Source organism: Colossoma macropomum, unplaced genomic scaffold (genome assembly GCF_904425465.1).
Source record: "Colossoma macropomum unplaced genomic scaffold, Colossoma_macropomum, whole genome shotgun sequence".
NCBI classification, from domain to species: Eukaryota; Metazoa; Chordata; class Actinopteri; order Characiformes; family Serrasalmidae; genus Colossoma; species Colossoma macropomum.
The window spans coordinates 39527676-39641865 of NW_023494789.1; the positions used below are offsets into that span (position 1 = coordinate 39527676).

The following is a 114190-nucleotide window of genomic DNA, read 5'->3' on the forward strand; positions in this document are numbered from 1 at the left end:
AGGTGGTTGTTAGGGGACTGCAAGGTGGTTGTTATGGTATTGCAGACGATTGCTAAGGTGTTGCTAGGTGGTTTCTATGGTGTATGAGGTATATTTTAAGTTGTTCAAAGGGAGTTGCTAAGTGGTAGCTACTTGTTGCTGAAAATGAATGGGAGTCTATGAGAGGAAAGACGGATGAAAAAATGACACCTAGAGGAGTGTGGGTCAGTACGGCTGTGGAGAGGAGTTTGGGGACCTGGCCTGAGTGAGTAGATGTACTTTGGTGGCTTTCAAAAAAAAGAACGATTAGGGCTTTGCTGGGAGCAAAAATGAATAGGTGTCTATGGGAGGAATAAGGGATGAAAAAACAACACACAAAGGAGTGCAGGTCAGTATGGCTGTGGATTAGAGCTTGAGCACCAGCCCTGAGTGAGCACCAAACTGAGTAGTTTGGTGGCTGTCAAGCAATGAAATGAATGGGAGTGTATGAGAGAAACAAGAGATGGAAAAAAAAGACAAACAGATGAGTGCGGGTCAGAACAACATTGAATTCATGCTTGGGGGTCTGCACTGAGATACCATAATTTAGCATCTACAAAGCATCTAAAGTGGACTATCCAAATAAAGTGTTTTAAATGTTACTGTCCCGATATTTACTCATCTACTTTGTGGTTCAAAGTGAATTTGCCAGTGTTTGACAGAGACTCATCAATAATCACATTGATTCTGATGAATATGTGTTTATATGTTTAGGGTGGAAAGCTTGTCTAGTTCAAACAACATTGAACTATATAGGATAAATCATATTTTCCATTGATTTACAAAACTTGTTACAACCGGCCCCTTTAACCCCCATGTGGTAAGTTGTAACATTTGCACTCCTGCCACCTTTGGCTGAACTCATTGTAAACAGTAGGTGCTGGGAACAAAGTTTTTGTTCTCATTTGTAGCAGGTTGCTTGTGTAAAACTATTAATCTTGCTCAAATACTTTTAAAATTCAGCAAACAAATAAAGTGTGTTAGGTTGTGCACCACTCTCTCCTAAACACTATTCCTACAACACTGATGTCCTTTTGATGTTAATTGTTTATCAGACCTAAGTAGTGCTTTACATTAATAACGTTCATTCATCTTAAAAGTTCCAGTGGCGGCTACTACACACGAAGAATACAAAGCCAAGAGCTGAGGCGAAATTATAGACCGGAACAGCATGTTCACGACTGCCAAAGCTCAAACAGAATGCTGAGACATTAGTCGCTGTTTTGAAAATATGTTTTTAGGGCAGGATGCATTCATTCAGTCAATAAATATTAAGTTAGACTGCTCGCTCTGGCAGAAGCTTAGCAATGGTCTACTTAATTGATTCTCTGGCACTGGGCCATGTGGAGGTGAGTGCCGCAGATAAAACAGCTGGAGAATGTTAAAGTGGGCTCGGGGGAGTGGAGCGTGTGGCCTCTCTGAGTAAGATGAGCTTTAGTCATTATAGGCCTATCAGTTATTGTAGATAGTGTGGGATCTCTTGAGGTCTGTTACAGTGGTGACCCTCAGTGGGATAAACCAGAATTTATGGTGCTGGCGCTCTGCCTTTTGCACGTTTTAATGTATTTGAAAGAATGGACTGTTAAGCTAATTCTGCCAAATGAAGTTCGTGCACAATGCATTGAACAAGCAGTCATGCAGAGGCCGAAGCTGCATGCATATCAATAATGACGCAGTACGCACTGAAGAATTTCCATTTCACAACGACAAGTAACCTTTAAACCCCTAAAAGCTGCTTAGATGAGATAATCAATAACATTCAATGATCAGCGTAGTGTGATACAGTACCTGAGCACTGGGCTGGTCCTGTTAGCATTAATCTAGTGTTATACTGTTAATAGCATTCTCTCAAGTCCAAGCCATTATGTCTCACAATGATGTGTGGATTCAGTACCATTTCATTATGGAATGGAGGAAAGCCAAATGCTGACTGATTGCATTCACTGTGTGTGAAGGTAGAGCTCAGCAGATTCTGCCTCTTTGGTTATTTGATGTGGAGCTGAATTGAAAAGTGAACGCTACTGTTGTTACTACTTATTAAGTGCTAACCAGTCTTTTTTTTTCTGTATTTGTTGTATTTGTATTTTATTTCTTAATTATTGTAATTCATTTTAATGTTATGATTGTTTTGCCTTTTTTATGTTGGTTAATCAGACATTCATGTATTTTTACTTATGAGTTGTAACTGCCTATTCATGTCTTAAAGATGTTTATAACCTAAGTAATAACTATTAATAAAGTCATTTTGAACCATTCATGAAGGTAGTCTTCTTCTAAAGTGGACTACCTGGAGTTTTTGTCATCTTGTGATATATATTGGTTAAGACTCAGATTGTTTGCCTCGTTTATCATTTCTACACACCTCTCTTCTGTGTTTTGACTCAAGCCCACCTGCTTCTGTCATATCTGCCCCATAGTCTGGAATAAATTCTCCTCACAATTACATAGAGGGCACTTATGTTGGGAGGCATGACAGCAGTGAGTATTTTCAGGGAGTGCATCATGCTTAAAACCTCCTTTAATGGCTCTTAATTGAATTTCATGTAGCATGAACCCAGCCCTTAGTTGATTTAATGACAGCTGTGAGCATGCTCATGGCAGTGGGTTTATTAGTGAGGAAGAATCTGTATTCTGTGGTCAGATCTGTATTCATGTACAAGCGTTTGGCATTCAACCTGTTTCTATTTATGTGAATGTCACATTGTTTAAATACTGGGGATTGGAATGGGCAGATTTTTGCTCCAAACACACAACTGACCAATTCGTTATATTTATTTTGGTTAATCTGTGCTACAATTTTATAATGTAAATAGCGTCAGGCAGGTATGTGCACTTGTGCTGCAGCTATGTCTGCATCAAAATGTCAAAGCATAATTATGTATCTTTCATTGCGCTAAGTAGCCAGCCACCTGTGACTTTTGATGTCACACTTCATTGTGCTTATGTAGCCCAAATAGTGTAAGATTATTGCTTTAAAAACAAGGCTAAAAAAAAACCCAAAAATTGCATAAGTTGGCAAATTTGTCTGTAAAGAAATCAGAATGATTTTTACATCTGTATTAAATACAGTGGTGAAATATCCAACTATACACTTTACATTAAATGTTGCGAATTAACAGATAATTGTATGCTAATCAGTAATTAAATACTCATTATTTGTACATTAGTTAACTGTTCTTTAAACGTTATTACTTAGTAACTGTTAAGTACTTAGTAATAGAGTGATAATAATAGATGACTGATAATAGAATAATAGAATGACTGATACTGTCAACATATGCATAGTTCATCCTTTTGCATTATAAGGGGATCTGTCTACATATGTCTTTGAATAAGTGGCCTGTGTTTTAGGCCTAACCAGTACATCAACTTAATGAAGATCACACCTCATCTCTCAAGTGTCATATTTATATATATATATATCCAACAGTATATCCCATGTTATATATCTTCCATGCCTAAAACATTCAGTTTTGGGTAGACCTTCCACTCAGATAGTCAACAAAGTTTCTTCTGTGATTCACAGTGAATTGTGTAAAAGCTGCTATTATTCATGAGTTCATGGTGTAATTAGTACAATTCAGCAGCAAAGGTCATCACTTTACTTGGAAGGATACATGAAGCAGTAAATAATGCTTAATTAATGGAAAGTGAGGAGTAATTAAAGAAAAGACAGATCTGAGGACAGTGAGGCAGCAGAATATGTGGAAGGGAAGGAAAGTGTCCAGTAAATCTCAAAGACTGTTCCACAATAGACTGTACAGTGGAGGAGAATTTCAGTGATGAATCAGCAGAATAATTAACAGATAATTAATAGGACTACGAATTAGTCCTCAAGTTACTTCTTCTTCAGAGTAAACACACTTAACAGTTCATTAGCAGTGCAATAAGCAGACAGCAGTTAGCGCACAGTTAATGGGTAATTAAACTATGAGCTAAAAACAAACTAAACTATCAGTTAAAGTTTACTCACTTACTAATTACTAAGCAATTAATCAGTTATTAAATAATAACTAATGCTTAATGACAATTTTATTATTATGTAAATAATGGGTACTTAATAATCTTTATTTGCAACACAATGTAAAGTGTTACCAAAACATCTAGTTTATAAGGAACACTGTAAAAAGTCTGCTCAATTTAAAATGATATAGGAACTGATTGCAAGGCTTTTCTTGAGTTGACTCAACTTGAGGACACCAGAGTTCACCCAACTCAAACTTCTTAGTTGAGTCAAAAATTCTCCCAGCTACTGTTTCTAGGTCTGCATCTCAGTTAGATAAACAAAACTGAATTTGTGTTTTTTAATCAATTTCCCCACTAGCTGGCACTCCTTCTATCACACAGTTCCCTCTGGCATATTTTCCTCTTGGGCTTCCAGACATGGACAGCTGGTATTTCTGGGATTGAAACTCACAACCTTCTGATGTTGGGATGAATTGTTAGACACATGCACCACATGAGACGATGCCATACTTTAAAGTTAAAACAACAAATATTTTCTCCAGTGTATTAAACATTTCTTTACTGAGTGGTGCAGTGGACTAAGCCGTCACTCCAACAGAAGGTTGTGAGTTTGAGCCCCAGTGATGTCATAGCCCTCCATAAGTGTGTACCCAAGAGAAAAAAATGTCTAGCAGGATTGTGTGATGAAAAGAGTCCTGGCTAGTGGGGAAGTTGAGTATAAAAAACAAGTTCATTTTATTTACCTCACTGAGATGCACACACACACACATATCTTCTAAACCATTTATCCTTCTGGGTCGTGGGGTCACAGAGATGCAGAACTAAAAAATTAAGAGAACATTTGACTCAAGCCCTCAAGTTGAATCAGCTCAAGAAAAGCCATGTAATCAGTTACTATATCACTTTGAGTTGAGCTGACCTCTCATTTTTAACAGTGAATGAAAAAATTTTATTTTAGAATATGTTTATGAGACTAGACAAAATACATAGACTGGCAAAATATAATCACACAATTTCAAATTTATTTAGTAGAAACATTAACCAGCAGACACTTTACGTTATAGAATTTACAGTGTGCTCATTTTTTTTCTGAAAAGGGCTACATTTTTTTATTTAACATTCATCAACATACAAAAAGTAAAAATCGTATTCTTTATTTCAAATAAACTATCAAAAACTCATGCATATAGGAAAATAAATTCCAAAATGATCTCAGATATTCAAATATTTAGCTACCACATTCTTAATTGTGGTTTGACTGTTAATGTGCATTCGCATTTTTTTCTGTTGATTTGCATACACAAAAAACTGCTTCAGAACTTACAACCAAGCTTAAATAAATATGATTTCTGGCAATTGACAACTACATACAAACAGTCTGTAAGCATCAATAGCACAGAAATGAGTTGTCTAACAGTAGCACTGAGTCAGAAAACCCTGCCTTCTCTGTTACAGTAGAGAAGGCACAGTTAGGATACTGGTAATGTCTTACTTAATTGCACCCGGTGATTAGAGTGTTTTCCATTTACTCCTATTAGCTGCAGCTCACATCATCACCAAGCCCAGTACGCCTATAATCAGATTCATTATTGCTGTTGGTACGCTGCTGACATCTCTGGGGTGCAACCGAATGCCTGATGTGATGTTTGCAACAAGAAGAGTCTTGTTACAAAGTAGTGTGGTATAGGTGAAAGTGCTGGAGGCTCGTTCTATTAATACTGACATGCAAAAATTAGCTCCTCGCACAGAAAAAAAAGGTGGTTGAATTTACATGATTCAAATGTGTACATCGGTTCCATACAAATGAGATATGTTACGTCACTTAAAGTAAGTTATTACACACTGTAATCATGTTGATGTAACATATTTTATTGATACAGAGCCAACGTACATATTTGAATCAAGTAACCTTTATGCAACCTTTTTGTCAAAGAGTGCAATGAAGTTATTTACATCAGATCTGGGTTATTGAGTTCTCCAGCCACTCTTCTCTTAAAAGCCTCTCTTTACTGAGGCAGAGGTTGAAAGTTTCCATTTCCATGAAACCAATCCAACCAATGAAACACACGCAAAGGCAAAACATGATCAACTTGCAAACCGCTGTCAAATCTAAACTTGGGAAAAAAAATCAATTGATTTTGAATGCTTCCTCCCGATTGCAGCTATGTTCTGTGACTCATCATTCTGAGAAACTGTGAAAAACATCCGGACGCTTTTATGAGCAGACATTTCAATCTCAGTTGATTAAACCGTATCAGTGAAATCGCTCCATTAATGTATTCTTTGAAGAGAGCATCGAGTCGGGGGGCAAAAAATGGATATTGTCCTGTTACAAGACTGCAGTGGAGTTTTATAGTAATTGAAAGTTCTTAATTTTGGCAAGTGTAGTAGCCATTTTAGCATTCTGGCTTTTTAAAGGGAAATAAATACATAGAGAGAGAGAGAGAGAGAGAGAGGGAGAGAGAGAGAGAGAGAGAGAGAGAGAGAGGGAGAGAGAGAGAGGGAGAGCATATGTTTCAGCCTGTAAGGATTTGGACGGGTGCACAATTTTTGCTGTTTTGGCTCCTCACTCCAGTACATTGGATTTTTAATGAATCAGTGACAATGAGGGTAAAGTGTTAGAAGCAGTGCCATAGTGGGTAACTGGGAAGGTCAGGAGAATCCCTAGTGGGCCGGAAGCGTTTTGGGCCACTTACTGTGAGCTAATGTATAAACTCACACATAAAAGCACATGAACACTCAGACAAGCTATAAATTAATCATCAAAGTGTGTGTATGTAGAAATTTAAGGGTTAAACCAGTAGAAATGACATCAAATTAAGCGTGACGATGTGCTACTGGCTATCACAACCAACAGTGCTCCACTGAGTTTATAAACTTACTGTTGTCACAATTTTCATATGTGAATTATGCGAAGATGGACAGCAGCGGCAAGAACTGCAGAAAACTAAGGTATGAAAAAGCCAGTTAAGGAGGATGAGGAGATATCCGAGCAGGCTGGTGGTGAGAAATGTTGACAGCTAACTAACGTTAGCATCATTTGTAGCATATTGACTGTCATGATTGTGTCACATTTAAGACAAAAACTGTCATTTTGTCACTACCTATCCACCTTGTTTATCTCAGTATAGCATGTAAATGATTAATCAGAGATGTTAGTAAGAGAGAAATGCTGCAAAGCCAGTCACAACACAAAAGAAACGTTCCCAGAGGCTATGGAGGCATCCACACTTTTAAATTCCATGCAGTCTATATGTTCACAGTAAAAGTAAGTTTTATTTGAACTGACAATAAATATCACTGTATCATAAGGGGAGTGAGCTGTAGAGTATAACTGTACATTTTCAAACAGCAATACCACACATGACTGATAACTGTCATGGTACCATTGTCTACTTTTTCTTGAGTTTTGCCTCATGGTTTTGATCCCTGTTTGGCCTTTGACTTTTTCCTTTATTGTTGTTAATGATTGTCAGTAGTCTTTCTCTGGTTTTGACCCTTGCCTGTATTACTATGTCAGGTTTGATTGATCCTTGTTACATTAAAGCCTCCAACTTTTCCAACTGCGAGTGTCTGGTCTGCTTCGCCACATTATAGACAAGCTTATCAGCATTCCTAAAGTTTTATGAGTTTGCAGTGCTTTTGTAAAATGAAGCTCAGGTGTAGTCATGTTGAAAAAAGTGTTTTTGTGTTTGCAACACATGTTTATTGTAGTGTGCTTTGGGTTGTATTGGCCATTTTACAGTTAATTAATTTACTTAAATTTGAGTTGCACTTAAAATGATTTAACCCCTGCTGAGACTGTAAGGATTTCCAAGTTTTTATGAAGACCTACACAATTTTTAAACTATGTCAAGCCTCGTTCTGACCCTGCTCCCACTAAGGACTCGATTTCCCAGAATCCTCTGAGAGATCACGTGACTGGCAAACCACAAGCGCCAACCAATCACATTCTTTCTTGCCTGAGTATTGATGTGTAGCACCTGTTTCTGATTATTGCTACCTCTTTAGTTAGTATATAAGCCTGGGCTTTTAACTTAGTTCTTTGTGAGGTATTGCATCTTTCAATAGGGCTGCTGAGCAGCATTTCTTGTTTTGTTCTATTCATGTACTGAACCTGTTTTCAGTATTTTTGACCTCTGCCTTTTGTTCTTGCCCTTTTATATTGTTTGCTTGCATTATATCTCTTATGTTTTTTTCTGGTTTTGACCTTGGCCTGTTTTTTGACTATGCCTCTCTTGGATCCTAGGAAAGTCTATTTTCACTGCACGCATCTGGTTGCGTTACAAACTACCTGTCTATCAGTTGAGTGACCTATTCAGATTGATGGTGAAAATGTATGATGTGTAAAAGGATAATTTTCTTAACACAGCCATGTCTAAAATTATTCAAATTCTATTTAATAATGCCGGTTTTTGAGTCACTAATAGTCCGTAAGGCTACAAAATTGTGTTACAACGCAATTAAGCCTTTGGGAACTCTACATCGACAATTAATTTTGCTTTAGCTATATAAATATATAAATCCCACCCATGCATGTGTTTAAGCTCAGTAGCAAACAGAGCAGAATAAGGAGCTCTCACAAAAGCTAAGAGAAGAAATGATTTCATCACAGCAAAAAGGCAACAGCTACAAGAAAATCCTAGACATTTAAAGTTCCAAGAGACACAGTTGGATGTACTATGAGAAAGATCAAAACTTATGACACAGCAGCAATCCTACCTAGACATGGAAGACAGAGCAAAATTTCACCTAGTGAATTCAAGCATTTGAACAGAACATCTGAGAAAAAGCCTCGCATTACTGCCAAAGGCTTGCAGTGTGACCTGATGAAGACAAGAACAAAAGTGTCAGTGAACATGATAAGAAGAACACTACACAAGCAAGGACTTCATGCCCAGACAACTTGCTGCACTCCACTCTTTACCAAAAAATCTTCTACAACCACTGCACCATTTAGACCCTGCATTTAATCCTAGAGATGTTCTCTTGACTTCTCACACAAGATGTTTCAAAATTCTTTTGAATTAAAGCTGACAGTCTGCATGCTACTGTTATTGATTTGAAATCAATGCAACAAATACTGTATCACCGTCAGAATAATTACAGATTGCACTTTATGTTCAAATGTGTTTGCTACTTGTTCAAATGCTTATACCTCATTTGACAGAGCAACACTAAAAAGTCACTATGTGAAAAGTAAGTAAGCAGAGGCTTTGAATATTACTGTTAGTCAGCAGCATAAATCATAAACTCATACACAGTATAGTGCATTTCCAATTACTCGTAACTGTCTTTTATGTATTGATGCTTCATGATAAGTGTAAAAATCAATAGTTCCAAGGTGACTGGGGATAGGACACAGATGTCACTGAAAAATGGAGTGAGCTTCAAGGTAGATGAAAGTCAGTGGAGTTCCAGCTGGAGTGTTTTATACATTTTATACACTCATATACAGATTTTACAACAAAAAAAAAAACATCTTGTGAATATATTTCAAACACTTTCTCAACATATGTGAAATTAGATGCAAACTTCTCTACAGAAAGACATGCTGTAATTATATTTGAATTTTAAGCAGGAATTCCTAGGAATTTTTACAAACATGAAAGCTACATATGGAAAAATTGAATAAATACACACTACTGTTCAAAAGACTGAAGTTCAAAAGATTTGCAGAAAATCAAATTCCGAACAACCATGTAAGGCCTGGTAGACGACCAAAGTTGCTCTCATCAAATAAACAGCATGGAAAGTTTTCATCTCTGAGAGAGAGGAGAGAATCAAGCTGCTTCAGATCTGAAAACATCCACAGGTGTTTCTGTCCATCCTTCCACTGTGAGAAGACAACTCAGAGCTTTGGGTTCTGAAAGGATATGTAGCTGTTAAGAAGCCCTCACTGAGAAAAGGAGACGGACAAAAAAAGAAGAAGAAGAAGAAGAAAAAAAAGAAGAAAATGTACAAACCAAATAAAGAAGCTGCAGGTATTCTCTGATCAACTGACAGACTACAACAGAGACCAACCCTCAACTTCATAGAATGTGTTTGGAATTACTTGGATCATGAGAAGCAGAAAATATAAGCAACTTGTAAGACTGAACTTTGGAGGTATGGAAAAATATCCCTGCAGATTTCTTTGAATAACTAAAAGCAAGTCTCCTGAAAAGATCGAAAGCTGAGAAAAGGTGGACAGACTAAATGCTAAAAAGGTAAGTATTTTTAATTTAGTCGTTGAGGTTTCTGTGTAATTTGACTGTTAAATATGTGTTTTCTGCTTTGTTTCTGATGCTGAAAATGAATATTTTGTATTTAATGACAATTTAACTGAAATAATTGATGTGGGGGGGGTGTTCTCTATCTGCTACAGGATACTGTAGGCCCTAAAAGAAGAGGTTCTTCATAGGTGAATGTTCAAATGGTTCTCTATATTAGAGAACCTCTTGTATTCAATTATTTAAAGAAGCTTTTGAAATGATTCTATAGAGCACCAAATGGGTTCCTATATTGTTAGAAATAGAAAAATAAATGTGGCACTGTATAGAACCCTACATGTGACTTGGCCCTAAAGCTTAGTGAAAGTTTAATGAGCAACTATCCTTTTAGCTCAATTAAATCATAACAACCATTGGAGAACAATTAGATTTCTATTCATTCCATTACTGTATATATACATGGTAAGTGAGTGTGTTGAAGCCTTTGTACATTTCTGACAATGAGAGAGAGAGAGAGAGAGAGAGAGAGAGAGAGAGCGAACAGGGCCAAGTGAAGCACTTGTGGGAGGAGGAGGAGGAGGAGGTAGATGAGGAGGAGGAGGAGGATGGTGTTGCAGTGAGCCACTTACCCCTCCCATTCAAACACTGCAATAGGAGAAAAAGAGAGGGAGAAAACAGAAAGAGAGGAAGAAGAAAGAAGCCTAAAGTCACAGTGAGCAGCTTGGCAAACTTCTCCTGATCCTCACATGGCACCCAGAGAGCCAGCGTGGGCTGGAAAGGCTGGATTCTTTTCGCTCGTCAAATCCAAGAGAACAAGAGACCAAGAAGAAAAGATTAGAAGCAGAATGGGAATGTTCATACAGATGTGTGTGAAAGGAGAGAGGGAAGGCTAGAGGAAAGACAATGTCTTCTGTTTCACAGAAGGAGAGACCTAGTGCCTCAGAGGTACAGAGACCTGTGGTCAACATGACGGAGATGCCATCCTCTCCAGGGATTGAGCACTGGGAGCATGTGGACATGATGTACATCTCTATCGAGGGCACCATCGCCCTGGCCTCAGTGATGGGGAATGTGCTTGTAATTCTGGTGGTGAGCCTTAACCGGGCACTCAGGGACCCTACCTTCTGCTTCATCGTGTCTTTGGCGCTGGCCGACATCACCGTGGGCGCCCTGGTCATCCCGCTGGCAGTGGTCATCAGCCTGGGGCTGAATACGCCGTTCTATACCTGCCTCTTCCTCTCCTGTCTGCTTCTCATGATCACCCAAAGCTCCATCCTGTCTCTACTGGCCATTGCTATTGACCGCTACCTGCGCATCAAAATTCCCACCAGGTGAGTGCCGCAAAAGAGCCCTTCCACTTGCCACGATCAACTGCCTCTGCAGGCAGCCTCTTACTCCATCATTTCTTAGAATGAATGGGTGAGTGCCTTCTGACAGAATTGAATTAAACCATCCATGTGAGTCAGTGAAATGCATCCTGGCTTTCGCTGACTCCAGGACATTGGATTCCGAGAAGTCTGCTTGCCTGGCAGTAAGTCTTCAGATGATTTCTTGATTAGAAGCAATAAAAGGGAATTGTGAACCAGTCTGCCCCAGCTGGTTTATGGAGGTGTTCCAGCAGGACATTTATTACCTCCATGTGGACACCATTTAATGTAAATATATGTCAGTTTGACTGCATCAGGAGTACCTTTACCAGGTCTCTTCCCGAAATGACTCAAGAACAGTGTATTTCCACCCAGTGTGATGCAAATCACAGGGGCTGGATATGCAAGGCTTTTAACGAAATGAAATTGCTGCTGCCCGTCAGATGGAACGATATGCCTGCTGCTGTTTTGCATTTTGGCAGGCACTCTAACCACTTTATTTGTTTACCGTGTCAAAGAGGAACAAGGCAATTTCGGAAGGAAGAGCAAGGTGCTTTTGTTTTGTATGTGCGCCAATTTGCCACATTCATTTGTGAGGCAGTATAAAACAACATATCAAATAATCTAAAGTCAGACCATCTTGCATGCAAAGAAAACATAAGATTAAAGCAAGATAAAACAGGCAGAAATGACCATTTCAACCCGTCAGTCATATTTTGTTTTTGGATAAATTGTGTCTTTAAGGTCTTCTCTTGAACTGCAATTGTAAAAATGTCTAAACTCAAAACAGAAACATGTTCATTTCAGCAGCTTTAGTCCATTCACAACCGCTCTTGTCTAAATGCTTTTCCCAAAAGTTAGCGAGGCTTAGCTAAGTCCACACTTGGCACTACCAAGCCATATATCACTAAAAAATGTTACCTGTAGAATCTAAAGAGACTACCCAAATTTCATTGCTGCTCAAAAACCCATGTAGGTCCATTTTTGTTTATTTCAAAATTTTGTTTGCTTCAAAATTACTTGGAATAAAACATTTTTACATTAACCTACATTACAAGTAAAGTTACCATTTTGGAGATATTTATTTTGGACAGTGACATGTATTTTTCTTTTCTACTTGTGACAACAATCACACAAATGGTGCATGTTTTCTAAATCTCACTGGGTAATACACTTCTGAGGCCTGTTCTCAAAATAGATTTCTCAAAATTTCAAACTTTTCTCTACATTTAGAGCCAAAAATCTGAGCCTAATACCTGCAGCAATGAAATTTTATGTCTTCATTGAAATATTTGTAAGGATGAATTTGTGCTAATTTTTGAACTACAAAATGACCGGAACAACACATAATAGTGCTTTCTTGATTAAACAATAAAACTCCAAGACTTGAATAGTCTGTTGTGGAGAATCCTCTCTCTGGAGAGTCTTAAACAATTTAATTTTAACATCATCCAAAGACTAGGTTCTTGGTTTTTAAAAACATGCAAATGTCTGCATATTAAACCCAATAACACTTCATTTGCATATCTAAGTGCCATTTTTGCAAAATGTCCAATACAATACAATCAACCGGAAGCGAAGCCAGAACTTTTACAATGCAAACAGTTGAAGTCAATAGAGTGATAAGGTATTGTATTCCATATGAATACAATATACTAACACAACTAAAGAAAGACAAAAATTTGTTCACTGCTGAAATTTTTTCAGAGCACACCGTTAACTTAAAACATGTCCTGTAGTTAGACCATAGAAGCTGCTTGTTTATGCTGCCCTTGCTTCAGGTTACTCAAGAGCCTAGTGATAAGAAAGCCAGTCTGACAGCAAAGTGTGAGGTTATGAGTGAAAAACTATTTTGAGTGGGTGAGGCTAAACTGGCATCAGGTAGAAATCCTTTCACTCATCACTGGAATCTAGACTATCATTAAACACACATGTACTCATGTGTAAAAGGTACTGATAACATTTTCTTATACAGTCCCTTAAGTTGTAGGTATCAACCAGAGACCTGTATGTATGTGGTACAAACTCTAAAGTGCAGGTAATTATTATGGGTAACATGTTGGTGAGGTCCAAGACATATAAAACAATCAAATTACACTGAAATGTCCTCTGTATTTACAAATTCCACAGTACTGTGCAATTATTTAGAGTAAAAAGTAACGAGTAATCATTAGATTTAAAATGACTGCATGCAAGTAACGTAGAAAGAGTCCTATACAGTACAGGGGTTTTCAAACCTTTCCACCTCAAGGCACTTTTTTAATCATGAAAGCCCATGAAAGCCCAAGCATGAAAGCCCATGGACAAATGACAGTTTTTTGCTTAAAAATGTTCATTTTTGGGACATTTTCAACAAAGCTATGTTTGTGTGCCAACTGCCATATGCAATATGTATCAATGAACAAACAATATAAACGAAAAGTAGCAGATTAAGTGGAATGTTTCTACAACACATTTCTACTGTTTTTTAGTAGTGTCATGAGTGGACAACCGAAATGTCAGTGGGAGAGTGGGAGTATAGTTTGTTTCTAAGGGGAAAGGGCCAAGAACCTGATAAATCTGCCTTCGTTGGCATCATTTTTGCAGGATTGTGTTAATGTTGTTTATTGTTGGAAAACATTTTATATTTATTTTTATTGTTAGGTCCATTCATTTTCAAGTGTCATCCTTGCCTACTATGGACACCTAGTATTAGCCCAAGGACCACAAAAGGATGCTTCATGGTCGTTGAGAAACCCTGATACATATATATATGTATATACTCTGATAATTGGTTTAAAAACCCTGATATAATATGTATCTGTCCATCTCCTATACATGTAACTGAGCTGTTAAATATTTCTGTATATTTCACCAAATTATCTTTGTATGTTGTGCTGTCATTTTAAGTAATATCACTATTCATTACTTTGAGATGTTTCTGATTTACTTTCCTACTTAAACGTGTGGGATTAGAGTAAATTATTTGTTACTCCAAATAATTATGAGATTTTATTTTATACTATTGTTCTTTATCAGCGTAATAGCAAGAATTTGTCAGAGTAATTTATCTAGACTGTCTTGGTACTTATCATCACTTTACCCAAAATAATGACACAGTGCTGTGGAGTTTATACCACATTCTTACCAGGTTAATACCTGGAACTTAGGGGATTTTAAAAGAAAGCTTTACAAGTAATTAGACAGCACAACGAACACTTGCAGCTGGGTTACGATACTATTCACTAATGTAGAAAGACAAGGTTAGTCCATTGTACTTTTTGTAGTTTTGACCATTGTACACTCATTATACACAAATTACTGCATGATTAGAATCTTAAAACTGATCAATAACTGCTAATTTGCTTGACTGCTTCACTGATGATGTCTGACTTTGTAACTTTCGTGGCCAAAAGGGTTTTTATTTCACCCAAGAATGATATTAGTCACCCTTGGCCACCCCTTGGCTATGCCCATGTAATCAACTGTCAGAGATTCATTGTGATGTCTACCATTTTAAAAAGTTACCTTATTTGCCTGTAGTGTTTTGCCTTACAACTAGCTAGAATACCTAAGGCATATTATGTGTGTATGTATCAAATAACTAGCTATAAAACGGTGTCATAAGAAGAAAAGCGTATGAAGACATGAAGTAACTAATCCACAGTCTTCAACATTGTTTCTGTCTTGCATTGACAGGTATAGCATCATTGTAACACAGCGGCGTGCATGGGTAGCAGTGGGCCTGTGCTGGATGAGCTCTGTTATTACCGGATTGGTTCCGATGTTTGGCTGGCACCAAACCCTGAATGGCAGCAGCACATCACCAATCAAGTGCCAGTTCACCTCCGTCATACGCATGGACTACATGGTGTACTTCAACTTCTTTGGCTGGGTGGTGGTCCCCCTCACCATCATGACTGGGTTGTACATAGAGATATTCCGTGTTATCCGACGGCAGCTAAACCGCCGCGCTGAGGCTTCCAGCGACTCCAGCAAATACTACCACAAAGAGCTCAAGCTAGCCAAGTCATTAGCACTGGTGCTCTTTCTGTTCGCCCTCTGCTGGCTGCCAATCCACATAATGAATTGCATCACATACTTTTGCCCCAAATGTGACTTGCCAAAAAGTGCTATATATGTGGGCATCTTCATGTCCCATGTCAACTCTGCCCTCAATCCGCTGGTGTATGCATTCCGGATCCAGCGCTTCAGGGCCACACTGGTTCAGATTGTCCAGCGCTGCATGCTCTGTAAAACTCATGACCCCAGTCCATACCCATCTGGCCCTCTGCCTACCACCGAGAAAACTGTTGGCAACCTGTAGCACGGCCAGCTAATTCTTGCTACAGTGGACAACTGTTAGTATACAGAGCTGGACTATGGACACATAGAGTGCCAAAGCCTAAAAATGTTTCCTTAAACAAACTTAACGTTATTCAAACAAAATTTAGGGCAACTAGAGGCATCATACTATAGCAAACTGAGCTTTTTGACAATAGGATCAACTCCCTTACAGGGGAATTCCAGTGTTTTTTCTAAATTTCCCCACAGTTCTATCGTTGAGATGTCTACAAAGTCATTGAGTGATTTGATGTGAAATGGCTCATTGTAGAGAAACCTATACAATGACTCTAATTTCTTCACAGTGGTGGTGATAGGAACCAGGGGTCGCAATGTCTACAACACAAATATAGCTATTCTATTCACAATCCATTATGTCCAGTCAACCAATACGTGTCTACTGAGTTTTCATATGTTGATATTGAAAAATAGTGGTAAATTGAAAGAAATACATTTTCTTTGGGTACTTCTTTGTCTAACAACACTCTGTACATACACTATATAGACAAAACTATTGGGACACTGTCCCTGTCAACTGTAAGCGTTATTATCGCATCACGCTTCTCTAACTGGCAGGCTGATGGATGAGTCTGGGTTTGGCAAATGCCAGGAGAACCTTACCTGCTTGACTGCACTGTGCCAGCTGTAAAGTTTGGTGGAGGAGGGATAATGCTATGGGGTTGTTTTTCTGGGGTTGGCCTAGACCCCTTAGTTCCAGTGAAGGGAAATCTTAATGCTTCAGCAGACCAAGACATTTTGGAACTATATGCTTTCAACTTTGTGGGAACAGTTTGGGGAAGACCCCTTCCTGTTCCAGCATGACTGAGCCTGAGTGCACAGAGCAAGGTCCATAAAGGCTGGGTGAGTTTGGTGCAGAAGAACTTGACTGGCCCTCACAGAGCCCTGACCTCAACCCCATCAAACACCTTTGGGTTGAACGAGAACTGAGATTGTGAGCCAGGCCTTCTCGTCCAACATCAGTGTCTGACCTCACAAATGCTCTTCTGGATGAATGAGCAAAATTTTCCACAGACACACTTCAAAATCTTGTAGAAAGCTTCCTAGAAGAGTGGAAGCTGTTATAGCTGCAAAGGGAGGACCAACTCCATACTAATGAGTATGGATTTAGAATAGGATGTCATAAAAGCTCATGTAGGTGTAATGTGTAGGTGTCCCAATACTTTTGTCCATATAGTGTACCTCTCCCCCTGTGAATCAATTTAGTTTTATAAAAAATAGGTTTAAGGCTGCAGCCTTGTTACAGAATTATTCTAAAACAATGTCTCAGGCATCACCCAATATATTCATAATCATTTTTGTGTAATAACTTTCTGTAAGGGAGTTTTTAGAGGCATTAAACACTTTGGACAACTGGTTTCTATCATCACCACTGTGAAACAAATTGACTCTGTAAGTTTCTCAAGAATGGAGTATTTCACACCAAACTACGCTGAATTATTTTGTTTACATCTTAATGATGTAATTATGCAGACATTTTGAAAAAAATTGTGGAACTCTCCTTTAACTAAAATTTCAGCATTAAAGTAATTTCACTGACGTTAGATATGAAAGTCTGTTTTTTTTTATCATGAGAAGCTTAAAACAGAAGCATATCAATGTGTCTTGTGGTTAATAAGCTAGCTTTCTGCTTCCAGTGAGCCATGGAATAAAAAAAACACAAGAATCTAGAGCACCTTCAGATACTATTAACCTGCTGCTTTTCTAATGCTGGTAAGCATGCTCATATGCAAGCCAAGGCATTATTTGAGAGTATTTATGACGAGCCAGTGATAGAAAGGCATTATGAGGAGTACAAATGAAATGAACACATGAAACTGATGCATTTGATGATTTGGGAATTTATGTCTTTGTTTCTTTACATACACCCTAACTAGTAGGAGTCATTCTTTAAGTCAGGCATGTCAAACTGGGGACCCTCCAGGCCGAAGTGCTGCTGTGATTAGCATTTACCCTCATCTAACATTCTGAATTCAGTTCATGAAGGCCTTTAAAAAAGGCTAATTAGCTAAATCAGGTATATTTAAGGAGGCAATGCTGAAGTCTGCAGTGTTTTGGCCTGTCAGGACTGGAGCCTGACACATGTGCTTTAAGTTCTCTCTGTTAAAGACCTATGTTTCAAAATGTCTGCATGGTTAAAATGTTAAGATGTAAAGTCAGTTAGAGTGTTCACAGTGGCGGTAATGAAACAGGCATCTGTAGCATTTAAATCTATTGAAAGCTACCTCAGAAAAGTAGTACTAGTAGTGTAGGATCACTGGTGGTTTTGCATAGTAAGTTCCTCAGTAAGTTCCTCTACAATAAACTGTTTCAGATCAAAAAACTATGAATGATTCTATTAAGATTAAATTATGTGGAAATGTTGAACATGTAGTGGAATTCCCCTTTAATTCACTTGCTTCTAGTATACCTAGTTTTTAGGCCAAACCTAGATGCAATCATTTCCACTCACTGGGCTCTGTCAGTACCCTGAGGGTCTTGGACTAATGGTGGTTTTTGACCATTATAAATTCTGTTTAGCTTAAGCTAAGGCTTAATCTGGGTTTGGGAAACTGGCCTTACAGTTGGGTTAAAACTGCACTGCAATATAGCCAAATATTTTAAGATAAAGACAGCAAGACTGATATATTATAAAGAAAAATTTCCCAACTGTCCCAGTATTTATGATCACCTAAAGGAAAACTGAAGAGGACTGATCCCAAAACGTTCTACTATTCAAAAATTATAAAAGACACATGCCAAAAATTGTCCGAAAATAAAAACTGGCTTCAGTAAATCACTGATTTTGGATATTTTTTCAAAAACAGTCTAAAGAAATTGGAAATCATTGCAGCAACCTGGTGTGAAAAACAAGTGCAGCATTTTTGCAGTTATCGTCTACTCCACATGTGTGAGGCTCCAGTCACTTGCGGGCCAAAACGCTGCAGACTTCAGCACACTGCCTCATCAGCTAACTACCCTGCACTGAACACCTTAAAATTCCTCCATACAGTGATATTAATGCTTGACATATAGATATACATATGAGATATAGTAACTCCTTGCACTATGAACACGGCAACACTGTTAAAGGAGATTTTTCTGAATTTCTGTAAAATCGAAGCATTAAGATGTCATTCAGAGTGGTTTGATGTGGAATTCTCCATTCTAGAGAAACTAGATAGGAATCAGGCATCTGAAGAGTTTAATGTCTCTAAAGTTCCCTCACAGAAAGCTATCACAAGGAATAGTTATGAATACACTGCCTGGTACCTGGGACATTTGGCCTAAAATGTAGTTTTTAAAGTCAATTAATGGCAGAGAAGGACATGCAGGGCATTGAAAGGCAAACAGTACCTGGAGAAAATTCTTTTTTTCTTTTTTTTTTTTTTCAGATTTACCATGTGCAGATGGCTTTGTATAGTAGATAAAATGGCTATATTTGTGTTGTAGACATTCTGACTCCTGGTTCCTATCACCACCATTGTAAAGAAATCTGATATAGCAAGTACATAAGTAAGTAAATGGAGCATTTCACATCAAACCACTCTGAATGACTTTGTTTAAGATTGAATTATGCTGAATTTTTTTAACATTGGTGGAATTCCCCTTTACTTTGAGATTTACATTTTTTGCACTACTTGAAGGCAATACCTACCACATATGCCTCTGTCCAAATATACATTCAAATATTTTCACTGCAATCCACTGCAAATTTCTATAGCTTATTTGCATTATTGATTGACTGGTTGTTACATTTAAACATCTGAAAGTTTTTTTTTTAAAACTTCCCTAAACTCTTGCTTTAAATGCAGCACTAGAGTTCTGAAAACGTGCTTTCAGTTGCCTTATCTTTCTGCATTGGAACAGCTCACCTTTACCTGTGCATGACAACGGCACAGTGTTGGTCATGAAGTCATGATGATACTGGGGAACCTGAAACTTCATGTCAAAGTCCTATCAAAGACCAATAAAACTGAAAATAAAAATGAATAGAGACTCATATTGTATGACTGTTGTGTTATAAGTGATATTTATACCTTTGGCATTACAGACACTTTCTAGAGACTGTAAACACTGAATACGAGAAGATGAAGGGTGTGTACTACAAACCTCAAATCCAAAAATGTTGGGACAGTATGCGAAATGCTACTAAAAACAGAACACAGTGATTAGTAAATTATGAAAGCTTATGAAATGTGTATTTTTTTGTAAATATATGCTTTTTCCAAATTTAATGGCACCAACATGTTGCAAAACGTTGGGATAGGAGCATGGGTGACACTTTGAGTGGTTCTTTTTAAATGAAATAAACACTCAACAGACTCTCAGTAACATGTCAAAAACAGGGTTAGGTTTTGGGTTGAGGTTGAGGTTAGGGTTAGGATTAGGGCCAGGGATAGGTTTTGGGTTGAGGTTGAGGTTGAGGTTGAGGTTAGGGTTAGGATTAGGGCCAGAGTTAGGATTAGGTTTTGGGTAAAGTTGGGTAAGATTAGGTTTTGCGTAATGGAAGTAGCAAATTAACAACACATCTACTTAATGTAAGTAATGTATCAACAGAACATCTACAAGATATTTACTTCAGCGTATTCAGATGCTTCACTACTGCTACTTCACTGATATGTTGTTAATGTGTTACTGATAATCTATTAAGAGTTTATTAATCATCTACAAAGGGCCACGCCAAATAGTGTTACTGAAGCATGTTTACCACTGTGTTGCATCACCTTTCCTTTTTTAACAACACTTAATTATCAGTTGAGGACTGAAGACACAAGTGATTCAGTTTTGAAAGCAGAATTTTTCACCATTGCTCCATGATATTCTGTTATGTAGTTAGCAGCCATTTGGGGTCTTCATTGTTATGTATTACACTTAATAATGCAGTGCATGTTTTAATGGTAGACAGGTCTGGACTGTAGAATGAAGCTGTCATGTTAAAATAAGCATGGATGTCCCTGAAAAGGACATTGTCTAGAACAGTGTCTCTTACTCACACCCTGGTCCCGGAGGCCCACTGCCCTGCACTTTTTTACTGTTTTCCCTGCTCCCAACATACCTGATCCAACAAATCAGCTCATTAACAGCCCATTATTGGGTTATAATGGGTGTGTTAAAGAAGGAAAAGTACTCAAATGTGCAGGGCAGTGGGCCACCAGGACCAGGGTTGAGAAACACTAGTCTAGAAGGCAGCATATGTTGCTCCAAAATGTATGCATATCTTTCAGCATGAATGGTGCCTTCACGGATCTGCAGGTTACCCATAATACCCCCCATACCATGGAACTTTACACTGGTAACAATCAGATGGTCCTTTTCTTCTTTGGCCTTGAGAACATATTGTTGCTGTCTAAAGAAAAACGTGCATCTCCAAAATATTAACTTTACAGGCAAATATGTTCTTACCTTTTAATGTAAGTTAGTGCGAAGAGATTTTATTCTAAGTAATTCTGGAGCATTTATATTAGTCCTTTCATCATGAAGTGATGACAGCTGCCATGTTCAAGTGATGTAAATAAACACAAACTGAAAAATAAGGAAATATATTTTTTCTGACAGCAACAACATATTTCCATAAACAATCAATGTTCACATGGAATAAAAAAAAAAAACACAAGAAGTAGTGTCCAGAGCTCCATCTAGAGCACCTTCAGATACTATTAACCTGCTGCTTTTCTGATGCTGGTAAGCATGTTCATATGCAAGCCAAGACATTATTTGAGAGTATTTCTGAGGAGCCAGAGATAGAAAGGCATTATGAGGAGTACAAATGAAATGAACACATGAAATTTATGCATTTGATGATTTGGGAATTTATGTCTTTATTTCTTTACATACACCCTAACTAGTAGGAGTCATTCTTTAAGTCAGGCATGTCAAACTGGGGACCCTCCAGGCTGAAGTGCTGCTGTGATTAGCATTTACCCTCATCTAACATTCTGAATTCAGTTCATGAAGGCCTTTAAAAAAAGGCTAATTAGCTAAATCAGGTATATTTAAGGAGGCAGTGCTGAAGTCTGCAGTGTTTTGGCCTGTCAGGACTGGAGCCTGACACATGTGCTTTAAGTTCTCTCTGTTAAAGACCTATGTTTCAAAATGTCTGCATGGTTAAAATGTTAAGATGTAAAGTCAGTGTTCACAGTGGCTGTAATGAAACAGACATCTGTAGCATTTAAATCCATTGAAAGCTACCTCAGAAAAGTAGTACTAGTAGTGTAGGATCACTGGTGGTTTTGCATAGTAAGTTCCTCAGTAAGTTCCTCTACAATGAACTGTTTCAGATCAAAAAACTATGAATGATTCTGCTAAGAGTAAATTATGTGGAAATGTTGAACATGTAGTGGAATTCCCCTTTAATTCACTTGCTTCTAGTATACCTAGTTTTTAGGCCAAATCTAGATGCAATCATTTCCACCCACTGGGCTCTGTCAGTACCCTGAGGGTGAGCAATTTCTTGGACATGGATTAAGCTTAGTCTTGGACTAATGGTGGTTTTTGACCATTTATAAATTCTGTTTAGCTTAAGCTAAAGTTTAATCTGGGTTTGGGAAACTGGCTTTACAGTTGGGTTAAAACTGCACTGCAATATAGCCAAATATTTTAAGATTAAAGACAGCAAGACTTACATATTATAAAGAAAAATTGACTCCTTAGACCACAATACTCATTTCCACTGTGCATCAGTCCATTTCAGATGAGCTTGAGGCCAGAGAGGTTAGCAATGTTTCTAGACATTGTTGGCATTTGATGTCCACTGTAAAAAGCACAATCTTAACTTGCATTTGCAGCAACAAATGGGGTTTGTCAAAGTATTCCTGAGCGCCTGTGGTAAAATCCAATATCCATCCATGATCCATTGCTTTTTAATGCAGTGCCGTCTGAGGGATTGAAGCATTCATTTGTGGTTTTCAGCCTTGCCCTTCACACCCTATGGATTCTCTGAATCTTTTTATGATGTTATATGCTGTAGAGGGTGAAATACATGAAATTTAGGACAAAACGTAAGTAGATATTGAAGAATCAGGTTGTCTGTTCTTAAACTGTTGGATCTTGCTCATAAAGGACTAAGCTTTGGGTGGATGCTCCTTTTTATACTTTTTATACTTAAATATTTCACAGCGTTACTAGTCTTAAATTGCCACTGCCCCAACTTTTTTGAATGTGTTTCAGGAATGAATGTCAATATTAGTGTACATTTACAAAAGCAATGAAGTTAATAAGGCAAAACATTAAATATATTGTCTTCGTACTGCTCTCATTTAAATACAAATCAAAGTGGACATACAAATCACTGTTTTCTGTTTTATTTGCATTTCACATACTATCCCAACATTGTTTTGGAATTGAGGTTTGTATATCAGGAAGCTGCTGTGATGACTGGATACATTTAGACTCCATATTTGCTAAGAATTCTTAAAATCATCTTTCTGGGAACTCCAATCATTTACAATTTTTACAGAATTGTAAGGAGTCATCTGGTTGGTTTATTTATAGTGGACCATAATGGTTTATTTGGTTCAGGGAAAGCATTACTGGGAGGTTGCTTTCATCACCATTTTGTGGGCATATCATAGAAAATTTATGTTCATGTGCTGTGTGAACGAACTGCAGGAGTCTCTAGATATTTACAATGCATCACAAAAACAATCGATAAATGTAATAGAGTTTTAAATGTACAACAGCACTGCAGTAGTAATCAGGCTATCAAATGCATGAATGACTTCATCTTCAATCTCTCTAAGTATTGATTTTAAATGGCCTGTACACAGATTCATGTCTAATTGCATACTGTTTAGAGAGAAGGATCTTCTCAAGGCTAAGACAGTACAAACAAACAGCCATGACTGTGAAATACAAGCATTAAATCAATTTACAGGGGTCATATGGGTTCATTAAGAACAGCTTACGTGTGACTTTCTCATAGAGTTAAATGCAAAACTGTGTAGTGTTTTGGCTTAATATTTTGGCTTCAGATGTGAAATAAGGTAAACATTTTTATCTGGAATATCAAATTTGGGCATCTGAAATACACAAGCAAACATATTATGATGAGGTGAAACTCATTGGCTATTTTATGCCAATGTATGTATAAAATTTGCATTCCACATCAAAAGATGAGCATCAGACTAAAGCACAGGGTGTCAGCTTTTATTTCTGGGCAATGTTTTCCACACAAAATAACCATAAAAAAATATATAATTTATCATGTTTAATTTTAGCTGAGCAGAAGCACTGTGGCAAATAAATGTAAAGCAAAATGAAGTTTTTGGTGCCAAAACCTTTACATGTAATTTAACAATAACTGACTTCAGTTTCCCTTTCAGCAGCTGAAATGTTTGTGCAGCATGCACTGAGTTCAACTTCTGCCACATGAATTTGGAGACATTTCTCCAAAAGACATCTTGAGGACAAGCTGTTTACGTACACTTTGGAATTCATTCAGCTGCTATCATCACTAGTTACATCACCAATTATGACCAGTGAGTCAGTTCCAGAAGCAGTCTTGCATGCCCAAGCCTTGACACTACCTCCACCATGCTTCACAGATGAAGTGATGTCTCTTCTTCCACACTTGTCCCAGCCTATCACTTTGAGAAAGACTTATCCTTACCTCATCTGTCCATAACTTTGCTCCAGATCTCTTCAGGGCTCACCTTTGTACTTCTTGTGAATTCTTGGTGCTTCTGAGATGTTTGCATCTTGTAGTGTAGCTTCTGGGTTCCTTCTCTTGAAAAAAGGTTAATGTTGACATTTTCACCTCATTTTCAGGTTTTTCCTTCACAGCTCTAACAACATTTCTATCATCAGCTCCTGTCATCTTCCACAGACAGCCAGATCACTGCCAACCTCCAGTAGTTTCTTTCTGTTTCAAAATATTCCACAAAATATTCTACTGTTAAAAGATACCAACGGTAAAGTTTGGAGGAGGAGGGATAATGGTCTGGGGACTGTGAATTCCAGTGAAGTGTAATGTAAATGCTACAGCACACAAAAACATTTTGGACTGCCCAGTGGTTCTGCAATGGTTTTAACTGGCATTTGCTTTAATTTCATGTTTAAAACTGCTTGCTGTTCCATCATAGTCAACTCCATTGACTTCAACCAAACCTACATATTCACACCTCTATTTACAATTAAGGGAGCAAGAAGCACCTAAGCAATCACCTGTCATTCATATTATGAATATTGTCCCAATACCTATGCTCATGTAAAACTGGAGAAATGTCAAATGACAGATGGTACAAACACAAAAACGTAGTGTAGGAGCCCAAACGCATGGCTGTTTAACTGGGCTATGGATGGGCATTTTATAATATGATTGGGAACACAAATGTGAATGATTGTGTTACACTAAAAATGAACTACAGTAATGTATGTATTACTGAACTCTTGTGATAATAATGTAATTGCACTTTAAGTGTAACAGTTAATTTACTGAATTGATAGACATACAAATTCAGCTCCACTAATCTTCTAATAGCAACACTGCTCTGGCTCTTGCATTGGCTGCATTTTAAGTCCAAAGTTCTGTAATAAATATTACTTAATCAAAGTGAAAAAGTCATGGACTTGCTGCTTTACAGAGTTTAAATGTCCATAAAACGACACTCTTTAAAATAGTGTCAATTATCAAATTGAGCAGCACTTCTGATCTATTAAAATAAACATGTGATCTCAGCAGCTGCTCATCACTCTATTTTTGGTGTTACAAAGTAGAAATAGTTAAAAACACTCCAATCACATTGGGTTTTAGGCTGCTTGCTTAAGCAGAATCACCCTAAATAAAACATAATCACTTTCAAATTCTCAAAATGAAACTACTGAACTGTAGTTGGGCTCTTTTCTTGATATTTCTTCTGCTTGCTGCACAAAATACTCTGAAATAAGCAACACATATCAATGAAAATGAAAAGAAAATTGAGTAAAAACTTTGATTCATGACCATTATCAAACGAAATACTAGTTATTTTTCCATGAAGGTCTACTAGGCTTGAAACAATTTGCCCAAGCACGAGTAACAATGCTGTCAAGGGCAAACAAAAGCACCATGCTCCTCTACAAACAATATTTTTATTAAGCAATGTGGCTTGACTATTTATCTATCTTTTGGAAAGACAGTGTCTGTAGAACTTTCTTGTTCAATTGCTCTGCAGTGCTACTGCTATATGTATGTAACCAGCACATGTGAGCTGTAGCAGTCAAGCTGCCACATCGCTCATGTCACGCAAAGGTAGCATAGTAAAGCAGGTATAGCAGATTGTCCCCAGATGTGTATTCTCATTACAAGATCATGTCTGACCCCCACAAGACTGACCTGCACATAGAAATATGACCCTGTTCTATGACATTACAGATAACTTGTTTTGTGGGCATAGCATGTCTTTGAATTGTTTGGTTGGCATGTATTAGTATTTAACAACATCTGCCATTTTTAAACAAGAGTCATGTTTTTTAATTTGGGACGAAGCAGATTCAATAAACTGACAACAACAAAACTTACTAAGTAGAGATAAAAAAAAAACCCTCTCTTACAGCCCAGACCCACTGCTGTACATGACTGCCACACAGGTCATCACATTGCTCTCCACACAGTTTGGAAACACATCAGCAGATGTGGGTAGACTAAACCTGTACTGCAGTGAAAGTGTTGTTACTTCAGTGAAATTACATCTCAAGTAAAAGTAAAAGTACCTTTATAAAAATAAAAGACAGCAGGTCAAAAAACTGCTCAAGAACTGACTTAAATTATAGAGCTGCTGTGGAACTTCTTAGTACATCCAGCATCTATCAGCATAGGAAGTGAAGCTTGTTAAGCTCTATTCTTCTCTTTTTTTGGTGCACTGTTGATATCAAAAGTCAGAAGTGTGATCAATCGCAGGGTAATACGAAATATATGAAACATGGAATGAGGAACTAAATTAAACCGAAACATGGAATGAGGAACTAAATTTCAATAACATGAAATTAGAAACTGAATCTTAATGTCCTGAAGTGTAACTGAGTTCAAAAGTGGATTCCTTTCTTCACAAATAAGTAATTTATCTTACTATAAATTACTCAGTACTCTGGATTTTGGAGGATGCCAAGAGAACGCTACCGACCGGAATGAATGATGCCAGTAGTAAAGTTGATTGACCACCTCCTTGTTTCTACACTCATTGTCCATTTTATCAGCTCCACTTACCATATAGGTGCACTTTGTAGTTCTACAGTTACAGACTGTAGTCCATCTGTTTCTCTACATACTTTGTTAGCCCTCTTTCATCCTGTTCTTCAGTGGTCAGGACCCCCAAGGACCCTCACAGAGCAGGTACTATTTGGGTGGTGGATCATTCTCAGCACTGCAGTAACACAGACTTGGTGGTGGCATGTTAGTGTGTGTTAACATGCTACAAGTGGATCAGACACAGCAGTGCTGCTGGACTGAGAATAGTTCACCAACCAAAAATATCCAGCCAACGGCATCCTGTGAGCAGCATCCTGTGTCCTGTGTCCATATATATATATTTCTATTAGAAATAGTACCAGACCTCACACCAAGAAACAGGTACAGTCTTTCCTTGGCTTGGTCGGATGGTATCGCCGGCTCATCCCACAGTTCACTATGACTGTGGCCCCTGGACTGACCCTCAAGTCTAAAAGGAATCCAGTCTGCTGGACAGAAGACTGTGAGAGGTCATTGACAGCTCTTAAAGATGCTTTGTGTTCCAAACCAGTTCTAATCAGCCCAGACTTTACCAAGCCGTTCACAGTGCAAGTAGATGCTTCAGCAGTTGGAATTGGAGCTGCCCTGCTACAAGGTACTGACGGCCAAGAACAACCGGTGTTGTACCTTAGTCGGAAGCTGCTGCAGAGAGAGACATGATATTCTACTGTGGAAAAGGAAACTCTTGCAATCAAATGGGCCTTGGAGAGCCTTCGTTATTATCTGCTGGGGAGGGAATTCATATTAGAGACTGACCACAAAGCCCTGACTTGGATAAATTCAATGAAAGATCACAATTCACGCATCACTAGGTGGTATTTGGCAATGCAGCCTTTTGCCTTTCAAATTCGTCACAGAACCGGACACCAGAATGTTATGGCAGATTGCTTTTCCCGATTGCCTACCTTGGGCAATCCAGGAGAGGTAAAGGGTAATGTGACAGAACGAACAAACTAGTTGCCCTAGTTAAATCTATTTCCTTTCATATTTCCCCCTTATTTCAGTCCCGTTCTGTCCCTGCTCTAGTCTTACTCTATTAACACAATAAACAAGCTCACAAGTACGAAACACTGCAAGTGTGAACTGCAGTCTCTGAGTCTGGTCACTATCTGAGTCTCCAGCAGCCACTCACTCTAGTTTGAGACCTCTAGTGGAGACTATCCAAATTGCAGGAATCAGAATTTATCTCATCAGGAAATATGTTGATGTATAAAAGTCATTTTATGAACTGCAGTGAAGCTGATGGTTAATTTCCTGAAGGTTGCAGGTCAGTGCAGACACTCTGGGGGGAATTTCTTTTCCTGCTGAGAAATGGTCCACTAATAATTTTCATACTTAAGAAGAAAATCATTAAAAATGGGCCTCATTCACCAACCATTCATCAATCCACTTATACAGTTTTCACAAAGATTCTGATTTTCACAAAGATCAGATTTTCTTATTTGGGATTTGTTCTAAGATAAGACTTCGGTACTTAGGTAAGACTTTTACTAAGAACAAATTTAAGACAAATTTAAGATATTGGTGAATGAGGCCCAGTCTTAAAGTTCTTGCACCATCTTAGGGCATGAATTAGGATAATATGCCTGTGCTGCATTTCAAAGTGGTGAGACTGAAAAACAAGCATGGCAACATGGAATGCTTTTCATGTTGTGACAAAATATAATTGTGGCAAAATTAAAAACACAAAATTTGCCATATTTGATATATTTTAACATATTTTTCGCATTGATATTTTCTTAACATTGTGTTATTTTAGTCCCAGTATTTCACTAACATTAAATAAAACACTAATTTTTTAAATGTTGCTCTGACTTTTTTTCTGCTTATTATTGGAGTGCATTTAGTACAATTACAGTAATGTGAAAATAATATTTAGAATTAATAATCAAACAACATTATATTGGTTTAAACAGAAAAGGAAAAAGAAAGGAGCCAGGGGATAGAACACTTGCTTTTACAAAAATATATTAGGTAATGTGTATATCGCTGTTGTCGGAAGAAAACCTTGTATCTCCAAAATGAGAATTTTACAGGAGAAGGAAAAACATACTTTTCTTTTAATGTAAGTTAATGGAACCAGACATTTTTCCAAGTCATTTTGGGTCGTTTCTTTTAGTCCATTCTTCATGAAATTTGAAATACAATGTAAAGGACAACAGGAATTTTCAAATTATGTAAAAAACTGAAAAACAACAAAAATGGACATACAAGGTTTTCTTCCAACAGCAGTGATAAACTTATTATTATAGCAGGTTTTTTGTATTTGGGGAGGGTAACAATACTTATGTATTGTTTAACACACACACACACACAACCTTCTAAGCCGCTTCTCCTTCTGGGTCGCGGGGAGTGCTGGAGCCTATCCCAGCTGTCATCGGGCGGAAGGCAGGATACACCCTGGACAGGTCGCCAGTCCATCGCAGGGCAGACAGACAGACATACACATTCACTCACACCTAGGGTCAATTTAGCATGTCTTTGGACTGTGGGAGGAAACCGGAGTACCCTGGAGGAAACAGCATGCATGTTCTACACGGGGAGAACATGCAAACTCCACACAAAGACCCCGGTCGCCCGGCCGGGGAATCGAACCCAGGCCCTTCTTGCTGTGAGGCGACAGCGCTATCCGCCCTGTATTGTTTAACTTCAAAATTTGAGAAATTCCAGCTTGGGATTGATATATTTAAATTTGCAAATATGATTTTTTTCCGAAGGGATGATCAAATTAATAATATAATATTCTTTAATTTTGTTACTTTTATGATGACTGAAGCCAAACAATATATTAACAAAGCAAAGATGAAATTCAGGGTCAGTACAATCAATGATCATTCTACATATATCTCTCCACAGCTTTTTTGTGTGTGTGTGTGTGTGTGTGTGTGTGTGTGTGTGTGTGTGTGTGTGTGTGTGTGTGTGGATACAGTGGCAAAACAGGTGGAGAAGTTTTTCTGAGTATACATCACAGGATGAACAGCTCATATAGATATCCTTTTTAAATTTAACAAGAAACTGGTTCATTGGATGCCATCTGTATGTTTTTAAAAAATGTATACTTTTCATAAGAAACTAAAACACTCACTGAATGTAGGTTAACTGCCTTAGGGTTTGTGCTTTCCACATAGACAACGTTATGCTCAAGTTGTACGTGTACATACTTGTCATATTTATTAATGAATCCAGTATCGTGTCTCATTTTAAACAAAATAATTTTCTATTTTTAGTTTTTATTTGAACTTTTATGCTGAAGCTGTACGTGTACGTTCTTGTCATATTTATTAATGAATCCACTGTCGTGTCTCCTTTTAATAAAATCATTTTCTATTTTTAGAAAATGATTTTATTTTCAAGTTGTACGTGTACATACTTGTCATATTTATTAATGAATCCAGTGTCGTGTCTCCTTTTAACAAAATCATTTTCTATTTTAAGTTTTATTGAACTTTTATGCTGAAGCTGTACGTGTACGTTCTTGTCATATTTATTAATTAATCCACTGTCGTGTCTCCTTTTAACAAAATCATTTTTATTTTTAGTCTTTATTTCAACTTTTATGGTCAAGTTCTACGTGTACATTCTTGTCATATTTATTAGTTAATTCATCCTCTGTCATATCTCCTTTTAACCTCCTTTTTTTTTTTTAGTTTTTATTTGAACTTTAATTTTGAAATGCGTCGCCGGGCGGAAGGCTGGTTTGGTGTTGTTGACATAATCGGTCTTCTTCTTCTCCAGTCTCGTCTTTATCCGGTGATTAGACAGGATGTGTTAGAACTCAGAGGGGTTTGTCTTCGTGTCCAAATCAGATGTCACCAAAGCTTCAGGTAATCAGTCCTTTTATAGCTTGTTAGCTAATTGTAAGCGTGGCTCCCCGACTCGGGCGAACCGTAGCAGTTTAGCTCGGCTAACGTGACGGCTAACCTAGTTAACGCGAACAGCGCGGTCATCTGGTGTCTTATTTACATTTAAAGCATAACTGGAACAGATCGTGATGACATGTAGCTGACTGTTATTATCTGTAAGGTGGAGGGTCGCAATAACTTAATAACTAAGTTCGTTTTCCGAGAAGGTAGTAAACAGCTAATGTTACACAAGCTACACATTCAGGTTGCTCTACACTGAAAACCTTTAAAGGGCAACTCCACCGAAAAATTCTTGCTAACCTAGGTTACATAATTAAATGGTTAAGATGTCAACAAAGTAATTCAGTGTGGTTTGGAGTAATCTTCTTCGCTCTAGAGTAACTTTTCACAATGGTGTTGATAGGAACCAGACGCCCACCTGTAAAACCTCCCTCACAGAAAGTTATATATTTTGATAGTTTTGTTATAACGTTTTGGCTTCAAGTGTATTTTAATCCCTTTATTTTAATCCATTCGTGGCGGAGGGGTACATGCAGTGCGTTAGAAGGCAGTATAGTCCCCAAATAACTTATATTTTTCAGATTTATGGCTATTTTACTATCATGAACATTACGTATGTAAATTCAGAAGACACGCGTTGGTTCACTGGTGGTTTTGGATATTAACGTTAAATAAAACAGCTACATTTGTGTTCTGTACATGGCGACCCCTGTTTTCTATCACCACCACTGTAAAGAAAACTGAGTCTGGGAAATTTTGAAAAAGTGGTGGAATTCCCTTTTAAGCCCTTTAAGGCAATCCCGTTAGTATTTTGACGCTTCCCTGTGTTTTGAAAAACCGGCACTTGGGAATTTTAATCAAGCATAACTTCTGCGTTTGCGAGGTCGTATAATTTAGCGAGAGGAATAAAATCAGCCATCATTACCCAAAGTCTAAGATGACCCAACTGAATTAGGTAACCTAGCTTTGGCGATTTAACCACTCTGACTGGACTACAGCTAAGGGGACTAGCCTAGATCTTGATAGTGGGGACCCCATTTTAGTGGTCAGATCGCTAAAATTAAATTAAAATTGTTAAATAAAAAAATTATTTAAAAAATTAATTGTTAAATAAAAAATAAGCACTTTTGAAACTTAAGACATCAGTGTTACTCAATACTAAAATAGTAGTTAAATACTTATTTATTATGTAGGTTCACAGAGGCTTAATATTGAGCTGTGTTTTTTGTGGTGAACTGTCGATAGTGTTTTCGTGCTATTTTCTTAAAGGGGCACTCCAGCAAAAATAAAAAATGCAACAATTTATCCATCTATGTTGTAAACACGCCTGCTCGCATCCTAAAGTGGTACCCCAATAGTCTTTACAGCAAGATTTTCCTATTTAAAAACTAGGTAAAACCCCTATGTGATGATGTATCTTGAAGGTGGGGTGAACTTTTGAAGTTTAGTGCTTTGGAGTGGAGACTTGAGTGCTGGCTGTTTGAATTTGTTTTCTGCTAGCCTGTTAGTATAGAGAGGAATTCATGCCAAATTGAAAAGCAGTCATTACAGTGGAAAAATGTGAAATGCAATGCCCACAATATGACTGTTTCATAGTCATATGCGGAATACATGGCAAAATGAAAAACAAACCTCTATTACATTGGCTTCCCCTTGCTTGACCTCTTTGCTGAAGTGAGGATTTGTATTTTAAAAATGAAATGCTGAATTCATGTCAGAAGTGAATACAGCCTGCTTTGAAATGTAATAAAGGCACGACTATACTACTCTCCACTATGTAGCACTTCAAACTTCTCATTTTGGCTTGTTTTCCACATGTTACTGTTTAAATGTGTGTGTTAAAGTCTTGTGTGCACTGCATTTCACTGCTTTGGATGCATTTCAATGAGGCAAATACATTTGAAGTACAGTAAAGAGGTCAAGCAACATGAAAACAGTGTAGTAAAGGTTTTTCTTTTCATTTTGGCTCGTATCCCACGTCACCTGTGGAAAAGTAATGTCGTGTGTGTTGCATTTCAGTGAGGAAAATTGGTTTGAAGTACTGCATGGTGGAAAGCAATATAGCTGAGCACTCTAAAGTGGATTGTATCCAATTCTGACATGATTTCAGCATTTTGTTTTTAAAATGCAAATCCTAATGCATTGTTTTTTTTAGTGAAGAGGCCAAGCGGTGTTCAAACAATATAATAGAGTGTTGTTGTTTTACATATTCTCCATGTCACTGTGGAACAGTAATGTCATGTGTGCATTGCATTTCATATTTTTCCACTGTGACTTCTTTTTAGTTTGGCACAAATTTGTCTCCATAGCTAATGTTATAGCTAATGTTTCTTCTAAGAAGCTGAATATCACTATTGTATTTTATCCTCTTCATCAGTGATGAAAGAAAACACAAAAAAGATAAAAAAAAATCAAAATCATGATTTCTGTTGAACTGATAAGGCTAAAGGATGCAAAGCTATGCTACAGAATTTGCTATTATATGACAAATAGCAATAAATACTTTTTTGCCAGAATTACAGGCCACCTTAGATAAACTATAACAGTGAGTTCATTTTTCTCTCTGTGTCTCTTTTGCCTCTCTGCTTTATGGCAGAGCCCAGGTTGGGCGACAGAGTGAAACCATTCATCCAGGCTGCCTGTGACCTTCTTGTTGAGTTCTCCTGGGACTTGGTGTCCCTCTCTGCAGTTCAGAGATGGCAAGTCATTTCCGCAGCTACATCTGGGATCCAGTCCTCATTATTTCCCAAATTATCCTCATGCAGTGCATCTACTACAGCTTCTTGGGGCTGTGGATGGCGGGTGTAGACGGCCTTGTGCAGACCAACAGATCACTTGATCAGATCTTTAGTTATGAGGTAAGTTTCTCAAGCCCAGAGGTGCAGGGCTCTGTTTTGTGGCTCCAAAATTATAAGAATCACTGTGTATTGTATATAGTTACAATAACATCTTCTTAATCTGGATATATTGCTTAATAGAAAATAATTGCTTCAGTGAGAAGCCATAGAGATTACAGAAAAAGCTTATTTTCAGACAGTGGTACATGTAATTTTTATGGCTTTCTGCTTTCTGTTTTAAGGTTCTTGGTTTTTCAACCACACAAGGACGGCTGTCTATGATGGCATTCATTCTGAACTCTCTGACGTGGTAAGTACTGTCCATTTGAAGTTTTCTCTACTTGAAAAGCCACAATACTTCCTCATAATTATACCTTAATTATTATGCCTCTATAGACATACAATACATGTCCTACAGTGACCATTTCAGAAATACAGATAGAATTCAGTTTTGCTTCTTATATTTTAATAATATAAATTAATTGTACTATAGCAATAACAAAACCCTTAAGCCAGATGTCTTTCATAAACATTACTGAAACATGAACAAATGTAATATATGCAAACTGCTAGCTTCAAGCAGCATTATACACTAGTACAACTTAACGCACCGGTCTAATTGTCCATCTCTGGGTCTCCCTCAGTGCTTTGGGTTTGTGGTTCTTCATCCGTCGCGGGAAGCAGTGCTTGGACTTCACAGTTACGGTTCATTTCTTCCATATGATCGGCTGCTGGATCTATAATTCTCATCTCCCTGTTGCCCTGTCGTGGTGGCTGGTCAATGTGGCCTGCATAGCTCTGATGGCGGTCATCGGCGAGTACCTGTGCATGCGGACAGAGCTCAGGGCCATTCCTGTGAACAGTGGACCCAAGTCTAACCTCTGAGAGCCGTTTTATAAACAGACAATGTGCTCAGACCAGCTTTGGGCCTTGGATAAGCTGCTGGATGGGATGTCATTACTTGACATCATCCTGTTGCAATGTTTTGGTTTGCTGGTGAAAGAGGAGCAGGACTATGGACAGAAAATGCACATTTCCTCTGATATTTTTGAATTTTATCACTGTATTTTTTCTTCATCTTGAAACTATGTGGACATTTTACATCCTTATTAAGGTAGAATTATGAGTTTTGAAGGCTCAGAATGAGGTTGATGCAGAATTGAACCCTGCAGGCCACTTTATGTCAGCACTTTTTGACTTATTTCAAAGGACTCTTTTAAGCGTTTGAGGGTCTGTGTGAATAGACTCTGAAGAACAGACAGAGCTCAGATTTGAATGAGAAATAAATAAATGTCATGTGTATTGCTCTACTGATTAATTAGATCATAATTAAAATAAAACATCTGCTTACTCTGCTTTCTTATTCAGATGGCATGCTATTTTTTATTATTACTAAAGTAAACCTATGGAACCTAAAAGATAAAGGGAAGAAGTACTGCCTGAAAGCTTCTTTGGTGTCCACATTGGAAAAAAAATAACCATGGTTTTTCCTAATAAGTTATATCTTCTCTCTCAGAATGAGTCAACAAAAATGCTACAGTATGGTCCACTGATAATATTATTAACCAGTAAACAGTGTAACCATGCAAAGGAGTATGTGTAATGAAGCTATTAATGCCTAGGAAACATTGGAGTAAATCCAGTACAGTACAGTAGTTTCATAGGAGCTGCTGCACCGGATTCAGTCGTATGTGAATTGTACTGTTATGCATGGTTAATACTCCTTCTTTCCATATGTGCAGATGTCAAGTCTGTGAGGAATGTTTTAAAAAAGGGAACCAAATCATCCTAAATTTTCATGCTTTTTGAAGACCAATGCATTCTTATCTGTATTTTTATGAAGCATCATTATAACATCTTTTCCATTAGGCTATTTGTTTTGGCATGACTTCCTAAAGTCTAAATAATTGGACACAAATTGGAGGTGGGCGATATGACAAAAATATAATATTGCAGTACCTTTAAGAAATTTTCACAATACACAATGTCAAAAATATTTATTTTTCATTCATCTGATCAGTTGGACAGTGAAAAAAGAACCAGTAGTGCCACATTTTAAAAAATACTATCAAAAACTGAACACGATGATTTTTGTTCAATATTAGGCCTAATGTGTTGGGCTAAATCCAGACTAATTTTGCTCTCTTAGTCATGAAACAAGCAGTTTGTCAGTGTCATATAAGTATTGACGATATACTCAACATTTTTAGAGAAGCATACTGCATTGCATTGTGACAAAATGTATCATGATAATGATCTATATTGTCATATTGCCCATCCCTACTACAAATAATTGATGTGTGACGTACACTGATCAGTTAGTAAGACCTTACTGAAAGCTACACAACACCTGTTTAAGCCGTTCATGGAAATTGACATAAACCTGTGTGGACATTTACAAAGGCTTATTTCAACAAGGAGTAGTTGTCATAACACTGGCTCAAGTGATATAACTTCAAATCAGCTGCTTGCTGGAATACGCCATCATAAACGTTTATGCAGCATTATGTCGTTTGTAAGTGTTAGTGTGTTTGTCATGAAAGGCTTATTTAGGTGTCCTGTATCCTTACAAATGTTCGCCTTCAGTAAAGTGTCACCACGCTACAAAGAAACTGCTGTGGTGAAATCTTTGGCGCTAGATTTGCTGATTCAGTCTAGTTACGTGCAGTTGTAAGATTTTGAGTTGTTTGTGTGTAAATAAATTCATGTTAAATGCAGCATATCAACTGCAAATGAGTTTGTCCTTACATCTAAATGTGTTTTAAAGTGATGGACTAGAGGTGGGCAATGTGACAATACTTATCATTATTATGATAAATTACATCACTGTATGCTTTTTTTAGCATATTGTGGAAATTGTCAGTACTTAAAGAATGTTCAACAACTGCATGTTTCATTACAAAAAGAACATAATTAGTCCTGTTTCATTGGACCTTAATTGCCATATTGCTCACCCCTGAGATGGACACATGAGGTGCAACTGAATACACACCCTAGCCGGCCACCTCATTAAGTGCACCTCCTTGTTTCTACACTCATTGTCCATTTTATCAGCTCCACTTACTATATAGGTGCACTTTGTAGTTCTACCATTACAGACTGTAGTCCATCTGTTTCTCTGCATACTTTGTTACTCTGCCCCCTTTTACCCTGTTCTTCAATGGTCAGGACCACCACAGAGCAGGTACTATTTGGGTGGTGGATCATTCTCAGCACTGGAGTTTTTAAACACCTCAGTGTCACTGCTGGACTGAGAATAGTCCACCAACCAAAAATATCCAGCCAACAGCGTTCTGTGACCGCTGATGAAGGACTAGAGGATGACCAACAAACAGATGAGCTATTGTCTCTGACTTTACATTTACAAGGTGGAATGACAAGGTAGGAGTGTCTAATAGATTGGACAGTGGGTGGACACAGTGTTTAAAAACTCCAGCAGCACTGCTGTGCCTGATCCACTCGTACCAGCACAACACACACTAACACAGCACCACCATGTCAGTCAACCTTTTCGAAAGCACTAAATAAGGTTCTTCTATTGTTAGAACTGTTATGTAGAAACTCATGGTTCTAAATAGAACCACTGGCTTTATTAAAGAACCGTCTTTTCGAGTGTGTAGGTTAACTCCACCAGGTCACCAGACGGCGCTCGCGAGTCTTTTATGTGTCTTCAGGTAGAGGATCCAGTGAAGCCTCACAGACTGGAGATCCGGTTGCTGCGCCGCAGTCTCTCTCCGTGAAGATGCCGAAGTAAGTTTTTGTAACTTATTACTTATTTTTAAATACATAAAATACGTAGAATTGTATGTGTTTGAATGAGGTTGGTATATTTCGCTTAACGAGATCAGAAAGTCGGTAATAATCTGAGTAATAGCATTGTAGCATGCTAGCTAAGCTACCGTTCGGCTCCTCGGTGTTTCCGTTGTTATGCTGGCTGTGTTTGTCAGAGAAACCGGCTTTAGTTTCTGCATTTTCACCAGTTTTGGTCTGTTCTGTCGTTTTTGGGGTACCTTAAGACTAGATCGAACTAATAATCTGGAAAATAGTTGCAACAAACCTGCTTATAATGCTAACGTACATCAAAAATGTTTATATTAGCGTGTTAGCTGCCTCGGCTAACTTGCATGGCTGCTTCAGCGACGGTGCTGAAAGGGCAGTTCCACCATTTTTTCAAAAATTCCTAATAATTCAGTTGAGATGTAAACGGACTCATTCAGATTGGTCTTCTGTGAAATGGTTCATTGTAGAGAAACTTAACAAACTCTGATTTCTTTACAGTGGTGGTGATAGAAACCAGCGGTCACGATGTTTACAACACAAATGTAGCCGTTTTGTTTATGAACCAAAACCACCAGTGAACACAGACGTGCCTTCGGAGTTTTTGTATTATATATGTAAAGTCAGTGATGGTAAAATAGTCGTAAAACCGGAAAAAAAGTCTCTTTATGGTCTGTTCTGCCTTACAGCGTGCACCCCTCTAACATGAATTGATTAAAATACATTTTAAGGCAAAACTTTATCACAAAACTATCATAAAACTGTGTGTCAGACATCAGGCAGCGTTTTCATAACCATTTCGTGTAATAACTTTCTGTGAGGGAGCTTTTATAGGCATTAAAATCTTCAGACGTCTGGTTCCTGCCACCACCACTGTGAACAGATCTGACTGAGTAAGTTTCTCTAGAACAGAGCGTTTCACACCAAACCACTGAGTAGCTGTTTACATCTCAACCATGTATTTATGTAGAATTTTTAAAAAGTCACTGGAGTTCCCCTTGGAGTTGGCTTCTTATCTGAATGTTCGGTTCCACCGTAAATTGTGTAGCAGTTAAATTCTGGAGCCATTTAAGGTGGCTTTAACATTTCAAATTGTTAAATCACAATTGTGCTTCAGCTTCCAAAGAAGGATTCGTCAATTTGGCAAACCAGACTTACAATGGTGTTTTTCCTCTGTTCCAGGTTTTACTGTGACTACTGTGACACATACTTAACACACGATTCGGTATGTATGGATGTTTCTAGACCTCATGAGAATTAAGTTAATGTTAATGTTTTTCTTTGGAAAACGTCTTTGACGTGTCTTGATTGTTGCCTTTGCAGCCCTCAGTAAGGAAGACACACTGCAGTGGACGCAAACATAAAGAAAATGTTAAAGATTATTATCAGAAATGGATGGAGGAGCAAGCACAGAGCCTTATAGACAAAACAAGTGAGTACTACTTCATCCTTTCAACAGTTACATTTACTAGTCAAGTAAATGCTGCATCCAAAACCACATACTACCACACTAAATAGTGTGTCCAAATAGTACAACGCCAGTTATAGCGGGTTCAACACTGTAGTGTGGTACTGTGCTGTTTAATTTAAATGTGCAACCACTGAAAGGAATGCTTTTCTTGAAATCTGCCACTAATCATTTTTAGTTTTTATTTGCATATTGAAAACAACATACTCATCACACATAAAGCAGCATTCTCCTTTTCATGAGCTGTTCCAGAGGACGTTTGGGTGAAAGGTTTGAACCCATATCTCTTGCATTGCATACTAAACATTTTGTGAATGTCATTCCAGCGGCTGCTTTCCAACAGGGGAAAATTCCCCCAACACCGTTCCCTGGTGCTCCTCCTCCAGGTGGATCCCTCCTCCCACATCCCAATATCAGTAAGTACTGGAAATTATTTTTAAAAGGAAAATGATTGCTGATGCCACTAACCTTAGTTTTTCTACTTACCTATAAAACACTGCATGTTAGGCTTTACTCCATTATCATTGGCTCTTACACATTTAGAAAGCAATAAATCAGTTGCAGGGCTTATAATTTAAAGTGTGCAGTTCATATTGTGGAAAAAAAGTGTATATGCATGAACAATAATTTTGCCATTTAGAAATAGTATCATGTACCTATCAAAATTTACTGGCTTACATACTTTGATACGAGTGCTGTCAGTAAGTACAGTCCTCTTAGAAATTAAAATTAAGGCTTGAGGGGGAAAAATAAACCACCTTGTTGCAAGTAAGATTAAATGAAAAACATAATTATTTTGTCTCTCCATTTATGTACCATAAATAAAACATCTGAAAGCTAAAGACACCTGTCACTGAACTACAAATGCGTGACAACACCAACTGTCAGATGACAGCGGACCCTTATAAAGTATAAATTAGGCTTAACTGTAATGCAGGGAAACTGCATTAACTGTTTTGCAGGGAAACTGAATACTAGCAGAATTTTGCAGACGTGCTTATGTTCATTCACTGACATTGAACTTTCCATTAAAGGTGGACCTCCTCGGCCGGGCATGCTACCAGCCCCTCCAATGGGTGGTCCTCCAATGATGCCCATGATGGGGCCCCCTCCACATGGGATGCCTGGTGGTCCAGGTAGGGTGACAGTTTCTTTTACTTTGGCGAGTTTCTGCAGAGGGTCTGCCTGTTGATAGTAACCAAAATGAATTTCTTTTCTGCAGGCCCAGGTATGCGGCCACCTATGGGTGGACACATGCAAATGATGCCCGGCCCCCATATGATGCGACCTCCCGCTCGGCCAATGATGCTGTCCGTTAGACCCGGTATGGCCCGGCCGGATCGATAGAAAGACTTGTTGTGCCATGACTGCCCACCTTTCCCAAACAAAGACTCCATCAAATAAGTACTCTGATGTTACACTTGTTTTAAATGTTTTCCCCATCTAAACATCGGTGATTCACGTTTGATGGCACACTGTTTTTTTTCTTATTTTAATTTGGATGGATGTTTTTTTGAAAAGTATCCAGCTTTTTTTACTTCCTCCAATTGGTCATCATTCACCGGTTAAGATACAGAAGACAATGTGGAGTAACACCAGCCAAGCAGCTATTTGCGTGACTATTTAGAGCTGTATGATTTAAGACCCCAATAAAGTTTTGTAATATTCCAGACACATGAAGTGTGAAGTGTGCAAGAATCATAAATGGCTAAAGGACTGGCAAAAAGGAAAATGTCCTTAAATTTTATTAGGTCAGTGACATTTATATTGATGTGACTTATCAACTAACTGAAAGAGTTGTTACATGACATGAACATTTTGGGTAGGGAAGCATAAATTAGGAATTTTCTTTTAACATAGCCCAGTGTTCAGTTCATTTTACAAATTCTTTAGCATGAAGTCTCAGTCTTAACATCATACCCAAATACTCAGTGCAAACAAAATAAGATGTCTCAGGCTTTAGGAGAGAAAAGTGTTAACATGTAAGTGCAACTGGTATAGAACAGTGCAAGTGATTATGAAGACGGGGGCTTTTTTTGGCTTAGAAATTAGTGAAATGCTCCACTTAAGCATAAATAACACAACTTGCTAATGTGAAAGTTATAAATGTGCTGCCTTCCTCCCTTTTCACAGTGTGAGTATTTAATCAAAGTCAATTTATTTCCGATAGTCATTTTTTAGATGCAGTGTTCTGATTTACAAAGGTAAATCAGGTTTATTTTTGCTTATCATTTCTGATATAGGTGTTCTTTTTCCAGGCATACTCATAGCACTTTGACTGGCTCTGCCTCTAAGGTCACATAAGCCATCCAAGCAATACTAAAAGCTGCCCTATAGTGAACAGAATGTTAACTCCCTTGTTGTAAAAGTGAGGCGAATCTACGTTCAGTGCCATTAGCCTAAATGTACATTGTCTTGCTGCAGTCAGTCTTCATGTCCAGGAGTTCCACATGTCTAAATAAACCCCAGGCTGGGGGAGGGCGTCGGGGATGGGACTTTAAAAATGTTAGTTGTTCACACAGTGCTCAGTACTAGGATGCTACTCCAGTTTTTCACAGTTTTCCACAAAATTCCAAGTTGCCGACCTCTCGGAGATGGTCTCTCTTGTTCTTGCTGTTAAATAGTCAAGTAAATAGTGAGTTTATTCAAACATATAAAAGACTAGCATGCTGTGGCTGTGTAACATTAGTCGTGATGCGCACAGGCCCTTCTCTCAAGCAAATCCTCCAAGTTGTGACCTTGTCTAAGCTCATAATAGGAGTAATCACAGTACGGGATTGTTCTCTTCATGCCGCAATTTAGGGCCACTGAATGATTGACATCTCGATCTGTCACTCACACGTAACGTTTCACCTGATTCCCCTTCTATTCACACCTTGGTGTCCGGAAACTTGAAAGGCGGAGTCAGCTACACGGGAAGAAATATATTTGAGTTCAGAAAGTTTTCTCTTTAGCCAACTGGATCTTATGTCTTTTGCTTAAACTAATTCTAGCAGTATGGTACAAAATCGAAGAAGATTTAAAAATATTGCTAAAATGAACAGTCTCAAGCAAAACATACAAAGCTAACATTTAGTACGATGTGATGGTCTGATTTGATATGGGACAGCGGTGGTCAATGAGCGGCAGATTTTGAAACGAGAGCAAACCAACAATGGCAAACAAACGAGAGGCTAATGGCAAGTGACAGCGTGTGGATGTAATGGTCAGGAGGCTGAGGATGTGCAACATGGTCACAGAGGAACCAGCACGGTTTTAACAGTCGACCTTAGGAACAGGAGTCAGCAGAGACAAGCAGTGCAACTTGAGCATGACTGACAGCCCACCATACACAGAACATTCACAGTGAGAAACATACAACAAAAGATGACTAGAAACCTGAAATATTTCAAACGCTGCTTGTTTAGAGGGCAATCTGTCTGTAAGAAACAACCATTGGAGCATCTCTTATCAAGGAAGCTTCAAAAATAAAATGCAGACTGAATAAAACTGAAGACTGAAGGGAAAAAGTAGCCCATCCTTCATTCCTCCAATGAATCGGAGTTGATTTGTATTTCATTCGCATAAAGGCAAGCAGTAGGCAGAATAAGAGCTGATAAGAACCACTCCATTGTGTTTTGACTATCTTCCTCTTGATCCCCCATCCTGCTACTGTTCCAATTCCCTCATATGGTGCATAATTGAGTCCATGGTTGGATCCTTTTAACCTCAAAGCAGGCCTAAGCGTTTACTGTTATTTGAATTGTGAGACACTTTGTCTCCTACGAACGCCTGTGTTGTCAACATCTCCGACTGAGGTAAGCAGGTCATACTTACAAAAACAAACCAGCAATCAAAACGAGCTTGAACAGATATACACAAATACTGTATTTACTAAGTGATGTTACAATGTAAGAATACAAATACAAAACTGCTCACGATTTTCACTTGGAACTCTTCAAGAAATTAACCGTAGTTAATTCAAAATTCATGCTGCAATTTACCACACTTAGTCATAGCCCTGGTGATGCTACATATAGGCTAAAGTAAGGAGGGGAAAAAACAAGGGATGATCAATGCAGCCAACAACATTGTCATGATTTTGCATGTTAAAGATTTACAGGAACGTAACAGTGGAGTATCTGGTTTTGGACGTTTAGTGCCGTTTTGGGGCGGAACTCTACTAAGCCTGTGCCCTGATTCCCTCTTTACTCATTATTGCGTTTCAAATCCCAGACTACACTTCTGTGCAAAACTGGAATAGGTGCTCTTCAGAGGCCCTCACAGCTGCAGATGCCTGGTAAGACAGAGGAAGCACTGGGTGTGAATTGGGAATACAGAAAAGCACACTGGTGAAGAAAAATAAAGGCTACGGAAATGTGGGTCAAGCTAGAAAGAATATATAGTGCGAAAGGGAATTTGTTGTACATCGCATCTAGAAATGGTAATGAACTGGCAACAATGTTCAACACTGGTCATGACAGTATTGCTGTGCTGATCTGAAAAATGCTTGCGTCGCTAACATAGTTTGGTTCATGTCAGCCAAAAAAAAAAGAGTAAAGATATAAATGCTACAGGTCTCTGAACTATATGAGAAGACTTGATAAACAGCTATAATTCAGTTTGTGCTCAGAGGCTTCACAGCGGCAAAACCCACTGATATGAGAGGTTGGACCGTAAACATTCAGCACTGTGATAGAAATCAGGCTAAACCATTCAGAGGCAATTGCGCAGGCCGTCAGATCGAGACGGGAGAATTCAAGGAGGGCACCTGGAGGGCAGGGTCCAGGAAATCCAGCACCCAGTTCAACATGGAGAAGAGGAAGTGGAAGTAGAGGGCTACACAGGCGAGGGCTGGGAGGTTTGGGGGGAGTGCAGGGAATAGATCTTGCCCTGAGGGAGGCTACAAATCACAGTGAGAAGGCACAGGGCAATAAAGTTTTCTCAGGGGGCAAGGGGAAGGGGTCAAGTTGGAAGGGGGTGTGGCGGATGTGGGGCTGGGGTTTTAGGGCTGTACCCCCGCTTCAGAATATGGTGGTCTCGTACTTGGCGCTGCTGGGCGGCCTCGAGGAGTCACGGGGGTCGAAGAGCCAGCTGGTGCTGCCCAAGGACTGCACGTCCGTCTCCTGCTCTGCGGGGTCCATCTGCCGGGGAGGGAGGAGGGGTAGGTGGCGTGAGACTGCGGGACTGGATACCAGCCAACGCATCGCCCACCTCGTGTGCCATAGAATGGACACGGTGTAGGAGAAATCATCTTGAACATTTAACACACACCAAAAGTGGTGTCTGGACATGATGCAGTGCTTTGGCTGAACTAAGATAGAGAGAGAATCTGTCCATTCCATTACTTTCATCAAGATAAAGCTGAACATTTGCTCATACAAGTAATGTCAATTTAAAAATGACATCCTTTATAATTATTTATAATTTTCAGTACTTCAAAAAAATCTGTCTAACATGGCAGGAAAGCTTGCATGAAAAGAAGGTCAGCAGTTAGCATGATCTCAACTGCACATTTGTAGCTGACTGTGATGGCATGTACTCAGCCATCTTAGGATCTATCCTTTCAAGCTATTTCTTTGTTTTTAACAAACACCGGGGTCCAGTTTCCAACAACATAAACACCAAATGTGCATGCTTTTTAATATTTGCTATTATATTAGTTAATAAGACTGTCATTTTTTTTTAAAAGGGCATTCTGGCCTAAGTTCTGCAGGATTCTGTACTGCAGCTTTGTGTCTCTCAGCCACATCACTTTGTTAGAATTCACAAATTTATATTGTTTTCATATTTCCATTCATCAATGTTTTCTCACTACAATACCCAGCATGCATTATGCAAATACAAACAACCACTGGAAATCCATGTGGCGTCAACCAATCTTGACTCCTCGCCACTGAGCTATAGGCTTTTAAAGACAACCAAGCTAGCAATAGTTTAACCTCTGCTGTCAAACAAAATTGTTAAGAAAACAGTAATTCTATCTTTATTCAGCACAAAATTGACACCGTACAAAAAGGAACAACTTTTTTTACCCTTTCAGTCAGAGAATGAAGCTAAACTGAGATTAGGTATCTAGATACTCCTCTACCTTGCTAACTGTAGCTTTTAGCTTGTTGTCCTCCTCATCTGATGAGCTGTTTTTGTCATTTGAGTAATCCATTCTCTCCAAATATGAAGACAGTTACAACAGTTACATGGTTGCAAAAGGATATTCTGCTTCCTAGCTGCAACATTAGCCTGTCTAGCTTCCTTCTGCATCAAACAGCTTTCAAAACAGCCCCAGAAAATCTACCCCAAAGAAAGTTCCTGTAACCATCAAGATACATCATCAATAGGGGTTTTACTAGTCTTTAAACCAGAAAAATCACTCTGAAGACTACTGCTGCACTGCTGGAGCATGCACATAAGCATATTTCCATAGCGATGGTTACGTTTTTCATTTTGGCTGGAGTGTCCTTTTATATTTCAAAATAGTAAGTAAACCTAATTCTAATTTTCCTCCTGCAGATGGAACAGTAGATCTGAGTATGTGCATTTTTCAAAAGCCGAAAGGGATGTTCTAAACATAAGGAAGCCATTTTTGGGAACAGTTTTTCTTTTTTTGCGAAAATATTCTGCACCAATGGGCACAACCTGCCATGAGAGGACATGACTAAAGACATCACTGTGTCTGAATGAAATTCCTTAAAAAGCAAGTTCCATTTTGGCATCTCAAGGAAGACCTATTTACTTTGGCACGACCACAGACCAGGCAAAACTGTTGATATAGGCCTAGTATGATCAAAAGACAAAACATTAAAAAGCCAATCCTCAAGCTAAAACCTCTCACCCGGACACCTGAAACCCTGACGTGATCCTCTTTATCTCATTCCCCACTGAACAAACATCCAGCACCCTCACAGAAGTATCTGGACTTCAATTTGTGTTGTAAAGCTGATGGCCTGACAACCAAAAGTGTAAATTAAACAAAGTAGAGAAAGGTGAAAGAATGAAAAGTGGCCGGAAAATTAGTTAAAGGGTGGAAAATGACTGGTAGAGAAGATGCGAGTATGTGAGGAAGGGTAGAAAGAGAGATAGATGAAAAGAAAGAATGAAAGAAGTGCAGAACCTGGACTCCAGGGCTGACAGAGGGCAGCGGGAGGTAGGAGGGGCGGTGGGCAGAGCAGGTGTGACAGTAGCAGCAGCGGCATTCTAGTACAGGTGCACCCTGGGAAGGAGGAGGAGCGAGAGCAGAGGCACATATATGTGTTAAAGGCCCAGGACAACAAGCCAGGGACAGGAGAAGACAGAAATCAGTTAGGACAGGGGAAAATGCAACACAGGACGTCTGATATACAGAAAGATGTAAACATACTCAAAACTTATTTGAAAGACACCAAGTTATACGCAGTAAATGTTTGAGACTGAGTGGTTGCTCACCATCGACCGACGCATGCTGTTCCGATACTGAGAAGTCGGTCTGCTGGTCTTGGTCTCTATGACCTCAGAGACTGGACCAGCGTAGGAACTGTGACGCCGGGCCTTCTGTGCCTGAAGAGCCATCTGATAGGCCACCTCAAACGCCTGTCCTAGAGTCAGAATGATCTCATAGGTCTGCGTCTGTGACAAGAAAGAGCAATGTTGAACATGTTGTTCAGAGTAAATTCAAGATTTCACTGACAACAAAAAACTGAAAAGAGAAATGAAAATAATGTTGTTTTATGAAAAATAAAATTTTACCTGACAGATTTTCCAACTTCTCTTTATCTCTTAGAATTAAACAGGCTGTTTTTATTACTAAGCATTTAGACATACTGTTTTTGTGCGACATGTAGGAGCAGGAGATTCGATCTTCGTTCTGCAGTCTTAGCCAGGACCCAAACAAATCTGTGTACAGCTGACTGGTGTGCATCGACAAACACTAACTAAAGTAACTAAATGTTCAAAGAAATAGCTTTTAGAGATATGCCATGAACATCCTTTTTCAGTACCGCTTTACAATAAGACTACTCCTATAAGGAGTTTTTAAAAGGTTTAAAAATAGTTAATAGTTAATAATAAGTATTAATTAAATCATAAACACCTAAATAAGCAGTTATAACACATGCATAAAAAAGGGCAATGGTGACCTGTTGCTCGCCAAACAATGAGCCCCCATTCATCTATACTGTTAAACCTCAGATCTTATGCCTAAAACATTGTTTTAAGATGATTATGGTCTAAAACAGGCATGTTAAACTGGGGACTTCCAAAGCACTACGGAGATCAATGTTTACCCTCATCTAACACTCTGAATTCAGTTCATGAAGGCCTTGCTAATTAGCTGATTAGCTGAATCAGGTGTGTTTAATGAGGCAGTGTGCTGAAGTCTGCAGTGTTTGGGCCCACCAGGACTGGAGCTACACACATGTGGCCTAAAACAGGTTTTTAAAATACATCTGTGTGGAGAGGTACATGCAGGGTGTTGTAAGGCAAACTAGTACCCAAAGAAAACTTTTTGTTTCAGATTTTCCACTACTTTAACATAAACAACATTACATATAAAACTAGTAGGGCACACGTAAGTTCACTGTCATTTTGGGAAGTGAAGATGGTATTATGCAGACGTTTTGAAAAATCTGTGGAATTCCCGTTTAATCGTCCTTTCAGATACAGATACATAGTGGCTGATATTCTCCCCACATGCAGCAGACTGGGGTTTGACCCCCTCACCCCTCCACCCAGGCAAAAACCATGCTATACCTATAGGAGTCCTTGAGCAAGACTCCAAACACTACCTTCACCTACACTGGTAACATGATTAAACTGGGTATTTGCCAAATACCATAAACCATACCATAAACACAGAAAACATATAAAAGTCTAATTTCTGCTGTATTTACAAGTTTAATACCAGTATCTCTCAGAGGGAAGTATAGTCCTGGGACCTCATTTATAAAACGTCACTGAATTTCTTTCTAAATTTGTCCTTAAGTTCTCAGCAATCACATATAAAAACTATTTTCACCAATCTCACACTGTAACGCATGTAACGCAGTGCCATTGCCATTTGAATATCTTGAATCTATGCACATTTTCACATCAAAATCACATTTTATAAATCCCTACTTAAACATCAATTTTCACAGTCATTTTTAGATAAAATCTGTTTCATAAATGGAGCCGATCTGAGTGTTTGAGTGATTACACTGATCCAAATGGGAGCCCTTACCACTTCCACTGTGGTGAAGACATGACAGAAGTGGTGCCCAGACTTCAGATCTTTTGTGATGTAGGCGAAGGTGCGGAGATCATCAGGGTCCTGGGCAGCACAGGAGATGTTCTGGATCTCGTGCTCTGCCACAATGGCCTGCAGGGGTGAGTATATACACACGTTTTACGTATTTCACAGACTTTTCTTTCATTATAAAACATTTGCCATCTAAAGGACTAAAGTGAAATGACACTGTTTTTAGCATTGGTGTTTAATGGTGGCTTCAGGCCATGCTCTGTGTACAAGTGTCTTTGTGTTAAATTGGATTGATTGACTTTGGCCTTTGGCTTACCTTAGTGGCTGCATCGATAAACTTGACTCCCCTGTAAGTGATGGACAGGATTACGACGGGGCCTTTCCGATGGTCTTTTGATTTCTGACAGACATTACAAGACACACGCGCTTGTTAGTCTGGTAAGTTTATTTGTCAGCGTTTTTTCATGACCTTATCCTATATTAGTTAATTGGCTAGTGATTTAAAATATTGATCAAACCAAAGGACAGATAATAAGGACTGTTTATGGAGACTGTCAAAGCAAAGAACCAGGGCTTCCACAGTGCCACCAGATCAATTCAAATACAATGTGAAAAGTGAAAAGTAAAAAGGTAGTTGTGTTTACCCGTATTCTCGCACAGGCCTCCTGAGTAGACTCAATACCTCGCAGGTCTCTGATAATCACAGAACCCAGATACTACAAAGAGAAAAGCTCAGTGTAAAGTATCAGGCTGATCAAACACAGTTTTATGCTTAAATCAGTACCATTTAGGAATAAAGTCTTTTGTCTGCTCAGACTAGGATAGACAGACATTTCTCATAGCATAAACAATACCATCTTTGATTTATTCCCTCTCAGTTGACTTTGAATGACCAACAGAAAGTGCCTATATTTTCACAATACTTATTTTATGCAGGAGCTACATGATGTACATTACCAGTCAAATGTCTGGACACACTTGTTCCTTTTTTCTATTTTCCACCTTTTAGAGTAATAGTGAACCGACCTATTCATGCTCTGCTCAAAATGCATTCATTTATTCATAGCTGCTGCTGCAGGTTGGACAATTACAATTACATTTTGTTGCTGAAAATTACAGTAGCACTTCACAATAAGACTACCCTCATAACAGATTTAAGAATGGTTTGAAATGAGCTTATTAGTGGTTATTAGTTAGGTTCTTAAAATCATTAATAATCAGTTATACCACAAATATAAAAAGGCAACAGTGAGGTGCAATATATGATAAATATGAATATCTGATGAAGTTGGGAGGTTTAATGCTGAATGATGGAGAAGATGATGTAAGATAAGTCAAGAGCAAGATCTGAGGTTTAACAGTATAGATCAATGTGGGCACAATATATGGCAAGCAACACACCTTTTTATATGTGTTATAACTGCTTATTCATAATTTTTAAGGTGTTTAAAACCTGATTAATAACCATTCATAAACTCATTCTAAACCATTCATAAACCCTTTATAAGAGTGGTTTTATTCTAAAGTGGTACCCTTTTTAGTTTCTAGTTCGAAATGCTATGCTACTGATCTGGGGCCAGCTTCAAAAAAAGTGTCTTCAACAGACAGAACATCAACATTCAAACATGCTTAAGAAAAACGTTTAGGTGGACGAAGTACACAAATCATGTACTTGAGTTAAAGTAGAGATACCCAAGGTAAAATATTACTCCAGTAAAAGTAGAAGTTCCTCCCTTTAGACCTCCACTTGAGTAAAAGTACAAAAGTATTTGCCTTCAAATGTGCTTAAGTATCAAAAGTAAAAGTACTAAAAGATTAATTATGACTCTGATGTCCTATTACCGTGATTGTAACAAGACTCTTGCTTCATTAACTCATTTTAGGTGAAAATACTCCAGTGTCACTCTCAGTAAACCCATCTTTTTATTAGAATGTCATTAATTAGTCTGATGCTGATGTCTATTAAAATTATCATAAGCTCAAAACACTGAAGGCAAACAATTTTAAGATTTATTTGCAACTTAGTTACAAGTTTAATAAAAACTTGCTTTAAACACAGGTTCACAAATGAGTTTTCCTTTACTATATTACACCTGTAGGTCTCTGTTGATAAACATAAACTAGCCAAAACAAATTTACTATAAAATGAAATAGAGTTTGTATAAATTCAGAAAAAAGAAACGTACCAGTCACAACTGCATATATGTACATATTTCTATATTGTGGTCTAATTTCCTCCATCATTTATGTTGGAATAGACACTCCCACACTTTTACACTGTTGCACTGATGTAGAACCGTATGCTTGCACTGGGTCGGTATGTCCAACAGGTCAAAACAAGCTCAAAACAAAGTGTGTGCTGCACTCTTATTGGTGCGCTTGCTTCATGCTCATTTTGTTTTGACATGTAACATTTCTATACACACGCAAGCCAAAAGGAACGACAGATTTCGCATAATGTAGTGGAGTAAAAAGTAAGATATTTGACTTTGAAATGGAGTGAAAGTAAATAGTCACCCAAAATGGAAATACAGTAAATTACATATACAAAAAAAACTACTTAAGTACAGTAATGAATTACATTCACTTCATTACTGTCCACCACTGATTATAACGCTTAACAGTTCAAATTAAACTTGTGTTGTGCAAAGTACATGATTAGAATTTAATACTGTCAGTCCATCAATAAATACTGAACCTTCTGAAGACTTTGGTTAAACTGTTGCATTATTCATTCAAATGTACGCAAAACATATGCTGGCGTGTTTGAATCTGGAGAAAGCCACAGAAATTACTTACACTAGCTTCATAGCAACAAGCCTCTGTGATGAGTTTCTCAGGATGGTGGTGCCACGTAGAGACAGTGGCATAGGAGGCAGACTGGCTCGTGGGCCGCAGGTTTAGCCGGGACTCCCTGTGCCGATCTGTATGACGATCCTTCAGAAGCATGTACATGAATAACAGACAAGACAAAGTGGTGACTTAGCACACTACAGGCCAAAAGGCTATAAGCAACACTAACTGTAAAAATAAGTGTATAATTAACTGATTTTTCCTTTGCTTTGCTCCTGCAGAGCTGTACTACTACTCTGATTCTAACATGCAGATGCTACAGAGGGTTTGATGGATTTATTCAGGTGTATTAGGAGTTCATAAATAATTAAAAACAAGTCATTGTAAGGGAAAGTCCATAAAGTCTGTGATGGCTCTTCCCGTGTGATGCATTAGAGTAAGAGTACATCGCTGCAGGCCAATTAAATATTTCAGATAAGGCTCTTTGGTTAAAGTCGGCGTCAATAAACATGTGGTGTTATGCTGATTTTCTGCCAATTTATTTATTTGAAAAAAATAAAATAAAAAAAACACAGCCTGATCCATACTCTTGACCTGTAGTGTGAACGATGAGCAGTTTGAAGACAACAAAGTGAAATGTGTTGATTTCTGGAGCTATATACACACACCAAATGGCCAAATGTGGACATCTCTTCTAAGTAGTAGATTTGCTAAGTGACTTTCACCTTGGCACTATTATAGGATGTTACCTTTCCAACAAGTAGGTTTGCAATGCTAAAGATGCCCCAGTCAACCATCAGAGCCATTTCTGTTTAGTGGAAAAGCAACAACAGCTCAGCCGTAAAGCTGTAGGCCACACAAGCTCACAGAACGGGCCAAGTACTGAAGCTTGTAGTGTTTAAAAATTCGGTGTCATTCTGTGTCAATGCATGCTAGCGCTCAGTGACACTGAGCACGGTTCAGTTTTGCAGCAAGTCACAGTGTAAATCACATACGGCTTGAAATTTACACATAGAAAGGCAGTCTGTCTTTCAGATAAACAGACAAATGCTATTGGTATGTTACCTCAGCTAAAGTTACTTGTCTCACCTCACATCTTTCAGCTCAAACACAGAGTTTATGAAGATGTACTACACTGAAATTATGTTGAAGGTCTTATTACATTAAAGTTACACAAATTTAGTGTAAAAATAGCTTATCACACTCTAACTGCGATGCATTCTATGTAGTACAGCAGCACTTTGTACTGTATTTGCTACAAATCTTGGTTTGTCAGAAAGCTACATACCTGAATGTGCAAAAAACTGTGAAGTCTGGAGGAATTTTTCATGGTTTGAGTTGGGCATCTTAGTTCCAGCAAAGGGAAATATTAATGCTACAGCATACAATCACAATCTAGAGAATACAACTTTGTGGCAGCATTTAGAAGAAGACCCTTTCCTATGTGAGCATGACTCTGACCCCATGCACAAGGCAGTATCCATAAAGAAATAATTTTGTGAGTTTGGTGTGGAAGAATTGGCATCCAACTGGCATCCACCTCATCCAACATCTTTGTGATGAATTGGAACACCTTATCACCTAACATCAGTGCCCGACCTCACTAATGCTCTAGTGATTAAGTGAAAAGGAATCCCTGTAGATAGAGGTCTATGCAGGACAGTTTTTTAGTCCCACTCCCTCCTGCTCCCAGAAGATTTCACCCCGCTCCCCAAAAATCGGAATCATTTGTCCTGCTCCTGCCTGCGACTGAAACTCTTTGTTCCACTGCTGCCCACGCAGTTCTGTCAAGACGAGCTGACATCCAATATCTGACACAGTCTATTCACAAATACGTTATTCTCTGCTGAAATAACATGGCAGTCCTGGTCATCAGGCTCACTGTGATGTAACTTCACCAAACGCCATGTATTACCAGTAAACACAGACAGACAGAAAATCAAACAGAAATCAAACCACAGAACGGTTATTTTTGGTGTTTTGCTAGGCTTAGCAGCTGTCGCCCGTCAGACTGAAGGCTCCGCCGTCTCTGTAAGCTACAAGAATCTGTGTGCTGTTCACATGATCAGCTGCTTCGCAATTCTTTAGAATCACTTAATTAATTTTAATTGCTTTACTGTTATCATTTAATATTGTTTATATATATGATTCAGTGATCGTTCTGCCTTATTTAGGCTGTTCATTAATTTGTGGGATTTCTCATAATGCAGGCTTCAGCCCACTCCCACCTACAGTGGGCTGGTTTCCCGCCCAGTCCTGCCCATGACACTGAAAATTACTCCCGCAGTGCAAGATATTGTGGCAGGTCCCTCTACATGTAGCCATGTTTCAAAATATAGTTTTGTAGAATAGTAGAAAGCCTTCCTTGAAGAGTACAGGCTATTGCTCCCTATTACTCCCTATTAATGCTCATGGTTTTGGAATGAGTTGTTCAACAAGCACATATGGATGTGTCCACATATTTTTGGCCATGTGGTGAATGCAGAAAGGTACATGTATTAGTTCTCACTTTCTTTTAGATTATTTATCAGAAATGTAACCATTGTTCAAACCAATTCCAACATACAATCAGCCATTTTTCTCATTCCTTCACAATCATTCTAAATGAGTGCTGGTACAGAATGACTGTACTAGTAAAGGCTGCACTAGTAAAGGCTGAATGTTCTGGTCTACCACCACAATGCTAAGATCACATGTCAAACTTTCTTGTGCAACCATCTACCACCAGAGAGAAGACTCACATGTGAGCGCGGCCTCTCACTGTAGGAGCGGAGCGAGACACTGCACTCCTGATCCAGCGCTCTGCTTCTCCTCCCATATTCACCCAGGGGCAGCAGCATGTCCATGGAACGACTCGTATATGGGTCCATGTAACCAAGAGGGGGGTTCTGGGACAAGAGGTCCTGAATCTACAACACACACGCAACTATATAATTAATGCAGCAAGATAAAAATAGCACAAGAATTCCTTGGAACTTTACACTGAGAGTACTATGTTGTGCATCCACAAGTCTCTGAGCAGTGCAAAGGGACATTTTCAGTGTGCATTGCATATTATATGGTGGTTTGAAATGTTATACATCATCACTGTCATAAGAACTGGCATCTGAAAATGACAGGTGCTCTTTAAACTCTGTAAACATTTCATTACAAGTGGATTAATAGAAATTATCCATGCCCCAAAATTTTGGCCACCAAAATGTATTTTGGCCAAAAAGTTGTCAAAATGGCAGTTTTGGTTTTCAGCCAAAAAAGGAATAAAGGCAAAGAATTTTGACAGAAAATAACAAAGACTAAACAGGCGTGCAATAAAGTGTCAAAAGACTCAACAAATCATTTTAATGATAATGAAAATTAGAAAAAGTGTTTAAAAACACTGTTTGTTCCTTTCACTCTCCTGTCAGTGTATACAAGTTCAAGCAGTAGATGTAGATCAGCAGTGAAAATATCAGCCATGTGCAACTATTTCATGGTTTCTATGAGGGACATTAGACAAGCGATTTCTATTAAATAGAAATTTAAATATCAAAAGTTCAACACCAAATAAGTATGATACCATTTGAACACATAACAACAACTTTTGATACACAGAATACAACAATATAAGCAGAAAGTTGCCATTTGAGATATACAAACTTACTTTCTACATTGATGATATGATACGCAGCATGTCCATTACCTTGAGCTGGGCAAAGCGGTTGGACTTTGAAGGTGCCTCCTCATATGGTCGCTCCGCTATGGAAGCAATGATTCTCTTCCTGTGGCCAAGCGGGCCAATTTTTAACACCTACACAAGACAGAACATAGTGTGAATCAGGCCAGAGCAAACATTATTCATCCTCAAAGAGGAATCTACCAAAGAAGGCTCCTATTTAGACCTTTGCAAAATACACATATAAGCACATTAACTAAGTACTTGTGGTCAAGGAACAGAGACAGGACTCTAAGACTGTTTTGTAAGTCTGCACCAGAGCTTTGGTGTTTGTGACACTGTTATTTTTTATTTGGTTCTGTTGGTTTTACCTAGGCGACACTAAATTATACCCATAGGTTGGTCAGGATTTTGACTAGGATTTGAGCACTTGGTTACTTTCACATTTGCCTACATTGCAGCCAGATAATCAACATTTTTTCCACTAGCCTGTCATACAAAATCCAGATCTTTATATTCTTGACATGTATCACAATTAAAGCCAAAAACCTTTATCTTTTTCTTTATGATCTCTTACTTATGGGTCAAACCAAACCAAACTAAACCAGCTAAACCAAGCTACTGGTACTAACCCCAACTATCAAAAATATGTTCTGCAGTCAATATGGCAACATCAGAAGCATAGCTTATTGCATGTCTGCCTGTTATGGGCAACTGTGAATAGTCAAATATTAAAACAGGCAGATTGTGTAGACAATACAGCTCTGATGTACTACTTGAAGAAGAGAAAAGCATGCTCTGATGTTTAATTCCCTTGTTTGGTGTGAATCTTTGAAAAACCATGTTCCTGGTATAAATCAATGTGTAAGACGCATTAGTTTAATCAAAGGGAATTCAGAAGAGATAATTACATTGACAATCTCCAGCTCCCATAGGTTCTTCACACACTCCAGGGTGCGGTAGCCACTGGACAGGAAGTTGTGGAGATACTCCCCAAGACCTAAGTTCTCCAGCCAGGAGGCTAGTGAGGTACTGCCATCACAACCTAGAGCTTTCACCTATAGATAAAGAACAACTTGCACTGGGTTTCAAGAAATTGAACCTAACATACAGTAAACATTTCATCAGTTTAGGCAATAATTTTGAAGAAAAACTACACAATGAAATCCCCAATGTTGAATTAACACCTATGCTGTTTACATACATACATCTGGTCACAGATAAAGGTTGTAAGAGTTCTTTCAGCACTGGGGATTTTGCTGTTTATGACCAATTTTTTGGTTATTCACAGAATCCTTCATAATTTTAAAGCCTATAAATAATTTTGAGAACTTCTCAGCCTGAAAAGTGTGTCTGACTGGTTGGTGGTAAGATTATAAACAGCACCTTCGGTAGGCTCTTTGCTGCGTGAAGAATTTTCTTCCGATGGCCCGGGTCTGTGATGCCAATTTCCCTAAGGTCTTCATCTTCCATGACATTGCTACCCTGCACACATGCATTCAAGTTCAGTGTTTGTCAATTTTTAAATCATTTAGTGATCATTATTTTTAGGCACAATTAATTGGACAGTACAAACACTGTAGGCACACAATACCTGGGATGTCCAAAAGTATCCAGACACATCTTCTAATTAAAGAACTGGGCTTTGCCAATTGCTGATATTGATGTTAAACTGCAAGCGTACAGCTGTGTAATCCATTGCAAAGTTTTGGCACTTGAATAGGACAAGTGTGAGCATCCGTACACAAGCTGAGATCACAATGAGCAATGCTAAGCATCAGCTGAAGTGATGCAAAGCTCCCCAGCTCCCCACCTTGAGTATTGGAGTAGTGAAAATATGTTCTCTGGAGTGGCTGAGCACCATTGAACCTTTTGTGGACGAGTTAGAGTGTTGTTTATGAGCAAGACTTACTCAACGTATGTGCCTGATCTCTCTAATATTCTTGTAACTGAAGGGCCAAAAGGGGGACCAGCTCCCTACTGAAACCTTTTTTTTCGGAAGAGCAGGTGTCAGGATACTTTTGGTTTCTGACTGGATTCCAGATCTTTCAGTTGCATTTTAAACAGCAAACCAGCTTGCTTTGGAGAAATGGAGAAATGATGAATTGTGGTTTACAGCTTTTCACTTCATTTAATCAATTGGCTGAATCATCAGTGGGGCACAAAAGACGACTCACCATGAAGCGCAGGTCGTCGAATCCGTTGAGCAGCAGCTTGCTCTCGTACTGAGGGAAGCCCACGTGCTCCAGCCACTCTCCCACCGACTGCTCCAGCACCCGGCTCCCTGCTGCATCTGCCGACAGAGGGAGGCGTTTGAGCAGCGAGAAGCCATTGAGCCGGTAGCAGCGGCACTCAGAGGCCGAGATGTGGCACTGCCACATCATCTTTGGCCAGCAGAGCCAAGGGCAGCAGCAGCAAGGCAGCGTCCAGGCTTGGACAAGGGGGCCACCAGCAGCAGGGGCCCACCACACACACAGACGACAAGAGTGGTGAGCGAGCCACCAGGAGCCCTCGCTGCCAGGACAAGGGCAGAGGTAGAGGTCGGCAGGTAGTCCTTTCGAAGAGCGGCTTCAAGTAAGCGAGTCCAGTGGAGAAGGACAATTTGGCATCGTCCTTCGAAAAGAGAGGAAGATAGTGGAGCGATACACAATTGTGCCCCCTTTGATTCAAATCAAAACTACTCAGACCTAAGTGGACTGGAAGATCAGAAAGTTCTCAGGGAACTTTTGCGCCACAAGATCTTCACCTCTACCACGAGATACAAAGAAGCAGCAATCTCCCTGATATACATGTGCTCTTTCTTTCAGATGCACATGCCACTTTGCATTGCGAAGCTCAGTCTAACCTAGTTGGTGACCCTCATAATGGAGAGCAGAAGGAGGACTTTTCAAAATGCCCCAAACTATTTACTTACACAGTACCCATTACAGACCCTTTGACTGTCACACTCTAGAACTCACTGGGCCAATGCTGTAATTCAGCTACAGTGCCAACTGGTTAGAGATAAGAAAGACTCCTTGCATCACCTCTGCTCATGAAATGAAATGCATGTCACATTTACCAAGTCCACATTATCCCTTCTGCCCTGCTGTTGATTCAGAATCCCTCAATCCATCAGAGGCTCGCAAGTGTGGCCACTGCCGAATCAACCGGCCCCTGATGACGACTCGTTTCCACTCGCTCTAATCCGAGGACTACTGGTCCTTCTTGGCTCAAGCGCACTCCGGTGGTCTAGCATGCCAGAGTGGAGCGCATCATCATCAAAGCGAGCAGAGGCGACCTTTGATCCAGCAGAAGGCAGGTACGCTTGATATCTCCATTGGAAAGCCCTGCAGGCGGTTCCTTCTCTCGCCCTGCGGTCCGGTTGCGCTCTGAGGTCTCTCCTTGCCTGTGGCGGACGTTCCTGAGGCTCTGCTGCATATCCCCAATTCTGGGTGCGCTCAGTCGCAGCGGCGGCCGCAATCACCACTCACAAAGCGAAAACATCCAGATGATACACTCCTCCTCCTGAAAGCCACCGGCGGCTCCTTCCTTCCTCGGCTGCAGTCATCAATCCTGTGCCGCACAAACGCCCTCATCCTAATCCCATTCATGCATCCATTCACGCTCGCCTCTTCCCTTTTTTTGCCCCCCTTTTTTCTGCGACCGGTTCCTCTCCTCACGCCCCCTTGCCCGCTCTCTCATTGAGAGAGACGCTCTCTCGTCTGCAAGCACTGCAGGGCTGCCATATGCTGTCTGATGCTGTGTGCCTCTGCACAGCGTAAACCGAGGTTCTGTTCCTCCCCTCTATCTCATCCCCTCCCTCCTTTTCACTGTCTCTCTCTGTTTCCCCTCTTTCTTTCTCTCTCTCTACCACGATCAATCCACAGCCTCTCTCTCTCTCTTTCTCTCTCTCCTTTTACCCCCCTCTCCCTCACCACACTGATTAAAATTGCACACAGGCTCTCTGATCTTGCTGGTGCAGAAAGGACATCATCAGAGGCAGAAGCAGGAGAGAGAGAGAGAGAGAGAGAGAGAGAGAGAGAGAGAGAGAGAGAGAGAGAGAGACAAACCCAAATCACAAACCGCGGTGCCAGGACCAGCCAGAGGATGAGAAAACAGGGGTGGGGGGTAGAAAAACGTGTAGGTTCTTCTTTTCTCCCTCCTCCCCCTCCCCTTTGCACTCTTAAGTGCTTCCAGAGCCCATGCACTCTATGAAAAATTAAATCACAGCCAAGTCATATACCACGGTAAATTATCAGAGGAATTACATCCATGAACATGTCACTGTACCATTGGGGGGTGGGGGGCTGGGGCTGCATGTTAAATGTTAAGTCAGCGAAACGCACTGCGTACTAGCATAATCCTCCCCAAACCCACCTTCATAGCGGAAAATGCCAACATCTGAGTCTTCCCTAGCACAGGGATTTTCGTATTGTTAAAAATGTGCACTCTCGCGTTTTGAACCATTATCATACATTTCTGTGGCGGCGTATATGCTTCTGATATTCCGCGGCCGGCACGAAAGGCGTCGTGAAATATTCTAATTCGGCAGTGTTACACATCGATGCATGTGCATGCATGCAGGGCATTATGGAAATACATCAGGGAGGAGTGCAATCACATGCGCTGTCAGCCTGCCTGAACATTACTCACAACCTCATAAGCACGGTTCCCTGCCTGAGATGATATCAGTGCAGCGCGCTGATTAACGGGGACATCTTTTTGAACTGGTTCAAAACTCCAGAGGAGGTAGCACCATCTGAGGTAAACACCTGTGCAACGTGCATTCGCTTTGCTTGCTGTGCGACAAATTAGGTGTTGACGCAGCTTTGTAATTGAATGAGTAAACAGATGCCGGCAATGGGAATGTGAATGATGCCTTCTATCTGATTACATCATCAGAGCTTGGAATTAAAGGAATATTGTTATACTGTTGTGGTGACACTGCAGCTTTATTGTCGTTAATAAAGTTGAAAGAAGGTGTTTCATGTACAAATGTAGTCGATTCAGAGTCTTGGAGATACACATCAGTAATCTGCAGCTACAATAGATTTTATCACATAAGAGTTCTTACCTGTGATAAAACCCTCTTACCTGTGGTAACAAATCATTTCTGTAAAAGCACAGCAACATAAAATATGATACACACATTTTCAATAAATAATGTAATTTCTTAAAAATAATAATGATGATCGCATTAAACAATTCTTCTACCAAGAAATATAGTTCATTTGGAGCAAGGCTACTCAAAGTGTCACCCACTGGCCAAAAGTTCACCCATGAGGATGTTTCATTTGGCCCGCCAGAGAGCTACCCTAACCATACTCCCCTCACCTAATGAGAGAACAAACATAATTTTATATTATATATAAATGTATAAATAAATTGTTTTATTTTCCTTTTAAAATTATATTTTATGTAAAAACAGTAAAATATAGTTAAATGCATTTTTAAAAATTCAGCCTACTTTGTTGTACTTTGTCCGCCAAGACAAAAAGCGTGGGCACCCCAGGTTTGGAGTACACTATTGTTGCCAAGCAACCATGGACTGCCAATGGAGGACAAGTGCTTTCAGTCAATCACTGTACCCTGCAGTTTCATTTCACATTTTTGCCATAATATAAATATCACAATACAGTAGCGTATAATGTTGAAACCTTCACCTTTTTAGTTTCTGCTCATTAAATTACCACTGCAGTGAGAATGCTTATTTCTGATAGCGCGTCTTTGGATTTCCTGCATTAAGCTAACGATGCCACACATTCATTTTCCCCACATTGGATTTAATCCAATTCAAAAATATTTCTGAAGACATTCAAGTAACATGTTGTTTACTTTTTGTACGTAGAGCTTAACACTGATGGAGTAGCGGTTTTTGCCTGTTAGCTTGCTATCTTTTAGCCTAGTTGTTAAGAAATTAAGTTGTGAACTCTTCAGTTTAAACAACTTGATCTTTTAATAATGTGAGCGGCACAATGCTTTTCAGTGACTTGGCACATTAACACAAAATTCAGTCATAGTGAAATGGTCATAGGTGCATGTATTTTACAACAACTTCTAACTCCAATTAGATTTTAGACCGGGACTGTCGATTTTATAAGATGTGATAAAAAGGGTGTGAAAAAATACTAAACTTTGTAACTTACAAAGAAATGTGAGAACTCTAACCTTTGTACAAGGTGAAATTATTCAAAGGGAAAAATCCATAAAAAAATAAACATTTGTCAAAATTATTGGTACCCCCGGGACTTCTTACGAACAAAATCTATGCTGATTGATGACTGAGGGTGTTCGGCCTCATCTCTACCAAGGGGGCCAATAATTCTGGAGGGCACTGCATATTGACTCTTAATAGCATAATTAAGGTTACACTGAGCTCTGGAGACATCTAAAAGGAATGGCCTTCAAGTAAAATGAATAAAGTTGATGTAAACAAATGGCTTAAAGGTTTCCTCTTTCGATGTTCCCACTCGACTCTGAAACAACAGAACTCAGGAAAATGACCCTTTAGTCATGTTGACATTCTTACGATGACAAATGTGATAAGCTATAAGTAACAAAGCACTGGTGAGCTCTTTTTATGCCCCCAAAACACCTTACGAAACCATTCCAAACATGCAGGGAGCCTCCCACGAGAGTCTGGAGAGCACTAGCTCACAAATAATGACTCACTCAGGTCCCATACTGCTACCATTCTCTTCTCCAAGACTTTAACTCTAAATAAATGTATCTCTCCCAGACAAAGCACTTTAAAAATACACTGCTTTTCTCCATTTATAGCTACCACTTAGAGACACAGGCAGTGTAAGGGAAAAAAGGAACCTTAGGGCCTAATTACCAAGAGTCACAGGGATGACCAGCATTGCCAGGGAAGTGGGTCACTCTGTATCCTCTATCTATCCTAAATCAGGCCAAGGTGCCTATTCTGTGTGAAAATATCAGGTACAGAAATACTGAACCAAGTCCCAGACAGGAAGAGAAGGGAGACAGAGTGCTCTGAGAAGAAAAAGTACAGATATAACAGATATACTTCAACAATGAACAGGAAGGAGCTTGTTAAAGCAGTCACTGCTCCACTGAGGGATTCTAGTCCAGTATATAACATGCTGTTGTCTCTTAACATGAGGATCAAAGAAGCACCAATGCCAGCAAAGCAGGCCATCGTGAGGCAGAAAATCAGATAAAACCAGAGGCATAGGCAAAACATTAAATGTATCAAAGTCAGCTGTTAACCCTTTTTCGCATTCGCCATAAAATTAAATTCCTGTGTGTTTTGGAGGTCCCTCAGTTTCTTCAGTAACACTGATGGAATATATGTCTAACAGAAACGATTTCTGACAGAAATGTGTATGATTACCAAAAGAAATCACTGGATTCTGTCTTTAAAGGTGACCAAGCAGGTCAACATTTATAACATTATTTTTATTGTGTTTAACTGCTATTTGTACATTATGTTTTGATATCAAGGAAGCTGCAGCTAGTCATCTTTGTGGAAAGGTGTGAGATGTTTTCACAGTTTTTACAGTATCTCTCCCCTTTAAACCCACATTGTTCACTAGCAGCTCAACGTTTCACACACAGAGAGCCATTAGTGTCCTAGTTAATCTGATAATAGAGTTATGGGGAAAAATATTTTATTTGATTACATTAATTAAAAATATCCAAGTCGTTTTCCATTCCACTGGTGGAATGTCCACTAGGGGGCCTGTAATGGGGCTAAGAAGCAAGAATGCACAGGTGAGATTAGCAATAGCAGCCAAACTAGCAGAGCATGTACAGTAGTATCTGACTGAACAATTATTTCGATTATTAAGGAAAGCTGGAAATCTGTTCCTTTAAGAGAGTGCTATTTCCAACATAGGTACAGATATGTCAATATCTAAGAGGTCAAAATAGATGTCAGAGACCTCAAGAGGCTTCACTCATATGGAAAATAAATGATATTCCAAATATAACTATCAAATATATTTTTGCAACGTATGAAAATGGACAAAAATAATTTTATTAAATATATTTTTAAAATGCACTTATTTGTATTTGTTTTTATACTTTTTCAATTGTAGTTTTAACAAAAGTTACACATATAACTAAACATACATGAACTGAATAAACAGCACTGACTTCTGTCCTTTGCATTGTACTTTTCATTAACCATGTACGTATGCAGTAAGACACTCACACACAATGAATTTCAAATAAACAGAATTTTAAATTGTCACACTGCATTTTCACAGTGCATCAATACCTACAACAGTTACTTTTGCCATGTTAAAGGTTCATTTGCTAATATAAATTAAGATACTGGAATACAAATTCAAGTGCATTAGACAGTATTTTGGCTATTTTTCATACAATTTTAGATTAATTTGATAAATACGTTTACATACATTTGTTTCATATGGTACATTTATATATGTGATACATCCCCATACATTTTAAAATGAATGTATATTTGGTTAATATGGAAAAATATTCTAAAATACATTTTAGTGTTTGGAATATATTTGAAACATATATTTTCCATATATTTTTTCCATATGGGTACCACAAGATACAGGCAAAGCCACAGTAAAAAACCTGTGAAGCTCTGGAGCAAAGCCTTAAGGCAGATCAGATGAAGCAGAGTAGATGAGGAGAGTATGGAGAAACATATGAAGCATTGTGGAACTGCATATTCTGTGGAACTAGCCTTCTTGCCTGTATTGATGATGTGACTGCCAACAGCAGCAGCAGGACCAATCAACAGAAGTCAACAGATGAATCTTAACTGAGATCCAACCAAATGTCTCAAAGCTTAGTGGATGGCACCTCAGCACAACGACCCAAAACATGCTGCTCTTTCCGAACCAAGAGGTGGAACGCTCTTGACTGACCAAATGAATCAATCGACCTGGACCCTATTTGAGCAAGCACTTCACTTACTGAACATAAAACTGAAGGCAAAAAGCCACAGAAACAGGCAGCAAATGGCTGCATTACAGGCTTGGCAGAGCATCAAGAGGGAAGATACTCAATGTCCTCAGACAGTCATCAGCTGCAAAAGATTTACAACTAAGTAATAGCAGTAACAATTTTATTTAAGCTTATGTTTATCATCCAATTATTATTTATGAAATCGGGGACTATGTTATGTTGGCTGTGATGACTGTATAGTTCCCCATACAGATATAATTACCTTTGAATGAAAGCTGCCATTCTGCACTTTAATCTTACAGCCACAGCTTCATTTCAAATACAAGTATATTGCAGAATACAGAACAAGAGAAAAAATTTTCATTGTCCAATTACTCACCGACTGCACTGTATTTTCTTTCATGCACAGTGTTTCTTTGGCTTGGTTGCGGCGTCTAATCCTCCCAACAAATGTGATGAAATGAATTGGCCTACAAGTCATCTACTTCAGCGCACATTTTGCTCTGCTCTTGGAACTGGGGAGAGATCTGAGAGAGACAGAGGCATTTTCCTTGTCTCTTTGAGGTGTAGCATCGAATTTACCTGTGGATGCTGGCTGATGTTCCTTGGAGAGTTCGATGCCTGCATCAATTAATGTCATGATCTTCTCAATCTGGTGGAGAGAGACAGCAGGGACAGAGTTATAGATTTGCTTTAAAATACAGCAGCTGTTACAGACCATTTCACCATATTAGTATTACAGCTTTCCCCTAGCCAGTCTAATGTTTTAAGTTTGTTTTTACTGAATGCGCATTCATGTGTTCAGGACAAGTGACTAATCCTCAGATCGTGATACTCAGTTACAAAACGCCTTTGAACACCAACCACCGAAAACCCCTTCTAAATCAAGAGCTGACCTAATTTCGGTTAATATACTGTAGGAACAGAGAAACAACATGATTTCCTTAACAGAAGATTTCACCCCTCCTCCCCCACCCAAAAAAAAGCCAGACTGAGAGTTAGTGTGGACCAGTTAGCATGATATCATTTACATAACGCTTGCTGGCACACAGTAGCTTTCAGTCATAATTAGCATTATTACCATGTTGGAAGCACTCCTTTTATCTAAAAATTAAGCTCACAGAAGAGAAAGAGCTAGGATTTGTGTACTAAGAGGACTGAATGGCCTGACCGCTTTTGCTACTCGGATGCAAGAAATATTCCACAAATGAGATTACAAAACCGAGAGAGCATTTTTCACTGCTAGCACTCTTTAGCTGATGCTTTTCCTCAAATGGATCGGAGCTTAGAGATTACTTGTTTCCAATCAATGGATTTTTACGAGAGGACTAAAATAGAAAAAAGGGGAGTTTTTTTGATGTAATATTTAAAGTCTGAAAACTCCGTCTGCGCTGTGCTAGTGGCATCAACATGCCAGCAAGCCCCTGGATTCATTTAGCAGTCAGACGCCAAGGCCCACATGGAAGATCCCCCCAAGCCATACAGCCCTTCACATTTTCCACTCCAAATTAACCTACTTACATTCTATATCGCATCCCCCCACCCCGCCATCCACCGTGGAGTGCACCTTACATCACTGTAGTCTCTGAAGGTAGACCTCAGAGATCTCCGAGCTGCTACTGCATATGCAAAGCTCATCTAGAGAAATCTAGTGCTGAGTCCGTTTTCCGGTTTTCTATAGGGCTAGTGCTTCAAAAGTGAAGTTGTGGACGGCGAGAGAAGTGAAGCTATTGAATTATGTTGGAAAAAAGTGCATTGAATTTACTTGATTCAAATGTGTGCATTGTTTCCACATCCACCCACTTACTGCCAAAAAAAACGGTAGGACAGTACAAAGGAGCATCCGGGAAAACCTAGTCTTTTATGAGCAAGGATGAGTTGAGGTTCGGCACTTTGCCAAAAAACTGGATTTTTTATTTTGGTGTATAATGTGGAAAAGATTCAGGGACTCCGGAGAAATCTCTGTACAGCAAGGCCGAAAACCACAGCTGAATGCCCGTGATCTTAAACAGCACTGCATTAAAAACCAACATGCTTCTGTGATGGATATCAACAAATGGGCTCAGGAATACTTTGACAAACCACTGTCATTAAACACCGTTCGTTGCAGCATCCACAAATGCAAGTTAAGATATACTACACAAAGCGGAAGCCATATATCAGCAACATGCAAAAATGCCACTGACATCTCTGGGCTTGACCTCATCTGAAATGGACTGGTGCACTGTCGAAACGTGTATTGCGGTCTGACGAGTCAACCTTTCAGGTAGTTTGTATAAATAACGGACGTTGTGTTCTCCAGGCCAAAAAAAGAGGACCATCCAGACTGTTACCAGCGTACAGTTCAGAGGCCAGTGTCTGTCATGGTCTGGAGTATGTAAGTGCCTACGGCTTGGTAATTGTGGACATGAAAGATGTACACATTTTGGAGCAACAATTGCTGCCTTTAGATCTTTTTCAGAAACACCCACGCTTATGTCAGCAAGATAACATCAAACCACATTCTGCCTGTGTTACCACAGCATCGCTGCCTAATCAGTTGCACTAAAGCACTGTATAATGAAAGAAAGGCAAACAAGTCTGATTTCAAAACTGGATTAACTGGATTAACTGGTGTCTTCAGTCCCCAAACATGTTGTTAAAAGTAAAGGTGATGTAACAGAGTGGTAAACATGCTCCTGTCCCAACTTTTTTGGAATGTCTTATAGGCATCAAATTTAGAATGAGTTTATATTTACAAAAACAATAAAGTTCGAAAGGTAAAACATTGAATATGGTGTTTTTGTACTGTTTTCACTTTAATATGGTGAAACAAACCTTATATATGAATATTGGTTTGTAAAATAAATCAAACAGCTTTGATGTTATATGTTTCATTTATGTGAAACCACTGTACACATTTGAATCAAGTACTATTTTTTCAGTGTAAATATAGACTTTACATGAAAAAGTGACTAACTGTACATCCACAGATTGGACAGAACGTTCTTTCTGTAATTCCTAAAGCCATAATCAAAGTGCCTTTACTGCATTTTTATTGAAATTCACCTGAAAGAAGAGATTAGGGAGAATTCAAAGGGTAAGGTTCTGATCTCTGAGTATATGTCTAAGAGCCAATAGACAAAGATAAAGAGCTAAACTTAAGGCTTTAAATTAAGTGTGCGTACTGCTGGCCCTGGAGAGCCAGCATAGCTCTCCATGCTCAACATAAATGATTTCACTCATAAAGGCCTTGATAATTAGCTAGTATGTTGACCAAGGGGTGGATCCCAGCTTTTAATGGTGTGTTTGTGTTTGCAACAATTGCTAGCAAATAGCAACAATTGCTAGAGGCTTCTTATTTTGGTTAATAACTAGGTAGTACACAAATGAGGCATCTGCAAGGCAGTGAAGAATTAACGCATCCTCATGAATCAACGAGTGCATGCTACACAAAAAAAGCTGTAGAACCCCACCCCCCCTGTGGTTTTAAGCCTAGTGAGGCAATGCAGTTCCAAGATACATATGAGTGTCTGTAAAACTGTGAACCGCCTCAACCCTGAAAATGTGCACAGTGCGTTTTCACTGTTTGAGTAAGTCATTGAACTGTGGTCAGAAATCTTCATTATGCTGGAGCTGGGGAGAAAGAAAGGGAAAGAGGTGGAAAGAGGAGGAGGGGTAGAGACACATCAGCTATTGCAGTCGTAGCCTGGAGCCTTGAAGTTCCAAGGCTTCCAAAAACGATGCATGAAATGCTAACGTTCCAATCTGCAGAGCCAGCAGTAAGGGGACATTACACAAGGTCCACGCTAACGAGTGAAGATGTGAAAGCCAGCAGCTTTAAGAAAATGTGAAGTGGAGGGGTAATAAAGATTTAATACCGGCCTGGCCGCTCCTATGTGCCAGAGTGGTAACAAGATTACAGGCCCCAAAGACTAGCCGCAATATCGAGTAATGGAGTGATGGCATAGAATGCTGGAAGCGTCTGACAGAAGCGATGTCAAGCCTGGGTAGGAACAGCAAGCAGCAACCATCAGGCTGGGATACGTGTCCATTTTAGCTTCTGCTGTGTAGCTTTTGGAATAACAAAAGAAACCTAGGCCCCTTTCTGCTGTGTCTGACTGCACCAGAATAGAGATAAGGAATAGACGAAATCTCCCAGAAACTACTTAAGACATTTCGACGACGCTCCGTAAATGCACTGCTCTGAGCAGGAACTTGCCAGAGAACCTCTGAAGCTTTTCTGACAGGTGAGAGGTTTTTTTTTCCCTCCATCTTTTCCTTCTTGCATCTTTCACTCGCTATCTGAAGATGCACTCCCTAGACATCTTCCGTTTGCCGCATGAATTATGAATGGAGTTATATTGCCATCTGTGCCGAGAATGTTTGACCGCTCACTCAAACGAGAAATTATTTAGAAAAAAACAACAACAAAAAGCTCTCCACGGGAACTCTAAAACATTCACACGTTGGTTACAAGGTGGTGCATATTGTGTTCGAAACCGTGCAGGTGGTGGGTGCGAGAAATTCTCCCTCTAAACCCTGAAGATGAAGCTATGATTCGTGCACTGGAGTCCTTTCATTATGTATGTACAGTAGACGTTCCTCTGTGGCGGTGTAGTGTTCAAACCCCCCAAGGACGCCTCTGTTAAACTTAGACTCAACATTTTCATAAGCCATTAGAGAGCAAACCCTGTCATACTCTTTTCTGATGAAAGAATGAGGTGAGGCATGATGTAACCAAACAATCGAAGCTTGGTGTCAGGTGCCTAGTGCGACTTACAGGGCAAGGCCCTCGATTTAAAACACTTTTGCCTGTTTAACTGAGTATTCCCAGCAATTTTCTACAGGCATTTTAATGCTGGTGTGTGCCAGCCTGTTAGTATTCTTAGTATTCTCCTACTCCACATGACTGTATAACTGTAGGCTTTAGGGGAGATGCAGGGTTGTTTTTGTGATGACGACCTGCTCTTAACCTCCAAGCTCTCTCTCTCACGGTTTCTCTCCCTTTCTCTCGCTCCCAGGCCCACATGTGTCCGAAACCTGGAGGGGAAACAGCGCTAGAGAACCATGGCAAAACAGGATGTCCTTGAGAACAGGACACTCCACCCCTAGGCCTGCCCGAGAAAACACAGACCTGTGACTGAACATTGCTTTGAGTTGTGGATTAGACCCCACTTTCAGCTGCTTTCTGTTTGATTGGTCAAATGTGAACTTGGGGAAGAGTAGTACAGGTCCTGAATCAGCTCCTCCTGACACCTCCAGCCTCAGCCTCACGAGAAGCTAACACATCTAATGCATGCACACATATTTGACCCGCACTAGGATTAGCATCTCAGAGAAGTAGGTGTGAGTGATTTGGCAAAAATTAGGGATCCATCGATACCAATACTGGTATAGAGTATCGGGCCAATACTTTACTCACTTACTCATACTCTTACTAAAACATGCACCAATACCAACATCTGATACCACAGGGAAGGGAGTTTTAGGCACTTTGGCTTATTGCTCTAATACACAACAAAAAAAAAAATATATATATATATATATATATATATATATATATATATATATATATATATATACATATATATATACATATATATACACACACACACACACACACACACATAATGTACAGAGAGAGAGAGATAGCTAGATATCGTGTGCTGATATCGTCACCCTATACGTAGCAAAGACTCCTGGCCACCATATTTGTGCTGAAAAATGGACACAATGTCAACATGTTCCCATGCAGATATAACAAAAATGCTAAAGTGTGCTGTGTTTTCCTGCAATAATAACCCATTTATAAGCTGTGATGACACATTTCATGGATAATTATCCAATTTTTATTTTTCATGACTAATATAACCTAATCCAGGCTACTGATCCAATATTTTACATGGATGGATTTAGCTATTCGAATATATGTAACTCTACTTTAGTATGCATATAGCTTACTTTGGGTATCTAAAAAGGCAGGTGTAGTATGGAATTAAACAATGGAAGTCCTGTAAGTTAATTCATGTTTGCAGTAGAGGTGGGCAATATGACAACAATAAAATATTGTGATACATCAAGACATTTTCATGGTGTCACAATATTTATTTTTTTCCAACATCAGAAAAAAGAACCAGTAGTGCTACATTTAAAAACTATCAAAACTGTGAACACAGTGATTTTTATTCAATATTCTGCATGCTGTGTTGCACTAAATCCAGTTAAACAGGTCTATTTTTGTTATCTTCATAATGAAACAGGCAGTTGGTCAGTAAAGTACTGACGATATCTACGATATGTTCAGAAGAGCATACTGTATTGTACTGTGACATGATGTATCATGATAATGATATATGTTGTCCTATTGCCCAGCCCTAGTTTGCAGTCAGAAACTGAATGTAACACTAAATGAAGAAAAATATCTGAAACCATATTAAACATAACTTTTGTAAGAACTGACCAGCAAGGCAGAGAGCTAAGCTAGCTAGTTAGCCCAGATAGCTAACAGGCTAAGAGGCTTCAACTGAAGAATCACTGAAAACTGCAAACCAAAGTAAAGGATATGTTATAAGTGTGTCTTACCAGCGTCAAATGTCCTCGTTTATGTAAAACTGCCGTAAATAGTATTAAATCCAGCGTGGAGAAGTGATAGTATGTTTCGGTTAGCTTGGCGCTAACACAGTGTGACTGATTTAGCTTAGAGGCGCTGGTTACGTTACGTGAACTATGTTATGTTAAATTATGTTATGTTAACGCTAGAAATTAGACCTTTCAGTGGAAAAATGCATTATATTTCGAAAGTTTAGATGTTTTTCTCTGCATATTTAAAAAAAAGTACATTTGAGTCAAATGTAGTGCTCGGTAGTTCGGTAGTGCGCCCTCTGGTGGCAATCTATATGTATACACACATACTGTATACATAATACATATCAGTCTTTTGTTCATTCAGTCATTTACACACGTGGAGCCAATTATTTTTGTTCATAAGCCTACTTTACACAGCAGGTAAAAGTGGCCCAAATCTGATTTTCTCACCAAACCCGATTGTTTTGTTTGGCTTTCACATTATCTTTTAAATGTGACCTGTGTGCGACATCAGTCTGAACAGATCAGCTCCTAAACCGACCCGCATGCGCAAAAGAACAGTGCTTCACGTGGCGGCTCGTCCCAGAGGTAAACAGTCATGACGGCCAGTGAACGCCAGTCGCTCCCGCAGCTTTCAGTTTCGTCTTCGCCAGCATCACAGGAGCGATTATGAAGTTCCAGTGGTTGACAGCTGGACTCATCACACAGAATGTGTTCGAGTTCACCGCAAAAGGGCGCGTTATTCGGCCACGGGCACTTCTTTGGTTCGAGTCCTCGGATTCTTTAAACTGTTCTCTGACGCTGCAGCTTCGGGCTCCTCCGGCCGCGCTCGGCCGCTTCGTTCGAAACCTCTTCAAACACGGAGCGGTTTTTTAGTACAGAAACATAAGACTAAATGTTTATGAGTCTCAGCAGCGTGAAATTATGACTGATGTCAAGTTGGACTGACGTAAAAACCGCATGAATTCCGATCTGGCTGTTCAAACTGAGTCGCATTGCCGCAGATCGGATACGTTTCGGATTTCAGTACCACCTATGAAAGCGTCTCAAATCGGAATTGAAAATGTCAGATTCAGTGCGTTTCTTGCTGTTCACACTGCCACACAGATGACACATCTGTGTCACATATGGAGAAACATTTGGGCCACTTTTACCTGTGCTGTGTAAACGTAGCCTAAGATCCTAGTTGTGACTGATTAGAATAAATCTAAATTACATTAATGCAAAACAATATAGTTTTTATGTTTAATTTCTTGCTTTCAAAAATAAAGCTGTGACATTCTTGGAGGATTACAGGATTGTGTCACTTGTTCACCTCAGTGAACCCCAGCTATTGGAAGTATTTGTTAAATTCCACCAGCACTGAGGTAACTTAATGAAGCATAACCTAAAGGGCCCATATCAGCGAATTTTCCTGATTTTTTAAGGATGTAAATCTTGTTAAAGTTTCAAAACATAGCATTGACTCCACATATATGGAAATTAAGCTGTAAAACAGCCTGTTTTGAAATCATTACTTTTGTGAACATCACATTTACATACATGCACCTATTCACCTACAGAGGTTAAGCCCTGTCTATTCACACTTAAGTTATAAAGTGTGCTTTCACTCAGACTGCATTTTGAATGAGGCACAAAATAGGGCAGCCAATCAGAACAGAGCTTATTTGCATACATCAGCCTTAAAGGTACGGTAATAAAAATAGCCTGTTTATTTATAAGGAATAAAGAGAGGTTGGAAAATTGTCATGTAAAAATGAATTATGGTTGTTTTGGCACATAAAATCACAAACATCACAAGACCTATAATGTAGGATATGGACCCTTTAATAAAGTATTGATTAGCTGAAGCAGGTACTGAATGGTAACTACACATACTTAGCTGCTTTAAGGAGAGACGTGGAAATGGTTAAGCTAACGGATTAGCAGACACAAAATTGCCGTCTATTGTATTAATGATTATTTCTATCTGTTATTATACCAGTATTAGAACAAATTAGCATTTACTGCACTTACAGCTAAATATTTGTCTCATTTAGCCTAAGAAATTTGCACAGTACTGTGTTTATGCAAAAACAACAGGTCCCACGTTTCACTGTCACTCTTACTGATGGGAATTGCTGATAAAACAGATTGTGAGGGCAACAGCCTGGCTATGAATATGACTAAAGGCTGTGAGAGGAAGCAGGGAGAAGGAGGAGGAGTGGAGGGATGGGGAGGGGATGGGAGAAGAGCTGTTGTGTGCTGAGCGTGGGCTGCTGACCCTTGGGAAGGTGCCTGAGAAGATGTGGAGTGACAGCTAAGGCCCAATTAGCCCCGTGCGCCGTGGCCAGCATGGAAGAGCAGGAGGGACTGATGGGCCCAGCCAAGCGTTCAGCATTCAGCCACAGGCACTCGCACCGCCATGCCTGCTGCTGTCTCTCCCTCCGCCCCTCCACTAGCCTGCGATTCCTCCATGGCGCGCTCTTCTCCCACCTCCTTCCGTTAACCCTTAGAGCTCTACGCTTATCACAGACATTTTGCTGTACTGTTTAATTGTTTACTAATTAATTCAACAAATTAGTAAACTGCATAAATTACATAGTTCCACTGAACTGGTTCAAGGCCAGAGTTCAAAACACATTTCGGACTTTGAACTGATTTAAACTTTAAACTAAAATGTTTTGAATGACACTGTACTTTAACTACCTTAATTATGTTTATTTTAGTAAAACCAGTGACTGAACATTACATTTTATTACCACCAATATAATAATAATGCCACCAAAACTTTACCAGTTGTTTCAGTAGTGACTAGCAAGCACAGCTTTAATTAGCTGTAAACACATAAATTCATAAGATTTTTCGGTAAAATACAAAAAAGAAAATATGAGTCACATTTACTTCAAAACAATGGGATTTAACTGCTCACCATGTTGCCGTGAGGGACAGGGATGCATTCTCACTTCCTGCTCTAAAATGCAGGGATGTGGCTAAAATAAGGCTCCGCCTACAGACTAAAACTCTTTAAAACTCAGCATTTTTTGAATAAAGTTTTTTAATTAAAATATTTTAAATAAATCAAAACGATCTCTAATAAAACAAAATCATAAAATTAAAAAATAGCAAAGGTACGTTTTATTGGGGTTAAGGTTTACAACAGCCACCTCCCAACAGAAAGTACCCTATAAATGATGATTTTTATGTGTTTAGCTCATTAGTATCTCAATTAATGTATTGAGTTTAAATACATCATAACATAATGCTCGTAAATATCTAAGGTCTGAGTATGTAATTGTTTTGTTTTTTATTAATTTTTTTACTGTGGGACCACAGTTTTAACTAATTTTGTAGAATGGTCCATATATCTACATTTTCTCCTCTTCTTCCAACACAAATATGGTATCGAATGAAAAGTTAGAATCTGCACTTTCAACATAATTTTTCCACTTGTTTCCGACAGCTGGGAGTGAGAAATAATTAAACACAATGTTAAAAAGCTGCACTGGAAAAATGTGATTCATCAAATTTGTTTTGAATGTGTTATTACACATGAATAAAATATATTACATTAGCATAGTTCACTTACTTTTGGCAATAATTGCATTGATTTAAAATCTTTTATTCATGTGGAAATGATGTACACATTTGAATCGAGTAGATTCAATGCATCAGTGTGCATACGCCATAGGGGATCTAGGAGGGTTAGCCCTCTTCATGTGGGTTTAGTCTCTCTATCTGTCTCTCTCTCTCTCTCTCTCTATCTGTCTCTCTCTCTCTCTCTCTCTCTCTCTCTCTCTCTCTCTCTCTCGCTCTCTCATGTTAACCCTTTAACCCCCTCCAGCACGTACCTCATCCCACTCAGATGTGAATGAGGGCAGCCGCTCCATTGGCTTCCTCTCTGCCTTGCAGCTGGCCAGCGACTCACTCCGTCCACCCAGTGCCCCGTCCTCCTCACAATAGGGCGACACCAGCAGGTCCGAGTCTGACTTGGAGAGGCTGCGGGTCAACTTCAGGTGCCCAGGTGGCCTCCTTCTGGCCTGAGAGGGTAGCTCGGGTGAGCGCACAGCTTCATCTTCGGCCAGGTCCAGAGATGTGGCACGGTTGGAGTCAGCGTCCAGCAGCAGAGCAGACATGGCTGCAATAAGGCCGGAATATGCAGCAGAAATGGCAGTGATGGGGTCTGGTCAGAGGCCCCTGCTGTGGAGCAAATCCTCTTTACCTCCGATCACCAGACAGACGGTCCTGGTCCTGTCGTTATCAGCGTAAGCCTGTATTATCTGGGGAATTATAGAGGGACCATTAAGCCCCTTTAAAGTCCAGTCTGTGCACAGTTGCTTGCAATGTTTTTAAACACTAAGGTCGCCAGCTTTGACTCTTTTATCAGGGTCCACCCACAGTTTGCGTCCTGCTGCCCTCCCCCTTGCTGAGAAACTCCTAGAGTTTTTTAAACAGCCGTTTCCTTCCCCCTCTATCTTTTTTTTGCCAGTCTCTCAGCCCCCCACCACCACCTCTCCTCTTTGTCTTAACTAAAGACAGGAATGCGCCACCTGAAACTCCCCTTAAGCAAACTACTAGATACACACAGTTATATTCAACCAGTCAACCGAAAAAATGTGCCACAGCTTTTCAGAAGCAACGCTGTGTGGAGATGCCTGTTACACACAGAGCAGTTAGTGGTAAATGTGCGAAGATTAAAGTTTGCTTTGCTTTTGTCTGTGTCTGCTATGAAAGGCCCTACTTGTTAGAGCACAAACAAAATAACAAAGCAAACAGACATAAATACACAGAGAAAAATTGCTTGCCTCACCCTGGGAGATTATTTGTTGAGATCTGCCGCTCCTTTGCTGGCTGGCCCTGCTAGCCTGCTTTGTCTCCTGTCTGTGGCTGAGGATGGACTGGCTCCTGCTCTGGGGATCCAAGGCCTGGTCTTATTCTTACTGACAGGCCGACTAATCAGGTTACTGAGGCACTGGGAGTCTGTACCCGTGCTGGATGGTGGGTCTGACCATTCAGGCTATGTGTGTGTCTGTGTAGGTGGCACACACTCTGTCATAGTTTTCAGAGAGAAATTGCTCTACATTACAATGATAAAACCACACTCAGATCATTTTCTGAGAGGACTTGGTCAAAATTATAGTGAGAAAGCCACAATATGTAAAAAAATAAAATGTTTAACTCTTAGATTGTACATTCCTCACTCCTATAACAGTAAGAGCTCAGACAGTTTGAACTGTTTTCCTTAAATGTTAACCTTCAGGATGGAATAAGCTACTGGGAATCTAAAGGGCTAAAAATTCTGGGGAAATAGCTGCTGTCATGAGTGGACGAGCCTAAATGACAAGCCTAACTTGTTCAACTTCAAGGGACACTTTGGATAACATACAATTTTTACCATTGCTAGATCTGTTGTAAACATGTCTGTTTGCTTCTTACAGAGGTCCTGTAGCAGTGTCTAAAGTGAGCTTTCCCTGATTAAAGATCAGAAAAAACCCCTTCTGATGATGCATCTTGAAGGTGGAAGTAAATTTTGAAAGACTATAAGCGCCATTGGCTAGATCCTTGGGGGCAGGCTCTTTGATATTTATTTATTTGTTTGTTTGTTTGTTTATTGTTGGCTAATTCTTCATCTGTATTCCTTTAATAAAGAAAAAAAGTTTTACAGTAAACTGAGTTATTCAATATGACTACTGCTAGCTACCACCACATAGCTAGTATACATTAGCCTCTAGATCAGTAGTTAGCAGTCAGGATTTGTTGAGCACTGTAAGAATTCCCAATGATTGATTCCTAATGATATATTTGCATAATACATGCTAGGAACTGTAGTGAGAGAACACTGATGGACAAAAAACATGAAAATGATACAAAATCGTAAACTTTGTAAAAAAGGAAAACAGATGAGCCTGTGGGTGCAGTGCTGAGCTACAAAGTAATACATAACATAACAAATAACATACACTGTAAAAATTGCTCATCAGTTAAACCTAAAAAAATACTTTGAATGAACATTTTTTTAGTTGAATCAAACTAGTTCAACTGCTTGTTCCCACATGAAGTAATTTTTTTAGGTTGAACTGATGAGACATTTTTTTAAAGTGTATTAGATTCTAGTTTTAGGCCAGAATGGTCTATTATTCAATAGGTATTAAGGAATATAAGTGAAGAATGGAACACATTATTGCTTTTTTAATGGTGTTTTGCATTAACTAGTGTTAAAGGAGAATTTTAACGTTCAAAATGTCTGTATAATTATATCATTAAACAAAAAAGAAAGATCACTTGAAAACTTTTCTTTCAAATTTAATCGCTCATTTAGCATTATTACATAGAAAAACAGATAAAAACTGGCTATATTTGAGTTGCAGACATCATGACCCCTGGTTTCTATCACCACCAAAGTACACTGCAAAAAATGGCTCATCAGATCAACCTAAAAAAATTACTTTATGTGGTAACAAGCAAATGAACTAGTTTTATCCAACTCAAAAAATTATATTGATTCGAAGAATCGTTCATTCTAAGTATTTATTTAAGTTGAATAAAACTAGTTAATTTACTTGTTACCACATGAATTAATTTTTTTAGGTTGATCTGACGAGCCATTTTTTTACAGTGTACAGAAAGTCAGTAAGTTTCCCTACAATAAATAATTTCGCATCAAACCACTAAAACTGAATGACTTTTTTCACATTTCAGCAATTGAATTTACTGAAAAATGTGAGAAATTGGTGGAACGTGCACAAGCAGGACAAGCAGGGACAAAATATATGCAGGTTCTGGTTTTCTGTAAAAACTTGCTTACTGGCTGCATTGATCATATAAATCAATCAGGTCTCATGACTTCAAGACAAAGCAAAGTCCAGTGTCTGTCATTAGTCTCACAGCTGTTTGTGACTGATCAATGAACACTCACAACTGCTCACAAAAGTGTCCAGTAGAAGTGGGGACAGTCACTATCATGTCGTGGCTATGTTACGTGTAAACAAGCAGAAATAAGCATTTGAAGCTGAATAAGCAGACACTGCGGTCGACCAGAGATTCCCAATCCCAGTCCTGGCGACTCTACGCACATTCTAAACACCTGATCCCGCCATCAAGGCTCTTGTTAATTAGTTAAGAAGTTGAATCAGGTGTGCTTAATGAGACAGAGCAAAAAATGAACAGTGTTAGGTTGCCAGGAAGGGGTTTGGGAACCTCTGCAGTAGACTACGCAAAGCTGCTGAAAGGGGTGGTCAAATACCCCTAGATATCCCACAGTAGAAAGAGGGATGAATAATATGCCCAAAACACAACAGTGTTGCAGCTTATTAAAGGGGAACTCCACTGATTTTTCTAGAGAAACTTGCTGAGTCAGAATTGTTCATGGTGGTGGTGACAGGAACCAGACATCCACCTCTAAAAGCTCCCTCACAGAACGTCATTACGTGAAATGGTTAAATACATGCTGTCTAATGTCTGACACAATGTTTTATGATACTTTCGTGATCAAGTTGTGGCTTAAAATGTATTTTAATTCCTTTATTTTAATCCATTAATGGCAGAAGGGCACACACAGGCCCTTGTAAGGTTAAATAGTCCCCAAAGAAAACTTTTCAGATTTACACCATTAACATTAAATAAAAACTCAGAAGGCATGTGTAAGTTCACTGGTTGTTTTGGATAGTAAATAAAATGGCTATATTTGTGTTGTAGACATGGCAACTCCTGGTTCTGTCACCACCACTGTAAAGAAATCAGAGTCTGTAAGCTTCTCTGCAATTAACAATTTCACACCATTCACCACTGTGAATTTTTAAGACATTTTGAAAAATTGGTGGAATTCCCCTTTAAAGATGCAGTGCAGTTTTGTATGTTTTGTATATTGTGGCTATGATATATTGATATAAACAAATGATGGCCCCTTTATGGAGCACCTGATAGAGGAGCTCTACAAATAACATGCATGCAGGGAGGAAAATAGCACAGCATCTTCTATCCCCTCCAATATTGCTCTATCGGAATTGGTTATGACGTTGAGGGGGGAAATAGGAAACCGAAAGCTCACGTCATTTTTTAGGGGTGGGGGGGGCAGAAAATGGAGGAAAGGAGCGCATTCAGCCCTCTCTGGGAGTAAAACAGGTTCGTTCTTTTACCCCCCTCAGAATAGCAACAGCTGACGTGCCCCTCCGCTCCGCCGGGTGACGTCACGCGTGGCCCTCAGCCATGCGTACTGAGCTTGTTGTTGACTCGGTTGTTATGAGTGGAGAAGGCCTCGGATTAAATTAAAAAACTTCTCCCGTCGCTGCCCCGGGACAGCCGCCGATGGAGGGCATGGACATAGACCTGGACCAGGAGCTCATGCAGAAGTTCAGTTGCATGGGCACCACGGACAAAGATGTCCTCATCTCTGAATTCCAAAGACTGCTGGGCTTCCAGCTCAACCCCGCTGGCTGCGCCTTCTTCCTAGACATGACCAACTGGTGAGCCGCGGGATCCACACGGGGCCTTTTTACTGTTTTTTTCACACGGGCAGCCGTGTTCCCACATTTCTGACCTTATTCATTCTCGACCCCAGCGTAAAATTCCTTCATTTAAACGTGAGGTTTCCCCCCGAAACGAGCCGCAGTGTAGCTGTAACGTAGTGTTTAGAGGTTTAAAGCAGGAGGCAGCAAAACCGAAACTTGCTCCTGTCATGGCTGTGGTTAGCCAGCCAAAATACGAGGCTGAAGTTGGCTTCCTAATCGCTAGTGTCTTGTTGGAATGTTCCCGTTCCACCTTAAACGGTGCAGCAGTTACGCGCTGGCGCCTCAGGCACCAGAATGTAACTGTTGTGAAATTTAAGGTGGAAGGTGACTAATAAGAGGCTGACTTTCAGCTTCGTCCAGCCAATGTCGCTAGGTTAGCTGTGCTAAGCTACTTCTGGAATAGCATTGGGCTAGTGTAGATAAGGAACGTCATAGCGCGGCGTTAAATCAATCCACAAATAAAAAATGCTTGCCTATCAAGTTATTAAGGAACATGACACCGAGATAATATGGTCCAGGGTCATTTGAGTTATTTGTTGCTGGGAAATACGAGCTCAAGATTGCTATGCTAAGCTAAGCTAACGCTAACTCCCCTCTGCCTGCCTGGACTGTTTTGGGTAGCATTAGCATGTTCGCTAGCTCAGTCACGATTCAACAACCAGTCCATATTTTGACTGTTTTGACATCGTAACGTCACTGTGTGATATGCCATTTAACTTAAGTAAACCTGTCAGGGCATTTTTAGCCCATTCAGGGAGTTGGAAAATAATCGCTGTTTATCCGAGCTTCTCCAGTCGCTGCCTAATAGCTAACTAACTTAGCTTAGCTGGGTTAGCTTGTTCACTATCGCTAGCTAAGTTTGCAGGCAGGCTCTCCTGTCGTGGGTCAAAGTGTTTGCGCCGAGTTACATAACGTACAGTACTCTGCTTTCTCTTATTAGCCTCTCGACTTTGTTTACAATTTTCTCGACACGTTATAACGCCTTAGTACGTTTTTTCTGTCATTTTTGCCTTTGTTTGTTTGTTTTTTATTATGTCCCTGCTATGATTTTTTAAAAACACTCAAAAGATCATTCTAAACTCGTGTTGTACAACATAACTATATAATAAGGACAGTTTTTACTGTAAAAACAGACTGTAACCTATCTTTCTTGAGTTAAATATGTTGCTACCTTTATTGTCCTTATTTTTTATTTTTTAATTTTCATAATTATAATAATATAAACTCACCTTCATCTTTTCTGATTTGGCATTTCTCTCTTAACAGGAATCTTCAAGCAGCAATTGGAGCGTATTACGACTTTGAGAGTCCGAACATCAATACACCATCAATGTCTTTTGTAGAAGATGTGACCATTGGAGAGGGAGAGTCGGTGCCTCCTGACACACAGTTCACAAAGACATGGCGGATACAGAACACAGGTTTGTGATAGTTTTTGTAAATACTGATATTCAGGATGGGCAGTGAACAGTTACATGCATCTTTCCTAACAGTGCTGTGCCCAGTGAAAGAAAAGTTGCAGTAGATTTGAGTTCTTCCACTTGGAGTCAGGAGTCCTGGTCAGGGGTCCCACTTAGGAATGCACAATGATATTGGAATCATATTGGTGTAGGAACATAATTGCTTAAAAAAAGACTGGTGTAAATGTTTATTTTTCAAACCCATATCTGTTGTACTCTGGAAGAGTGGAGTGTTTTAGGCGATGCTCGGCTGATGTGCTAAAATGTCTATTTTATTCATTTCAATTTGTAACCCTGAATGTTATATTTTTTTATAATCTTAATCCAGACTGATATAGTCCCAGTTTGTACGTTTTATAAGCGCTCGTGTTGGCATCGGCAGATATGAAAATATCAGATTTCTATATCGGCCTACTGTTCCCATGTTGGTGCATCCTTGGCCCCTCTGAATATAATTGACTGGGCTCCCTCAGGCATTAGTATAATCCATTTTCTCTAAATCTTCATAATAAAGCTATTCTCTGTTAGTTTTGGAGATTTGAAGATCTCTCTGGTGGAAATGTGTAATTGCCCACAATGTCTAGAAGAACATTTTGTAACGTGGGTTGTGCTTCAGACCCCTTCCCAGAGCAGATGAATCTCATAATTGCGAGAGCGTTGAAAGAGTGCTCAAAGAGAACTTAGTCTAAACTTAATGAAGGACATGTTTTCTGAGAATTTGAGGGAATTACTTATCGTTGTCATCATGTTTTCATCTGTATATTGTCGATTTTAGCATTTGAGACCTAAACATTGGGCAGCACCTTCTGTATGAGCCTGTGTGTGAGACGTTAACATGTAAAGACGTATGATGTAGTTGGAAAAATGCTGCCAAATCCAACGCAACGTCTCTTAAACTGTAGTATTTTTAGGAGTCGCAGCACCGCACTGACACCAAATCAGTGGTACTTTTTCAATTTTAACAAAAAACATACACCGTGCAGCTTTAAGAAATGATATTTTGTATGTTTGTGTTTGCACTGTAGGTTCAGAGTCATGGCCCCCAGGTGTGTGCCTGAAATACATAGGAGGGGACCAGTTTGGCCATGTGAATATGGTGATGGTGCGGTCTCTGGAGCCGCAGGAAATCTCAGATGTCAGTGTGCAGATGCGCAGTCCAGCTAATCCCGGCATGTACCAGGGCCAGTGGAGAATGTGCACAGCCACTGGACTTTTCTATGGAGGTGAGGCACCAAAAAAGATTTAACAATCAGTACCCATTTATTCACATCACATACAGGACCTGACCAAATATTCACATCACATACAGGACCTGACCAAATATTCACATCACATACAGGACATGACCAAATATTCACATCACATATAGGACATGACCAAATATTCACATCACATACAGGACATGACCAAATATTCACATCACATATAGGACATGAGCAAATATTCACATCACATACAGGACATGAGCAAATATTCACATCACATACAGGACATGAGCATCATCTTGCACCTTGCAAGAGTATGTGTTTGCTGTCCAGCATTGAAAACATTTTTTTTGTTTGTGTGTGTATTGTTGAATTGTTCTGTAGACGTGATCTGGGTAATCCTCAGTGTGGAGGTTGGGGGTCTTCTTGGGGTCACGCAGCAGCTGTCCTCCTTCGAGACGGAATTCAACACTCAGCCACATCGTAACGTAGAGGGAGACTTCAACCCCTTTGCTTCACCACAGAAGAACAAGCAAGATGCCAACGAGGATAACCTAAAGGACCCCGGAGGCCCCTGGGTGGCCCCTCTGGACTCCATTCAGCAAGATCAAAATGGACTCTCTCACAACTCTGTAAATATTACACCAAATGGTCTCCAAAACAACTTATCGGTAGTGACTTACAGCCAGGTATGTACCGACTTTTGGCTCTGAAGTGTGTGCATGATGTCTGTTCTTGTTAATAATTGGTCATTTATTAAAACTGACCATTATCTGTTGCCTTCGTATCAACTTTTTTGCTTTTGCTAGTTTGGTTTTGTATACATTGCTGTTCAGAAGTTTGGGAAAAAAACAGTTCAGAGGTCAAAATTTGGTTTCTAATGTGTGAAATGAGTTCAGTATGCTGTGAGCAGTGTCATAGCCTTTAATTTACTAGGAAAGTGATAACACATTCTTTAAAATGTATCCAGAGTGGAAAACTGAGCTGTAGAGATGATTCTAAAATCACCTAGAAGATTAGAACATTAAAAATGAAAGTACAGTAGCAATAACTTCCAAAACACTTTATCAAAAGTAGTGTTAAAATCTTGAGTTAGATAATTTGACAGATCGTTGAAGTAGATCACTACAGTGTATATTAACTCAAAATATTTGAATTACTGAATAAAACATTTTGGTGTCAATTTTATAAGTTTTAAATCCACATTGTATAAGGTATTATTGTACATAAAATAGTGCAACTATTAATATAGCAGGTGATTCCAACTTTTGAAAGGGGGCATATGTGGTGACACTTGAGTCCTGTACAAATAATTAGTAGGGAAAAATACACACACACACACACACATACACACACACATCACCTGAACCGCTTATCCTTCTGGGTCGCGGTGGGGTGCTGGAGCCTTAGGGGAAAATAAATAAATAAATTTTAGATGTATCCAAAGTGATGAACAGAGCTTCAGATGACTAAAATGACTAAGAAAGTCATAACATCACATCGAATAAAATGAAAATCCAGTTTCAGTCTTTCTAATCTCAAGGCAGATAACTTGACAAAAACGTTTATTAATAGGTAATTCAGATATATTACTTAACAATGAATAACTTACTGTTGTTTCTAAAATAGTTAAAATATGTAGTAGACGCTCATGCACTTGAAATTTGAGGTGCTGCCTCTTATTTTAAATGTTTACAGAGCTAAAGGATAGTCAGGTCCTTCTTAATACTGTCACTCGTTCTGCCAAATGAACTAATACAATACCTTTTTATTATATTTCCACCGAAAGGTATTGCTCATTATAGAAGGATGTAGGTTTTACATTCTTCACATTGCAGAGATTGTGGAAATTTATATAGTATGAAGGCTTGTGAATATAAGTCTACGTTGATCTGAAACACCACTTGGCGTGGTCAGTGAACTGAGCGTTACTTAGTTTGAGTTCTCAGACAGCGAGACTAAAACACAAAGCAGTGAGAAGTTTGATAGAGGCCAAGGACAGACACCACTATAGAGTTGTTGCCCCTTAACTGTCAATTCTTGCTTATGTACTGTGTTGAAACCCAGGTATGCACATATGTGAAGGCGGCCGCTGCTAGAAAGGTGATTCGGGGGACAGTCAGGGCCACAGGAACAGAACTCTGTCTGCTTGCATTAGCTTTACTGTCATGAGGAGCCGGACTGTTGTTGAACTAGTTCGTTATGCAGAGGAACAGTTGGATGGTGATGATTGGAAGATCATAAACTTCCCATTCACTTCAAACCCATATTCTTTTACAAAATGCTATGTTTAGTCACAAGAGAAAACTGCCTGTTAAACTGTATGGTACCTAAAATCACACAAACTAGGAAGTACCTTGGCTGTTGAAAGCCTGAAATCTAGTTAGCGTCCATCCAAAGCAAAATTACTGAATCTTCTGCTGCACACAAAACACTGTCTGTACCAGCTCACCACATACAGTCCTTTGGGCACCCTGGTTAAATTTTTGATTTTGTGAAAATAGGATAAGTGAAAATCAGATTAAGCCATTTTCTACAGAGAACACACTCCTGTACATTTAATGTAGATTTACTGTTTATTTGCTGAATTTAACACATTGTGGGGAAAAATAAAATATAAAATGTGACATGTGAAAAGGTTGTGGCATATTTAACATTTTATTTTTTATTCTTTTTAAATTTGTTAAACTAAAGAAAAGAAATAAAATAGAAATTTTGCAAGAAAATAAGCAGAAAAATGTTTGTGTGTTCTCTGTAGAGGATTTAAGTGTGTTCCCTGTCGAGGATTTTCACTGAAAATAAATCAACAGAACATGTAATTTAACCAGGGGTGTTTAAACTTTTGTATACAACGGTATTCTCGGTTTCCTGTGCTCATACATAATTAACTTAGACTTCTAACCTTTTTCTTTCCTAAAACAGTAGAATTGGTTTTTGGTATTTTAGATGTTCAGGCTTGTGAAATGTTTTTGGGACCCTTGAGTGTATTCCATAAAGCAGGATTTCTCATTAAACTAGATAACTTTTTTTTTTTATTATTTATTTTTTTTTTTTTGCTTAAACCTAGTGTTTCCCGTCAGTTTTCCCCCAGTTTAGTTGTTTCCCAAACCCACTAGCTAGGAGGGTGAAGGTTTCCTCAGAGACGCTGCTAACGCAATGCCATTGGACCAACACACTTGAACATGAAGTACCAATTCTATTACATCAGCTCATAGGCGCCCGTGAGGGAGGGTCATCCTACCAAGGCCAGTTGTGCCCTGTTGGGTTCCCAGCCATGGATAGCAGTGGCATCGCTGGGGATGGAGCAAGTGCTTGGATGGTTGTGCTGCTCAGGAGCCATGGAAGCTGGATAACTTCAGCTTGATAACTGAAGATTGGCCAGTGTGAATATTCTTTAGCTCTCCTCCTATTGGACAGTGCTAGCTTTTGGTTTAAGTCTTCTGGCTAAGTGAGAAATCCTGCTTTGTGAGGTCCCAAGGCTTCAGAAAACACTTTGGGCAGATATTTCAGGCCTGCATTTTACTAACCAGGTAGCAGCCTATGGTTATATTTTCGCTCCAGTCAGTGTTGTCCAGAATTGTTTGGGTCACTAAGTATAGCCTGAGCATATCACCTGCACAGTCATTTTGATTGGGTGTGTGGTGCTTAAACGTGCTGCATCACATCATAGCTTTCATTCCAAAGCTGTTATTTACTGACACACCCAACCTGAAGGGCTGAACAACACAGGTTCCTGAAACATTAAAATGTCTTATCTGATAGTGTGATTAAAAATCGAATGCTGCCCAATTTTAACCCGGTAAGCACATAGGGCACGTGATGGTTGATGTGCTGTTGTGGTTTTAATGGGCACAACGGTGTAGGTGACAGACTGCACGTACTGCTACACGGTCTCTCTGCCACAAGAGGGAGTGTTCTTCACCTGAGTGAGCTGAGGTGTGCTGATACCTACGTCGTGTGTACTCACTTAAAGACCGAAGTTATTCTGCTAAGATAATGCAGATCATATTATTATTCTCAAGGATTGCAGTGGTGTATTTTTGCATGTGTGCTGTGTATTGTTGCTGAATTATTATTATTATTATTATTATTATTATTATTATTACTACTATTGCTATTATTATTTGTGTTTTTAAGCTTCTGACCAACACATTTGTTCCCTTCTTTCTCCTTCTCCACAGGGCTGCCATGGGCCCTACCCTTTTGGACAGTCTTAAGGGACAGAAATCATCACCATCTGGAATCCCCCCCTTTTCTGCGGGGTTACACAGGGGAGTAACAGATTTATTATAAAGACTTGGCAACCCTCCTCTCCCCCCCATGCATCACAACACAACCTAAGATACAGACAAGGCTGTTTGGTTCTAAATCAATATTCAGCCCTTGTCGACACCTGAGTTACGCATGTGTGAATGCTAAATTAAGATGAGTGCTAGAAATCCTCAAAGTCAAATACACAGGTTTTTTTGGTCTGTATTGTCGCAACCGTAGAATTAAGTGAGAGATTTGATGTGCGTATGAGTGCGTATGTTTGTGTGCGCTTGGATGCGCGTGTGTGGACGGTGCACAAAAGAGAAGTGAAAAAAAGCCATTGAAAAAGAATTTTTGCTTGTCAAGTAGATTTATATTTTACATTGATGTTGTTCGACTTTTACTTTGCAAACTGAACGATTTTACTGAAAAAAAAAAAGAAACCGGTAATCATCTACATGAAAAAATGAGTCATCCTGACCTGTACTGCTCAAGATAATTGTGGATTTGGTCAGAACACTTTATTTCATACTTTTCGTCAAATAATTCACAAGGCGCTTGCCTTATTTAGTCCTAATTTATTACTGCTGATCTTGAAGTGGAATTCTAACAGTGTTTCAAAATTTCTTCATAGTTTAATCATTGAGATGTGAACAGTCACTCAGAGTGGTTTGATGGTTTGTGAAAAGGTTCAGTGGTGGTGATAAGAACCAGGGGTCGCAATGTCTACTGCACAAGTATAGCTGTTATTTATTATCAGAAACGACCAGAGAACCTTGTGTTTTCTTAAGTTTTTATATATTGTTGATAATGACAAATTGGTGGTTAATCTGACAAGGTAAGTTTTCTTTAGGGACTATTTTGCCTTACAACGCCCTGCATGTATCACTCGGCCATGAATGTAAAAAAAAAATAGGTTTTAGGCCAAAAGCTTAACTCAAATCTATTGTATAACATTGTCCATTTTGTGAGCTTTTAGATGCACTGAACACTTCAGACGCCCGGTTCCATTCATTACCATTGTGAACAATTCTGACTCGGTAAGTTTCTCTAGAACAGAGCATTTCATGTCAAACCACTCTGAATGACTTTGTTTACTTGTTTACCATTTAATTATGGAGAAACCTTGAAAAAATTGGTGGAATTCTCCTTTAAGAGTACTTCAGATAACAACCTTACACCAGGATCAGAACATAAACTCAACAGTAGTGCTTATTAGAGGCCAGAAGATGGAACCGTTGAACCTATTATCGGAACACATACCTGCAGCTCTGTTATACTGGAAAGCTTAACAGGCCCTTCGATCATTCTGGGCTAATATCACGATTGCACTGAGCTCCACAGCTCCCACTTGAAAGCCCTTATGATCTTGTTTTTGCAGTCGCTCGTGCGGACAGTTCATTCTTCTTCTGACGCTTTGGAGGCCAATAGCTTTTGAGCGTGTGTGGTGGCTTCAATCCTAGTAGCTCAATGCCTGAGGCACAGACGTTTGACTCAAGTGTTCATTTCATTACGGCTTGCTGGTTTTTCTAATGCAACAGTCCCCTAAGCACATGATCATTTGACACTATTTGTCGGCTTAGCCACATTGTTTCCCCCCCCCACACTTCTTTTTTAGTTCACCACTATATGATTAGTCACAAATGATCTAGGCTGTTTCATGTTAAGGAAGTTGAAGTTTTGACAGTTTTTATGGAGGATGTTCATTGAACTGTCTTCACTCTCCTGATTTGAATGTGTTCTTTCATAAGTGACATTTTTGCTGGTAAACCCCAAATATAAAATGCATATAAATGCATATTTACAAGAAAATGTTTAATTTGTGTTTACAGATCGAGGTTATGGTATGTACATGGGCAAGGACGTGATATATTCAATATGTCAGGGAATAGATTACATATCTATTTATATTTATGATGAAATTTGAACGTCGTGATTGTCCTGCAGTTTTAATTGGCTTGTGTAATAATCAGACTGGCTGATTATCAAGACCTGTGCAGTATTCCAATTCATTGGCCTTCATGCAAAACAATTCCTTGGAAAAGATGTGCGATGGAAAGTATGTTTTGTGCCCATAATGACTCTGACATGTTGAAGTGAAAGTGATCATTGTAATTTCCTTTTAACTGATGTTACAGTCTGTCAAAACGGCCCTCTTTGCTATGCATCTGGTAACTGATAAAATGTTGAAGTGTTCATTACTGACACAAATGTTTCGTCATATGTTTTCGGAATAGCTTTGCGTTTAGTTGAGATCACTGATTATCTATGCAGTGCTTGAAGGGGGTCATCCGTTTTTGTTTATCGGAGTGAAAAAACGTTACGTAACACAACAATACTATTCAGCTAGCTGATACTGTCTTAGATTGCCATAGAGATTGGACAAGTAAAATTACTTTGCAAATATTGTGTGCTGCCTACAGCTCAAGGACAATGTCATTGCCTCATGAGTCGAGTCTTCCTTTGAGTTGTTTCTGTGAATGTCCTCATCCACAGCAAAATAGATATGCCTGTTTCCAGCTTAATATTACTGTCCGAGTTGTGTGCGCGAGAGGCTGTGTTTGAGTGAGAAGTTGCTATGTTGTGGTCTTTTCTTCTTTCTTTCTTTCATTTTTTTTGGACTTATTTATTTGTTTGCTGTTGACTTTTCTGCACGGTGGCATGGTGAATGGATGAGCAGAGCGTTTGCATAGAGTCCTATGGTAGCACATTTTAACAAAAAAGACATACAAAAATGAAGCCCTTTTCCTGTATGTGTAAATGAACATTTGTATGATTAAATCAACACCTTAAAAGAACGAAAGTGTCTTATTTATTGCCAGGTTCCTGCCAGCAAACAGTCTACAGTAGGCATAGTGATCATGTTTAATGCCTTTCAGTAGATGGTTCTTTAAGGAGCTGTGAATAACCTCTGTTAATGTCAAAGAATCACAACATAATGTAAAACGTCTTACCAGTTAAATCTCTTTGTGCTTTAAGGACGAGGAACCTTTAGGAACCTTTACTTTTAATAATGTTGCCTGTGTGCTACTTGTTGTGGTTACACATTTTGTGTCTGTTTGTGGATTAAGTGTCAGCAAGTGGCCTTGATGGAGTGTGACCCCTAACTTGAGGGGTTACAGTAAAGGCAGCTGTTGTAGACCCGCCAGCTGTGCAAGTGCTGTGGGAATCGAACCTTCTGTATCAGATGCAGACCGCAACGATTCTTTTCCTGAGACGTAACAGGTGTAACTAATGCTAGATGCAGATAAGAGTTGTCATAACTGTTTGACAGTTCTCTTTCCAGCACTTCAGGGGAATTCCACCCATTTTTCAAAATTTCTGTGTAATTAAATCATACAGAAGTCAATCCGAGTGGTTTGATGTGAAACAGTGCGTTGTAGAGAAACGTACTTTGATTTCTTTACAGTGATGGTGATTAGAGCCAGGTGTTGTGATGTCTACAACACAAATATGGCCATTTTAATTACTATACAAAGTGACCAGTGAACCTACATATGACTTCTGAGTTTTTATATGTGATGATGATGAAGGTAATATAGTGATAAAACAAAAAAAAAATTGTTTTGTGGAGACTAATTTGTCTTACAACAGCCTGCATGTACCTCTCCTCTATGAACAGAGTCTCAAGGCATCAGGTAGCGTATTTGTACTTTTTTCTTGTAATGACTTCCTGTAAGGTGGCTTAAACATCTGGGACGTCTCATTCTTACAATCTTGCCACCACCACTGTGAGCAGTTCTGACTCAGAATGTAGCACTTCATATCAAACCAATCTGAGTGACTTTGATCACATCTTAACCATAACATTTTTAAACTTCTGAAAAATTGGCGTAATTCCCCTTTTAAGAATCTTTGTTTTTTTTGAGGTGGAGAGTAACTGAGCAAATGTTACTTCATTGCTTTACTTCAGTACCATTTATAAGTATTTCTGCTTTTCCTGATTATTTGTATTTTTGGACTAGAAAATTTTATTCTCAAAGTGGGTGATTATATTTATTCAACACTTTTGTAGTTTAATCAGTTCATAAACTGCAAAAAGTGCCTTGCAAAAGTATTCAAACCCCTTGTAATACATCAGTGTTTTCTGAAATACACTAACGTAAGTTATTTGTCTGCAGATAGAAGAAAATCAATGACAGAAATATGCCAGTTATGTAAGTATTTAAATCTCTTCGCTCTAAAGGCTTGAAGCTTATAAAAAATCCTAACAAGGGCACAGTTGCTTCTTAATTGAACAAACTTGATTTCTACTTGGAGACTATTACATTAATTTCCACTTTTTCAAATAAAAAACAGTCGTTGATCAGGACAGGTGCAAGAATGAGGACTAAAGTATATACTACATATACTAAAGAATACCCAAAGTCTTTAGTGTGCTAAAGTGAATTTTGGGAGAAAGTGCACCTTTCAGCAGGACAGTGACTCTAAACATAAGGAGAGAGTTACATGGGAGTGGATCAGAACCAAAAAGGTACATGTCCAGTGGCCCAGGCAAAGTACTGACCCCAATCCTATTGAGGATCTGTGGCACTATTTGAAAATGACAGTCCATAAGCACTGTTCAATCAGTCTGAACAACCTGCTGCAAATCTACCAATATATGAGCGAGATAAGCAGTCAGATAACTTATATTGGCTTTACATATGGAAGCCCATTGCCTATTGTTCCCCTTCTCTGCTTCTGGCAGCAGTATGTCAAAATTTAGGCTTAGTATCTCACAATATTCTCAAAATAATGACTTACTGAATCCGAATGAAGACATTCATTTGGCATTCAACTTAGTATCTAGATAAAATTACTACTTATTTTTTAAATATTGACGAGTATCTCATGAGTGCTTATTCTCTTGAAATACTTTGACACTCTCATTTTAACATAATCTCAAAATCTTAATTAAGACAATATTTTGAGAAAATTAGTATTTTTTTTTTTAGATATTAAGTCATTTTTTTTTGACAAACTGCTGCCAGAAACAGAGGAGAAGAAAAAAACAGGCAATTTTTTCTCCTCCACTTACTGGGGAATTGGCCTCTATAGTTAGTATGATTTCACAAAATAAAAATAGTAAAATACAAAAATTTGTTATCCGGATAATATTTCAGGGGGGTGGCTATTTCCTCAAGGCACTGTTTAAAGTGTAAACAAACCACACAAAAAATTGTACCCACCCTCTTCCCCTTGCAAACTCATCATAAACCTATTTGTATCATTTGCTCATGCCCACCACCTCCCCGCTCCTCCTTTTCTGTTTAATTTTAGGCCTCAAAGGGGTTTTGGCCCAAAGCCAAACTGCTGTGGAGTTCTACCTCCCCTTCCCAAGCTTCAACACTTTTGTTATTTCAATAAAAACACGTCAAATCTCTTTTGTTTCAGTGTATTTTCTGCTTCTGTGTTTACTTTTGAAGCATGTGGTTTAAGCCAAGTGGGTTGATATAAGAAGGTGCTGTCAATGTATGGGACAAAAATAATATGAAAGCAAACTGTGTATGATGTGAATATTACAGTATTTTGTTTTGGTATTAATCAAATGTAAAATCTACCTATTTAACTAGAGCAGACCAAGAAGCACCACTTATTCTCCATGCACCCCAGCATGGGATCTAACACTCCTGTACTCATCCTGGCTGAAGAGTGATTTTCTGTTTTCTCCATCTTAAAAATACCGCTTTACATCTCAAATATGCTTAAAAGATGTACTCTCAAACCACATAGGCCTTCTGCTGAGCCTACCAGAGAAGGCTGGTTTTTGCTGCCTAACCAGAAGAAGAATGAAGATGGCAGATTGTGAGAGTCTGCAAGATGTGTAAATTGAACATTTCCCACAGCTGTGGCTTTAATGTTTTCTTCAAACTGGAAGTGCAGCATATTTGGTCAGTCTTGTTCACATACGCCTAACATGCACCAGAAACGAACATTCAAAATCAGCCATTTATTAAAGCTACACTGTGTAAAGATTTGGAGACCTCTTTGGTGGAAATGTGTAATTGCACGCAACAAGTGGAAGAACATTTTGTAACTTGGGTTGTGCACTGGATCCCTTCCCTGAGCGGATGAATATGAGCATGTGGAAAGAGAATTCGGCGGCACGGTGGCGCAGTGGGTAGCGCTGTCGCCTCACAGCAAGAATGGCCTGGGTTCGATTCCCGGCTGGGTGACCAGGGTCATTTCTGTGTGGAGTTTGCCTGTTCTCCCTGTGTCTGCGTGGGTTTCCTCCGGGTACTCCGGTTTCCTCCCACAGTCCAAAGACATGCAGTCAGGCTGATTGGACATGCTGAATTGCCCCTAGGTGTGAGTGTGTGAATGTGTATGTCTGTCTGTCTGCCCTGCGATGGACTGGCGACCTGTCCAGGGTGTATCCTGCCTTCCGCCCAATGACAGCTGGGATAGGCTCCAGCACCCCACCGTGACCCAGAAGGATAAGCGGTTTAGAGGATGGATGGAAAGAGAATTCAAAGAGAACTTGGTCAAAACCTGGTGTAGGACGTTTCTTCCGATGATGTAAGTAAATTATCTGTTATTGTCATCACATCTTCTTCAGTATTAAGGCTTTTGAGACCTAAACATTGAGACTTCTTTTTGAGTCTGTGCATGCGATGTTAATACGGAAAGACGTATGACGTGGCCTGAAAAAGTCCCTTGAAATTCAACTTAACGCCAATGACTTTTAAATCACTATTTCAGTGTTTACAGGGCAACTCACAGCAGCACATGCACATCATATTTTAGCTTTTTTTTTCTGTTGACTCCTGAGTATTTGGTGGGTCCACTCTTTGCCCTTCTTACAGCTTTTACACTCTCAGAAATAAAGGTACTACACTGGCACTGGGGCAGTACCCCTCTTGACACCGGGGTGGGACCCTCAAGGGTACATCTCAGTACCTTTAGTCAGGGAACATAACTGAACCATAATCCACAGAAATTATATTCTCTAAGCTGTACTGACTCCACACACCCCGTCTCGTCTCCAGGCTTTTTACTTTATTGTTCTATTTTAAAACAGTAGATTATGAAAAGATACAAATACTTACTTTTCACCTGGAAAAAACTTATTTAAGGCTCACAACTGGACCTTAAAACCACTGTTGTACCTTTGAGGGAACATTTACATTGTTTGTACCTTGATGAATGAAAAATGTAGCTGCGCAGAACCTTTATTTGTAACGGTATATTCTTTTCAAATTACGTGATCCCAGTATTCCAGGGAAATCTGCAGGGATATTTTTTACACCTCCAAAGTTCAGTCTCAGAAGTTGGTTTTGCATTCTTGCAATCGAAGTAATCCCAAACACACTCCGTGATGTTGAGGTCTGGACTCTAGGGAGGCCAGCTCCTTTCCGAAGAATTAGAAAGGCACGTTGTGAGATTCTACAAGTCAACTATATTTGCTGCGTGTAAAGTTTACATTTTCCACAGCTGAGGGTTTAATATTTGTTTCAAATCGGAAGTGCAGGATGTTTGGTGAGTCTTGTTCACGTACACCTACCATGCACCAGAAATGAACATTTAAAATCTGCCATTTATTAACACAGGTTCAACTCCTTACAACCACGTGCACATATTATGAAAAAGGCTCGTAATTATATACCGAACGTTTTTTTGAGGGCCCTAGAATGAAGTTGCTTTCTTTGAGTGGGATGACTGGTGTCCAAACTAAACACGCTTCTTCATATCTGGATTAGCGATAAGATGTACCTCAACGCAAGTTCACAGGAACTTCCCAGGAAGAACAAACATTATGTCGCAGTCCAAAAAAATAAACATCTCCAAAATGGCAGCTTCACAGGAAAGGGCAAAGAATTTGTTTACTGATAAAGTAAGTTCATGAGATTTTATCCCAAGCAACTTTGCAGCGTTTATGTGAGTCAATTCATCAAGAAATTTTCACACATTCTAAAGGGCAGCTGTCAGGTTCAAACGATGCAGAAAAGAACAATGGAGATTTTGTTTTTTATGGACGGCAACGATGTACCGAACATTTTGTCTTTCCCAGAAGGCCGTATCAGTCAATCTTGATTCTGTTGCCAGAATGTTGACAGTCACTTGCTGTGTTGTACCTCAATGCCCTCTACTGTGCTACAGGACACTGTCTTTACACTCTGCATTTAACGTTGGTTGCACTTTTTGCTTCTCTTGATCCAAATAATCCCTATCACATTCAGTTATGTTGAGGTCTGGACTCTGGGGTGGTCAGTCCATTGTTCTGAGGACACCAGCAGCTCCTTTGTTTGAATTTTTCTTTTTTGTCTGGTTGCTTTTCTCAGTAAGGCTTCATGACACATCCATTCAGACCCATAGCGCTGAGTCGTCTTCTCACAGTGGAAGGATGGACAGAAACACCTGTGGATGTTTTCAGATCTGAAGCAGCTTGATTTTCTCCTCTCTCTCAGAGATGAAAGCTTTGAGTGCTGTTTATCTGAACGGGACAGTTTTGGAAGCTCCTGTTTTTTCACTTATTTGTACTTAACTTTCCTTATGTAAGTGGATTATTTTACATCTAATCTCTTCAGAAATATAAAAAACGAATGGATGTTTTAACTGGAAATTAAACAAATGAAGGTCTCTGGTGGTCTCTGACTTTTGCACAGTGATGTATATGTAATCAAAGTGACACTTTATTTTGAGTGGTCCTTTTTAGATGAAACAAACACCCAATGGATTCTTAGCAACAGGTAAAAAACATGAGGGTTAGGATTAGGTTTTGGGTTGATGTTAAGGTTAAGGTTAGGATTAGGGCCAGGGTTAGGGTTAGGATTAGGTTTTGGGTTGACGTTAAGGTTAGGGTTAGGATTAGGGCCAGGGTTAGGGTTAAGATTAGGTTTTGGGTTGAGGTTAAGGTTAGGGTTAGGATTAGGGCCAGGGTTAGGGTTAGGATTAGGTTTTGGGTTGAGGTTAAGATTAGAGTTAGGATTAGGGTTAGGGTTAGGTTTTGTGTACTGGAAGTAACATTATTAACAAAACATCTATTTAAAGTAAGTAGTGTAAAGATATTTACTTCAGTGTATTCAGATGCTTCACTACTGCTCCTCCACTGATATGTTGTTGATGTGTTACTGAAACTCTGTTAAGAGTTTATTAATCATTTACAAAGGACCACTCCAAAGAGTGTTACTGGAGTGTATGTGTGTGTGGGTGTTTCATGCTGTCTAAATCGGTGTATAGGGAACCAGCCTTGTGACTGGAAGGTCGCTGGTTCGATCCCTGAACCGACAGTACGTGACTGAAGTGCCCTTGAGCAAGACACCTAACTCCCAACTGCTCCCCGGGTGCTGTGAATAGGGCTGCCCCCCACTCCGGGCAAGTGTGCTTGTTGCCCCCTAGTGTGTATGTGGTGTTTCACTGCACGCATGGGTTAAATGTGGAGGTGAAACTTCCCCGTTGTGGGACTAATAAGGGTCATTTAAAGGAAATAAAATCTACTGTTATATTCACACTGGGATATTTAGAAAAAGAGGGCATGTAAAAGGTTCAGGCCATGAAGTGAATTATATCACGCATACAGCTTCACAAATGTCCTGTTGTTATAAGGCACTGCAGATCCTTTAATTAGAAGATGGCTCTGAGGGGCCATGTTGGCTTAAGGCATTTCTAGACAAATATTTGCTGTATCTCTACTCCCTATACATTGTGCAACACACCTTGGATCTGGTCCATGTCAGGGACGGTCAAGCCCACCATTGACACGTCTTGGATTGTGGAAGGCTGCTTAATCAAGCATAACACATGTTTTTCTTGGCACGGTTTCAGTTCTGCTCTTTAGGGAGTTGGGTAGAGGGTGGTGAACTGATACTCAAACCGTGGATCCAGAGAGGAAAACATTGGCACTTTTTTTTGTTGCAGGGTTGCACTATTTGTCTGCCATTTAACTTGGGCAAATGTCTCTTTTTAAAGACTGTCATCATGTCTACGTATTCTGCCTTTTGTTTATCGTTAGCCTCTATTTGGAAACTCCCCTTTGTTTAACTATTTTTTTCTCATGATATGAAAAAGTACGGGTTTGCCTGGTTTACTTACTAAGCTCATTTTACACACATGGCACACATCTCTGCAACAATGGATCATTCAAAAAAAACGAGGTAGAAGAGTGCTTCAGGCATTCTCACAAGATCGTCTGAAGAGAACAAATTTTCTTTTCAACCCCCCGTTTGTAGATATCATCTGCTGATTTATTTTTATTACCTTCACAAGTGCAGTATAGGAGTAAGAAAGGCAATTTAAGGCATTTGTGTTGACACAGGTGTACTGCTAATTTAATTATCACATCATCATAACATGATGTAGTGGCACAGTGTTACTATCAGGTTAATCTGTGTGAAAGAGTGAGAACTGAAAATAATGAAGGCTCAAGTCACAGAAGCAACCACTAATATGCATATGGAACCATATATTACTCCCTCTCTGTTACTGTTATAGATCTTCAAACCAATAAAAAAAAATACTATTTTTATTTGCTGTTTGAATGTTTATTTCTTAAGATCTTAATGTAGTCTTATGCAAAAATGTGAACAATTCTGTTCAAATAACATGTGTTGAGTTTCTAAGTGAAAACAAGTACACACCTAACTTTTACAGCACTGCCTCTATGTACTTGCTGACATTTAAGCTACACTATGTAAAATTTGGGGATTTGGAGACCTCTTTGGTGGAAATGTGTAATTATGCATAATGTGCAGAGGAACATTTTGTAGCATTGGTTGTGCTTTGGTGCACCTGCACACCATATTTTGGCCTGTTTGTTTTCTCCTGACCCAGTAAAGCTGCTTCTTTCGTTTTGAAAAAAAAAACTTACATAGTGCAGCTTTAACATATCGTGAAAAAATAAAAGATGTGCCATAAATTTACCATTTTATGTTGCATTTTTCCCCAATATGTTAAATTCAGCAAATAAACAGCAATTGTTCATTAAAATGTGCAGAAGTGTGTTCTCTACAGATGTGCTAACTTATTTTTACTTAAATCGACAGAAAGTGTAACATGACTGGGGTGCCCAAACTTTTGCACATGATTGTGCTTCATCCTAAACCTGCCCCAAACTTCAAACCTAAAATTAAGTTGTGCAGCACAGTGGGGTACACCCTAACACATAGTTTTTGCTACATAATTAAAAAAAAAAAAGTTTGATAATTCTATAACTTTTTATATAATGAATATAAAAAAGAATTATCTTCTTTATATTCACATAATGAATATGTATATTCAAGTAATCTTCATATCTCAATATCTCCAAGCTTAAAACACATTTTTATAGATTGCCTTTTATTAACAGTTGAATGGCTTGTGCTAGTTGAGGACTGGGTGTGAAAGTGTTAATGTTTTCCTTATGTGTAAATGAGACTGGCGCACATGGAGAACTAATAGTGGGACAAAATTTTGTCCATAAATTGTAAAGCACTTTGGTTTTAAATGTGCTATATAAATAAAATTGACTTACTTACTTACCTCTCTGCTACATAAGAAAGCATGACCCTTGTTTCGAGAACCTTTGTGAACAATTCTGCCAAAAGTACCACAGGTGGGGTTAATGGTCACAGGCTGAGGGGCTAGTTGTAACATTTTCTGGAAAGGTCTGATAAGTTGATACAAGCACAGTTGTAAGTTACAGGCCTTGAGGGACATGGTTTTGTGCTTTGTCTGCTCTATTGTAACTAATTCAGCTCATCGATGGATTGATAATTAGCATATGAATGAAATCATGTGCACACAAGTAGGCGAAAATGTGCAGTGCTGTGACCTCAAGGACTGTAACTGTCCATCCATGACGTTCCAGAACACGAGAATCATGATGTTTCCAGAGTGTTCCTACATACGTATACTATAAAAATTTGATTTTTTTTGCATTAAAAACATACATTACAGTAAGTAATTACCATATTGTGGCAAGGTGTAGTATGTGGAAGCCTTTTTATGGTGAGTAGAATACTCCTTTGGAGACTTTTATTATGGTAAGCAGAATATTCCCTGTGCTAATACCCACTAATTATTGGTTGCAGGTGGCTAATTTGTTTGACGGTGTTTCTGTCGGCTGTTAATACTCTTGTTATAGCCTGCTGTGATGGCAGTTTGATCCCTCTGGTGTTTTTTTGTTTTTTTGTTGTGCAGTGAACAGCCTGAGGCATGAAAAAGCCTGGCTGTGACTTTAGTTCAATAGATTGTTGATTCTAATTAATATTTGGTATTTGTTTGCAGTTATTTGACAGTGTGGTTTTAGATTCCTCTCTCCCATTTATTGTGTTTCATGCTACACAGAGCGTATTGTGCTTTTGAATTATTTTAGTTTTAGTAGTGTTTTTAACAACTTTTAGTATTGTCCCTGTGAAGTTACTTTAAGGCCCAATCCCATTTCACCCCTTGCCCCTACCACTCAGCCCTTAGCCTTCTGTTTTGCGCATTCACGTCTAGGGTTAGGGTGTCCCAATTTTTGTTGAGATAAAGGGGAGGGGCGAAGTGTTACGGCTACATTTCAGAGGCACACTCCAAACAGTGTTAAGAGAAAAAAGAAAAACCGACAAGATGGCTGCGTGAGCGACCAAAGAAACCCACAAATGTGAGAATTTTCTCTTTTAAAAATTACAATAACCATTGTATTATCTTAGTTTAATGCTGTTTCAATGTATTACGGTCGTTTTCTTCATAACAAGCATAAAAAAATCGCTAATAGCATGCTGATGTCTCGGTAGCTAGCTAGCTAACTTTCCCGTTCCACCTTAAATAGTCCAGCAGGTCTGACGCCTGAAGCGCCAGAATGTAAATGCTGCACCATTTAAGGTGGAACAGAAAAATTTGAACGAGAAGCTGGCAAATAGCTGACTTCAGCTTCGTATCACCAAAGAATTAGCAGTGGGCGATAATAAATAATTGTCTAATACCCTCTTTGAAGGCATATGATGCCCTAAATGTAACTAAATGTAAAATGTAGCAGTGAGGAGCTGAACTTTACCCTCCTCTGCTATCACTGAAGTCGGGCCGGGTCTCCTACAGAGCACCGCTAGTAGCCTGTTAATGAAGCAATGTGTTTTTTTTTGTAATTTGAGGGTTGTCCCATTTCATAGTGCAAGATTTCAACCACTACCCCTTGTAACTCAGTTCCAAGGGGTTATTGTGACACTCGAAAACAAGGGGTAGGGGTAAAAAGAAGAAATCGGATTGGGCCTAAGGCTGTTGGATTTTGTTGGATTAGGCTATTTAGAGTTGGTATAGACCAACTGATTTAAAGGCACTACATGAACGTGTAGCATTGCGGCTTCACTTCTAAGATTTGTAAGACGGTTGTTCTTGTAGGCCTATGTTGGATCCTAGATTGTTTGGCGTTTTTATGGTGAAGGCCTGTGCTTTTATGCTTCATGCTACTAAGTGAGTGATTGCTCCTGAGCTGCTGTTTCCAGCTGAGTATGGGGTACTCCAGTACTCAAGGATTAAGGCCTTAAGTTTGCTGTTATCTACCTTAAGGTCGTACACAAAGTGTGTGGTGTAATTTTATTTAAATGGTTGAATTTTACATTTAAAATTCACCCCTTCCAGGCAGGATGTTCAGTGGCCATGTAGAAGGTGGTTGTTTTCTAGTGAGTCATCATATCACTGAGTTCTATGCTGTGCTGTGTGTAATCTTATTTTTTACTTTTATTTATTATTCATTCATTAATTTATTTATTTATTTATTTTTGTTGTACTTTAACAGTGTTGAGCGCCTAAGTGTGTGTTTGGAGTGACACTTAACCGATGAAGCAGTAGATTTAATTATCCCCTGAAGGCAGCCACCTTTACCTGAGCCCTGCCATTACTGGATATTGGATATTGTTCTATTTATATTATTATTATAATTTATACTTATTATTATAAGTGTGAGAATAAGTATAAGTGTGTTTGAGAAGCACATCTCTGGTTCTTATTTCCAAAATACAGAATCTGTGACATGAAATAATTTAGAAGGAATTGCCTGATACCCTTCTGGTCAGTATTACTCCACACTATCTCCATTAAAGTTTCCTTTTGAAATGATCAGTTGCAAAAAGAACAGATACTCACTGATGTAATATCACTGAAAAAAATCTGATTGTCCTTCACAAAACTGGAATTGAACAAGTAGTATGTTTTAAGAGTGAATTCCACCAGTTTTTCAAACATTCTGCATAATTAAATGGTAAAGATGTAAACAGTCATTCAGAGTGGTTTGGTGTGAAATGCTCCCTACTAGGGAAACTTACTGAGTCAGAATTGTTCACAGTGGTGGTGATAGGAACCAGACGTCTTAGGAGTTTAATGTCTCTGAAAGCTCCCTCACAGAAAGTAATTACACTTAATAATTACAAGTATGCTGCCAGAAGCCTGAAACATTGTTCTATAATAGTTGGCCCTAAAATGTTCATGGTGGAATGTACTTGTTGTGAGACACAATAGCCCCCTTCAACATTATATTTAAAATCTCAGAAGGTTTACTTTTGGTGGTTTTGCTTGGTAAATAAAATGGCTGTATTTGCATATCCCTGGTTTCTATCACCACCGCTGTAAAGAAAACAGATTTTGTTTCTCTACAATGAAGACCTTCATGCCAAACCACTATTGGTTTACATCTCAGTGAGTGAATTATACAGAATTTTTGACAAATCAGTGGAATTCCCCTTTAAGAGGTGCACCGAAACCTGTCGTTCAAAGGCCAAAAATGAACTGCTTAATCTAAGCAAAATAAAATTGCCCACACAAGCACTTGTCATGAAACTATATGGCTTTTTTGGTAATTCAGTCATAAGAAAGGTAATTTAATTGTTAGTTTTGAAACTACCATAGTAGGCAATATGGCCTCCAGACATTATTCTTCACAAGCAAGAAATTCATTGCTAACTATGGCTGCACTGGTCACAGACTGGCCAAGGAACTTCTGGAAAAGTTTACATGTAAAAAGTAAAAAATTTCATTACTGTACTTAAGAGAGTTCCACTGATTTTTTAAAACATCTGCATAATTAGATCATTGACATGTAAACAGTCATTCAGAGTGATTTGGTGTGAAATGCTCTGTTCTAGAGAACCTTGTCAAGTCAGAATTATTCAGACTGGTGATGATGGGACGTCTGAAGAATTTATCTCTAAAAGCTCCCTCACAGAAAGTTATTACATAAAATGGATTCAAATGGGCTGCCTGGGACATTGCTTTACGATAGCCTTATGGAAAGGTTTTGGCTTGAGACACATTCAGGGAGTTGGAAGGTAAAATAGTTACCCAAGAACTATTTTTACATTTTCAACATTTCATATAAAAAGGTTCACTGGGCATTTTGGGTAGGAAATAAAATGGCTACATTTGCATTGTAGAAATTGTGACCCCTGAAATAAACCATCTTGAAAAATCATCAGAATTCCCCTTTAAAATATTTTAAAAAGATAAACAGCGCTTAAAGCTTGAGACTTCTATATAATTTTAACTGGAAATTAGCTAAATAAACTGTGGTCTCTCACTTAAATGATTGTTTCAGACTTTACAGAGCGGCTCACAGCACGCACATGCCATATTTGTCTCTTGTCTCTTCTTTCATTTAGTTCTTGATGTATGTACTTTTTCCACTGCTAGGTAGATATTGGATGTGGCATAATGTCTCACAAAGTACAAATCTTTCCTAAAGTGTACTGATAAATGAAGTCATATCAAAAAAGCCTAAAAGCAGTGTTATTAACTGGAAGAATTCATCTTTAAAAGTAGTTCACATCAGAACAAGTAAAAGATCTCTGCAATTAAATCACTTTAATTATCTTGGTATTTTTCCAGAGATTATTCTGCATGTTGGCTGAGGGAACTCTAGGTGCCCAACTGTAGGTCCCAGAGGAAAACAGGTACACCAAGTTGTCTTGTATTTGGCAGGTATGTTGGGTGTTATTCATGTTTTAATCAAATCATCAGCCCAGTTGTCAGTTATGCTGACTTAGGTGTAGTCGTCTATCAGTCAGTCACATAGACAACAGCGAGCCACAGCATTGCAAAAGCTCGGAGACATGAACTGACTTTGAAAAAAGTGATTTTATTATCATTTTTTTCTTGTGATTTTCTAGAGTGCATTGAGAGCTCTAGGGCCTAACCTAATTTCAGTGTTTAGTCACACTAGTCACATGCCTGCCAGCTTGCTAAAATTAGCCCTACATTACATCAATTAGCAATGGCAAAGTACAGTATGTAAGCCAGTTACACTGTAGCAAGAATGCCATGTAAAAGCCTGATTGAGCATTCAGTATCATGTAGCATCACTCATAGGCCATCTAAGCAGGGCCGCTATATCTTTGTCTGTGGTGGGCTGAGGGCCAAAAAGACAATACATTATAATACACATAAAGAGCGCTGTGCAAAAGTGAGAGATAGCCCTTCGATTATTTAATTTCCAGTCAAACAGCAAATTAGTACAAGCTATTCATTTTTCAGGAGATATTTCTGATGACATTAGATATGAAAGTATCAACTTGCTTAAAGTCAAAGCGAAATAAACAGGAGTTTCCAATACTGGACTTCAAAAAATAAAAGACACGAAGAAAATGGGACTCCTAACAACCAAGCAAGACCTGGCAGACACCAAAACTGTCCCCATCAGATAAACAGCACTTAAAGCTTTCATCTCTGAGAGAGAGGAGAAAATCAAGCTGCTTCAGATCTGAAAACATCCACAGGTGTTTCTGTCCATCCTTCCACTGTGAGAAGACGACTCAGTGCTATGGGTCTGAAAGGATGTGTAGCTGTTCAAGAAGAACCTCACTGAGAAAAGGAGATGGACACATCAAACAAAGAAGCTGAACAATGGACTGACCACCCCAGAGTCCAGACCTCAACACCATCAAATTTCACCACCAAACTGCCGTTACACTCACTCACAAAGCCAATGCATGTGTTGGATGTGGCCCAATGTTTCACTAAGCACAAACGTTTCCTAAAGTGTGATGACGATGACTTATTCACTTCATGCTTGAAAGTAGCTCACAAGCGGATGACCTCTGCAACAGAATCTGTTTGATTACTTTGGTATTTTTCCAAAGATTATTGTGAAACTCAAGGTGCTCAAAGTACCCAACTTTGATGGCTTAGCAAACAGTAATGAGTGAACGCAGTGAAGGCTGACAAACTCTCCAGTTCCTGAGACTTATGACAAGAGCTTTTCATATTATTAACCAACGGTGGATATTTCACTCTTACGAAATTCTTCAGACGTCCTTGTTTAATTGTATGGAATGATATACCAATTTAAAACAGTGCTTATGTGTTTATCTTTCGAAACATTTTAATTTTAAAGGAGTCTAAAAAAGCTGAGTGCTAATAATACAGTAAAGCTGCATTCCAACTGATATTCAATATACAGTGCCCTCCACAAATATTGGCACCCCAATAGTAAATGTGCTGTAAAAAGCACTACTGCATAGTCTTTTAATCCTTCATTCAAAATATTAACAAAAATTGAACCTATATTTAAAGTCTGATTGAAAGAAAATATCTAAATCTTATTATGAAATGAATATTTTTCTCAAATCTATGTGTGCCACAATTGTTGGCACCCCTAGAAGTTATTGAGTGAAATTTAACTGAAGTATATTCTCATTCATATTTTGTGTGTTAAAGTTCAGCTGAGCGATTAGGAGCACTTACATGATGAGCCATGGTTTCCTGTTTGACTGGGATATAAAATTGAGGTAACACAGGCCAAATTCCCTTTAGTCATCCATCATTATGAAAAGGTCCAGAGAAAACAGCAATGATGTGCAACAAAAGGTTGTTGAGCTGCAAAAATCATGAAATGGCTTCAAGAAAATAGCTAAACAGTTGAAAATGCCCATTTCCACTATCAGGTCAAATAACTAAGAACTTTAAATCAACTGGAGATGTTAAGAATCTGCCGGAAAGATGACGCATGTCTATACTGACTCCACACACAGTGAGGAGGATGGGTATTGTTGGGGAATTGCAGACATTAGTTAGGTCTTGGGGTCAGAATGTCTCACAAACTACAATCAGACGCCACCATCATAACCACAAGTTGTTTGGGAGGGTTGCCAGAAGACCAACAAACTAAAACGTTCTATGTTCTATGATCAGATGAGACCAAAATAAAGTTTTTAAAGATAGCCATGTAGAGAAGGTCCTCATCCCCACTGTGACGTATGGTGGTGGAACTGTGATGTTGTGGGGCTGTTTTTCCTCCCAAGGTCCTGGACAACTGTTTTTGAATACATTGCATGATGAACTCCACCAGGCACCAGCAAATACTAAATCAAAACCTGACTGCCTCAGCCAGAAAGCTTAAACTGGGCTACGGTTGGATCTTCCAGCAGGATAATGATCCAAAGCACACCTCAAAATCAATACAAAATTGGTTCACTGACCACAGTATCAAGGTTTTGCCATGGCCACCCCACTCCTGACCTAAACCCCTTAGAAAACCTGTGAGATGAGCTGAAGAGGAGAGTCCATAAGCGTGGACCTTGGAATCTAAGAAACCTGGAGAGATTCTGTATGGAGGAATGATCGTGGATCCTTTGCCATGTATTTTTCATGCTAAGCATTATAGCACAGGACTCAGAGCTGTTATCTTTGCAAAGGGAGACTGCACAAAGTATTAAACGAAGGGGATGCCATCAATTCTGGCACAAAAATTTGAGAAAAATATTTCTTTCAGGATAAGATTTTGTGTTTTTCTTTCAATAATTGTACTTTAAATAAAGGTTAGATTTTTGTACTTTCGTCCTAAGACCGTATAAGTGCCCTCTTGGTTGGCATGTATAATAATTGCTTTATAAGTGCAAAATCCATTTTAGCAATGCTCAGCTTCACTCTGGGATTAGAACTCAGCACATGTTCGACAAGATTCTTTGCTCTTGGATGTCTCCTCTGGTGCAGTTGTGGCACTCCACAGGGGTTTACGCAAGGCCCTTTGGAGTTCTTAAGTAGAGGCATAGTTTACTTGTTTAGCAATTAGATAACAGCGTTACAGCTATGTACTGTGGAGATTGGGGTTCAAATCCCTGCTCGGCCATTAAAGTCCCAGGAAAGACAGTGTAAACTATTAATGTTTGTACAACACTAAAATTGAGAGTTAAATTCAACATCCATCAAAGTTTGAATGAAAAAATCAAGCTAGAAATTTAATAAATTTAATAAATCAAGTATCTTGAACACAGAGAGACAGTACAGCAACACAGTTTTGGTAAAGATATGCTGGGGGCAAAGCATCACATCAGTCTTGGGATTTGGTGATGACACTGCTTACTCAGGCACTGCTCATTTTACACTGAGAGAGGAGAATGTTGTCAAAATACATTGGCCATTTAGTGGACATTGGGAATTTATTCACAGCACTTATTTTGTATGAGGACCTCACCTGGACACTCAACAACTGCCTAGCCAAGAAAGCCCAGGAGCGACTTCACTCCTTGCAAAAGATGGAAACAGCAAACGTCCCCACTTCTGTCCTCATTACATTCTACAGTGGGGCAACAGACCTGTGTTCTGACCAGCTGTCTCACTGTCCGGTATGGGAAGTGCACAATCTCAGAAAGCAGGACCCTACAGTGGATAGTGAGGACAGCTGAGATCATCATTGCAGTGTCTTTACCCAGCATTGATACCTCCTACCACAAGCACTGCATCCACAAGGCCTCCAGCACTGTGAACGACCCCTCTTATGGAAGGTACCAGAGCATCCATTCTACCACCACCAAACTCTGCAATGGCTACTTCCCTGGGGCGGTCAGATTACTGAACGTACTGATGCCACCCCCAACATCCACCTGGACTAATCTAGACCATTTCCAACATCCACCATAGATTGAGCACACACCCTTTACCACCAGTGCATGCCTGCACTTTAAATTTGAAAGCTTCAAAACTTTCAACTTCAGTCTTTCTGTATAGTTTACAGTTGACAATGTTTGCACTAGTTCCTTCCTCCCTCAAATACTGCTTTGATGCTCATCCATGCGTATGTATGAGTATATGTGGGTAATAGACGTGGACAGGGGGCCCTTGAAAAGCCTTGATAATAAACTGATTTTGGTTTCTAATTTTGATACTCTGTTATCTGTTATTACAGAAATAAACAATACACATTTACAATATATGTTTCAGAAAACAGGTGAGCCTAAAGTGCCAAAGTAAATGTAAGCTAGCTAGCTCACTAGCGATCAGTCATGTGTGGCGATTAGCTACATTTTCAGTCATTTGTAAGCACAAGCTGATAAAGAAGCACAGGATTTTAATTCAGTGCAGCAAGTTAGCTTTTTTAGACAGACAGTGTTTCTGAGATCGTAACCAAACGATGTTAGCCCCAGCCCAGCGGCTAGCTTGTAACATGCATGCTGTTAGTTTCAGAGAGGGTCACTGATATGACATGAGACAAGGTAGACTCACCAAAGTAGGTACCTGATAGGTATTACAACCAATAAACCATTTGAAAAAAAGTAATTATATGTATTTTTTTAGTTTTTCTCATTTGAATTTCCCTCTAATTACATTGATTATTTTGAACACAGACCGAGTTTAGGTCTAATTTTATTAAAGTATGGCAGGACTGATGATTCAAAGCATACTTTCCTTATTGTGAGCTGTTTAACCCTTAAATGTATACCAACCAACCTCATAAAGAAATACAACAAAATGATGACCATTTATGTTTTTGTTGTCCTGCCTCTGTTATTTATTATTGTGTATTTATTGTTCTGAATATTTACTCATGTCACACTGTCGTGTATCTCCTCTCTATGCAGTCCTGTGTGATCTGCTGTTGTTGTGTGTTACCCCATGGGGTCTGGAGAACCCTGAAGAACCACATTTCATTCCAATTTATACAAGTTATATTGAGGAATCACAATAAAGACCACCTAAATAAAGACTTGACCACATGTATATTGTGTCCCCACAAGAGAACGATTAGGCTACTTAGAAAGAAAAAAAAATGTATTTAGGTTCCCTGGGGCTTTAAGACAAATACGTCACACTGCCTTCAAAAATGATTTACTTTCCTCTGAAGCATGATTTGACCATCTTTCTTGATAAGAGTGTCTACAATTATCTGTAAAAATGTCTGTGCACAAGCAATGTGTGTGTAGAGGGCACAATGTACAGGTAGTCACTGTTCAAATGTCTGGCTCTCCTTCAGTGTTTGCCTCTCTGAAGTGTGTGCTGGATTGTGCCCTGCTCCGCTCAACATCTGTTATACTGAGGAAAGTCAAATAAGAGAGATAACCTCTATCGGATGTAGGCCTGGAAAAAGCAGGAATGTCTCAATAGGAAAACAGAATAAAACAATCCCATATACTTCATTCAATGACTCCATTCACAGTAACTAGCTGCTCAAGCAATATTCAACTACTGTATCATTGCATAAGACCTCCGCGCTTTACCTGAGGTGACATTTGTTTTATTAATGCTGATGCATATGTAGCAACTACATAGTATGTAGTTTGTGCTTTTATTCACCACTCAGCTCAATTATAACAGTAGGATTACAGAAAGGTAACTGTTTTTACATTTGCTGCAGAAGAAAGTAATCCTACAGTTCTGGGTAAACAGTGGCTCTAAAAAGTATTTGGACACTAACTTTGGTAAATGTAATGATGTATTTAGGTTACTTCATAACAAAACTATATCTGTTTCAGAGAGAGAAACACTGAGCACAACATCAAACTGATGGTAGACCTACCACTTACAGTTAGATGCAAAAGTTTGGGCACCCCTGGTCAAATAAAGGTTTAAAAAAACCAACAAAAAGTTTTGTTGATTTTTTTTTTTAAATAAAAATAAGTTAACACATCCTCTACAGAGAGCAAATGTCTGCACATTTTAATGCACAACTAGATTATTTGCTGAATTTAACATACATAAATATGTTATATACATAAAATGTGGCCTGTGCAAAAGTTATGGCATATTTTACCTTTTTATGTTTTATTTTTATTTCCAATATGTTAAACATGGCAAATAAATAGAAACTCTGCACTGAAATTTACTGAAAACTGCAAAGTTTGTTCTCTGTAGAAGATATCTAAGCATACTTTTACTAAGAAAATGTGTAATTTGACATTTGAACAACAGCAATATAGGGCTGATCTAGATGATTATGGAGGTGACAATTAACAAAGACTCTGTGTGAAAGAAGGCAATGGTAAACCACTTTGGTACTTTGCAAAGCCACTACAGAATGATTATTGAGATAGTGCTATAAGATGGAACATTCGGGTAGAAAAGTGCTTATCGTGGAACTGAGGAACAGCTTAAGGTTCCTGCTTACAGGAGTACACAGCCTGTGGGTACAACAGGGCTTGATGAAAGCCTTCTGGAGTTGCTGACGTTGACAAGTGAGAAAAAATTTAACAAAATCACAGGTGCAACTTGGAGAAGACGGGACATTCTGGAGAAACACTATCCATATCGCCAAAATCAGTTTGACAGCAAAGTCTGGGGCTGTTTTTCTTAAACTGGTGTCACTGAGCTTGTGTTCATTGATGGGATCATGAACTCAGAAGTGTACAAAGGCATTTTGAATGCAAATCCGCTGAAGCCTGCAAGAAATAATGTCCACAGACCGTTTTGGGATGGCATGGTTAAAATAAATCCCACCTGGTTTGACATTTTGTTTCCTAAAACACTTACACTTTCACTGTGGTACAAATGTCCAAATTTTTTGGGGGCCAATTGTATGTAAACATGGCCAGTGACAAAAAGAGTACATCTTGCTCATTAATGTAGGTCAATTTTTGAAAGTTATCACTTGCCATATTAGCAGTTTTTATTATTTTATACAAAATAATATCATCTACATTGTGGATTTAAGTATTACAAACTAATGCAAGCGTTCTTTAGTAGAGGCAGTGGTTATATTTAGAACAGTGAACACTCACAGAACCATTTGAATGCATGATTCTGCTCCATGATGGAGCATGGAAAACATGGTTCTTTCAAGAGCCTTTTAAAAATGGTTCTGTTTAGCAATAAAAAGGGTTCCACTAGTAGTACTCGAGTCCAGTCTTAAACAAGCGGTCTTGGTCTCGACCTCATTTGGATTCAGTCCTGTCTTAGTCTCTGGGTAAGGTGATCTTGGAAATTGTTGAGGCCAGCTGAGTGCAGTCAATCTGTCTAAGGTAACTAGAAGCTAAATTATTATTGAATATCAATAAAACCAGAATAAACGGAATTAGCAGTGTTTTCTCTCTGAAACTGAAGGTTTTAATCTCTGTTTAAAAAGAGTCGTAACAAAGACGACTTTCTTAATTCTATCACCTGTTGTGCTGGAATTACATGAAAAGTAATTCTTTCGGGTTTTTTTATACATATAACTGTTAGTAATGAAAGTTATTAATACAGTTTAGCTCATCACTCGGCTGTGTGAGACTAACAGGTGTTCTGACAAATTGTGCAACCTTGTCGAAATGTTCTACTGTAGCTCCTATTTATAGATAGAGCTCTACATAAAACTGTATGCAGGCTATTTTGATAGCCTAAATCACACAAAGCAGAAGTCCGCTTCTTATTCACCAGCTTCTTGTTTGAATTTTCCTGTTCCGCCTTAAATGATGCAGGAGCTACATTCTGGTGCCTCAGGCCACTGAGGCCTCAGGCACCATTTGAGGTGGAGCCCCTAACCAGAAAATGTTACTAGCATTAAAAGAATAATAATGATACTAAGAGCTGTAGTTTGCTGTTCATATTATTTTGTTTACAAATCTGTTAATAGAGAAAATAGTCATTTTTGACAATAATTGTAGTTCTTTTTGTCTATTTTTTGCTGTGTTTTTAGCTGTTTTCCCTCTTTTATGTGGCAGTGTAAATTCATTAACTCCCTACAACAGTCATTGTTACACATAACGGACAGTGCAGTATTGTTTAAGGCTATATGTGTAATGTTATATTTTACAAAATGTAATATATAATATAATATAATACAATATGTATTAGTATGTATAATGTATTAGCAATTATAATAAATGTTCCTAAAAAAACTTAATCTGGTCTTGGTCTTGTCTTGGCCTCTGCCAAACCTGGTCTCGGCCTTGACTCTGACTTGGACCTAGCAGTCTTGACTACAACACTAGGTTCCAATATGGTCATAGAACCTTTGTGGTCCTATATATAGGCCTTTTGTTGTTGAACTTCGATCACATCATCATTAATCCTGTAAATACAGTGTGTCTCATGCCACTGTTAAATGGATGTTAGCTAGCATGCAACCTGATGCTATTAATCCCTTCACAAGTTCTTTGTGACATAAAACTGCTTTCATTTCTGAGTGATTATCCCATTATCATAATTATAGACTGACAAGGGCTACTTGTCTTTGTGTGCACCACAATTACCTAACCTTCAAAAGATGCTCTAAAGCAGTGTAACTGATATGCAAATGTATTCTAATCTCCCACAGTTTAACACTGTTCATTTAATGTAGCCTATCAGCCCATGTCCAGTATTCCTCAGTGGTACCACTAAAGGATATATTTAACATACGGCAAGTTCTTTTGTAAATGGATTCAACACTTTAATAGTTAGCTGAGCTCAGCTAGACATGATTGATGGCTGCAATGTCAACTTGACATTGAAAGGGCTAGCCTGTCTTTGGATATGGGGGGTCAATCACTTTTCTGTTCAAAAAGTCTTATCTGTCTCATGAGAATGTTATTTTAGAGCAGGAAGGTGAAAAGAGCGAGAACTTCGACTTCTTGCGGTCGCCTTCTAACTGCCATGCAAATTAACCTGCTCTGAGAAACGTGCTGAATAAACAGCGCTCACAAAGGAGACAGGACTAAACCTCTGTGTGTGGCGAAGGCTCAAAAACCTGAGAAATCTCACTGTTATTACATAAATCACCTTTAAAACAATAGCACGCTAATGTGAATAACGCACAGCTTTTCACAAGATTTGTATGTAATCCATGCCTCACCTAACATATTTTAGTTTTTTTAGTATTTTTTGAAAGATCCAACTTTTTGTATACAATCACCAAACATGGAAAAGTGTTCTTAACTTTTAATGGAAGTAAATGGAGAAATAGTTTTTTCCAAGTAGTTTTGGATCATTTCTGTTGGTCTGCTCACCATAAAATTTTGACACAACATAAAGGGCAACTGCCTTTTTCAAATTATGTCAAAAAATGAAAAATGACCAAATATCATACATAAAAGAGATACGAGGTTTCGTCCTGAAAGTAATAATATGCTATAAATGAGAACAAGAGCTGAGTTTCCAGCTCCTTCCATTAATGTGCAATTCAGCTGAAAGTGGCAGGAGTGCAAATGTTACAACTCACCCTACAGGCGGTAATTAATTATAAATTAATTAACTGTAAATTAATTGTAATAGACTGAGGGGCTAGTTGGAACAGTCACTAATAAGTCTTGTAAAATGATTCAAAACATGAATAATTCAATATAACTCTGCTGTTTGGGCCAGATGAGATCTCTTATTGTTTATTTAGGTTGGCTTAGTTGTAAAGTTGTTAATACTAACCCCCCATGTGGAGGCTGTCTTGTAGCCTGGTAGCTCTAGGAGTTGTCTATATGCTTCAAAATAGGCACCAAGAAGGCGAATAAAGTATGAATTCGGTGACACACAACTCACCAATCAAAAACACTTCTGATGAAAAAAGTTACTTTTATATTACAGCCTTGGGTAAAAAAAACTGCTACAGGGACACAAGAACATGAATTTAACTACATAAAATAGCCATGATACCTTTTTCCCTATGTTAGTTTGTGCCCCACTCTCCTTTGTATTAGGAATATGATGTTGAACACCACTTTACATTGCGTGTGCAGTTCATGCAATTCATCCAAGCCTGTTTTAAATGAAACACAGCGAGTGTGAGAGAGTGAGGGTTTGCATTGGTGTGTCTGTTTAACTGTGCAAACACAACACCATGCTGTGCAATTGCAGGGCCATCATCAACACATTGACGCAGGCAGAACCTCTCTCTCTCTCTCTCTCTCACTCTCTTTCTGTCTCTCTCTCTCTCCCTCTTTCTCTCTCTCTTTCTCTTTTTTCGGACAGCAGAACACTTCTTATGGTGTCACTTTAGTTCAAACTAAAGATTAAGTGTCTGTAAAGTCCGACTAAAGTTTATATAAAACACTTTTACCTACATACATACATACATAGGGACATTTTACTGTGTCATTTTTAAGGGAAATCTTTCAGAGTGGTTTAATGTGAGAACCTTACCAGTCAGAATTGTTCACAGTGGTGGTGACAGGAACCAGACATCTGAAGAGTTTAACGCTTTTAAAAGCTCCTTCACAAAATGTTATTACCTGAATTGGTTATAAATGCTGACTGAAGTGTGAGACATTGTCTAACAATAGTTTTGAGAGCGTTTTTAAAATGTGTTTTTAGGAATCCTCTCATGGTGCAGGACATTGTGAGGCAAAATAGTCCCCAAAGAAACATATATTTTAGATTTACCACTACTTTACCTTCATCAACATTACATATAAAACTCAGAAGATGTGTGTATTACTGAAATTAAGAAATCCTTCTAAAATCCCATTTCCAAAAAGAGTTGGGATGTAAAATGTAAATAAAAACAGAATGCTTTGATGTACAAATGATTTAAATCCAAAATTTAATGAAAAATTGAACAAAGACAACATATCAAATATTGAAATTTCATTGTTTTTGGAAAAATAGATAGGCCCATTTTGAATTTGATGCCAGCAGCATGTTTCAAAATAGTTGGCACAGGGGCAACAAAAGTCTGGGAAAGTTGTGTAATGCTAAAAACAACTAATTAGGCTCCTTAGCAACAGATCAGTAACATGATGGGGTATAAAAAGAACATCTCAGAGAGGCTGAGTCTTTCAGAAGTAAAGATGAGGAGGGGTTCACCCACTGTGAAACACACAAGCAAATAGTGCAACAATTACAAGTGCAAGAATAATATCAATGTAATATAGCAAAGAACTTGAGGGTTTCATCATCTATGGTACATAATATTATTACAAGATTCGGTGAATCCAGAGAAATTTCTATGTGCAAGGGACAAGGCCGAAAACCAACATTTGCTGACCATGATCTTTGGGCCCTACATTAAAAACAAACACAATTCTGTAGTGGAAATCACTGCATGGGCTGAGGAACACTTCTGAAAACCACTGTCTGTGAACACAGTTCATTGCTGCAAATGTAAGATAAACCTCTACCATGCAAAGAAGAAACCACATATAAAGAGGATACAGAAACACTGCTGCCTTCCCTGGGCCCGAGCTTATTTAAGATGGACTGAGGCGAAGTGGAGAAGTGTCCTGTGCTCCGACAAATCAAATTTTTAATTCTTTTTGGAAATCATTAACAGTGTGTCCTCCAGACTGAAGATTAGAGGGACCATCCAGCTTGTTATCAGTGCACAGTTCAAAATGGGCATGTATTTTTCAGAAAACAATAAAATTGTTCAGTGTCAACATGTGATATGTTGTTTTGGACTATTTTCAATTAAACTGAGGGTTTAAATGTTTTGCACATCATTGCATTCTGTTTTTATTTACATTTTGCACAGCATCCCAACTTTTTTGGGAACAAGGTTGCATTATTTTACTGTATCAATGTTTATTTGTATTTATTCTAATGTTTTACAATGTTTTTACAAGCAAAAACACTTACTGCCCAGTTTTAAACCATTTTCTTAGCTAAACTTTGCACAGTACTGTATATATATATATATATATATATATATATATATATATATATATATATATATATAGCGTTTCATCTTTTATAACTTCAGAAAATCATTTAATAACTTTCAGTGCTTCCAGTGTTTTCCTCTGCTGTACCTGACTTCTGAAAGCTTTGAAAATCACTATCAGTTGATTTATTCAAAGAGGCGTGTACGGAAAACAGTAAAGCGGGCCTCCTGTGACCGTGATTGAGAACCACTGTTTTACATAATGATGTTGAACTTCCAGAAATGCCTCTGGGAACATCCATACATCAGTGTTCTGAGACTGAAGACAATTTCAAGAGCTATTAAGGATAAATGGTCTTAATGATAATATCTTACAAAATAGGCCTTCATATTATTATATTGTATTGTCTAGTGGGTGGGTCTGCTCAGCCCTGAAATGCACCCATCTGAACCCAACTGAATACTGGTGACTGACTGATGAGCAGGATGAAAATTAGCCTTGTTGAGGGAAACGTTTGAAGAAAATTTTAAAATTTGCAACTGTTCCTGACAAACAATTCATTGGAATTCTAAAGATCAAGGCTGTGTAATTGGACTTCCTTGAATGGGGTAATTAAAAACGCCACAAGCAGTAAATGTTCCGCTACTCATAACCATAACCGTTTGGAAGTAGTTAGGCAAGTTGTGCATTTGCAAATTCCTACTGAATGGCATTTTGGGGTCCTATTTAAAAATTACACTACAACACAATTTTTCAGGCAAATTCTTACTAACTTGTTATTCACAAAATTGCCATAATTTCACAAATGCAAACATCATAATGGCCACACTGATGATAGCAACTTATGGTACCAATTACAAAATTCAGAGAGGTACATGCAGGGCGTTGTGAGGCAAGACAGTTCACAAAGATTTTTTCAGATTTTTTTACCATCATTAACGTTACATATAAAAACTCAGAAGACACGTTTAGGTTCACTGGTGGTTTTGGATAGTAAAAAACTTTATAACCACCATTATAAAGAAATCTGA

At 38.9% G+C, this 114190-nt stretch overlaps 5 protein-coding genes across 6 annotated transcripts; 4 read left to right on the forward strand and 1 right to left on the reverse strand.

Annotated features, from left to right (window-relative positions):
• Nucleotides 1–10870: 10870 nt before the first annotated feature.
• On the forward strand, nucleotides 10871–15869 carry LOC118807579 (adenosine receptor A1). The gene is made up of 2 exons (XM_036569614.1): nucleotides 10871–11527; nucleotides 15242–15869. The coding sequence occupies exons 1-2, from the start codon at nucleotides 11100–11102 to the stop codon at nucleotides 15867–15869; spliced, it is 1056 nt and encodes a 351-aa protein (XP_036425507.1). The 5' UTR covers nucleotides 10871–11099.
• A 14910-nt stretch (nucleotides 15870–30779) lies between these two features.
• Nucleotides 30780–35152, forward strand: sys1 (SYS1 golgi trafficking protein). The gene is made up of 4 exons (XM_036571288.1): nucleotides 30780–30913; nucleotides 33549–33810; nucleotides 34032–34099; nucleotides 34434–35152. Exons 2-4 carry the CDS (start codon nucleotides 33649–33651, stop codon nucleotides 34672–34674), a joined length of 471 nt encoding a protein of 156 aa, XP_036427181.1. The 5' UTR covers nucleotides 30780–30913; nucleotides 33549–33648; the 3' UTR covers nucleotides 34675–35152.
• A 2291-nt stretch (nucleotides 35153–37443) lies between these two features.
• Nucleotides 37444–40714, forward strand: snrpc (small nuclear ribonucleoprotein polypeptide C). The gene is made up of 6 exons (XM_036571289.1): nucleotides 37444–37539; nucleotides 38749–38791; nucleotides 38890–38998; nucleotides 39361–39450; nucleotides 40069–40170; nucleotides 40257–40714. Exons 1-6 carry the CDS (start codon nucleotides 37532–37534, stop codon nucleotides 40379–40381), a joined length of 477 nt encoding a protein of 158 aa, XP_036427182.1. The 5' UTR covers nucleotides 37444–37531; the 3' UTR covers nucleotides 40382–40714.
• A 226-nt stretch (nucleotides 40715–40940) lies between these two features.
• anks1ab (ankyrin repeat and sterile alpha motif domain containing 1Ab) lies at nucleotides 40941–74572 on the reverse strand. 2 transcript variants are annotated; one of them, XM_036571290.1, is made up of 14 exons: nucleotides 73962–74572; nucleotides 64147–64216; nucleotides 56847–56962; nucleotides 56056–56154; nucleotides 55581–55727; nucleotides 54697–54804; nucleotides 53759–53926; nucleotides 51024–51161; nucleotides 48869–48940; nucleotides 48541–48624; nucleotides 48207–48344; nucleotides 46436–46615; nucleotides 46125–46223; nucleotides 40941–41942 (listed from the first exon to the last, which is right to left on the reverse strand). In XM_036571290.1, the coding sequence occupies exons 1-14, from the start codon at nucleotides 74244–74246 to the stop codon at nucleotides 41904–41906; spliced, it is 1743 nt and encodes a 580-aa protein (XP_036427183.1). In that variant the 5' UTR covers nucleotides 74247–74572; the 3' UTR covers nucleotides 40941–41903. The 2 variants fall into 2 exon arrangements, with proteins under 2 accessions (XP_036427183.1, XP_036427184.1); XM_036571291.1 differs by lacking the exon at nucleotides 46125–46223 and having other exon boundaries at nucleotides 40941–44157.
• A 3764-nt stretch (nucleotides 74573–78336) lies between these two features.
• Nucleotides 78337–88331, forward strand: ilrun (inflammation and lipid regulator with UBA-like and NBR1-like domains). Its single transcript, XM_036571292.1, has 5 exons — nucleotides 78337–78572; nucleotides 79884–80038; nucleotides 81103–81300; nucleotides 81667–81971; nucleotides 85464–88331. The coding sequence occupies exons 1-5, from the start codon at nucleotides 78415–78417 to the stop codon at nucleotides 85497–85499; spliced, it is 852 nt and encodes a 283-aa protein (XP_036427185.1). The 5' UTR covers nucleotides 78337–78414; the 3' UTR covers nucleotides 85500–88331.
• The last annotated feature ends 25859 nt before the right edge of the window (nucleotides 88332–114190 follow it).

Coding starts and splice junctions, on each gene's coding strand:
- LOC118807579 (XM_036569614.1), top strand. CDS start 11,100: ATGTCTTCTGTTTCACAGAAGGAGAGACCTAGTGCCTCAGAGGTACAG. Junction 11,528..15,241: donor CGCATCAAAATTCCCACCAG/GTGAGTGCCGCA, acceptor TTGCATTGACAG/GTATAGCATCATTGTAACAC.
- sys1 (XM_036571288.1), top strand. CDS start 33,649: ATGGCAAGTCATTTCCGCAGCTACATCTGGGATCCAGTCCTCATTATT. Junction 33,811..34,031: donor ATCAGATCTTTAGTTATGAG/GTAAGTTTCTCA, acceptor TTCTGTTTTAAG/GTTCTTGGTTTTTCAACCAC. Junction 34,100..34,433: donor ATTCTGAACTCTCTGACGTG/GTAAGTACTGTC, acceptor GGTCTCCCTCAG/TGCTTTGGGTTTGTGGTTCT.
- snrpc (XM_036571289.1), top strand. Junction 39,451..40,068: donor CCTCCCACATCCCAATATCA/GTAAGTACTGGA, acceptor TTTCCATTAAAG/GTGGACCTCCTCGGCCGGGC. Junction 40,171..40,256: donor TGGGATGCCTGGTGGTCCAG/GTAGGGTGACAG, acceptor TCTTTTCTGCAG/GCCCAGGTATGCGGCCACCT.
- anks1ab (XM_036571290.1), bottom strand. CDS start 74,246: ATGTCTGCTCTGCTGCTGGACGCTGACTCCAACCGTGCCACATCTCTG. Junction 56,963..64,146: donor ACATCAGCCAGCATCCACAG/GTAAATTCGATG, acceptor CTCTGTCGGCAG/ATGCAGCAGGGAGCCGGGTG. Junction 41,943..46,124: donor CTGTCAGCCCTGGAGTCCAG/GTTCTGCACTTC, acceptor CTTCCCGTGTAG/CTGACTCCGCCTTTCAAGTT.
- ilrun (XM_036571292.1), top strand. CDS start 78,415: ATGGAGGGCATGGACATAGACCTGGACCAGGAGCTCATGCAGAAGTTC. Junction 81,301..81,666: donor CACTGGACTTTTCTATGGAG/GTGAGGCACCAA, acceptor ATTGTTCTGTAG/ACGTGATCTGGGTAATCCTC. Junction 81,972..85,463: donor CGGTAGTGACTTACAGCCAG/GTATGTACCGAC, acceptor CCTTCTCCACAG/GGCTGCCATGGGCCCTACCC.